Source organism: Megalops cyprinoides, chromosome 10 (assembly GCF_013368585.1).
Source record: "Megalops cyprinoides isolate fMegCyp1 chromosome 10, fMegCyp1.pri, whole genome shotgun sequence".
Classification (NCBI taxonomy): Eukaryota; Metazoa; Chordata; class Actinopteri; order Elopiformes; family Megalopidae; genus Megalops; species Megalops cyprinoides.
Window position 1 is genome coordinate 11,956,009 of NC_050592.1, and position 144,179 is coordinate 12,100,187.

Genomic DNA, 144,179 nt, shown 5'->3' on the forward strand with positions numbered 1-144,179 from the left:
AACACAGCATGGTACTGTATGGTACTATAATAACTACACTTACTATTATTGCACCCCAGATTTCAATTCCAGATATAACGGTAATGCTTCCTTGCTCCTTATATCCAGAGGATTCCTTCACACTGCTGTCATTTACTGTTGCAATGATACCAATGGAAACCGTGGTCAAACTGACCACAATGTGAATCATCTGTGAAAAGAAAAGTGGTTACCTGTGGGATGACTGCTGGTTTACATGGTTATTCATTTTGTGTGTTTAACAGCAGAATGTTTGCAAACAGATAAAACATCTCCTGTAGCAGCCAGTGTACACAGATGTGTGAGCAAAAGTCCTGTGTGCGAGTAGATCTGTATTCAAAGATGTCAGTGTTCTTGAAATGATTTTGAAAATATTTTTCTTCTGGAGCTCTGGCTTTTGGCTTTCTTCACAGGGTTTCTTGAAAAAAAAAATGAAGGGAAATGTTGAAAGCTTTTTTACTGTACTGACTGGTGAAAGTTACATGCCATTTTAATATGGTACAAAGTGGAGCTGATGTAAAATAAAATGTTTTATAGTCATCACACGCTACACATTATTCTCTAAGTCCATCTCTGCCATTGCAGAAACAAAAGGTACCATTACTTCAACTTCTTGAAAGAGTAAAAAGCTGAAGGAGCCCCTGGAATTTGTCAGCCAAATCAAAGAAAATGCAGAGTGAATAGTTTTCCTTGAATATGAACAGTTTATGGCTAAAAAAAGAGATAAAAATATATAGATTACACACAAATCTACAATTAAACTTACTATTCAGCAAAGAAATATTTCTGGTATCTGAAACAGACATTTGGGCTGTGCCACCAGAAGTGTGAATGTATGCATTCAAAATAAATTTAAACTATCCTCTATCCAGAACTAGATTAAATTGCCTTATTCTGTAGTATTAGTTGCTCTTAGTTGTGAATATCCAGAGAGCACAATAGTATTGTCAGAAAGAATATAATTGGTGTTCAAAATTTTACATTTATGCTTAACATACCATCCACACACTTCTATTACTAGTTTCTTAATAACATTCCCTGTAGTAAATGTATTTATTTTTTTGCATTAGAGGCTTAGAACATTCTTCAAGTTAAGCAAGGACTCACAGCAGATCTTCAGTGAACCTCTTCAGTCAGTCTCTGGTAGTCTCATCAAGTTGTGTTACTCTTTCATTGCCAAATAACATTTTCCTCTATATTTTCCATTTTATTTTCATATAAAGCCAATACTGGTGTGGTATACAATAGTATTCAATCTCTTCTTTACTAGAAAGCTAATTGACTTGCACAAACTATTTTATTTACAGATTTAAAATTCACTTAAAATGAAATTGATATGCTGAAATGCTGTTTCCACATTAATCAGTGAAATATTTAAAGGACAAAATGTCATGCATTGCATGACAAGTCAACTTATTTAAAGTACTCACAGAGATTTTTATTTCAGGAATCACTATACAGTTTTCTATAAACAGGGAGATCTTATCATCTTTCATATCCACAAAAAAATGTGAATCTATAGATGCACTTCATATTTTTCATGTACAGGACAGATGAGACACAAAGATTTTACAAAAAGTTTTACCCCCAATACTTTCGGGTCCCCAAACAAGAAGTTGCACAGGAACTCCCTGACTGACATCTTTTCAGGAGTAGGCCGTTGGAAGAAGGGGCTTGTAGGGGGCCCGTTTGCCACGAAGGGGCCATTGTTAGGCATAGTGTAAGTCTCTATCCCTCTGGTCATGGCACCTTGCCTGAGAAACAGATATAGCTCAGGACTTAAATGTGGAAAATGAGCACAGTAATCAAAGCTTAACAGAAAAGAATAGTTGCTTCAAAACAAATGATTGCCATTATAAATAACAATTACTTCAAACTAATGTAGGCAGTTTTGGATAAATGTATCAAATTCTTAAACGCATCTTTAACCAAAACCCTCAAACCCAACGAACTCCTGGCATGAATGACATGAATGTTGGTTGGTCTTCAGTGCCAAATGTGAAGACCTGCAATTTGTTTTTAGACCTTCTATCCAAATGACCATAGCAGCTCAGTTTATTTAAGTCTACCCTACAGCATTTTGTACATCTTTTAAACTGTGTCTGAAACCAGGAAATATAGCTTTATCATCCCCAGAATATACTTTGTACAGCTGCGTAATCATTGAGTAATTATCAGACCAGTGTTAACAGAGACAGTTTGTGGCTACATTACCAAAGAAGTCATTTTTTAACCAGTACAACTTTTATCTGGGTTTAGCAGAACAGAATGGAGAGTGGACTAATAAGGACAAACATCTGGCCACATCATTTATTTTTTCTTGTTTGGAATACTTAATTCTCTTTCTTTTTTAGTACAGAATCATTATGTTTATACCAGGGGGGCATTTCAAATTGAAACCAGTGAGCTGACTAGCTTACTGTTGTAATTAATCTGCAAAAACTCTGGCTTTCATGAAGCAAGGTTCATTACCTTGGCAACACATCAGTGATCTTAAACCTACTCCATAGCTCAGAGTTAGCTTGGCTGTGTGTATAAATTGATGTGGCCCGCACATCAAATGATATGTTCTGCTAGATATTTTCTGTTCTGAAAATCTTACACCACATCACCACAGCAGACAGCCCATTGAGAAAAGGAATGGTACTTGGCTTCGGAGCTGGGTTCGACCCAGTAAATATCCAAAATTGCTTCAGTGGAATAGGAGACCTCAGGATGTTATTTGCATACGGTGCAAACCTCCCTTTCAGTCCTATTAGACAACTATTGGTTGCCCTTGTGCTCACAATTCCTGACATGGAGGACATCAGAAAAGCTCTCATCCGGAGCAGATGTTGTGCCGGCTCTGAGTCCACTCCCCTCTCATGGGTTCTCTGACAATTGCATTCAATCCAGTAAACCAAACCGGGGGTCACAACAATGTGGGGAATTAGCATTGTATATTAATTGGTAGAGAATAAAATGTAAAAACGTGTCTGAATTGTGTGTACTGAAAAAGAAACATTCAGGCTATTGTATTTTCCTTGGTAATACAGCTGCACATTCTACGATGTAGACTTACACAATAAACAATGTCAACATCCCAGTTTCCGAGTGCTGTATGTTATTGTTGCACTATAATAACACACTGTTCTGCAAGCCCTAGGAGCAACAAAATTTTATCTATGTAGATATCAGCCTAGCAAAAAGTTAGCTTTCAAGTCAGCTTGCAAGTTCGCGAATACTTTGACAAAATAGATCATTTTCCCACAAGGAAGGAAAAAGGGCGATGAGGAAAAGTTACTGTTAAGGCCATCTTTTCTAATAATTTCGCTCAGTTTTTTGGGTTTATCGGCTTTGTGAAATTCTTCAAGCCTCTGGTCAGAATGCATTCAAAAGTAATGAGCCAACGCCAATGCCATGTATTAACCTTCGCGCAGGCTTTGAGTAATTAGGCCTACGTTGATTCAAATGAAATGCAATACACACAAATAAATTGCAAAGGAGTTTTTTTTTAAAAAATCAAAGCTGTGACATTAATTCATGTTAAATGGAATAAATGAAAAAAAAAGTGTCATTCACAGTGTCCTTAGCAGTGATCCAAAAGGCAACGACTTACCACGTGAGGAGTGAGGAATGATCCGAGAGCGTATGGTCACACTAGAAGCCAGAATGAGGCTAAATATGGTAAACTCTGTGAGAGAGGTGATAATAGTGGTATTACCTGTTTACAGATCTCTGGCTGTGTGTCTGTGTCTGTTTTGCCTGTGGTCAGGTGCTTATGTGACTGTCATAAGGAAATAAAACAGAAGAATCCTCATGTGTCCTTCCACAACAGTTAATGATTAAATGGTACCTGGTGATAAACTCAGGTTACTCAGACAAATCTGCTCTACTAGCTTCCTCCTTGTTATTCTGGGCCTGACCTCGTAAACTGACCCAGCCCCTTTCACAGGGTTACAGAAAGTTGTAAATTTTAGTTTGGACCTGCCAAAAGGAACGCCGTGTGCAAGAGTCAGTTTTACACAACTATCAAGGTGTCCTCTCCATTTCTTTTACAGTAAATCTATATTTTACCATCAACATTACTGTGAATGTGTATGTGTTTATATGTTCTACTGTGCTGTAAGTCACTCTAAGTGTCTGGAAGTGTTTGCTAAATGCATGAACTGCAATGAATGTCTGAGAACACACGCCACATTCATTACATTTACTTCAGTTGTCCATCCATTTGTTGTTTTCTGTGTCTTGTGTGTCGTAGGCATCATGACGCAGTGTTGTATTAGCCGTCAGCCAGTCACAACAAACACGCACAATCTTAGTGATTCAAAAATAACATCAAGGGTTTTATATTATCGCTTATAGTTTATCTTACAGGTGAAAATTATTCTATGGTTCCAGACCTAATGAACAGAACAATTGGGCCTTACGTCCGGAATTTAACTGAATCCCTGCTTTACATACACAGTGAGATATTTTTATAATATTGACAAAGATCTGCAGAAAAGTTTGATATTTTGTAAAAACAGTTGTGGCATCTAAAAAGAGGTTACATGTACTATTAAAAGGTTCATTTTGTTAGTAAAATATATTAAGGTTCTCATTGATAGTGTTGACCATTTTTTTTCTTTCACATATGGATTGCATTGTATGCAGGAGGCCTGTCGATTTGGTTGTCGGTCTTGATGGGATCTGCAATGCTTTGAGGCACAGCAGTTGAAAATATTGCCTTGGAGAGAGGGAGGAAGAAGGAGGACACAGAGAGAGGTGTTTCAGTATGTGACCCAATTTAAGCATGAAAAAATCTGCTTTTTGCTTTTAAACTGCTTTTTAAAAAATCTGTTTGGCATTATTCCCTGCAATGTTAAAGTTTTAATGAGAGTACTTCACACCATCCCAATTTATTAAAAAGCAACCCCATTGGAGTGGGCTGGTAGAATCATATTTGTGCTCAGTCTGCCTGATGTCAAGGCTTTATTCAACCAATATGACAGGCAAAAGGAATTCACAACTGTGTGCTGATATAAATAACAATCCTTGATATTTGAAAATGTGTGTCTTATGTGCATTGTAGCAGTCATTAAAGTTATGTATGAAGCTCAGGGAAAAAACACTCAAATGAACAGAATGGCCTACAGTCAAGGCCAAAAACAACATAGAAAGCCCACAAACCCCAAACAAGATGACATCCGTCATCTAACGTAGAGTGTGAAATCACACTCTAAAATTCCTACCTCAGAGTTATTCAGTGCTGGGATGGGTAGATATCCTGATGAGGTAGGGACAACTTGTGCAGTTGGGCTCTGGACAAAGACCGTTTGCTAAAAGCAGGAAGTTAAAGGTGTAACATGAACATTATAAAGATTTTACAACTACACATAAGGAGTGACATATAAGCTATTTTTGATCCACGTATTTATCAGATACTTCAGTCGCCCTTGACCTCTGAATATTTCATTGACTGAAGACGACTTGTTTCAGGCACCTTACTGTCTATCTAAATAATACAAAATAAGATGGAAAAAATAACCAAAAATTCAAAAACTATTTCCTTTGCTTGGCTCTTCCTCATCATCACCACCAACTTGACTTCTCCTGTTGACTTTTCAATGCAATGCATAGGTCAGATATACAACATGCTCATCATTGAGTTAAGCTGATGCACGTTTTAAAACCTACATACAAAACTAGCACATCTCACCTCAGAAATGCGGTGGCAGACTGCCTTGCAGGCGAATCCGGAGACACAAATGGAGATGATGAACTCCAGGATGGAGAAAACCAGCAGCACTCCAGTGATCCCATACGACCTGGCCTATGCATAGGGAAACGAATACAATGTGTCACTTAACAATTTAACCCTCACTCATTGCACTTACTGTGCCAGTATGATCATCAAACAATTTAGCTGAAATAGTTCATTGTGACCTCTCTTTAAAATCAAGCACAGACTATGCTACAATAAAATCATTAGAAGGTCATAATATCCTGCCGCACGAAGATGATAACATGAAAAGTCTGATCATTGTACCCTGTACATATTCTTAAGCAGAATGCATTCATAGTGGTTGCTTGATCCGCAGTCAAAGTAATAGTGGCAGTTTCCTATATTAATGACAAAGTCAATAGAGTGCAAGATGATAGCAAAGCCTGCCGTGATGGTGCTGAAGATGTTCAAAACAAGTGCACCTTTCACCTGTAGGAAAGAGAAACTCAATTCAGTGACGTTAGTGATCTGAGATAGTGAGACCATGGAAAAAAATGTGATTTTACGTTCTTAGATTAACATTGGAAGTTCTTGAAAGATTCTTTTTTTTTTACCATGATTAAAAATGTCAACAAAGCCTGAACTTTATCACAGGTAAAATGTCTCTTCTCTTAAAAGGGGAGGTGTTTAAGCAAACTGAGTAGAGACTTTACCAAAGTCAAATACCCTTCCTGTAAACAAGTACTTCAAAATAAAGTCCTACTAATCTGAGAAATCTGAATGATTGCTTCTGACATAAATAAGGAAACACACAGCGTGTCCAGAGCCAATCAGTAATTAGAACTCACCAGGCATTTGTTGAGTTTGTTATCAGCTGCCACAGTGAGAGCTCCTGAGAAAATGTACTGAGAGACACAGATGAGAGGAATAAACAGCTCTGTTTTTGATTGACTCAAGGCAAAATTGTAACATTTCAAGTGAATCTGAGATTGACCTGAACCTGACCAATGACTGCTCTAGGACTGAAAGCGAATCACATAATTAAGGTTTAATCTCCTGTTAATTTCTCTTCCTGATAAAAAATGAATTAGTTATTCAAGTTGATTGGAAAAGATTTAACTTACAATAAGCGATCCCCAGTAAACGATCCCAGAGAAAACTGCGATGGTGTCAGCATATGTAGTCATCACAATGCCAAACAAAATTACAATGAATCCAATCATTATTTGCACTGTCTGTGAAAGACAAAAGAGAAATAAATCTGTGACCAGCTGTCAAGACATTATGTGTATATAATTTTGCATGAGATTATATTATCTTTTCTGTATGGCAATGTAAATGGTTCTCTCTGCTGTCAGATTTTGTCCAAAAATACTGAAGGTGTTTCTGTAGAAATAAGGTAGTACCATAGAAATAACACTTCTTGTAGGTTACTCTGCAGGTGGATGGAAGAGTACAATTCAAGAGTTGGAAAGCTTAGCTTACCCCCAGTGCTTTCGGCTGCACTTTCAGAAACTTTCCCAGAACAGAGGATGCTCTTGGGACAGTGCAGGGTGCAGGAACAGCAGGGACAATTTGCTGGGGGTACACCTGGGTGACAACCATCACCCCGTTGGTTGTTATGACCGAGTTAGACATCTTACAGGCAGAGGACTCTCTGTGTGGACAGTTGAATAAAGGAAGAGGTCCAGTTCCACATTTAATAGGTTATGTAGAATTCTGACTAATATTTAAAGTTGAGTTTGACAAACCAGTGTCATTTCCAAGTCTTTGATTTATTCAATATTATTGTCAGTTTATATCACAATGGTAACAGTACAATCAATGTCTGAGGCTGTGAAGCACACTCATCTTACAAGAGTATTATATTATATTATAATTGATTCTTGATTCTTTTAACAGGGGCCACATTATAAATGATTAAAGCAACGCTAACATTCTATTACATATTTTAATGTCCTTTTAACAATTTATCTGTACAACAACTGTAGTGTTATAGCAAACAGTACGAGATTACTATGGCTAAAGAATAAAAAGAAAAGGCAACGATGTCCAGAAAAGTACGATTGACGTTTCAATATAGTTTAATATAGTGAAACAACTACATTTTTAAAAATCTCTCAGTCCGAAACTCCACAACAAAGAAAAAATGTATATCGCAAAATAATTGCCACAAAAACACAAACATGTTTGCTAATTAAGCGACAAGTATTGGAAACAATTTACTAAGTGAATTAAATTTTAATCTAATATCAATCCTAGACGCGCTCAAAGTTCCGCACGCAACGCAACAAAAATAACTGATATATAACTCTCACGATATTCAAAAACAACACACACACACCCACACACACACTTCTGCCAAAAGGACGAAGGTTGATCTCACCGGTAATAAATAAAGCTTTCTGGGCAGTGATTCAAGTCTTCAGGCAAATGACGGAACTCCACCAGCTTGGAGTATCAAGTGGCAAGTACCACAAAATCCGTCTTGAGAGAAATATGTTTATCCGTGTCCTCCGGCACACCGCTGAGAAACATCATCACTACGGGCTCTCAGGTGAAGCATCCGAAGGGAAAGCTTCACCTAGCAACTTCAGGGAGCTCTTTTAAAGAAACAGTACCGTGTAGCAACAACTTATTAGAAGATATTAAACGTGATACAATGCCCGTCTATGCAGAGAGAGACACAGAGTCAGAAACAGTCTATTAATTATTACATTTAGAGATAAGAAAATAAGAAAGAAATATATTTCAAACATGCGTGGGTTTATTTAATGGTCTTTCTCCAACAAGTAAACTAGCCTTAAATAGGCCTAGCATATACGGTTACGTCACACCCTTAGCCTATAAATATTTCAGTGTAACTATTTCTTTCATTTAATTAGTTAGGAATGATGCTGTCCATTTAACAACCCCCTTGAGACAGGCATATGGGCATAGGACAATGTATTAAAAATAGATTTATTGAAATGTATATAATGATTAGAAGAAGAAGAAGAAGAATTAAACATTTCCTCATTCCTGGCATACTTGTAGCCTACTTAATGGAAGGATCTGTTCTGGGGGAAGGAAAAAGCACAGAAGGAAAGAAAGAAAAACAGGTGTACAATAAAACTCATCCAAAAACATCACACAAACTAATTAGAAACCACTGCATAACAAAGAAATGCACCCCCAGGGGAAGACACAAAAAGAATTGCATAGCATGGAAAGGAAAGAAATAAAAGATTATAAAAAGTCAGGGTTATAAAACAACAAATCACAACAACAAAGGAAGAAGCCCATTTTCTTATTTTTTTATTGTTGTCCATTGTTATAATTGTTTTATTTATTGCTTTAAATCAAGAATTTTGTTGTCAAGGTGGTCAGATCTCTTGCCTCGGCAGGCTGCCTTGACAAATCCAGTTTGCTGGTAACATGGCATGGTAGGTATATTTCTACAGAGCACAGGCATTCATTTATTACTAACTTTACCATTAGCATTTACAATTCACAACAATATGAGGTCACGTCTGAAATCAGCTGCTAGTATGATTACCACTTGTTATGTAATAACATGGTTTTAACTGAAGTATTTGAAACTTAGCATAGTGTGTCATTTACAGTAAATTTCTTTTCTCCACTGCTGAAGCCCTAATGTAATACCATTGTGCATGGACTGCTGAAAAGTGTGGTATGGAACTGCTATGAAAGATGCTGCATGTGACATTAATAGGTTCATTTTGTTTGTCAAAAATATCAAGATGAATCTAACATTCCCTTCTAAATAAAGTGCCAACAAAGAATGCAGTTAAATCAATGTGGTCATTAATAGTAGAGTTCATTTTTTCTTTCTTTCATGGGTGGGATATACTGTATGCAGGAGGCCTCTCTGTTTCATTGCTGGTCTTGATGGAATTCAGAACACTGTGAGGCGCAGTAGGTGAAAATATCAGCTTAGAGAGAAGGAGGGAGGGGATGGGAGAAAGAAAGAGGTGTTTCAGTATGTCAGCCAGGTAAAATATGAACTTTTTTTCTTATCTGTTTGGCATTAATACTTGCATTTAAATGTAAGTCATTTCCATCATTCTTATTTATTAAAAAGCAAGCCATTCCAATCTCCATTGGAGTTGATTGTCAGCATCAAACACAGGACAAGACATGAGACCCATTGTCTATTGTACACAGAGACTGAAATCTAGGTATTCTCACCTCAGAGGCATTCTGTGTTGGAGCGGGTAGATTTTCTGATGAGTTCGAGGTGACTTGGGCATTTGGGTTTTCAACATATAGTATTTGCTAAAAGCAGGATGTTGAAGGTGTAACATGAGCATTATGAAGCAATAACTACAAGGAAGGTGTGCCACATGTATTTTTGATAAGTTGAAAAGTTTGTATCAGATACTTCAGACACCCTCATCTTTTGATCATATTCATTGTCTGAAGAGGGCTTGTTTCAGGCACTTGAATGGCAATATGAATAAAACTAAATAAGAGAACAAAAACAAATATTCTAATGCTGTTTCTCTGATTTGCTTTTCCTCATCACCCACCAGCTTGGCTTCTCCTATTTAATTTTCAATGCAACACATAAATAGGCCAAATATACAACAAGCTGGTAATCAAGTAAAGCTGATGCGCTTTTTAAAGCCAGCATAGGAAGTATTATGTGTGTAGGTCTCACCACAGGATCGCTTTGGCAGACCGCTTTGCAGGCGAATGCGGAGGCACAGATTGAGACGATGAACTCCAGGACGGAGAACAGCAACAACACTCCAGTGATCCCATGTGACCTGGCCTATGCAGAGGGAAATGGATACAATGTGCCACTTCGCAATTTAACCTTAACTCCTTGCACTTAGTGTGCCCATACAACCACTAGAGGAATAGTTTATTGTTACTTCTCATAAAATTACCAGTCATAATCATACACTGTACCACAATAACTCATATCGAGCCACACCTAAGGTAATATAATGAAAAGTCTGATCATTGTACCATGAACATTTCTTCATACATCCTGCAAGTGTAGTTGTCCCATGATTCATTGTTTTCGCAAAACCAGTATCTCATATCAATGACAAAGTCGAAAGAGTGCAAAATGATAGCAATGCCTGCTGTGATGGTGCTGAAGATGTTCATCCCAAGTGCACCTTTCACCTGTGGGAAAGAGAGACTCAGCTCAGGTGAGATTAGTGAGAGAGATGGGCAAGGCCATGGTAAACATATGCTTTTAACTTAATTCCCCAGATTCCAACAGGAGGTCCAACAAAGCCTCAACTTTATCACAAGTAAAATGTCTCTTCTCTTAAAAGGGGAGATGTTTAAGCAAACTGAGAGCAGACATTACCAAAGTACCCTTCCTGTAAACATGAGTACTTCAGAATGAAGTCCTGCTAATTTGAGAAATCTGAAAGGTTGCACCCAACATCAATAAGGGAAAAAGGCAGAAAGTCCAGACCCAGTCAGTGACCAGAACTTACCAGGCATGCATTGAGTTTGTTATCAGCTGCCACAGTGAGAGCTCCTGAGGAAATGTACTGAGAGACACAGGTGAGAGGAATAAACAGCTCTGTTACAGGACAGAAATTCATGACGCAAGCCAACAGTTTCTTTCACAATAATCAGTGAATACTTTCCCCTTCTTGCTTTCAGTCCTCACCAACAACATTTCAACAGCTCAGGTGTAAAACAAGTTGATTAACAGTTGTTTTTAAGTGTGTGTTCACAACAAAACCTATGCTTCATTTGTTTTTTTCAAATACTGTAAATTTTGACCCAGGCACTATTTGTTGATTAAAACATGGAAAAAATGGGAAATAGCAAATGAATCTGAGTTTTGCCTGAAACTGACCAATGGCAGATCTAGATTTGAAAAATAATTGCATAAGGATTAATCTCCTCTTCATTTCTCTTGTTCCTGATATAAACATGAATATAGTTATTCAAGTCAATTGGAAAAGAGATAACTTATAAGTTATGCTGGGTGACTGGGAATTAGTTCACTTACCATAAGCGCTCCCCAGTAAATGATCCCAGAGTAAACTGCGATGGTGTTAGCATATACAGTCATTACTATGCCAAATAACATTACAATGAATCCAATCATTATTTGCACTGTCTGTGAAAGACAAGAGAAACACATTTGTTTGCAATTTCTTTCATTGTGCAAGATATTCCTCAAGTACACAGTTACATGACATTACCTTCACTGTATGGGAATCTAAATGGTTCTTGGGCACTAGATATCGTCCAAAATACTCTGTAGAAATTTCTAGGTGTTTCTGTAGAAATAAGGTATTACTGTAGCAATAACTCTCCTAGGTCACTCTACAGAAGGATGAAAGAGTAAAATTCAACATTTGGAAAAATGATCCTACCCCCAGTGCCTTTGGCTGCCCTTTCAGAAACTTTCCCAGCACAGAGGAAACTCTTGCCACAGTGCATGGTGCAGGCACAGCGGTGACACCTTGCTGGGGGTACACCTGGGTGACCACAACCACTCCGTTGGCTGTTGTGACTGAGCTGGACATCTTACAGGCAGAGGGCTCTCTGTGTAAACAATTGAATAAGGGAAGAGGTCCAGTTTCACATTTTAAAGGTTATCCCCATTTCTGAGTAATATTTCAAGATGAGTTTGTCAAATCTGTGTCATTTCCAAAGCTTTGATTTTTTTTTCAACATTAATATCAATCTCTATCACAATTATAACAATACAGTCGGTGTTTGAAGCTGCAAAGCACACTTATTATTACCTTAAATAGCCTATGAATTGCTAAAATTACTGCTAAGTTATTACCTTCCCACACAAGTTAGAATAGGGAATTTAAATGATCTAAAAACAATTGAAATTAATACAAAGGCAATCTTACCTCACGACAATCAGTTGGTGTCCTTCCCGCGTCTCCTGTATATAGTATTAGGTAAGTGTGAATTGTCTCTTTCTGCCGGATGTTTCTGCTAATGTTTTGGGTGTACATTTATAGCTAGATTGTGAGCAGGAAGTAAAACTATATTGCACTCTGTGGGTGAAACATATGCCCATATATAGATAAGCAAGGGTGAGAAATGGGTCAATTAGATAATGACATGGAGAATGTGCATGGTTCTGTGCCCATGTCAGTCAGACACTTAATTGAAGTTAACCTTTACAAAGCCTAAACAACTGAAAAAACCATGAGTAAAGAATGAAATATAAATACAAGCATATCAATAAAGAACTTCATTATTGAGTAATTAAGAGCTGTGCTTGTTCAGACCAAGTGGATAGAATCACTTAATTGTTTCATCACACCAAAAGCCAAAAAGGGTCTACATACAGTAACGTGTTGCCTGCTGCCCAGGGGATGTGTCATAGTTTGCATACTGAATTACTGTACCCAGCACGCAAATGAGCTAAGGAGAGAATTTACAAGCATGCAAATGAGCTAAGGAGAGAATTTACAAAAGATAATCCTCTTTTTCTTGATTTGCTTGGACAAAATTCCTGCAAACCTCACATTCCACAATGTGTCGTCTTGTCCCACTTCAGCATCCTTTAACCCTTACTGTCAAAATTTTCTCTTAAATTTAATTTGGTTAATAAAACTCACTTTCCATGCAAGCATTTCAATGTACCTTATATATGTACCTGTTTTAATAGCAACCAATGGCTTTTGCAATGACAAGAGTGTAACTGAAAATTGACTAAATCACGAATATGTAGTACTGCTAGATTTAGCAAATCTACCTCTCCAGGACAGGACTAACAGTTGAATAGCTCCAATTCACTCAGTTTTTACATTAGCCCCAGTATTTTTCTTCTGTGCACATATGAATGAGCAATTGATTTCAGTGTGTGCGTGTGTGTATGTGTGTGTGAAAAGGGATCCAAATCTGCTCTTTTCTCCCCTGAAATCATGTTATGTGACTAAAGATCAAAGAAACCTGAACAATTGCAAAATCTCCAGGTACATTTCCCCGCTGGTTTATGATTAAACCAGTGCTGGTGATAAATTCAGATAGGTTGCTGAATCCATTGCTAGCTTCCTCCTTTACTTTCGGGAACTGACAAACACAAGGCAGTAAATTGAGTTGCCAAACAGAATGACGTGTGCATAAAATTCAAGAGGCTGGAATTCAAGAGCGCTGGAAGTCGCTCTGGAGCATCTGCTAAATGCATGTAATGTAATGTAGTGTAATGTTATGTAATGGGGTGGCAGTGTAGCATAGTGGTAAGGATCAGGACTTGTAACCGAAAGGTTGCTGGTTTGATTCCTCACTGGGGCACTGCTGCTGTATGAATGGATAACATGTAAAAATTGTAAACTATATAAGCTGCTCTGGATAAGAGCGTCTACTAAATGCCTGTATTGTAATTCATTGTATATTTAAATGAGGAGGGACTCATGGGTGTGGTTGTAATCCCTTTAGTGAATGTTTCCCTTCACATAGGTGATTTGAATGGTACCATTCTTTGTTTTCCTGCATGACAATATCTTAATATAACACACTTGGGCTGCATGAAAGGTTTACTCATTATAGGTGTAAGTGTTGCCCATAGGCCAAATGTGATGGTGATTTCATTCCGTAGGGCCCACAAATAGGATGCCATCATTTTGGAATAAACATTGCACCACAACAAACACAGCTTGATTGAGTATCTTATATATTTCCAAAATATCACATCGATTTTTGGATCACTTTACCATTAACTTATCACAAGATGAAGTCATATCTGAGAATAAACATTAGTATGGTTACCACTTGTTATAAAATTACATGGTTTTAACTGAAGTATTTGAAAATTAAAAAGGTGTCACTTAGAAAAGTATGTCATTTACAATAAATATATTGTACACACTACTTCATAAAAGGTGATTTTTCTTCATTGTACAAAATCTAATGCAACACCATTAGGCATTCAGTAAGACATTTTGCAACATGTATGAACTATTGAAAACTTTGATAGTCTGTAGCATATAACAGTTTTGAGAGATGCTACATGTAATATTATCAATTCATTTTGTTTGTAAAACATATAAATATGAATCTATTGTATAGGAGACCCCTCTAAATAAAACGATAGCAAAAAAGCATCTAAATTAAGATACTCATTGATAGAAGGGATTTTTTTTCTCCTTTATTTTCTCTTTCATGCTGTGTATTCAAGAGGACTCTCTGTTTCATTGTTGGTGTTGATGGAATCCACAAAACTTTGAGCCACAGTAGGTGAAAGTATCGTCTTGGAGAGCGAGAGGGAGGAAGCAACAGAAAGAGAGAGGATTCAGTCTGTCAACCAATTATAGCATGAAGGTAACATTTGAAACAAGCTTGGCAATCTAGGGTAGGTACATGAAAAAATTCAGACAGTAAGAATCACAGAATTTCAGCCATTGTTGCTTGATGATGTGGCAAAAGGTATCAATTTATATTATAGTCCAGTTCATATGAAATTATAAAGTAACTGCCACGGCATTGTCCAAGTATTTAGCATGACAGCCAAAGAAGGTTCCAGGTAAATGGGTTTTTTCCGTGTTATCCTGTTAACCTGGATAGCAACCGGATAAAATGTATCACTTTTTTATGGTCCAATTCCCATTAAATAACAGCAATTGCCAAGGTAATTGCCACGTCATTAACATGTAAACCCCAATACAACTGCAACAGATTGATATAGAACGTTATTGGCTAGGTATTGGATAATACCCTGGCAAAATGTATCACTTTACTTTACAGTCCAGTTTCTATGACATTATATTGTGCACAAAGATTCTGGCTGTTTCCAACAACGTGAACAGTTAACTCACCAGTAATAGTGATCATCAATGATTATATATAGGCCCCCATAACAATATTACTCAGTAGTTTTGAATGAATTGAGATAAGTATCAATTGTTACCAAGTAGTTTCCTTGTAAATATATTGTAATTATATTGGTGTTATTAAGTAATTAACTTGTTAGTTTTATTAGAGTTTCCTTGGTAAATACCAGGTACAAAGTGTACAGTGAAATAAAGTGCTACCCACTCACTAACAGTACTATAGAAAGCCCACAAACCCAAAACAAGATATGAGACCCATCTCCCAAATCACAAAATCCTTACCTCATAGGCATGTGGAGTTGAGATGGGTAGATTTTTTCCAGGATTGAATTCAGTGATTGTGTTTTCGACAAATATTATTTGCTAAAAGAAGGATGTCGAAGGTGTAACATGAACATCACAAAGAAGAATTAATTAGCTACAACAGAGGTGTGACACGCCGCACACTTCCCACAACCTTAGGTAGATGCATGACATAGTTTTGATACAAGTTTTCCTCAGACATTTCAATCACACTCAACTTTTGACTGTATTCCTCAATTTAATATGACTTGTTTCAAGGACTTTGTCAGCTACGTAAATAAACCTAAACAGAGAACAATAACTTAGGATTCAAATCTCTTGTTTCTCTAATTAGCTTATCATCACCAGCCAACAACCTGGCATCTCCTGGTTAATTTTAAATGTAGCAAACAAAAAGGCTGGGTGTTTGACATGACAGTTATCAAGCGAAGCTGATGCTGATTGTGAAGCTTAAATAAAAATGAATCGTCTCTAAGACTCTCACCTCAGGTTCGGAGTGGCAGATTGCCTTGCAGGCGAATGCTGAGACGCAGATGGAAATGATGAACTCCAGGATGGAGAACACCAACAGCACTCCTATGATGCCATGTTTCCTGTCTTGTGTAGAGGGAAATGGATACAATGTGTCACGTAGCCATTTAACCAATACTCATTGCACTTACTGCGCCCACATGATCACCAGAGAATTCAGTTTATTGTGACTGCTTACAAGTCTTAATCATATGCTGCACTCCAGTAGAGCATGGATGTTGAGAATATTGACCCACAACCAAGATAATGTGATGAAAAATGAATAGATGTACCTTGTACATATTCAAAAGCAGCGTGCAGTCATGGTAGCTGCTTGACATATAGTCTCTACAGCCATACGAATAACCAAAATCAAAGGCAATGTCTACAGAGTGCAGGATGATAGCAAAGCCTGCAGTAATGGTGCTGGCAATGTTCATCCCAAGCGCAGATTTCACCTGTAGAAAAGAGACATCAAGTTCAGGTGAATTCAGTGATAAGAGATGGTAGGGCTATGATAGAAACTACATTTTATGTTCCCAGTTTAAGATTGGAAGTCCAGAAAAGTCTGCATTTCCACAGTGAGGAAAAATGTGTCATAAAAGGGGAGGTATTCAAGCAAATTGAGTGCAGACATTACCAAAGTCAAATACCCTTCCTGTAAACATGAGTACTTCAGAATAAAGTCCTGCTAATTTGAGAAATCTGAAAGGTTGCACCCAACATCAGTAAGGGAAAAAGGCAGAATGTCCAGACCCAGTCAGTGACCAGAACTTACCAGGCATGCATTGAGTTTGTTATCAGCTGCCACAGTGAGAGCTCCTGAGGAAATGTACTGAGAGACACAGGTGAGAGGAATAAACAGCTCTGTTCATGACGCAAGTCAACAAAACATGTGTGTTCAAAACATAACCTATGCTTCTTTTGCTTTTTCGGATACTGTACATTTGAATCCAGGCACTATTTGTTGATTGAGTCAAGGCAAAAAAAAAAAAAAATTGAAATCGCAAGAGAAACTGAGACATAGACAAGTGATTCACCTAGGATTGAAAGAGAATCACTTAATTGTGGATTAATCTACTGCTCACCTCTCTTGTTCCTGATACAAACATGAATCTGGTTATTCAAGATGATTTGAAAAGAGGTAACTTACGATAAGGGCTCCCCAGTAAACAATCACAGAGACAACTGAGATGGTGTCAATATATGTAGTCATTACTATGCCAAACAAAATTACAATTAATCCAATCATTATTTGCACTGTCTGTGAAAGACAAGAGAAACACATTTGTTAGCAATTTCTTTCATTGTGCAAGATGTTCCTCAAGTACACAGTTGCATGACATTACCTTCACTGTATGGGAATCTAAATGGTTCTTGTCTATAAGTCTACAATTTCTCAAGGGTTTTGAATCAATTGAGCACAGACATTAACTGCTATATAAGTAGAAGGGGTATCCACTGATGGATACAAACACTTAACAAAGACAGTTTGTTAACAAAGACTATTTGTTGAAGAAAAACTTCATCCAAAATGCTACCAACAATCAGACATTATGAAACAGAAAGGGATGTTAGCTGTAGATTTTAGCTGTATTGTATGGCCACATTGTATAATATGCCTTCCCTCTGTATATTCATTTTCTGGCACCAGGTCCCAGGATCAAAACATAAAAACAGCTTACATGATGTTCAAAAGTTCTAAGTTTGCAGAGGAAAAAAGAATGATCTGACAACTTTCTATGAATAATTCTGTTACATAGGACCTTGGTGTTAAAACCTCTGTGTTTAGACCTTATGCACTTTACTGAGATTTGCCTTGATGTTGAATGGGGCATGAGTGGTTATATTGGGGCTATCAAGTGGACACCCTTCCTCTTTAATGTTTCTTTGATGAACCCACTATTTCTCCAGAGGGCTCAACAGTGAGGTGAGGTCTGACATCCCAGATTCATTCCCTTCAATATCTACTTTTCCTCTTGATGTTTGAGCCGATCTTTTCTTTGCGCCAGGCCTCAGATCCCCATCTCTTTTAGCAGCCTGGCAGTTGACATGGCTACCGACCTTCTGCAGTTAACTTCCATAGGGTATACCTTTGTTTTCCAGCCAAGCTGCTCTGTATCAGCTTATAGGTCAGCATACCATAGACTTTTACACTCAAAAGCCTTATCCACAGGATCTTCCCAGGACACTGGTAGTTCAAGGGTATAAGCTGTGTGCAAGGAGTTGGACAAAAACATCAGGTCAGACCTTGCATTGGTTGTAGAAAAACGAATCTTTGGTTTCAGCCATTGCAGGATTCCAAGTGATTTCCTTACAAACAAGCTGATTGCCTTCTCCATCTTTTCAATATTTGTGAAGGGGATTTTGTAGATAGTTAGTGGCCACATCAGACGAGGTAGCAGATCGAATTGGAGACACCACAGCTTTAGCTGTACAGGCAGTAAGGTGTTGTTTTTGATGTTCTATAGGCCTCTGACGGTGCCCTGCCTAAGTTGTTGGACTTGCTTCTTGTCTTTGAGGCTTGTATCATACCCTTGTCCCAGGTTTTTAACTGGTTTCTCAGAAAATGTCTGCATGGGTTCTTTGTCAATATAGAACCATTGATCTGGTAGCTTCATTTGATGATGGAGATGCCTTAAGATATCTAGATTTGCTTGGCTTGATTTTCATCCATGCTCGCTTTATGTTTTGCTAAAGCTTTTCTAGCAAGCTCTTGGTTCATGACCTGCTGCGGTCAGAGTGGTCATGTCATTCAGGTACACTGTGATAGGAGGCAGGTGCAGCCTAGACTTCAGACACTCTCCTCCTACTACCTATCCTGATGCTCTGACTATTACTTCCATGGCCATGGTAAAGGACAATGGTGAGATGATGCATCCTGCCATTATGCTTATTTCCAGACATTGCCGAGTGGTGGTGTACTATGGAGTTGTAAGGCAAAGTTGCAAATCTTGGAAGTGAGTCCTGACAAGATTGGTGATGATCTCTGAGACTTGGTAGAAATCAAATACTTTCTAGAGGAGGCTATGAGGAATGGAGCCAAAATCATTGGCAAGATAAAGGAACATGATCTTCACAGGATATGACATGTAGATCTCTCTTTTTTCTAGTGGCTTGAATTTTATGCCAGACCATGTTTTTATGCTTTAAGCATACAGAGAAGCCTAGAATACCTGCCTTCTGTATTGATGTATTGACAACATTATTCCTTTCCAGATATACTGACAGCCTTTGATTTATGATGGTGAAGAAGATCTTGCCTTCAACATTCAGGAGGCTGATGGAATTTGGTAGAACTGGCTGATTTATGAAGATTCTTTTTCTCTTAGGATCAGGACTCTACGGCTTTTAGTAGAACTGTGTCTCCAATGTCACCTTCATTTGTTTTCACAAGAATATTATTCTGGGTGAATTTTCATAAAACTTGTATGTGATCCCTTTACAGCCCTGGCACTGAAAACACCAACCACCAATCAGTCTTGCTTTATCCCAGGGCTATTGAGGGCAACCACTTACACCTAGATTTATTAGCAATTAGCCTCAGGTGCCTGTCAGTGAAGCCACTGCTGTCCCAGGTCCTGAGGCCTCCCAGGCTGTGGGAGACTGACAGCAGCCTATAAAAATACAGGAGCAGTCATCTCTGTACTCATTTCTTACCCCTTCTTGTAACATGGGTAACAAGGGCAACATGCAATGAGTACTGTTATGTGTGATACAAAGGTAGCCAGCAGGCTGTATGAAAGTATTTCTTCAGAAGTATGACTCAGTTATAGGTATAGTTGTAAATATTTACCCCACACATGCACATGTACTTTACCCTCAGCTAAAAAAAAACTTTGCAGACTGGTCTATTCCCCAGAAATAACATATAAAGTGTCAACATTATTAAGTGAGTTTGCACTGCACACTCCATTATGGATCAGAAGTGTCCACATTCACTGTTCACTGTTGTTACTACTCACATTTGCTCTCCAGCACAGAGATGACAACAGATTGGATTATAGTTCAATATGTCATAGAAATAGCTTCATTACTCATCCAGTATCGCAGAAGACCTTCAGTGTGCCTCAATGCGGTATACTCTGTCTCCACCTGGTGCTTATATAGGGAAGTTCCCAGAGACCTTTGGTGCAATGTGAGCCAAAAACCACATCCTTTGCTGGAAAGCAACCAGCTGGTGCTCTCATGCTAGATTTCACATGGTAAAAGACAATGCAAGATCTGGTTTCTGGGGTTTCCCAGTCCCTCATACTCCGCTTCAGTATAACTTAAACATGGATTAATGAGAGACATGATAGGCAATTCTAAAAATTTACCCATAAACATCACGGCAAAACACAATAGTAAGAGCAAACACTAATAGGATGATGATTTGGCCACTGCTAACTAACTCTCTGACCTTAAGATATCCTGCTTTACTAAAGCAATTAATATGAATGCATATTTGTGTCCATTTTGAAAGTATGACTTTTCTCCACAACATTTTGACCTGTCTACTGGTATCATTTTAATTCAGTGTTAAGGTTTGCATTTGCTCCCATCAAGTACATCTATTGTTCAAGATCTTGTGTCCACAGGACCATTTGAGAATTAGTAGCTGTATCTTACGATCCTTAAACAAAAAAGAAAACTGTCCAATTTATTGTCGCATTTAAATGTTTTGAAAGCGGCTGTATTTAATATTAATATATTATTGTTGTTTGCAGAATGTATCAAGATGAATTGATAGCATAGGAGACCCCCCAAAAAACTGTTACCGAAAGATGCATCTCGATTAACATGCTCGTTGTATCCCATGTATTCTCTTTAGCTGTTAATCTTGAAGGACTCATGACTGCAGGTATTGTTTCATGAGTACTTGCATTGACAAGAATTTTATATAGATTTATATAGATTAAGGTCACCCATGAGCGATCAGTGTTGAGATTGACAGCCATGGTATACATTCTATGACTTCAGTTTGTTTGTGAGTTCATATCAACTAGGTTGCTTTGTATGTTCTGTTTTGTTTTCATTGGGATTTGTATTACTGCGTAAAGTTTTCTGGCCCCTCTTGGCCCCTCTTGGCCCCTCTTACGTCCTTGGTTGGGGTAGGATTTTGTGGTTCTACCTGTGTTCCTGTATTTCTGTTACAACCTTTTCCCTCATAATGCTTTCACAGACATGAGACAGGAAATTGTAATGTCACCATTATGCCATGCCATTAAAGAAACTAAACTAAACATTAATGAAACCACCAAAAAGGCTCTGGTGGCCTGTTTGAGGCTGAGGACAGTTATGGTCTGAGAGGATATCCCCAGAGTTTTGAGCTCACCTGCACTTCTTTGGGTCAGGAGTTGTTCTGCCAACATACTCACACAGACACACACACACTCACACACAAAGGCCGCCATAGACCTGGCTAGGCCTATGGTTGAGCGCTGAGGGTCAGACCCCCTGCAGACCAGCAGGAAGCAGGTAACAGAGGTGATTGTCAAATTTAAGAATGCCAGATGACAGGATATAGCTGGAATACACATTTCTGTTTCCCGCCTCTGAGGACAAAGAACTCAGAGAAGGTATATAAAGTGCCTCAATGTGTCAATCGGTGTTCAATTACTCCGCGAACCCAAAGAAACCCAAGAGAGTTTTTCGGTGACAATTTGCTGATCATCAACACCCCAGACCACAATGTCAAGCTCTCTCTCCTAAACTCACAAGTGGAGTACCCTATTGTGCCCATCATCCCATAAGAAAACACTGTTCCAGAATGCTGCTGTAGGTATATTAAGTCTTTGGGTCTCACCTCAAGAGTGGAGTGGCAGACTGCCTTGCAGGCGAATGCTGAGACGCAGATGGAAACGACGAACTCCAGGCTGGAGAGGACCAACAGCACTCCTATAATGCCTTTTTCCCTGTCCTATGCACAGGGAAATGGATGCAATGTGTCAATTAGCCATTAAGGATTAATGGGGTTAATGAGGGCAACAAGCCACACCTTGATTTATTAGCAATTAGCCTCAGGTGCCTGTCAGTGAACCACTGCTGTCCCAGGTCCTGAAGGCTCCCAGGCTGTGGGAGACTGACAGCAGTCTATAAAAATGTGGGATCAGTCCTCTGTACTCATTTCTTACCCCTTCCTGGTAACATGGGTAACAACTAGGGAAACATACTATTAGTACTGTTATGTGTGATACAAAGGTAGCCAACTAGCTATCTGAAAGTATTTATTCACAAGCATGACTTAGTTATAGGTATATTTATAAATATTTACCCCACACATGCATATGTACTTTACCTTCAGCTAAAAAAACAGCTTATTTTATTGTGCACGAATTCCTTTGAGTAGACACTAGTTGCATGACATTATCTTTACTATATGGATATCTTACAATAAGACTTGCGGATCACTCTGTAGAGGGATGGAAGAGTAAAATTCAAGACTTGAAAACATAATCTTACCCCCAGTGCTTGTTATTATGTTTTTATTTTATTTTTTATTTATTTTATGCATTATTTTTACAAAGTACATTTAAGTGTGTGAATTTCATGTACGATAACTGAGTAGAGAGACAGTAAAGTAATTGAAGGTGGAGACAAGCAGTAAAATACATGAGAGGGCGTAAAGGGAAATGTTTCCTGATGGATGATCTGTGTTTACATGATCGCGTTCACATTTTGTCCTCAAATTGTAGCCTATCACCTCGTAATGAGTTATTTATGCACAAAAAAAATGCATGGGAAATTTCTGAATTTGGAAAACTGCTGTTTGAGATATGTGACAAATAGTGCATATTGCACTACAGTGCCTAACAAATAAGCCTGCAGATAAGCCACCCAGTGCTGAGTGCTGTAATTCTTACAAGCACTGGGCTTATTGCAAGTGAATTGAATACTATCCTAATTCTAAGCACAAACAAATGAACATGTGGTATAGGCTTGGTGCCAGGAGAAAATACAGAGGGGTGCAATTGCAATCCATGGGTGGGAAAGGGGGGGGGGGGGCACAAAACCTCATATCTTAAAAAAAAAAAAAATGCAATGAATACTATGTAGACATCGGGATATAAGGAGACAACTGGGGGTGCACTGAGGTCCGTTTGGGGGTGCACCCCTAAGCACCCCCACAGCGCCGGCCCTGATGTGGTAGTTATGGATTTGTGTGAAAGAGCTCCTATGAAGTCAGGCTTTTTTAATTTAATAGTCAAACTTCAGTACAGATCTATTTTCCAGGGAAATTCCCATCAGTTGACCATGTGTGGGCAGGAAACTCAAAATACTGTAAAGCTTTGTTTTATTAGCATTCACTTTCGAATTCAGAGACCTACAACTTTTTGAGAAATTTGAACTTGCATCAGCATTGAACTTGAGTTCCTCTGTCTTCGTGTTAATGTCACCTGAGAGCTGTCAGAAAAACCATAGCATTTGACAAGGAAATGTTAGACTAAAAATAACTTTAGTTGGGGTCATAGTAACAGGTTTCCTTTTCTCACAACTCTCAGGCACTCTGATTCCTCACAGGCTTGTGAGTTGCTTGGAAGACATCAGTGGAATGGCATCTGTCCGCCAGTTCGAGGCCACTTCACTGTGGTACACTGTGTGACTTGTGGCACAAAAGCAGCCATTGGCTGTGCGCCAGCGTATAGGAGAATTAAATTGGACTTGCTTCAGTGCTTCTGCATGCTGGCAGAAGATGTTACTATGAGACAAGCCTAATGCACAACTGGTGATTTCATACCGAATTGCATAAAGAGGAAAAGGCATTTACAAGCTAAATAAATAAGAGTGAACTATCAGAAAAATAATGTAAAACTAGGAGGAATGCAGGAAAGGCATCTGCTGAAGGACACCACAATTTCATTAGCAATGAGAGCACTGGATGTTGCAAAGAAAATCTACACAAAATGCAATAATCAACCAGACATTATGAAACTGAAAAATGGAGAGATTAGCAGTTGTGTGTGGCTTGCCACTTTGAACAATTTATTCCAGCTTCTACATACTCATTTTCAGGTGTCAGAAATGGCTTCTTCAGTAGATATGAATTTCCATACAATCAAAGTAAAGGTTGCATCTAATATGGTTACAGTTGTACCTTTGGAGTCCGATGAAAGGATCACACCTGGCCGTGGGCCGAGGTTGTTGACCCCCTGTGTGGACATCATAAACAGGGAAAGGAAACGGGGAGATAGGGTGGAGCAGGCATGCCATGAACAGCTGATACAGAAAGGAAGCATTACGTGGGATCTTCATAGTTGTGAATGGGACCAGTTTGTCTGGAATTGGTTAATTGAATACGGATTGTCTCCTCTAGAATCTTTGTTTAAGTATGACAGTCCGTCCTAGGTCAGGCTTTGTAGAGCAACCACAAAGGGATCTTTGGGACCTTTAATGAACAACAAGCTTTAAGAAAGGCCTATTCAATCCTAGAGGACATTAGCCACATGTGCTCTACTTTTTTGAGAGTCCCAGACAAATCTCTCTGACCTTGTCACAAATTTGTCATAAGATTAGATTGGCACTACCTAAAGCAATATGTCATGAGTAAGGTTATGCATGAGACTATGTGTGATGCAAAGGTAGCCAGCTAGGCATATGAACACATTTAAGAAGTATATGTCACAATTTCATATGACCTAATTTCTGGTATATGAGAATTTTTTCTGAACATGCCATTGCATTTTGTGATATGTCAAATCAGTAAAATGAATTCATTAAAAAATAAAATGACATACTCACAGATGCCATCCTCAAAGGGTTTCTACACAATGTGAACTACCCAGGACATGTAGCATACAGAGACTAATCTGAATTTACCCACACCGCATCACACCCACTATTTTAGTGTTCATTCTTAGATTATACGCTTCAATTGGGGGCTAATGCTACACTACAAGCAACCAGTAATTTACCCTCATTTCTGCCCTAAAGTACAGCAATTTACATTTACACACACACAACTAGCACAGAGTCATTTGAAAAAGTCTACCAACTGGGCTATTAAATAGATCAAACATCTATGCTATGTAAATGCTATTACATAATATTTGTAATATATTTTTATATTATAAATAATATTCATTATTATATAAATAATATAATGTAATGGTAAGTAAATTCAGTGACAGTAAGCATGACACATTGCATTAGGTATCAGCACTACTCACATTTACCTTTCACTGTTTGTACTATTCCTATCTGCTCACATCCCTTCACAGAGATCATAATAGGTCTGGCTTCAGTCGCAAAAACCGCTCTTTATCTCGTTCAGTTGGCTGACCCTCTGTTGTGATTCAAGCCAGGACACTCTGTCTCCACCTGGTGCTTGTATGTGGAAGCTGCTGGAGTCCTACGGTTTTGTGCAAGACTAAAAAAGGTGGCACTTTGAACAGCAAGTGTCAATCTAAATTGCCTTCAAAGAGCCACTTTAACAGGCGCTAAACTTAAAAGAGCACCAGTTCAAGGAGCTGGCATTATGAGGAGTGGTAATCTGTCCCTAGCACTTTGCTTCAGTGGAGTGTACCTTTATACGAGTTAACAAGAAACATGACAGGCAATTCTAAAAAGTTATGCAAAAACATGATGCCCAACTGCAGAGCTGAAAGTGGAAATCAACATGGTGAAGATTGCACAACAGGTCAGAGCCAACTATCCCTACTCTTAAGATATCCTGCCGTACCAAGCCAAGGAGCATTTGTATATTGCTGCGCACACACACACACACGCTCTCACACACACACGCTCTCACACACACACGCTCTCACACACACGCTCTCACACACACACACGCTCACACACACATGCGTGCACGCACACACACACACACACACACACACACACACACACACACACACACACACACACACACACACACACACACACACACACACATACTCAAGATGTAAACCGTTCCATCCTTTATTAAACATAGCTTGCAAGAGATAAATATTACAAAGTTATTTCCTCCAAAATTAGCTTATTTTTTCTGTCAATGCATAATTGTTATTAACCAACTGGCAGTATTCAAACAGCATTTATGTTTTTAAGACAGTTAAATACCAAGGATGTGCAAAAGGTTTGGATTAAGTTCAAAATAAAACAAAAATCAAAGATGCAGTCGTATTTTTTTTGCTTCAAAATCTAATTCACTTTAATATCCGACCCATTCCCATTGTTCCCATTCAGTCAATACAGCTCAATAACAACTGGAAGGATCAATCTTGCACCTCAATAGATATTTAATACAGTATATTACCATAATGCATCTATTCAATGGAGTGCTTTACATATATTTTCACTGAAATGGTAGGACCTGATTCCACTCACCTCCACAAAACTCAGAGTAATAATAATAATATCATACATTTTTTAAAAAATAAAAATTACTTCAAGGGAAAAAAAAATCTCCCAGACAGGTGGGTGACAAATCAAAGAAAGAAAGAAAAAAATACTTTCCACACAAGGACCTTATTTGTTGAAGAAGGCCACTCCCATTTTTCAGAAGACTCACTGAAAAATGACAATGTAAAAAGTCTATTAAATAGATGCTCAACTGTGACACCAAGTCCATGACAATCAACCCCATTTGTCTTGCATGTGGGTGCTCAAATAGGCTAAAAGAAGCCTGCAACTTCACAAAGCTTCATCACAAAAAACACTTGCTTTGCAATTGTTACTTTCCAATTAATATGAATGGTAATTTGCATCCACTTTGAATGTGTGAAGTCACTTTATGCAGCATTTCTTCAGGCAGAAGTGCTTTATACCACACTACTGGTACTGTTTAAATTTAGCTTGAAGGTCCACGCATTTGCTCACATAAAATAAAACTATCTATTATTCAAGGTCTAAGAGAACACTTGTTTCCATAAGACCATTTGAAAATACGACATTTCTCTTGATCCTTATGCAAAAGAAAATAAACAATTACCTGTTTGAACTCACAAGTTATGTATTTGGCAGAGGCCAGATCATCTTGTGAAAAATTCAGTTAGTTTACATAAGCATACACAAGCAAAGTGTTACAGTACATTTACCTGTAAAGTATAAATGCGTTTAGATTTTGTTTGTTGCTGAGCAAAGGAGTACAGACAGTCCCTGCTTTACAACTATTCTCATCTATGACATTCAAAATACTGCCGTTAACTGTTTTTCTGCACAAAACCCGAATTTACCTGAAGAAAAACAGGAGTGAACAACGTTAAAAAAGCAAACTTAAAAAAAGATTGGGCGAAAAGGATTTTTTTTCCCTATTTTGGGTATTTGTTTTAATTTGTATCATCTTCTTTATGGTTGCTTGACCATATATTTTATCATTTGGAGTGTCCACCATATGCCAGTCTTAAGACCCTGATCTGATGTTGTAGTTCTTCCATCATTCCTGACCAATCATGCAGTCTGTGTCTCAATGCTGAATATTTTTATTGTAATGTATAGTAAGTACATTTTATTATACAAATATTTATACAGTATTAATCTACTGAATGCTCGATTAAATCCCATATGTAGTCTTTTTCATGAAAAAAACTGTCTTGGTTTAGTTATGTAACCCTTGCTTCTAATATTGCATTTAGGGGAATACAGAATTCAGTTCACAATGGTTTAGGACGGGGTTTCCAGGAATGCTTTGTATCATAAGAGTGGGGACTACCTGTATAGCCCCATTCCAGTCATCTGACCCACAAATCCTACACTGAGCAGTCTGCGATGGATTACGCAGACAGCAACCCAAAATATAAAACTGTTGTTTTAAAGTCACTACTGACACATCAAAACAAGGGAACATCCAACAACTTTTGCGCATTAAAAACTTAAATTGGATAAAACATCTCTTTGTCAAGAGAGTCATCCAACTGCCATTAAATACCAGAAAAACAAAAATATACAGTAAGGGTGAAAATGCATTTTTATAGCTAATTGAAAACAGGAGAAATATAACCCCATACTTTTTGCACATTTGTTGCACAATAATACACAGTGATCACAAAACGAAATGACAAGCTTCACAATATTCATGGCTTTTGTTTGCTTTTCTACACAATATACAACCATTTGAATTTCATTTATTTCATCCTTTTAATCCAACGAGAAAAAAGCATATGTACAATAAGTCATTATTATTATTACTTCTGGCCTAGCAAATATTGTCAATTTATTTCATAGTTCAAACAAATTTTGTTTACATTTTCTTTATTACAAAACAACCAAAACGAAACTAAAATCAAGAAGCCAGTGAGCAAAATAATAAAAAAAACTGACATTTAATTTTTTTCTTTTGATTTTTTTTTTCCAGGCTGATATTAAAACGTAAATATATGGATGCATTTAGAATAGCAAGAGATTTATTTTAATATACAAGGTCAGTCTTTGCAATGACGCACATGGAAGAAACCAAGACAATCCAATACCAACGTAGCAACAGAAAAGAAAAAAATCTGAGGACATAAACTGAAGACCTAAAGAAATGCCACTGTGTCCTGTCCTAACTAACTTGGGGATGCATTAACTTATAGTCAAATAAATAAAAACAAAAGGAATCTCTTCTCTGTATAATCGTCCCTGCTTCTCCAAATATTGCACCTGTGGTTCAAGTTTGCCTACAAGAATACTTTCATTGGGAGCATTACATCAAATATTGGGATACTGCACACTTGAGACTGTTAAACTCCAATGTCTGGTTTAAGGTTAGGCCTAACTGATATGCCAACAACAAGCAGAACTTCCTGTGCTCTTAATTTGATCATCCTGCCCAACTTTGTAAGCCTTTGTCACTTCAACCAGCCATGGGAATCAATTCCTCTGAGTGCCACAAAAAACACTACAGACTACAGTACAAAAAACAGAGGCGGCAGGAGAAGACCATGAGAGGAAACCGATTGCTGTATGACCCTTCCCATCATCCTTTGGTTTAAATTCGGGGTCCATGTATAGACCCAGAAACCATGCCATCCTCTGAGTTTAAGAAGGTAGGCTAGAAATGAGAACAAGATCATCCTATCCTCTCACCTTCATCAAATCCCTAATTCAGGTTCCTGTCTGACCGCTTGGCCCCAGCTCTATCCATGCCAAACTGAGCCCTACATGATGATAACAGAGCATGAAACGGACATTTCCGACAGAGAGAACAATCGCCACTCCCCACTATTATGCAGGACGCTGATAAAACACACCGTCTCTGTCCTGTCAGAAGATCTTGGAAACCACTTCTCTTGATTCTTACCTAAAGACATGGAGAGGTATTTTGCCATCCCAAGGGTCAACTATCTGGTATGGGGGTCACTGTCAAGGAGTGCTTCTAAGCAGCGTTCCTGAAGACAAGTTGCACCAGCATTTTTTATCTGCATGGTCCAGCTATCAAAGATGAAGAACTAGAAACTAAAAAAAAAAAAAACACACAAACTGGCAGCTCTGATACAACATGAGGAAAAATAAGAAACTGGAAAGCACAATGCTGTTAAGACATCCTTACACCAGTATCACCCAAACACCATCTTTGTCTAAATGGGTTAACTGGTGTTATCCAGAGCATAAAGGGCTCTCAATGTCTTATAGACAGGCAGATAGCCTCTCCTTTGGGACTGAGAACTGTAGATTTTTGGATTCACATCTCCCTTTCTGTCTTCCAAGTCTTTGCAAAAAAAGTGCTCCTGGAGAAAGGCTACTCCTGTGCATTGCCTTAACACACCAACTGACCCATGTCATGCTACAATGGACATATCCATCTCATTCTACAGCTCCATCTAACCATCTACTTAAAGATCCATACGGTTCATTTAACATTGCATTCTTTTATACTTCTCTTATCGTCTCCCAGGAAAGTATCTCTCAGATACGCAACCAACTCTACAGGAGACGCCGCCAATCTAAATGTCAGAGCACAGCCTGAGCTCGCAGCAGAAAGCTCTTCCCATATTTGAGATGTCTCAGTTCTGCCGAATACATAGCACAGTTGAATAAAAGCAGGAAGTAGTCAAAAAAAAAAAAAACTAATCCTAACAGACTCCAGAGTAGCATCAGGGGAAAGACACATCTGAGTTGCCTTGTGCACAAAGCCAAGCACTGCAGCTACTTCACCAAAGTTGTAACAGTGGAAACAAAGCACAGAGATGTACCCCTGGCACATTCTTTGGTCTGTCAGTGTAGACATTGGGCATTACCTCCTCAGGCAACGTTTAACATAAGCGCTTATTATCAACCCTTCATGCAATCTCTCCACTTTCATCAAAACCACTGGGCAGTTAGTTTGATCTTGTTTCAGTGATTAAGGCTGTTACTGGGTATTGGTGGAATGTCAAGCAAAGATCCATCAGTTATCTACCACGTCTCACAAGGGAAAAGGAAAAAGAGTGCATAGGAAGTTAGCATTCAGACTGATGGATTTCAGCATCTTGGTTCACATCTTCTGCATCTTACTTCAATAATGAGTGTACAGTTGATGTGTTCAGCCCCTGCTTTGACATCTGTCAGCTTTGCTTTGACTTACAAAGTACTACAGGATGTGAAGGATTAGTCTGCCTTCTCCCATCTGCTCAAAAGGTGGTGGAAAAAAAAAATCAGCCCTTTGGCAAGAGTCCTTGTATGATTGCCAGCTCTGTGAGTCTGTAAGGGGAGTATTTCCCAAATGGAAAATATCCTTGTTTAATCATTTCCACCTCTGACTATTGATACGATTCTGACAGGTCATGCTTTTAGTTTCCCTTGACACTTTTTTATGATCTAGTTGAGATGAATTTAACTGATCTCAACAACTCAGTTATTGCCAAAACCTTTTTAAAACAAAGGCCTTCGTGTCCTATTCCAATTAACTGCCCAGTCCATCCATTTTCTCATAGATTTTTTCTGTTCCTCTGCCTCATGATCATCTCCCAGGAAACAGTGCCAGTCCACAAACTCACAGAGGATCTGAAAGCCAGTGCTACCAAACAGACATTCTCCTTAATGTAAGTATGTGGCTTTATAATCCAAGACACTGCCACTGATGTCTCATTTTAAGAAGAAAGCAAAGTAAAAACAATGTATAGGCCTATTTAAAAAAAAAAAAAAAAAAAAAAAACACTTGGGCCACTGTGCTACCAGCCCCTTGCCTCAGGAAGTAAGGAAGCGATTCAAATGAAAGCCAAGGGACTTGACAACAATAACAATAATAATGGTAACAACAGTAGCAGTAATATAGTAACAATAATAATAATAATTTTGAAGATCTGCAATACATGTAATAAGAAAGTAAGCTCAGATGCACTGAAAGTTTGGTGGCTTTTTTTCTCTTGTTGATTGTGTCGTTCTTACAGGTTAGTTGGTAGGCACACTGACAGGCACTGCATGCGACAGGGGGGGTGGGTTGGGGCGGGGGGTGGGGGTGCGTTGCAGTGTGTGTGTGGGGAGAAGGGGGGGGCCTATTTTTGTCCAGTAATGGACTGCGATATGGATCGAGGGGGGATCATGTCCAGCAGGTACTCCCTCTGTCGGTCGGCCAGGCTGGATGCTTTGTGCCCCCCAACACTTCCTGGGTTCAGGTAAGCAATGTTCACCCCTGAGGGAAAAGGGGGAGAGGGGGAGGTTAACAGTGATGTCCGCATTGATCTGGCTGTCACAGAGTCACTATTTGCATCTACAGTGGAAACTATGCCTTTTCAGTCACAGGGCGCTCAGAATGTACAGAATACCACTGCGTAAAAAAATGTATTTTTGCTTATATGCTTATATATACACAAGTGATTTTTACTAATATGTGACTAAAAATGGAAGCGAAGATAAGCATGCTTGGTAGCCACAGTTAAACGACCGCAGCTCTGAAAGTTTGAGACTGACAGGTCCCCGCTGTCCACCCATGTCCAACCCCGTCGGTGATTCTCACCAGGGATGTTGTAGAGCTGGCGTCTGCTCTCGTGCTGCGCCCGGCTGCCGCCGCCTCCACAGCGCTGCTTGCCCGCCATGCCCAGGAGGCCGCTGGCCACCGACAGCTGGGAGGCCTGGGCAAAGTTGGACAGCACCCCCCGGGCAGAGCTGGTGAGGCCCCGCTGGAGAGAGGCCTGTGATTGGGAGGCCTGTGGCTGGGAGGTCTGGAACACAGGCAGAGAGAGACCGTTTTACCGGTCTCACCCACACCGCACATCACAAGCCACTGTGCTCACTGATGCAATGCACCATGGTGCTGTTATTTTGGGCTGAGCCTGAGTCGACACATTAAAGCAGAGGTCTTCACAGCACACAATATACAGTACCAGTCAAAAGTATGGACACACCTACTCACAGAAGGGTTTTTCTTTGTTTTTACTACTTTGCACATTTTAGAATAATAGTAGAGACGTCAAAACTATAAAATAGCACAAATGGAATTATGCAGTGAATAGAGAATACATGAATAGAGCTCTAAGAAAGCTCATTCAAGACCACTCTGACCACTGAAGGACTGAAATAAAAGTCTGCATGGAGTAAGCCTGCCATACCTGTCTGAGCGCGTGGTGCCGGATCATGGTCTCAGCCTTGCTGACGCTGGGGACAGTCTGGGCAGAGCTAGGGGACAGGGCAGCCTGCTGCTGGAGCCTCTGTTCAATCTCCTGTGACACAAACACACACACACACACGCAAACAAGTTGGTTAGACAGGCAGCAAGGTGGTCAGGACACAAAAACAGCAAGGTAACTAGCTTAGAGTGAGACGCTGATGCTCCACCCATGATCCCGGTTTATTCAAACCTCAGTTTCCTCAGCTCAATCACTGATGGCCTTCCTGTATACCTCCAAACCTTTTGCTGAGGACTTGAGACAAGTACTGCGAGTATGACTACCATCCACACCTTGCTTTCACTGCTTTTTTTCCCCCCCAAAGTGACCTCCTCTTTTGACCCTATTATTGCTTTGGGAGCTTTGGAACGACAAACCTGGATATAGACAATTCTTTCTGTTTTAAATTGGGTGTTTTTTTCTGGAACTGCTCCATCTGGAGCACTTTCAAAAGAAAAGTAAGTCATTTCCTCTTGCAATAGTTAATACGGCGGAGCCAATGAAAGACGCCAGGGGAGCTCAGCTGACCTGTTCCTGCTGTAGGGCCTTAACAAAGGCGTTCTTCAGCCGGTTGGTGTGCTCCGCTTTTAAGGCCTTCTTCTGATTGGACGTCATGCACAGCTCGCAAAGGATGCGCCCGCCCTTCTCCTGCTTCCAATGCGGGGTGAAGTCCGTCCTGCACTGGGCACATATGAAGGGCTCCATGCGCGACAGTGGCGGACGTAGTTTACCTGTGGGGACAGAGAGGGGGGCACTCAGGTACAACAGGTACCAACAGGTACAGTGGGACGCATCTGCGAGTATGAGAATTACAGGTTGTTAAGTGTCTGCTGTTCAGTCTCAAAAATGTCATCATGACTCAACAATGGTGACTACATAGAACACATTCACATCACTCTGGGACAGCCATGATACCTACCCTAATTAACCAAGATAGCTAAACACCATTTATAGCTCTGCTGGAAGAAGAAATCTTACTCGGCATAATGGTTACAAGAAATAGCATAGTGGACTGAATATTCTCACATTCAGTCTTGAATTGTCTGAAAGGTCGCCATTTTACTTACTGACCAAGGTCATGTTAACGTACCTCTGCTATTCTAGTTTTTTTCCTTGCAATGTGTGCTCACCCAATTTCCACCATCCTAGTTTAATGATTCCATTAATTATTGCAATGATCTCTTTCCGGTTTCCTCTACAGCTCATCTGCCTCCATCTTCTCATTTCCTTGTGCTGTATTTTGGCATTCATCAACCGAACAGTCTCCTCTCTATAAATCGCACAAATCCAAGACAATGATCTTTTTGCACCTTTAACAACCAGCCCACCTTCCATGCCCCGCCCACTCACCCTGGCTGTCGATGACGCTCTGCACCACCTCCTCCAGCCCCACCATGTAGATGAACTCGCTGTTGGCTGCTGAGGGCAGGAAGTGCAGCAAAGGTGCAGGCGGTTTCGGCGGTGGGATCTCTAGGAGGGTCTTCTCCAGCTGTTTGCGCAGGGCCAGCTTGGCAGCCGCCTGGCTGCTGACCGAGTCTGACAAGGACCCCGCCCCTGGGCTGGGCAGGGGTGAGGGACTCACGGCACCCACGCCTACCACCCCTCCAACTCCGCTGGCCCCGGCTGCCTGCATGTGGGCTAGGTTCATGTAGATGGCAGAGGATCCAGATCGCTGGGGGGCTGACACCTGCTGGTTGGAGGCCTGTATTGCGCATGGACAGAACAAAATGCATGTTGGTGCCCCTGACTGATCTCAACTGAGATGGTCTAGAGCAGAGGTTCTCAAATATTATATTTCCACGGTTAACTATTGGACCATACAACCTGTGGAAGTCACCAGAAAAAGTCTGATAACCATAGGTCTAGAGGGCAAAATATGGTGTCAAAAACCCACACACAGGTTCCCCATCTCCTGGATACAGGCAGCTGGCCTATTACCGTCTGGTAGCTGACAGCATTGTTGATGTTTCCAGTGGTGGATCGCATCATGCCAGGCTTGGAGGGTACCCTCTGGCCCTGCAGTTGGGCGGGATTGGGGGCGATGACCCGCTGAGACATCATCATTGGAGGGAGGGAGGCATTGGCGGCTGATCTGATCACCGTATGACCCTGTAGTGGAGGGTTTGGGGGTGAATCGTAGGAAGAGACATTTACATGCAAGAAAACATTGTCCCCAAGACCCATATCCTCTATAGCCACTAGATGGCAGCCTTTACAAAGGTAATAGAGCAAAACCAAGGTACAGGATCATACCCAGTGGAGGACGATATTTCACATGAAGCCTGGCCAAGAACAAGCAAGCCATTGTGAGTCATTTTTTACATGTGGAACTCATATTGCCAGCCTAACTTTCGGCTACATCAGTGAATTACATAAAAAGGTCTGCCACTTACTAATAGCATGTATTACACCATGTTCCCACCCGTCACACACATAAAAGGGCACTTTTGGCTGACTGAAAAAATTATCTGTAGTTTGCCTCATCATTGAATAAATATCTTCACCTGGACCCAATTTTAAGGCCTAAGTACAAGGTCATTGAAAATGAACCCAGGAAAAGTATTCAGTCAGCTGCTCAGTATCTGTAACTACGGAGCCTGTAACTAAGAGCATGTGGTCAAAAAATTGTTAGTAGCCACTAATTACTACTTTGAACCTTCAATTTACCAATCAGAACCCTCAATTTAACAATGTACATCCTCAGATTATCAATTCAAATGAGGGTTCCAGTTAGTAATTCTAGAGTACAAATTAAGAAATTGAGGACTCCAATTAGTAAATTGAGGGTTCAAAATACAAATTTTATAGTATAGATTATTCATCTGAGGTCTTTGTATTATTACTCAGGGATACCAATAAGTGAACTGAGGGTCCAAAAATGAAATTAGTGTGTATGAGTTAAAAGGGGAATTTTTATTTGACTGTCCTCTTTGCGACTCAGTAACTAGTCACACTTCCCTGGGATTTTATTTTCTCACAGAACCACTCTCTTTTGAGACAAACAAATACCCATAGCCACACACATAGATCATCAAGCACATACACACACAATAAAGCAAAACAACCAAACAGTTACGGACATCAACAGTAGCACAGATGAAAGTGAGAGAAAAAAAAAACACAATTGTCTAAAAGAAAGACGGAAATGTCCGAGGTTGAAGAATGCAGGTACAGAGAGGAGCAAACACACGGCCCTGTCCCACCTGTACAGTGCGGAGGTTCTGTGGCTCCGGGGTGTGGAGGCCGGGCCGCATGGGCAGCTTGCTCATCCCCTGGGAGCTGTGAATGGGGGGCGGCTGCACAGAGGAGGCGGCGTTCTGCACCACCGGCACCTGGGGCAAAGACGCGTGGTCAAAACACGGGACGTGTCACAGCGGTCCCGACAGGGCATGCAATCCACTGCAAAGCGGAGGAAGCTCGTTTTTGAACGGAAACAAGTTTACTCGCTGCCAGCGTGCTATTTCCATCCGACTGTCAAGCCACCGGACTTTGGGGGGAGACCGCAACGGGAGAGAAAATGATTAGGCTGTACTTGGGAGGGTCATTTTTTTTTTTCTTTTGCAAAGGCACGGCGCAACCCGTTTTCCACCGCACACGCAGACGACATGCTAGGACGGGTCTGGCGGAAGGCCAGGCCGGCAGCAGCGTGCTCCCGCTGCCCGGGCTGCTGAGAGTGTACAGAGAGTGTGGGGAGAGTGCCGCTGTGAGACGCTGACCTTCTGCACCAGGTTCTCCTTCTGCATCTGGCTCTGCCGCAGCTTCTTCAGCAGCACCAGCCGGGCCTCCTCCAGGCGCAGCTCCTCTCTCAGGGCCTTGATCATCTGCTGCCGCTCCTCGCCGCTCTTACCCTAATGGACAGACGCAGCGGCACGCACGCACACACGCAAACCACACACACACACAGACACAACACACACACAGACATACACACACACACAGACACACACACACACAGACACACACACACACACAGACACACACACACAACACACACACACAGACACACAGACACACACACACACAGACACACACAGACACACACAGACACACACAGACACACACACAGACACACACACAACACACACAGACGCAGGCACAGGCATACAAGCACATGCACACACCCACCAGATACACACACATACAAGCACACAGACACACACACACACACAGAGAAACGCCCACAGGAACGCACATACCCAAACAATTCACACATGCAGGGAAAACACAAAGGCACGCACACATAAAAACAATACACACATCCAGGCGAACAGACACATATACAAACAGGAGCCTCAGTGTTGGATGACGTCAGAAAAGCACAACATACACAGAGCATATGAATGTGTGGCAGATACGACTGGGCTAGTTTTTGTCCTCACTGATGCAGCATCCTATGCAAGGAATGAGCATTTTGTGGCCCTAAAAAATTCCCCCTCATACCTTGAACATCTCCACACTGGCAGCTCTAAGCCTCTCCTCGGCACGTGAGGACCCTCTGGGGCTGGAGGCCTCGTTGTCTGACAGGACTATCACATCTGGAGAGGGGGTGTTGCGCTCTCTGTCCACATCACTGAGGGAAGGAACAAGGGTGAATTGGCACTAAAAACAAATACATATGCAGGATTCTTACCTCGCTCTCTCCCGAACACACACACACACACAGACACAGACACAAATACCCACACACACACACACACACACACACACACACACACACACACACACACACACACACATATACACACATATACACACACACATACACACACACACACACACACATACACACACACATACACACACACATACACACACACATACACACATACACACACACACACACACACACACACACACACACACACAATGCAGAAGAATGCAGTCTAGGCCTTTGGAGCCTGAAGTAGTTCTGTACCTCCATTAAAAATATATATTTGGTCCTACAAGGATGAATGGGCTTCCAATCTAAATACAAGACTTCAATCAAGAAATTAAATATCTTAGAATGTAAACCAAAACTGTTCCAAGGCCAGCAGAATGGCATTTCCCTTGCCTGCCACCCGCACCCCACCCATGCTGTGCTGCCTCCTGCACTCACCCCCGCCTGGCGCTCATGTCCACGGGCTCGTCCCCCATGTTCTCCTTCCCGCTCTTCCCCACGCCCCCGTGGGCGGCCGACCCGCCGCGCAGGCTCCCGTTCATCTTCTCCTCGTAGCACACAGGCCCCGTCAGGCCCTGGCCCCCTCCCGGGGAGCCCTTGGCCTCCCCCGGGACCCCGGTGGCGCCCGCCTCCAAACCAGCCAGGTCCTTGCGCTTGAGCAGGGCCAGCATCTTGAGGCGCTCCATGGCCTCGTGGCCCTCCATCTTGAGCCGCTTGGGCAGAGCCTCGTCCCGCTCCTCGGGGGCGTCCAGGCCGCGCTTCAGCAGGTTCATCCGCAGGGTCTCCTCGCTCATCCGCTCCATCCTGTGCCAGGAGGGGGGGGGGTTAGTGGAACGGCTTGGGGAGCACTCGGCTACGCGCAAGGAGCGTGACAGGGATATGATGCACAGCTTGGGAGCGGCAGTCACCACAGCTGAAAGTGACCCGAGTGTGCTGTGCACCCGAGGAGGCCCCGACGCTGCAAATTCAGATTCCCCTACACCGGCGCTGCCATTTAGATTACACAAAACTCTCAAGCTGTCTGTGACATAAAGGAAGCGTGACCAGCTTCCTGCGTTAAATCTCAACCTAGACAAAGTCTCGAAAACAAGAAGCAGAGAGTACTCAGAAGGAGTAACACGAGGAAGAGGGTGATGCATTAGAATGACGTGTTAGGTCCAAAGCTGTCTGTGCTGGACCGGAACCAGGGATCTACCTGCGTGCCAAATTGTTCTCCATCCAAAACGACGTCTCGCTTACATGAGAGGTAGAAAGCAATAAAGAAATTGTTTCAGGAACTGAGGTAAGGAGAGACGGCGAGAAGGCAAGGAACAAGAGTACTAGTGGAAATAAACTGAGGCTGATACTGCACCACTGTAAGGGAAAACAAAGCGTCTGCAGACTAAGCAGGGGGCTGTGATTTAGGGACATGAAAACAGACAAGGAACAGTGAATCAAAGCCACAACACTAAAGAGTTACAGGAGGGTGTGGTGGTGGGGGAGGGGAGCGCTAAAAGCCAACGTACAAAGCACTGGATGCTCCACTGACAGAAAATGAGATTTAAGTGGATGGGTTTTCACTCGCTATCCATGAGTCTGCTGCCACACCTAAGGATTTCCCTGTATGCCTTTGGCTAAGAAGGCAAAGAAAAATGCTCTGTAAGCCCAATAAATCAAGCATACTGTCTCCTCAGAGATCCACATGCAGAAATGAATATGTACATCCTCACAAACAAATCCATTCACTGTCTCTGTGTGTCAGAGCATGTCTGTCTGCCGATGACAAACTATCATTTTCTTCAAAGATTAATGAAGTATTTCATTTTCCATACAACCCCGACAGAGTAGTTTGTTTTCAAGATTCACACAGTGTTGTTTCATATCAAATTTGTCACGCAAACAGATATGAATTGTAAGAAGGTTGCTTGTCACAAATGTACAAACACAATATTTCTGTGAATGCCACACAGACACTGAAGTGGTGTTTGAAGTGCTCTGGTATGAAGTTAATATGCACAGAGCTGTACAAATTTAACATCCCAAACCCAAACATTTTCAGTGACTACCCCTCCCTGCCGCCACTCCTTACCCCATAAATCTTTTCTAAAGCCAAGAGAAAAAAATGGTTGTTATCTGAAGAATTAATACATTTATATTCTTAAGTCAGCTGCATCACACAAAAATGATGCATTTTGTACCTGCTAAGGAGAGGTTTGCACAGCCATCTGCAAAGGCAGCTCTAGTACAGTTTCCACCCCACAACATAAGCATTCCACATCAGCACCCCACACTGCACTCTTTCATTTTATGTGGATTACTAATCAAATTCAATGCTAGATGGGCTAAATTAAATCCACTCACCTGACAACACAAGGCAGGGGGGTGTTGAAATTTGCCTGTACATTTTTTGTTGTTACCATTACTTTGCAGATAGGAACATAAAAAAGTCTTTAAATGTCCACGGGGGAGACGACAGCCTAAATATGTATGAATTTAAAAACAGTTCAATTTCGTGCACAGCCGAATGCAACCTCCTTGATTTTTGTACTCGAAACAAATGTTAAAGCGCAATCAAATGCTCTGCGGCTAATGCCACTTCAGAAATTCAAGAAATACATTTCAGGATAATTTTGCATGCTGACCATGTTAAAGACGTGGCTCTAGCTATTCACTACAGCATTGCATTTCTTACTAAAAATCACAGGTCATTGGGAAGATCAAAACTTTTTTCACTGGATTTGCAAATGTAAAACTAAAAAAACTGAATGCAGACTTAACAGACATTTAACTAAACCCAGACATATATCAAAATGGAGGCAACCTGCAGTTTCCTCAAGCAATGCAGCACAGGGGAATTGTACACAACCAATTTGTGTGCATTTCAGACAGTCAATTCCACTTCCAAAAGTGGTACTTCCCCCATCCAGCACTTAACTGGAGCTGACCACAGCTCTGCTGCTTTGAGACATATTGTTTGTTTTGCAAACTACAGTCTGCTATGTTATCACTTCTATCCAACACCCATGACGCCCATCAACCAATCGAACAAACGCGCTCATCAGCTGCAGAGACAGCAATGACATCATTAGAAATTCATGAAAAAAATGAAAACTTATGGAAAGTGTTTGGCTGGATGTAGCCAAAAGGATGAGGCAAGCTACATGCTCAGCTAGCTCCACAAGAAAGCTAAAGCACCAAAAGCATCAGCTCTGTGTGCCTTCCTCATCCTATACCAAGCATTTCTGATTCAATATTGAAAAATCTGTTGGATGCATGAGTTTTACGTCCAAACAATCACTTCAGTTTTCTAATGCTTATTAAATTCCTCCAGGGAACTAGAAAAATACTTTCATGCTCCAAATAATACAAAAGATTTAGAATCACAGTAAATGGACTCCTGGAGAAAAAAAAAATCAGAGAAATGCTCATAGTGGCAGCATAAATGGAAACATGTAGCCCCGCTTTTCATTCTGAAAATGATTTTTTAAATCTCATTATAATTGTTACGAAATCACAGTGTAAATCTGTGGTCTGAAAGAGCTTTCCTTCATGTCAATGTGGTGGTATTATTTCCGTATCAAAGAGGGCTCCAGTCACTTTAGAACCATCGCCAGCAAGCAAGATGTCAGGTGGAGAATTGATCAAAATGATCAAATTCTGACGCAGACACAGGAGAACAGAGTCCCCAGAGCAGCAGAGCACAAGTGCACGAGCTCAGTCAATGTTTGTTAGCATGACTACATGCTGATATGAGCTCAATTAGGACAATGACACACAGGCCTAGCATGACCTCAATTCTCATCCAGGCAGAATGGCAGTAATGCGATATGTACATGGGAGAGAACATGCTCCAGGGTGGGTCTCACAACAGATCATGTTTGGGTCTCGCTGTACTGGCGTTTGCGGCACATGTGAACATGTCATCTTGCATGTTAAAGTGCCTCCGAGTTAATCATGTGCACACATGTGATTTTCAGGGTGGGTTAGGCCATGTGTCATGTGCTAGGGCCTTGAACAATCAAGGGTATGCACACACCGGCCTGGGTTAGGCAAGCTGGACTACATTTTCAGAATGCAAGGGGACAAAAAGAACGTAAATGGGGCAATGCTGTGAACACCACCCTGCCTTTTGTGTTAAAACTATCAAAAATATGTCCAATATTATACAACAGCAGGACTTCCCCTCCTCACCAAAAGGCCTTAAAATGGACAAGCCTTGAAGAACACTCTGAAGGCTGTAATATCAAACACTAAGATGCTGATGTGGGCCGCTGTTCCACACCTAAAAAAATCACCTCTCAGCTTTACAGACACCAACACAGCAAAAGTATGAAAGTTTCACATGCAACATGCTCGACGGTGCTGGCTGAATAACCTAGTCCTTTTAATTGCATGGATTTATTTATTCTAAGGGGGAATGCGTCTGAAAATGAAAGCATTCAGATCACAACTTGTACTTTGGTTGGCACTAAAGAATGCCTTAGCTAAAACAGGCCGAGATGCAGAGAGGGTCTGCAGCGGTACAGCGGGTTGTGCGCTGGGAGTCAGCGGGTAAAGTCTCAACGCCTTCGCTACATCACTGCCATCCAGTCGCTCAGTAAAAACGCCTGGTTAGGATTTGATGACAGGCTGGGGGGGAGGGGTGCCGGGATGGTTATAATTAGAGCAAAATGCCTCATCGGGCCAAATTAACAACCCCCACCCCACCCATCCTGCAGCCTAAAAAAATGTTTTTTTTCATATCCCCTTATTTATAATATATACAGCTCAGTGAATCATGCACATTTCCTTTATTGAAAAGAAAGTGAGAGAGAAAGAAAAAACGCCTACATATCCAAACCCTAGCAACCTCCTGGCCGAGCCACCCACCTCGAATAAGATGGAGAACGAGTGCACACAAGCACAAGCCAAACCGACCATGGTACCAACAAGCCAATCGAAATTGCCCTGTGGTGTGTGTGCCTGTCTTTGCGCGCCCCCCCTCCCCGTCGCCCCCCGTCCCCCTTTACATAATATAATGACTGTTTCCCTCAGCTGCTACACAAACCAGACTCTTTCTCCTCAACCAACCCCCGCCCCCCATCAAAATCCGCACACGCGCACTTCACAACAGACACACAGTTCTGGGCACTGTGCCAGGCAACACAACAGCCAGACGCCTCCGTACAGCTCTGGGACGAGAGGAAGAAAAAGAGGAGCTCAGACGAAGAGATGGTGGAAAGGGAGACCAGCATTAGAGCTCGGGGAGCATTCTCCATCTCACTACCTTCATCTGAGAGCAAAAAAAAAAAACAATCTCAGGTTAATCTGATATTGGTGCTGAGATTAAGACATTTTACACATATATGCACAAATGTACCAGCAGAGCAAAGCATTGTGCTGCGCTGGTAGAGTAAAACATTAAAAAGGATCTAGGCCTTTAGGGCCAGAGAGAGAAAGAGAAGGAGAGAGTGTGTGAGTGAGGGAGAGATAGAGAGAGAGAAGCAGAGAGAGAGAGCTTTGTACTGTGGCCTCAAGCTGTCTCCAGCCCCACACAAAGGCAGACACGCTGGGATTTCACAGGCCGTGCCAACATAAGGCACTCTTTGTTCCCCTCCTCACCCCCTTCCATTTTACTACAGTTGTGCCACGCCAACAAAGCAACCATATAAACATAACCCTCTTCCCCCCCACCCCCGTCCCTACCCTTTTGCAACGCTCACCCCCTGAAAAAAGTACCAGTATGCTCTTTTTTTCTGGTAGTAAAAATAAACACTGTACTTACTTTCAGGGGGCCCCTTGGAGGTAGTGACAGCTAAGATTTTTTTTTCATTAATGTATTTTTAATATCCAAGCCCCCAGGCCCCTTTTTTGGTGGAGATAAAAGGGAGGGAGAGGAGACTGTGTAGGGGCAAGCAAGAAGGGCCAGTCAAAGACAGGGAGAGGGAGAGAGGGGGAGAGAGAGAGAGAGAAAGTAGGCGGTACCCTCCTGACATGTCATTCTCATACACCGACAACTCATAATTCCCACCACCCCTCCCCCCACCATCACCCAGTTCTTTATGTGTGCACCATAACTGCCTGTCAATCAGCTAGCTTATGCAGTTTGTTTTAAGGGCTACCACACTGCACCCCTCCTTCTCCCCCCCCTCCATGGCCCATCCCCACCATCCCCACATCTGTTCCCCTGACCCCCCACCCACACATACACAGACTTGCTTTGCTCAGTCCTTCTAGTCATAACAGGCTTGAGATGTTTTCTAAACAAGCCAACACCAGGCGATGGATGCAAGTCTGTTTTCCGCACACACCGAACACATGACCTGCATGAGAAAAATTAATCAAGTTGCCCAAAACTCATGATGCATGTCTGGTGGTTCAAAGCAGACTTCTGATTAGAGTACCTCTTTAACAGTATCAAGCCGTGGTGCACATCAGCCCTGGTGCGCCATCACCAGGCACATCGCTGCTGGCGGATATTTTCAGTTTGATGTGTATTGAGCCAAGCTTTCGTTTACGGGCTACGGCGGAGTTTGGATTCATAAAGGCACTGCTGGATCTAGGGTCAGGCAGGGTCATGTGCACAAATGGGGTGATGAGACAGCTGGCTGCATCTACACCTGGAACACCTACTTCAGCTGTGCTCTGACACCCAGTGTTCCGGCGCATGGGACCATGACAAGCTGTGAGGAGCAGCAGCATGGGCAGATGACTTTGTGGAACCCATGAGTTCACATTCTTCTACGCTTTCATGACAACAGCGTACAGTATGGTATTTAATCCCTTCGGCACATTTTTTCGGCGTAATGGAAAAACACGGAATGAGATTGTTTTGTGCGTTATTTGACATTTACAGATGAGGTCCAGCAAGGATTCTTCTCCAGAATGTTTTTCATTCAATGGTTGCAAAGCATAACGCGAGAATCAAATTCTCAAAATCTTGTGATCTTATGAATTTGAGACATCAGAACTAAATTCCAATGAGCGGTCTGTTCCTGTGTTCTTGTCACAGCACAATATCATCACTTATCCCAAATTTACAAATGGCATGGTAACTGGAATGCACCAGAACTGATGTAACAAAGGAATTGGATAAATAAATTACATTCATGCTATAATGTAATGGAGATAACTTTTGAAACAAGGACTGCAAGGAGTTGCACAGTCATAGTGCAATCTATGTCTTCACAGTGCAGGATTTCATCTTGTGCCATTGGGCTGTCAAAGGTGGGCATGTGGAAAAAATCCTGAGGATCGCGTTTCTTGCAAAGCTTAAATGGACAAGGTTCAATCAATAGGATAGACTCCTGCTTGGGGTCATTTTAATAATCACTCAGCTGTGCCAGTTCATGATCTGATCCAATGTGGAAGAAACCTGGATATAATTCTGTATTATTATTACTAGTGCTTAATGATTTTGTTCCATATATTTGACATTTACCGCTGATGAACTTGGATTTTGCTACATTGCAAGTTTGTTTGATTGTTTAAAATCTGCAAATTTCATCATAAGACACATCACACAATATAATATTTTACTTAGCCTACTTACTTTTTTCCAGATAGATTGCTTCCCTCAAAATAGTAATGGGCAAAGGGATGTAGTCAACTCATCTGCATGACTGTTACCTTTTGAAAAACCTGGAATGCTTAAATGACGATTTATATGTAGATGCCCACTCATTTAATTAGTCACTTTTCACATACCTGTGATGCGATGTAGTACATATAGTACACAATCACATCATTTGAATGCAGTTTTAGGCTGTATTGTATTAAGATAGGGGTGATGATCAGATCACTGGAAAGCAGCGACTTGTTCTCCTATGGGGCTGTGATTGGCACCTGAGTACTTTCCAAATTAGGTAAAAATGTATCTGTTTGTGTAAGAGATTTGCATTTTTCCAAAAGGTGTTTGTTTTTACAAGTATCCCCTCTGTAGAACACATATTTAATTGACTCAAAACAGTGCTGTGATAAACTGTATGAATGGTCCTACATAAAATGCCTATAATTTGAATTGTAGTCTACATTAAGGCTATTATGACAAAGATTCCAATGAGTAGATACATTACATGTCTCGCATTACCCCCCTCAGGGGCAGGGCAAAATTCATACTCCACTTTGTTCACTATACAATATGGCATCCAACACGCATCATTTCTTAATATGCAAAACAACATGACATGTGCCATCATTTAGGCCTAGCACGATGTGATGCAATGCCGGTTCTGGCCTTAATTTTGGAGTCAAGCTTGGTGGATTGTATCACAAAACCTTTTGCATCAGGCACTGCACCAAATGAAACAAAAGAAATTTAGAGACTGCTGTTCTACTGGGTCAAAGATCACCAAAATAAACAATTCATGAGGGGAACAATCAACGTGACAAATAAGAGTGGGAAGCGGAAGGAGAGAAGGAAAGACTGAATAATGCTAACAGACCAGGAGTGCTAACACAGCCTCAGGCAATGAAATCTGAGACATTCATCATCATATTTGCTTATATGGACTTCCCATTGCCACTATTTATTTTTGGTGGCGACTGGAGAAGCCCTTGCAAGAATGCAAGCTTGCTCACTATCTGACCGAGACACTACTACACTAGAGATGCTAGAGAAAAAGAACTGCGGGGCTGCCACAGATTGGCTTTAATAGGAAAGGTTTTTTTCAGCTTCAGCTCTCTTTTTTAAGAGCTGAAGATCAGCACCGAATTCAAAGGAATGCTGCTATTTGAAATCAACCCTTTTCTCAGAATCACAACCTACAGCTTTTCTAAATCCTTATCAGCTGCTTAAAACCATCAGGCCTTGGCCATTTTAACTCTTTCATTTATATATACATTTGATTTATTTATGCACATTCAAGAACACAGCAGCGATGCTTTTTGGTTTTCAAAGAAAAGCTCTCAGGCAAGATAAAAACTTAGGGGGGTGGGGGTCCTGTACTTTTTCCATCACTCTGCAAATATGATCAGGGAGCTGTATTCCAATTACCACAATGAACACTGGTAATCTGGGTCCACGGGACCTTAAGAGTATGGACCAGGAATGACAGCCAGGAACTTAAACACAAACTCCAATGCTTTGCCATTGTTTTTCCAGAATGCTGACCCCACACTTGATCCCACCCACGTAGGACAATATAAAAGCTGGCCGCAATTACAATATGACCATGCTGGCTAGATTTACTATTCATATAAACAAAACAAAGGCATCAGCCATGATTGGTACATGCAATAAAGTGCATGTTAAAGTATATCAACTCCACAGATGTTCAACTCCTTCAGGTGTTCAACTTGTCTTGCATTCAGCCAATCAATAATTTCTAAAGTGGCAGACAACTAGTCATTTGTAGTAACGAATTCCCTTAAACTGAAAAGTGATGTTAGCCCTCTAGTTAACTGACTATGCCCATTAGCGTCATTGGTTATGAAGACTTGAGATTTGAAACATTAAAGGAAAAAAGAAATACAGCAATCCTCTGAAAACTGCAGGGTTTGGATTCCTGAAAAATTTGTGGCTGGCAAAATTTAATGGGAAATCCAGAGTTTGCAGAAGTGCATAATCAAAGCCTAGCTACATTTCCCGTTCATTCACCAAACATATAATAATAACAATTACATGGTAAATACAAGGTAATTATAAATTATCATGACATCTTACCTTGATATTATTTACCCTGTAACCGTTGTCTTTACTGTGACCTCGCTTTCCTTTATGGTTCTAAAAGCAAAGAGGATTGTGGACTTACCAACAGTGGATTGATCTAACCCTGATGCTGTTTTACACTGACGCTGTGCTCACTGTTGATAGTAATACATATACAAACAACTCCTCTTAGAGCAGGAACTTGATTCTCAGTTTTGGACTGCTGTCTGCATGTTGCAGACATGCTAAACTCTGGACACATAAAGCTACATCAAACGGTATGCAAATGGAAAAAAAAAAACAGACATATGTAATATGCAGATGGAAGGGACTGCTGGGAGGGGATTGCTATACTATAGATGTAAAAAGCCACAACAAAACTGAAACAGTGCCATTGAAATAACAACAGTACAATCAATATACTGTTAGGAGCAAGTGCCACAGTTAAGGGGAAAACATAAAACTAACCAAATGTAAGTGCTATAAAATCAATCACAGAGAGCACCACTAATCAAGAGCCTGTGGAGTTAAGTATATTACTGAAAGGAGAGACTCTGAGGTCAGGGGGCCAAGATGAAGTCTAAGAGATGGCTTTTCAATCTGTGCCAGAAGATGCCAGGGCCTGTTTGACTGATATAGGTAACTTACACTAGGTAACTCCACTAAGGGCCAAGGATTTTGAATACTTAAATCTTAATGGCTAGCTCAACTGACATATTTGACGGAGTGACAAACCTGGCACACAGAACAGCACAAGCAGAAACCTGGCCAAGGAAGAGCATTTAACAAGTTTTAGGTGTGAGAAAGGTGGAACTGCATGCTGGCCAATGAGGATGTAGCTACATCACCTCTGAAAGTGCATTTGCCCTAGCAAAGGCAACAAAGAATAAGCCAAATGTTTTGTGCTGTGTATTAACAAAAGGGATGAAATGATGATAGTATTGCAGTTTTGTAATTTCCCAACAACCAACAGGCCTATAGATCTGAAGTATATATATGCTAATGTTCTTTGAAGCATTGTTGGTGTGCACAAATGTAGTCAGTATACTGTGTGTTTAAAATAATGGAAAATTCCCAGAGAAAATGCTCCACATAGAGTAATGGAGTTTCTTTTAAATGACACTCAGAACTTGCTTAATTATTACAGGTATACTGTCCATTGCATTAATTTATTTGTAATGCTTAGACAAAATCCAAAACCCAGTTACATCCAACCCATTTGTGCTGTGCTCTGTCTGCACACCATGTATTCTCAGTCAGACACCTGTCGCATTAAACACCGGCACTTTGATCGCTAAGTGTGATTTAGAGAAGAAAAGACGGAGATTATCCAATTATCAGTTGTGTTCGTCATGCATAATAATAATGCTAATGTCATTAGCTTGTCCTAGTTAAAATAAAAATTACATTAATTGATGAACTTCTGCCTTGTCTTAATGACATCTGTGTTACATAGACTATTTTATGTTTATGTGGTACTAGGAGTATACTGTTAATAATTTTTTTTCACTTTTTAACTGTTGTAAGGCTAAATCTATTAAGTTGATGGCACAAAACAGTTGCAGGTTTCCTGAAATTAGAAGGCGTACAACATACAGTGAGGATGATGGTATGGATGGCATTTCAAACTACCTGGATGCTTCAATTTATCCCCTGAAGGTGGTATAAATGACACTGCTGACAAGCGGCGCTTACAGCTGTACCCGTGCGCAGTTGACACGCACCAACAGAGAGCTAAACCAACACTCAAAGTGGGAAATAATGCGCAGTGTGCTCAAATGACCTGGATGGTATAGAATCACAAGGAAATTGTCACTTTTAAAGCACAAAGCAACAGGGAAGCAACATGGACAAGGGGAATGGGTTAAACATCGGGCATGCAGCAGGTGCACAGCCACCGGAGCTGCTCCTAATACGTCTCCTCTGAAACCGAGAGGAAGTCATTCCAAGGTTTTCCACCGCCGTACCCTTCCCGACTGTCCCCAACAAAGAGCAAATGCATATTCCATCCATTCAAAAGTAATAAATCATTGTTTAAGGGAAATTACATCTGATAAATTGCACGCCCTTTAGCCATGGCATAAGTCACACTTGTTTTTACTTGACTGTCTATCACTGTTTTTTCTCTCTTGCTTTCTCTCTCATTGTGGTTTCAAGGCAGGATTGCCTGAACCATATTTGTGATGCATGAAGTATGAAGCACCTATATAGAAACAGAAAAGAGGATTTATCAGTAAATATAAATGCATACCTGGGTTTATCCAAACACATCCAAAAATGACCCATCTGAGACTGAAAGCATTTTTCTCCTTTTCCAAATTGTCCTGTCATTTGGATTGAACACCACTTCTTATTTGTAACTTGGCATAATTTCATGCTGTTTAAACTGTAAATCTGAGACAAAATGGCATGCCTTTGATAGTGGAACCTTGTCTTAATCTAATCTAATTGTGAACTGTGAGCAACACATCATATCTTTTGAGACTGAGAAGAATATTCAGCAGACGTTACCAAAAGGAATTATTGCTATTGCCAAATCATGTAAAGCACAAACGTATGATGGGAGATCAAATGTGTTGATTACATCTGAATCTGGTTGCAGGGTTGGGCCAAAACATATTTAGCATACTTTTAATATTACACTTATGGCCCTATAACTACAGAAAAATATTTCAAAACTCCAGATTTTAGCATGTTTAATCTTTAATTTTCATTCACAGTTGAAGTTTGCATATATTACTAGTAAAAGTATAATTAATAAATATAACTAATAAAATGTCTATATGTGCCAGGAGGAAAAAAAACACTTTTTAATTGATCTGCATCAACATATTCATATTCATATCTGTTCACAAGAATGTTTTGTTGAAGTATACAGGTGATAGTCTGTAGCACACTATTTATTAACTTGGCAATTACAGCCTTTGTTGTAAGGAGAGAACCCATTCAAATTGTTAAAGTAAAGAAATTGAATGATTGCTTAATAATCATTCATTATGCTCCTCACAGAGAGGGCAAGTCAATGTCTAGGGGGCAGGAGAACTAAATTACAACTCGAAAAAAGTCACGAGGCTGTATCTCCCATTAATGCTGGCCTAGAGCAGATCATAATATTGTCAGGGAACATGGAAAACCAATAAGAGGAAATGGGAGGTCTAGGCATAAGGGCAGCAGCGAAGAAGCCAATTTGCCAGTTGGTAGAGTTACATCACGATCAATCCACACTCTAGCACCCCAGCCATATATTACAGGGGGCAAATGGGATCATAACTTGCATACAGCTAGTTCCTGACACTAAATGAGACTAATTACTAGGGAACAGAATCCACACCAACAGAGCTGTAATTGGTTGTCTTTGACCACATGTGAGCTGAGGGTAACAAGGTGTACACACAATGCTAATGGAGGCTTTCTTTGCCAGGAGGAATTAACAGAATTAGCCATTTCATTTGAAATGCCACAGAGGTAAGTCTGCCTACAGTTACACTGATGCGCTTGCCACAGACTCAATCAGTCTCACACCACCAGGAACCGACAGCCCAAACACATGCATTAATGACCCCCCGCCCCACCCCCCAACACACATTCCCAGTACTGTGTCAACACTCTACAAGTCACACATGCACATAAAAAAGCCCACGCCCAATTACATTCCCTCCTGCTCACTCTCAGCTACAACACTTACGCCCAGGTCTTCGTTAAACGAGGCAACAACTCGTTGTGGGGGTTTCCATGGAAACCAGCCCCTCTATTTTTAAACTGTGCTACTAATCAATTTCATTTCTGCCATTGCCTGAGGGGAGGTGGCATGGTGTCAGAGAGGGAGGGGGGGGGGGGGGGCATGGGACAAGGAGGGGGTCAAGTTGTTGAACAACAGCAAGAGGTACAAGACAACAAAGGATTTCACAGACTTCTGCATCAAGTCCCTTTTTTTGCAGACAGCTATGGTTGGGTCTGTTTATGCTCAGCACTCTACTCAAACTCTCCTTTACAGCATTAGCCTGTTACAAGGAAGCCTTTAACTTCATAAACATGAATGTAACAAAATTTTATATTGACCCATCATTGCATTATCCATCATTCTGAAAGGGAAAATACAGGCCATAAGCAATCTTCAGGACTTGATTTTATTTAATTTTCTCACAAAGTAATCACCACTGCCATTGGAACATTTGCATGGACTGTTTAAAAATAAGGACATTCTCAGAGGCTGGAACAGACCAACCAGCAGTAAATGTGATGTCCTTGTATCAAAATTATGAGATATCCTTATTATTACTCAAAGTATTTCCCAGTAATACAGTGAGCTGTGCAAGGGAGAAGAATCCCACCCATAACTCCCATAAACTGGGCTGACTGGGTCCATATCTGTATACAGGAATAATCAAACGCTACAGTTGAGTCAGGGGCTGTTAAGTTTGTCTGCTTTCTCTCTGACACACAAGCCATAGAAAGAGTCTTTGTTGATAGTGACATGAACTGAAAATTTTTACACCTGGAGAAGTCTCTGAGGTTTCCAAGGCCCACCAAGAATGATAATTAGGACAGGTCAAGTTTGAGACTGAATACTGTAGTCAAAAGCTGGGCACTCCTCAAGTCTGAGGCAGCTGAGAAAGAATGTCATCAGACGCAAATGCAAGTTGGTGTTGGTGGATCTGCAACCCTTTGGTCACAGAAAACAAGCATTTAAAATGCTGTCATACCTACTTTACCAGATCTGCCTTTTCCACAGCACACTAAAGGAAAGTACAAAAATGAAGACCAAGAGTGGGCAGAAGCACAAGCCCAGTGAATAGTTTTCTCAGTTCTGGTCATGTACTGTTATGGCGAGAGAGTGAGTCAATCAAAATGATGTCATGAATGCTTAATGTGTCATTACTGATCACAGATGACCATATGTTGAGGGGGGGGGGGGGGGCGATAAAAACATTACAATGTTTTTAGCAATAGTAGATAGTAAATTTAACAAGGCCTTTGAAGTCTTTTCATCCGTCTATAATATCTGCCTCTGATTACAAATTTCATACTCCGAGCAACCAATCACATAAATGCGGTGGGCGTGACACTGGCATTAGAATTTGGGGGGCAGGGGTGTAGAGGCAATACTTGTTCATGGATTAGCGGCTGAAGGCCTGCGTTTGTTAATCAAATATGCTGCATTCCTACGTTGGACTCTGTTGATACAAAATCCCTCATGCACAGCGCTCTTTCAGGCCTTCAGTCACAGACGATACACTTGCTATCACCCTTCACATGATTAAGCCCCTGTTCCTTTAAGAGTAGAGGAGTCATGATTCTTTTTTCTTACCCAGGGTGCCCAGCGAAGTCAAAATGAGCGAGCCAGTCTGAGCCGGTTTGTAACCTCAGGATATGGAATTATCTCTTAATATGTAACCGTTAGTGGTCAGGACGTCACACAGGGAAAAAAAGGCAGCCAATAGAGAGAGAGGAGGGAGGAGGGGGGACACAAGAAACCCCTGTACTCACGAGGGAAGAAAAGGGGAAAAAAATCTACTCAGAAGAATTGAGCTAAATCTGAACCTGGCACCTTTACAAAAAGGCTTGCTGTGGAACTTCAGACCACAGGGTGGGGCATACGTTGTTTAGAGAAGGGGGGGGGGGGGGGGGGGGGGGGTGCGGAGCTGAAACTTGAACCATCTGTTGAAGCTGAGGTAGCTGAGATTTTGCAGTTTGGGGGTGTGGGTGGTGGGTGGAATCAGCATCTTAACTATAATCTTTAGAAAATGGAACACAGCGGAGTATGATGTAGAATGTGATAGCATGTATGATCTGATAAAAAAAAAAAAAAAAACTATGACTGTGTATAACAATACCCACATACAAGCACAGTTATCTTTTTGCCATACAACCTCAGAATTTATACAACAACCAACAACCAATTTACAGGGCGTGCAGAATATGAAAACATAAAGATGCCTCTTTCTGCAGGCTCTGTCTGATTCAGTGAGGTAGCAGATAAACTTAACAATCCCTGACTCAACTGCACTGCTCAAATTGTCCTGTTATATAGAGATATAGGCCTGGTCAGCCCAGTTCAAGGCACTGTGGGTGGGATGCTGACTCTGCTCCCTTGCACATGCCACACTGTTACTGGGATATAACACGCTGTGCTCCACGGCACCAAGGACCGGCAGTGATACTGACCTGTGACGGGAGGGCAGAACGGAGAATATGAACTCCTCCTGAGGACATGGAACTTAAAAGAGCACAGTCCAAAGAAATGAGTAAGGTTCTATTGCTAAGAGAAAATGAGGAACTTGAGGCATATGTGTGAGACAGACAGAGAAACTTCTCTCATATGGCCTTCTCTCTGAGCCGCCGAGCAATTTTTATTTCGGCAAACAATCATTTGCGCGAGGCCCCTGGGCCCATTACTAGGGCACTGCCTTTGTCCGGTGAAGGTAGAAAACAGCCCCCATACAGCCTCACTAAATCCACCTCTTGTGGCAAAATATTTTTGGCTACTTTTATATCAAAGCACTGTCCAGGCCTGGACTCACTTGCTCATATGTAGCAGCAGACTAGAATGAGGCGCTATCACCACTCACTGAAGCTATGATATCTCAAGCCTCCACAGTCCTGTGGAACACGATGTGGTGTGGTCAAGTGCCTACACCTGGTCTATTCTGTAATGAGTCAAAGTTGCATCTTCATTGACCAAATGTGAAGCATGTGAGCCTCATGAAGCTAATACAATATTCAAAGCAATAGTGACAACTGAATGAATGATCTGACAGTCAGTTCCTCGGGTAACGTTTGTCACTGAAATAGCAGTATCCCAAACTAATTTACCGACACAGGCTGTGCAAAAGTAACAACATTACTTACGTTCTACCACTAGATGGCAGAAAATCACTAACAAGGGAATCCACCATAGCAGTCGTAGCCAAAGAACAGTGCTTTCGTTTCTCAACTAGATCCAAATACACAACAGCATATCAGTAACACACAGACTCTTGTGTCATACCTACAGTAGGAGGACCTTATGCAGGATTGTGAAAACCTAGAAAAAACACCATTGAGAGAATCATATTTAGAATTGCCTCTGCATATTTAGCTGGTTTACTAAGCACCTCACCGTATCACATTTTCTCAATCCATGAAATTGCAAAACCGTGTTGAACCATTATAAAATAAGGGATTCATCCGCTTCCTTGCTTGAAAGATCAACTCTAAGCCAGGTCATTATGATGTAATCCATCCAAGACAAACCAATGTTGAATACTGAGCCCAACCAGAGCTGTCTTTAATTGACCATATGCATAGAGTAAGCTTTAAAAGAAGTCAAATAATAAAAAAAAAAGTATCAGGAAAGCAAAACCATTTGTAAAATTCCATATTGTGTGCCAGAAACTTTAAACATGAATCATAATGCACTAATCAAAACTATATGGCATTGTTGAAACATTCATCTGAATTTTTCAAAACTGCGCAAGAGATGACTAAGACAGTTACCAAGCCCTGACAGAGACACTCCAGGAGCTCTAACCGATGCCTTTGAAAGCTGCAACTTCATAACCTTCAAACAATCTGTAGAGGAAACTGAACGACATTCAGAAACACTGTAATGTGCAAACATGTAAAAATCCAAAACACATATGCATAGTTACAAGACTGCACTGTAGACACAGACCCGCATGACGTGACCCAAAGTTTACACTATAAAGCAGCACGTCACTACAAACATGGCAACATAAGAGTTGTGTGAGAGATGTAAAAAATATCATATTAATAATTCAAAATCAAATCTTTGTACATACAGTATTCCTTTTTCAGAGAAAATTCAACACATGATGCCATCTCCATCACTTCATTAGCGATGGCCTAAGAGGTGTGACTACATTTCTGAAGGATGCTAAAGTGATAATTACTTGCTTTCACCTTGTAATTCTGGAATATAATAATTTCACTTTTATTTTTGGAGTTTTGCATGGGTTTTGGGTGCCTGCCTGTTGTCTCATGCATGGATTTAATCCCACTGCCCAAGAGGACTGGGTGATATTCATTTTTCATATCGTCATAATGTCCTGGGAAAACATAATTGGGAATGAATGTCAAACGTGTATTTAAAGTTTTTATTTTAAAATAACATCAATAACTGTAAGGCGCCAATTCTGCCCACTGATGTGAAATGTTGAGGAAGCCATTGTCTCTGCCATACCTGACCCCATTCGTGCAAGATGAAAAGGACAGTAAACTTGCAAGGGAAGGTTTTCTTATTCCCATCATTTGATGAAACTTGCTCCCTGTAAAGTTACCAGATAACACTGTTTACGCCAGTCTGGTGCGCTCTATCATTGGGTTTGAACTGGCAAAAGGCTGCATGTGTATGTGTTACTGTACAGGATTGGATTGAGAGTGAAGGACAGAACAACATATACATAATTGTGTAATCGGGGTCACACACAACACCGCAACTATCACACATTCCACACTCCCTCCCTCTGTTATGACAGAACAGCAAGCAATTACAGTGTAATCTGACCCCCTCCCCCCTCCCCCCTCCCCCAATGGTCATATGTAGCCATAAACAGTGGCAATTCTATGTACAGTGCTCCACTCACTCACTGAGCTGTTGAATACAGAATGTAATGTCAGAAAACATGTACTGCTTTCAGCTTACTTTGCACAGGCAACTACACCAGAAAAAAAGGTTATCTTTAACCACTATCTTAGGTTCGTCATTTGTAGTGTAACGGGCAACAATATGTAGTAAGACATGTAGAATTATGGCCAATTATTAAATGGGCTATAACGTAACATTACTTGAAGAGCCTTAACTTCCCTCTCAACTGTATTCATATTCCCATGCTCATATCACGTTCAGGTTAAGATTATTAATATTATTATAACATGCAAGCAGCAGTTTACACAGGGTGGTTTACTTTATTCATAATGTGTAATATCGAATTCATGTTTCATATATATTGAATTCTATGTATAGTCATCTTATGTCTTTTTCTTAACTTCATATAGCCCTGCTCAACACAAAATAATGACATTGCTTATTGAAAACTTGTAGAAGCAAGCTCCTTACACTCACTATACCTGTGATGACATTGTTAGAATTTGGTTCTTGTTATTTCCCCACATACAAGCTGTTACACTAATTATAGTATAAAGTAAAAGGACAGGCCTTAGGTCCAGAATGTTGCATGTTCCTATTCCATGTAGGGAATCTTTGGTACCATGAAGAAAGGTACTCAACATGCGTTGCTAAAATGAGTAGCTATATATGTGGCTTGAGACTTGATTAACCTTTATCGCGTAGCAGGACAAGCATGGAAATTGTCAAGAACAGCAAAGAACATGGACACTACACATGACCCTCAATGGCTCAGATAGCTATGGGGACTCACCTTGGGCATCTGCTGTCTTTAGGAGCAATGTCACTGCTACCCTTCTATTTAACCAAAATCTGACCACATATCTTCATATGTGTTTTCATTCTGTCCACACACATCTTTGGCAAAACTGGGAAAAGTTGACAACTCTGCAGATGTTCCCAGGTAATCCTGAACCCTTATATGGTATTGGAGGGGTTGATGCCCTGCCTGCATTTCAGTAGGTTACTGCATCCTGTCCTGTGCTGATCTGGCTGATGTGTCTCAAACTAACAACCGAGCAGCTCCCATAATTAAACTTCACAGAGCTGCTGCAGAGAACACTGCAGTCTATTGTTTTATCATGGGGTTTTAACAAGCTTTTCATAATGCCTTGAAACACAGTCACCAAATTCATGTGCTAAAATTTTGAGCAAAATACCAAAATACATTTCCTCTGAAGTGCACTTTGCCCATTTATAATATGAATACTGCTAAATCAGTTTTAAACACAGGGATTAACACACAGTAAAGAAACTTAAGGCCATCTCATCAGGGTCAAAAGAGCCTCTAATGTCGTAAATATATTTAATATATATATTTAAAAAATCAGCCATTTGTCTTTAAACACAGACATGCTCTTGTTAAACCTAGTCTCTAGTCAAACCTAGTCAAAACTAGTCAAACCTTGGACAAGTGGTCCATCTTCTTCTTCAAACTTCATTTCAATTAATTCTGTTTTTTCAGGTATGTCTCGGAAATGTTACTTCTGCTGGTGCAATCACAGTCTCAGAAAACTACATGTCCCTGATTCAGACTGCTAAAATTGCAGGGTGAGGCATTTATCTTGCACATTCTTCCAAGTCTGGGAACAATGACTTTTGCCATCTGTTAAAGATACAGTAATACAACAATGTACAATGTAACTGTGGTGCTACAAACAACCTATTGTTTCAATTGTAAATGGCAACACTGAAATGTGTTGGCTAGCTCTAATCAGGCTAAACCAGATCAAATGATAACGGTCACTTTTTATGCATATGAAAGGGGTTTCACCCTAGCCATAATATACATGGCCAAATTCAATGTACAAAACTAATGTACTCACTGTGGATCTCAAACCTATACTGAAGACATAGTAACATTTATGCAACACTATATTGTACAACAATTACATCTGAATTTCTAGTACACATAATAGTTGTGCATTAGATGTATTATCAAATTGTTTCTTTTTGTTTGTTTCCATTACAAGAAGTAAATCCACTGCTTCTATTGTTTGCCATTTTAAAGTTCTAATTATTCATCTCATTTATTTCAGTTTCAATTTAAAATAAGTCTACAGTATGAAATCAAGCCAAGAAGAAATGCAGCAGGAGGTACCCTTTGTAAGGTTGCCCTATTATCAATAACCCCTGGAAAGTCACATATAGTCATGTTGCACAGAATCATGAACATCTCAGTTTCAATTTAAGAACCATACAACAGTTGCTATGTCAGCCAGAGTTACTTTGCTTGTGTATCCACAGAATCAACCCAAATTCAATAAATGTAGCATTCTGGTGATCCGTAAAAATTCACTGGTTCAACCTTAAAGTTAGCAGGGCATTTCTGTATGGGATGTTTGAAATCATTTTGATATTAAAGAAAATTACTTAACCACTGATGTTCAGGTACAGCCATTTGATTTCATCTAAAGATACCAAGCCATTGCTAGTTAAAAGAATGCATCAAGAGTTTGCTGTGTTGAGGAAAAGTACATGGGTGACACTGCCAAAACTACCTGCGGGGGAAAAAAAACAGAAAAAACTAATAGCACTTATGTTTTGTTCATCTGAAGCAAATCTATAGAAGGAATTTACTTTTACCATATTTAATTTGAATTGAAATTTATCAGACACTTTCCATCACAATCAATACATACCCCTAATTATCAGAAAATCCATGCTAAAACACTCACAACACAAGACCCCCTAGAAACAGTCTTGTCTCCTGAAATGGTAAAATGACAGTGTACACTGCATTTAGTTCTGTCAGGTTTTACTAAATGTACTGTCATTACTGTGCATTTTACATGATTGTAGCCTACTGATAAGAGCGCAAATAACACACATGCTACATAGTGTCAGTAAAATTGCATGTCTGCAAATACGTCCGTGAAAGGTGTCTGAATATGACACACCCATTTCTTGTTTTAACAGCTTGCTAGACCAGGACTTGCTTTTTCAGTGTTAACCAACTATAAAGGGAAAAAATGCCCCTAGACGGTCAAATTAATTTCTCTTAATTGCTAAAACACACAAAATTTGATATGTGGTCCATCATTTCAAATGACAAGCATACTATAGATTTAAACTCCAAAATGCACAGAAATATTCACACTGAAAGTTTCTGGTTTCATGTTTGTGTGTATGCACAAATACGAGTGGGGCACTCACATGGATTTTACAGGGAATAGTCCAGCTGCAATGAGGAAGCTGTGAAAACGATCCCCACTTATGTCAAATGACTTATGACATGGTGTTCCAGCTCACTGTGGACAATGCATTCCAAACCACAAGTATAATATTATTATTAATCATCTCATAATTACTTGTAATAACAATCAAGAGTGTTGTGTTCTAAACCCAAAAATGGATTCACTGGAATCATTTGTTTACAGGAATAATAACATATTTAAACAATCACTAAAAAGTGTGAAAATATACACAAAATATACACAAATAAGAATAAAAAAATAACAATCCCCAATGTAAAACATGATTATTTTTATGTATCAAGTAGTGTTACATGCACTACAGAACTTACAACTCCTCCTCACTCAAAATCAGCTTTTAAAACTTCCCAAGCCCCATATGTAATACAAGGCATTATAATTCTAAAAAATACATAATATACCCTATGATTCTAGTGGCATTATTTATATGTCACACTGAAATGTGTCTACAGCAAAGAAGACTGGACATCACAGTGGTTCTTCATTCACAGCCAAGTACAAGAGCAATACTTCAAGAAGATTGATGCAGGGTGTATGGGAAGAGAATAAATCAGAATAAAATAATAAACACATGCTGCCAAGCTTTTATCAGATGTTAGAGACTACTGTGGACTGTTCTTATAGATAATGGTACAGCTGATAAGTGCTGTGAGAGCTGCAATCATCATTCATAACTCTTTCTCAAAAATACCAGACCTATTCACCAGAAGACATAAAAGTGATGCAAGAAAAAGCAAAGAGAAAAAAAAGGCTTTGTAGACACATTTGCTGACGAACAGCAGAAGGTCCAGCTTTGATGCACCTTGCTGTGGACATTGGGTACTTGCTGGTGTCATTCAGAGCAAATACGATACACGATGTTCTATGCACCAAGTTTAGTCTCTTATTCTGAATGTTGATAAAGTATCTACCAGACCTACATTTCTCCTTGTAGTACACGTTTTAGCTAGTTTTTAAAATTTTGAATTGAATTCAAGAGTAACATTGTTAATTTCTCTTTGATTCAATTTTTCTCATGCTAAATCTCTTCAAATGCATCCCTGTTATGTTGTAACAGAGCAACTGTGATAAACATCTGCAGACACCAGTTTAAAGATGCAGATATTTATTAAGGATATTTTGCCCATCCAGCTTTGTTTGATAACTTGTTTGCCACTTTCATGTGACAATGTGCTTAGACCAGGCCTGACTGGAGGGGGGTGGGGGTGGGGGTTCTAAAATGGTATATTGTTTTTTTTTTTTAAATAGTATACTTCCACAACTTCACAAACAAATCAATTTTAAAAGAAAACTTAAAAATCTGAGAGTTACTATAAACAATGCCTTAATCAATGAACGAAATCAGCAAAAAAAAAAAAAAAAACAATAGAAAGAACAGACACAGACTGAACCAATAGTCTTCCCCATGTACGTATCAACAAGTACTGAGTTGGGAAGTCCAGGGACAAAAGATTATGACAGAAGAAATGTTATGACGTGACTGGGAAATAAGAAATTGCATTGAAAGTTTCCTGATGTCAAATATTTTAATCTCAGTGGAAACCTGCACCTCCTTGTGACATGCAGTATTACAGACAAGTAAAGCAGTTTACACATGATTCAGTCTTCCAAATCCTCATCCTGAAGTATGTTATTCAGTTAATGCCTGGTGATTCTACCTAAATCCATATACACATAGCTAGCTACAACCTTTCAGCCTCCAAAGTAAGCTCAGTTAAGAGTTATGTCCTGTTTGATGCCGTACTATATTTCTTCAATATAACACATCCCTAATACAAATGACTTGATAGTTACAGATTCCTCACCGTTACGCTTTTGTCCAGCTGCAGTGTCACAAGCATTCTCTTACTTTTAAATCCGAGCACAGCACAACATATGTAACAAATATTCCCTTATCCAGACAGCTTGCCCTTGTCCCTTGACGTGTACAACTGTGCCCTGTCTTAACATCTGCCATCTATTGTCTACCACACCAAGATAAGACTACATATTATTGATCTACTGTACTGTTCTCTCTGTCGTCATCAACATTAAAAGCTGCCTGCTGGCTCCACTATACTCGTGTTACATTGAATTGCCGTCGTAGGTATACCGAGAGTTTTACAGCTAAAAATGACGTTAAGTAGGCTACACCGAGACCGACGTAGCCATTTGAGTGCATATGAAAGAACTTGAGAGCGAGCGAGGAGAACACGTTTTCACTTACGTAAATGGCTGATGCACTTCTTTAATCGTACAACCATCATCTCCACGGCACACGACACTTGGCGCCCTGTGTACTGCCTAACACGTCTCCGTTTCAAAGCCCTCCAGGCGCACTGTCACGTCACCTCATCCCAGTTTTGTTATCGATAAAAGGTTTACAGTAATGTGCAGACTGCCACAATACGTGTGCGCGTTTGGGATTGGCATTGTGCTCACTACACCGTTACAGTGCTCACGCAGCCGGGAAGACGCAGGGCTTTCTCAACCAATCTGGGTTAACCCCCAGAGACGCGAGATGAAACAATGAAATGGATTTCAGCCCTTTTCACGAAACATTTCCCCCAAACTGGTAGAAAAAAATTCTCCCGCAGCGAACGCGGCATCCAAGATTCGGACATGCTAGAGCATCTCGGTGTTCACTGGACACAGAATCAGATACATTTTTCATTTGCTCACTTTTAACCGGGGATATTGATTCAGCGGTGGCTAGCCAGCTAACAATTGTATGCATGTGTGCACCCTCTCTCTTGCCGCATCTAGTCGCTCCATAGTTTCCCACACAAACTGGCAAATGGAAGCGACACATCATATCCGATATGAATCCGCAGCTCCGTAACGTGATTTTGATCTCATTACCCCCCGACTAGGCCACAGCTAAATCCGCGGACTCACCTGACTCGCCTTTACCCCGCAGGTTCCACTGGCTCCGGGTTCGCTTTCCGATCCTGAAGCGCTGCAGCAGCTCCTCGCGACCAGTCCCCGGCACCGGTAGGCAACACAAAAGCGCTGATTGGGCCCCGACAAGCGCTCATCCCCCTTGGTCTCTGCCCAGACAGACGGGTTATTGGTCGGCGGCTGTGTCGGAGACGCGCCCCTATTAAGGTGTGTGTTGTTGTCTGTGTCTGGAGGGGAGGGGACAAGAAGCGGCGAAATGATGGGAACTAAATGGGTTGTTATGCCCGTTGTGTCGGTAGCGCAAGCTACCAGATAAATTGTGGCCAGCCATATTATCTCTCCGCCACTTTCGACACAGGCCATTGATGGGATTCCATCGGAGCAATACCTTTGACTGCAGCTACAGTCTCACCTTTTCCTCATTGTATTTATACCCACAAACTAACTGTTATGGATTCTTTAAATTGTTACCCCTACGCATCCCGAGATGGTTCTTACACTTTCTTAAGATGTTCCGAATCCAAACCTACCTCGAAATAACATCTGAGGACAGTCATGGCAAACAGCCAGATTAGCAAGATAATGGTGACAATACTAACCTGCGCTTTTAAAATGTTAAAGCAGGCTATACAACTACGATCATATCAATATTTGTTGTGCTATGACTTAAGACAACACTTAAGACATGAATATCGATTTTTAACTAATTCTTGCATGATTGTGCACCCACATGGAATTAGGCTTACATGTCATTTATTACAGATATTTTGCAGTAGCTTTTACACGTTAACCCTGCATTAATTGGGTTTATATTTTTAAAATATACCATCTCTATGCCCATAATATTATCATCGAGAAAGTTATTTTACAAATACGCTGTGCATTGTATTGCTTGTATTGTTATTGCTTGTAACCTAATGCATTAATATATTAGCCTATACTGATAGCCTATCAATGAATATGAATGTATTAACATATTAATGGTTGAAGACTCTCACCGATCTAGTGTAATATTGTCTAAAGGTGTCCAATTGAAGTTTGAAATGAGTAAGTTACATATTCCTGGCAAACGTTGTGTGTCGAATAGCATATGATCAGCCAATAATAGGCCTACTGGGTATCTCAGCTGCACCCTGTCGCATTTGATGAACTATCATTTGGAGCACCAGTATTTAGATCTTTTGTTACTCTCATGCATTTACCAACCAACATTTGATAACTAAATTGCTGAACACACCCACTCTAGAATTTACTATGACAGCCAGTGATGCAGAACATTTATTTTAGAAACTCTCGGCGTGTTTGTTGCACGTCTGGCAATGACAAATGACTCACAAACCTTTGATAGAAAACGCGCACATTGCAACTTCCACGTAGTTTACAAGTATTTTCATTTCACTCTGAAAGTGTTCCAGGCTTCTGTAATTGAATCCCATATCAGTATCAAGACACAGAATTGAAATGTGTGCTTTAATTCAGTGTGAAAACGCTAGACCAATTTAGGTTATACAAAGACCTTCAGACATGTACATGTTACTTAATGCCATTCAATATTGGTCACGAGTGAACCATGCCATCTAGTGGTTATTTTACACTCTTGCGCCAGGCAAGCGGCCAGTTTGGGATACATTGTGCTCTTTACGGAATTACACAGGGGTAGTCCAGATGAAATACTTTGAATCGAATTCCATTGCGGGATTTCCAACCAACCAGTTTTTGGAAAATGACTGCGCTAAAACTCAGTGGCGACTTGCATCTAAAATGTCCGATAGCTAGTGTCAAGGTAAGCTGGAACGGGTGACAGAAATCGGAGTAATTTTCGCGGGTTGCAAGCGTTAAATTTCTCTAATGACTACACAGTGTCGTGCTCTAAGTTAGTCCTTTCTATCACCACACAAAACGTCTAAAATTGTTTTTATATGGCTATTTGCAGTTGTTTGATCGTCTGACTGAACGCGTTTCTTCAAAAGGTCAATACTGTATAGTTTGTTACAGAAATGAATTGTACTATTAGCCAATGCAGAGGGCACAGTATTGTGCAAAATCAGATTTTATTTAAACAAGGAGTACATTAAAACATGAAAACAGAGTTTCTCCTCAACAGGGTTCTGCAAAATTATTTGAGAACAAGAGTGTCATTTTTCCATAGTGACTTAAAACAATCACATCCCTGATCTACTAACTAAATGCCACAATGGTAACTTTCCATAAACGGGTTACCAACAAACTGAAAATAATTGTTCTTTTCTCAGGGAGTTCAGAAACCCTTGATTTAGGTCTTAAAGCCATTTACTTTAACAGCAGAATGATAGTGTATTTATAGATAGTGAAACTATTAAAAGTTAAAAGTAAAGACAGTAAAAGAATCAGTCAAAAGGCTTCTGATATCAAAGAGGTGAAATGAAGGAAACAGGACAGTAATTAAAGGCAGGTAAAAGAACAGTACAGCAGAAAATATTTACATTAGATAATACCATCCTGGAGGCTGGCTTGGCCCAAACTGACAGCAGCTTATGTTAGGTCTCGGACCACAGGTCTCCCCCAACCCATCACTGAACACACATCACTCACCTTTAAGTTATGCTTATCCTGTGAGTGATCAACAAACTCAGGAGCCAGAATAAACCACAATCACAGGAAGCTGCCTGTTGCAACTACCATTTCCTCTGACACAAAGTGAAAAAGAAAAGGGTTTTGCTCCAACAAGAGATCAAACCGTTTAGAATGTCACAGATATACATACGGAGTGTAACCTTTAGGAGCTAAACAGCAGGCCTCTGCCAATTAGAAGCAGTGGACTAATACTGCAGAACTGTATGAATAATACGTATTAGCTGGAGTGTTCTGTGTAAGCGCATTCCATAAATATTGCATGCCCAGCTGGCAAAGGGTTTAAAAGGGGAATGGAGTGACACTGCCTTTGCCCTGACAATATGATTACAACCTTCAATATTGTATGAGTATACCAGAAACAAAAGGAGTGCAGAAATACAGATTAATCAATGCTAATGCAAAATACAAATACAAACGTTAGGAGACAATGATGTAAAATTCCCTTTTGACAAACTAAAAACATTCAAGGTTACTTATTCATGTCAAACAAAATAAATATTGGCCAGAGGTATGATGTTCCATAATAAGAACTGAGCGTTTAGAATAAAATTGGATATAAAATCAAACTGCTTTGGCAAAAAAACATCCCTGTCTTCATAATGCAAGTAGAAATCAGATCATCATCTTACTCCACAAGTATAAAGAGATTCCTCAAGCAGTGGGCATGGCTCTGAATCCTCTTAAATTACACTACCGACATCCAAAAGGTACAAACAAATGTCACAATGACTAAAGCTAACTTGTCCAAACACACACAAACAAAAAGAAGTGCTGACCCTGAGCATCTCACCTGATTGCTCCTGCTTACTATTTTCCTTGAGTCATTGTACAGTTGAATAATTTTGTTTGTTCTCACATACATTAAGCCCATAAAACCGTCCTTACTGGACCTGTGCCACAGTGGATTTCTGTATTCGCTGCTCTTTCCAGTTGTTTTCATACCTCTGATTTTAATGTATTGATGGACAGTTTTACATATATAATGATACTGTAGTGTTCTTGTTTTAACTATGGGCAACATTTGGCATTTTTTTCATGAAGTCGTTAAAACAGAATTCTTTAGTTAGTAATTCTTTGTTAGTAGGACTTCATACACAATTGAGGCTACTCAAAGTAAATATAATGTAAATAAGAGATTCTACAAAAGAAAATTAAGTTTCCCCAAGTCACCAGTTTCCCCAATTTCAGACAGAATTTCATTTCAGATCTTGTATGCAGTAGCTTACTGTATTAAATTTAGTAGTGATCATATTGCAAAGCTGTGCATTTTATATATTGACATACCCCTGTGGCTATAGTAAAAGGAATATGTAGTTTTAAAAAGTGATTCTAGGAAGATCAAAGCATTAGGCCATGAGAGCGAACTTTGTTCCTATGGAACTGTTACTCTTAGTGCTGTTCTACTGTTGCACCGTTTCACTTTTTGAAGAACTTTTTGTTGAGGAGGAAGATGAGCAAGTTGACGTTGACTTTGGCCTTGTCAAACATCTTCATCACAGCAACTCCCTCATACTGGAGCTGTAGCAGGTCCTACAGACACACACATAAATATTTACACATTACATTACATTATTACATTAATGGCATTTAGCAGACGCTCTTATCCAGAGCGACTTATACATCAATTACTGGTTCTTACAATGTTATCCATTTATACAGCTGCATATTTACTGAGGCAACTGTGGGTTAAGTACCTTGCCCAAGGTACAGCAGTGGTGCCCTCGTGGGGTCGAACCAGCAACCTTTTGGTTACAAGTCCTGCTCCTTAACCACTATGCTACAATGCCGCCCCACACTATACAAACTGTACACATTCCATAACCAATCATTTCTGTACTACACACCATGAGCATCTGAAAATGATTAAATGTGCTTTAAGATATTTACCATATACTCTTTGCACTTGAAATTATGGAAATGATATTTTCAGGTGAATAACAAGGCTATACTATGTATAACAGTAGAAAACCTAACCACATACACATGAGCAATAACTAAATAATGCAGAAGATGTTCATCTGGTTAGAGAAACAGGAGTCCTGGGTCTGTCACAGTGCCAGACCCTGATGGTGAGCACTGTATCGCAACTTGGCACTGACAAAAGTGAAGATGTCCAAAGTGTCTTGATTGTAAGCAGCATTTGAAATGCTAATTTAAAATTTCGTTAACCTGAATACATCCCACACTCAAAATCTACAAAAGACTAATTCTTTTTCTTTGTCTACATTCTGGGTGTCATTCTTGCTCTTGAATAACTACCTCCACAACTTACAGCCCCTCCCCAAGACGCACCTGGTATTTGAGGGGGAACTTCTCCATGTCCACTCCCATGAATCGAGCCTTCACCTGGAAAGTGCCCCCTTCTTCACTGGGCACTATGTCAAAGATCACGTTCTTGAACCTGAATGGAAACAGCACAAAGAATGTGTCCAGTGAGAGGAGATGACCACTAATGCTGAGATGTGAAGATAACCCCCAACTTTCTGGACTGAAAGAAATCAGCATTATTTCTGCATGTTGGTGTAAATTCCAACAGGCAAGAGGAGACAAACCAGCTGGTTTGTGCTCATGGAGGCAGCGTAATTGTTATTTGTCTGAGGTTAACTGCAGGGATTGAGTTTGTATGTGTACGTGTGCACTGACTGTGTGATGGGAAGGTCCTCTATCTCCAGGAGGACACCCTTCTCGTGTAGCCGGGCGGCGGTATAGGTCAGGGTTGGTTGCTTGCTCTTCTTCCCCTTGCTCTCCGGTGCCTTTTTCCCATTCACCTTACTGAAAAATAGAGGCAGCCACAGAGACTGCTGTTAGCTCCTGTTCTCAGATTGACCACTGTGCTTACAGGCCTTAGTGTCTGGTGACCTCTTGAGGCCATGATCACAGTTTAGGGATTACTCTGGAGTTACACTGCCCTTTCAGAAGCACACCCTAAAAGCCCTCCCAACGCGTTGCAGTCGGTCAGGATGCGCTTCCTGCAGCTTTCAGAGAAGCACAAAGCGGGCGAGCAGCCGCTGGCATGCGGGCCGAGCCGTACCTGTTTTTGGTAGTGAGGTTGTCCAGGCAGGTGGTGATATACTGGCTGTAGTAGTCCACCTGCTCGCTGTAGAAAGAGCTCTTACAGTGCAGGCTGTGCAGCGTCTGCCTCAGCTTCACCAGCTCCGCCTGCCGGCGCTGCCGGTACAGACGCTGGTGGCGAATGTCCTGGAGGTGGTGGAGGGATGGGAGGAGGTCACTCACCGCGCACAGTCTGCAGCCTACACAGTGGGCGCATGTGCGCGTTTTACCTTGGCGATGAGCTGCAGGATCTGGGTCTCTGTGTCCGGGGGGGTCAGCACTCCCAGGGCCTCCAGCCTCCTCAGGCTGCGCTGGATCTTCCTCTTCTTCTCCTCCAGGGACAGGTTGCCGTCGGCGATGAGGGACTGGTTCCTCTTCATCTTCTCCGGGGTGCGGGCGTCACGCTCAGCGCGCCGCTGCATCATCCAGCAGTGCTGGACCTCCTGAAAGGTAGAGGGGAAGGAAAAGGGGTAAGAGTTTGGAGGACTGCTGGAGTCAGACGTGCACGGTGTGAGTGCTGTGTGAACTAAGCCGTTCTGTAGTGGTAGGAGGGGACCGTCACCTGGTCCTGAGAGATGGAGGCTTTCAGCACTTCAGTCAGTGTTTCCCCAGGTTGCGTCCGTATCACGTCGATGATAAGTTGCTTGGTGCTGAAACGGAGCACAGATTCAAAACTCAAGCAGTGCTGTACCTCACACAGGGGTTCCCAAATTCAGCGCTGAGATCTTCCTGTGTATGCTTGCTTTGGTCACCAAATTTACAAGACATGGATGCCAACAAGCCATTCACACGCATTTATCTCTATAGCCGGAAGTGTGTGTGTGTGTGTGGTGTAATATAGCATATCCTTTCCTGTTCACACACACTTGTGATTGTGGCTATAGAAGCAATGATTGTGAATAAAAAAAAAAGTATAAAAATGCATCAATCAATATAGAGCAATAGATTTCCCTTGGTAAAAGATACCATGTTGGCAAAAGAAATCACATGGCTGGAGTAACTGTTAAGTGTAGAGAACAAGTTACAGATGTTAAACACCTGCTCGTGGAGTTCAGAAACGAAGCAAGTAGTAGTAAGCGATAGAAAGTATTTGAAATCTGTTTCATAATAAAATGAAATGAAAACAACTTAAACATAATCACAATTACCATAAATGTTTCCACAGTTATGAAGGACTACAGTAACCAGCATACATCAGACCATCTCGTTGAATGGTTTTCAGTTGAGCCATTCAGAAGTAGTGCAATAACCATTGGCCTCACCTGAGCAGGATTCCCCTGGCGTCTGGCCGGTCGTCAGAGTTCCGAAAGATGTCGAACTTGCTTGTGAGTGTCAGGGACACCTCCATTTTGCTGTACTGTGCCAGGATCTGTTCTGCATTGGGGTCCCCAGGGCTTACCACTCCCTCCCCTATTCCAACATACAAGAGGCAAAATGTTTAATGTACAGTTGAGATTTTCCCAGACACTTAGAGCAACAGTGGCTTGGAGTAGCTGTCAGTATGTTCACACTACAAATCAAACTAAACTGAGACCTCCAGAGGAGGTGGTTTTGGCTCATTTAACAAAATAGCACAGTACAATTCATTTAAAAATGTTCAGTGTGAACTGAAGGTCCAACCAGGAAACAAATCCCTCTGTGTACTGGTATATAGCTTTATTATAAAGTATACACAAAGTGGAAAGTTAGCTTTCGCTTTTTCAAAATTTCAGACATAAATTCCCCTGTTATTTGACAGTGCTGGGCATCCTGTCAACAAATTTGTCTCTTTACGCCAGAACCGTTGTCACTTCCAAAGCCTCACTGAATGTCTGTGATATTGTCTACAGAACTGCTGAGGCGACGAGAACATTCTTCTTCTATTTTTCTGACTTTTATGTCATGTTCCACATCAGTTGTTCTGTTTTTCATAAACAAGTAGTACAGCATGGCTGAACGCAATGCCAGTTCACTGGTGAATGCTGACATCTTGATGAGCTGGCTTTTACTGTTATATCAAGCTGTGCAGATAGAGACAATTTTAACTGTGAATCCTTTTGTGTACCAGATAGATTTCCGAAACTGAAGTTTACTATCAAAAGCTGTAACTCTGCGTATATGAGCACGAGTGGACCGGGTGCTGTTAAAACAACTCAGCCATGGGACTTTTCCAAAAACATTCAGCATGGTTATGTGTTTGCACGTGTGTGCACCCAACAAACTGATATTCTTTGAACAAAGTGAACCAAGCCATTTAAAAATGTGTGAAAAGGTCCTGAGTCAATACTGTTTTAAGTAATAGAATTATTCACCTTATTCCTACAATCTTAAGCAAATGAAAAGTAAAGAAAGTTCCATTATTGAAAGGTGGTGAGGATTAGGGTGGTGAGATTACAGACATTATGTTGCTGCAAAAGACAGGAATTAGGAATTTACCAATGATAGCCTGGATGGAGGGCACCTTCCCAAGGTCCCTCAGCAACTCCAACAAAGGGTCAGAGGGGTCTGGACACAGGGAGTCCTGGTGCTCCAGCAGCAGCTAAAATGAGCACACGCACACACACAAGCTTTTTAGTGTATTGGGCTGTGGAAAACACAACAATGAAGACTATTAGAGACCAGACGTACACTGGGGAAAACATATATTTGTAAATAAATTTGTAAATATTTGTAATTCACACATGGTATCACATGTGCTTATGTGTGATAATGTGTGACAGAAACATGGCAGGAAAATACAGACCTTGTGGGTGTTGATGAGCTCACTGATAGAGATGTAGATAACAGGCTTGTTGAGGATGACCATTTCGGAGTACTCATCGATGTTGAAACGTTCTTCTGGCTCTGGGACATCACAAGCAGCACGCAGGAACTTGCTGTGTGGAACAGCAGTTTAAGCCATTCATATTTCCCTTTCTCATCAATTACTGCTATTCCAACAACAGATAGCAATGCCACTTCTATGCCTATGCAATCACAGCTGGCAGGGTACTCAAAACCAGCAAAACAAGGTTAGAATCTGACTCCACTCAGTCAGAAAAAGTAAAAGAACAGACAGCCTGAGAGCAAGGGTATTTTAAAGATACCTGGGCACATAACCAGTTTTTAGTGAGAGAACAAGTTTAACCTATTGGGTTAGAAACAAGACTTCTTGCTTCCTATTCCAAAATGCAGTGGGGGATTAGAAAAAAATCACTTTCACTTGAACTTAGAGTATATTTTGACTCTAACATGGTTTCTCTAACATGAAACAGACATCTTAACTTGTCATGCAATTGCCCTGTTTTTCTTGACAAGCTCTCGGCTGCACCTGAACTTGGCGTGAGTGAGGGTGATGTAGTCGTTGAGGGCGCGCAGGTGGGCGCTGTCGCCCTGGAAGTGCTTGTGGGCAGCGCTGTGCTGCAGGATGCGGGCGATGGAGCCCAGGGTGCGGCGCTGGTCCGGTAGCAGGGCCGACCCCGCAGAGAACTCCACCACGTCGAAGCCATCCGGAGCCACGATCGCCGGGTTCATATAGCGGTAGTACAGCAGGTTCCCTACGATCTGCAGAGGAACATCAGCTTCCAGAGTCATTCCATGGGTGTCATTTAAACTGCCAGTGATGTGTGGGATGAGACTTCCAGGCTAGGCAGGTGTTTTTTTGTTTGTCTGAAAATCAATGGCCCAGTGAAATGCACTACATTTTTTTTCTGTGTGCTACTGTAAGGACTGAGGTGTGGAGCAGCAGGGTGCAAATCCCTAGGGGGGCATTACAGAATTATACTTATTCTAGTAGACCTAATTGCATTAGAGTCTATTAATTATGGAATTTAATATGTGAACCATTTGGGTTATGATGCCACTGGGAACAGGTATAGTACCTTGTACAGCTCATTCTCGCTGGCCTGGGGGAACTTCTCCTGCAGCGCCTCCCTCAGGACCTTGGCTGTGTAGCGCATCCCGTACCTGATCACCATAGCAGAGACAAAAGAAACCGTTGGCTCACTGCACTGCTACTGCGTATTCTAGATATATGCACACCTAATGAAATGTACTTCACAACACATCTAACGAAATTCATGGGGGAACTGATCAGCATGACCAGTGCAGATTGTAATATTAAACTATCCACAGCACTACTCACATTTCCCTTTAAAAATGACCAGACATAACATTTTAAAGCATTTTAGAGCAATCTCTTTATGAACTAAAGGAGTTGATTGAATGGGTAAATGGGCAACGAGAGTGTGAAAACGTCTCTGAACACAGACCCAGACAGACAGGATACATACGGGAACACCCAGACAAAGTTTGAGAAACAAACTCGAAGGATTAGAGGTCAGACCCCGACAGCGAGAGGCCGGACTCACGGCAGTTTGTGGAGATTTGTGGTGATGGCGTTGAGCACACGATCAGTCAGGGTTTTCAGGTTGGTGATGGCAATGTCCAGACGGCGCTGCACCTCGGGGTGGCTGAGAGCTTGCTCAGCACTCACCTCATAGGGCAGGGAGCTGCACACAGGACACCCACCAGTCAACAGGGTACAGAGCAGGGTACAACCCACGATCCTTTACCACTTTGCAGTGAATCACACCAGCACACAGTGCACCATACACAGCACCTACATATCCACAGAGCTTTCACTTCTGCCTTTTCCATTCAGTTATTTCTTGAAAAAACTTGTAAGTTTGGGCATGGTTTGAGTGACATTATAGCAAAAGTAAACCTACTCTGTTTTAAGACAGCAGCTGGGCCTGAACTGTAACTACCTAATTGACAATTATGTGTTGATGTGTTTGTGCACTTTACTGACCTCTTGTGACCAGTTTGGGACTCTGTTTGGTTGATCCAGCTCTTGTAGATCTCCACTGGGTCGGTGCGGATACTCAAGGCCCGGTCCTGCAGCACCTCTCGGATGGCAGGTCCCAGGATTTCCTTGAGAGCATTCTGACCACGAGCGTGGCGGTAGAAGCTGATAAGCATCTTAATAACGGTGGGATTCCCCATGACCACCTCCTGGGGCTGGTCCACCTTCAGCCTGGGAGAAAAGCAGGGAAATTAGCTGGACTGTGCGCAGTCAGCAACAGACTGAACAGACAGTGATCTTGGTGAAGTGGAGGTGCAAGGCCTGACTATTCCACTGACTCCTGAATTTGTTCTGGTTTTAACATGAAAGAGTTTGCTATACCAGAGAGAGTTTTTGCTTTGCTCCAATTACTTCTGCTTATATCACTGACTGTTGAATGACTGGTGATGCCGCCAATACAGTATCCATATATGGGGGCATGTGTACGAGAGCAGGGTGTGTACACTGACTTGATCTCATGTCGCAGGGCTGCAGTGAAGAGCTGGAGCAGGAGGTAGGCTTCCCTGCAGTCTGAGCCGTAGTTGAAGAGGGTGAAGATCACAGTCTCCATGAAGCGCGTGCTCTTGTTCTGGGGCATCAGGAAGATGAGCTGGGCCAGGTACAGGGGCTTCGTCTGCGTAGGGAGGGGCAGAAAAACATTAACCGTACACAGAGGACAAAACCGTGTCAGCGTGGCACAAAAACGGCACAGACACAAACCGTTCAAGCCAGCAGTATCTCTGCATAAGCCCAAAGGCATGCCATGTATCACCCATCAGGAAGAGCGCTCTAATAGCTCTCCACAGTAGGCAATACATTAGTAGAGTACAAGGTACTTTTTTTGTATAAGTTTCACTAAACTGAATGTGCTAAACAAGTGCTCAGGCTATTACTCATTCCAACGTGCTCAAGAGCCTAATGTAGAGGCTAAAATGTAGCTGTTACCTGTAGCAGGTAGAACAGGTGTTGATAGGCCTCCAGCTTCTCCCTCTTGTCTTTACTGAGAGACTTCAGGCCCTTGTGTTTGTCCAGAGCCATCATGTCGGAGAGCTGCTCTTTGTTCTTCTTGGTCAATTTCTTGTAGTGGGACACAACCTCCTATACTCAAAGGGCAAACTAATTTCAGTCTTCTCTCTGGAGCACAGGGCAAGTCTGGAGCAAAATGGTAAGTCTACATGCTAACCAACAGGATGACCTGAAATTTCATCCAGCAGTGCAGAATTTTGGACAAAATGGATAGTTGCACATGTTGCATAAACAGACTATTCGTTGGATTCTCATATCCACATTTGGGAAATTTCTTTTTCCCCTGTGGAAAATTATTGTAGTGGACAAAGTGCTAATTTCTACAGAAAAGGCATATCCACCATCTGAGTTACTTGCGCAGGACAGTAGCCTTGCCATGTGGCGAGAGCCACTGCATATATGAGCAGTAGCTCAGCGTTTCGAGTTCAGCGTCTACCAGATGACATGCGTTGCGGTTCTGACCTGCAGGGTGACCCGGTTACGGACCAGCAGGCCAATCTTGAGATCCATCAGGTCCAGATCGGCCTCCAGCTGGCGGTTGGAGCGGATGGTCCGCACCACCTCCTCCCGCAGGCGCAGCAGCTCCCCCTCCTGGCGGATGTCGCAGTCACCCTGCTCCAGCAAGTGAGCGAACTTCCGCACCACCGAGAGGGAGGGGGCATGGGAGTGTACTGCACAGGGAGAGAGAGCAGGGGGGAGGGGGAGGGGCAGAAGAAAGGAAGAGAAAGGAGAGAGAGAGAGAGGAGGGAGATCAGCAAGACATCGGGGAGGAGATAATGATGGTGAGAGTGAGTCACTGCGTTAAAAACAATGATATATACCAAGTGTGACCAGGACCTTATATTAAAATGAGGAGAAATTCAATATTGTGTATTGAATGCAATATTGTATTTCACTGACTGCAACTGAACAGAATGAATGATGAATGAAGTTCCTGACTGCTGCAGAATGTCTGCCACCACTTTTGCTTGTCATTGTGGCTGGCAGTACTATCTGTGCAACAGACCAGCTCACATTAACTTGAACAGTGCGTGTGCAGGAATACTAATTCAGTGTGTAAGCACATACCTAGCATTCTGTAGTCCTCGCGGGCCTTATTCGCTCGGAAGAAGGCTTGAATTTTAACAATAGCACCCACCTGTGGACAAAAACTGTTATAATTCCTCTGAGGTGGAAGACCCATAATTTCATACTCAAAGCCAAAATAGTTTAAAGCACTGCCAAAAATGCATGCTGAGGTCAAATAAAAAAATGCATATTGTATTTACGTGCATATATTTTATACAATATTAGCTGGTGCACTAAAAAGCCACTGCCCACACTCACATTCCTCCTGAAGTGTCTGAGCCGGGCCAGGTGCCTCCGCCGGGCCAGCCACATCCTCACATAGGCCTGGATCTGCAGGGAAGAGAGCAGGACACAGGCGCTGAGCCACGCTGCCGTTTCACCCACATCCACACTATCTGTAGAGGGTGCAAGCCTGGACAAACTGAGCAGCATTTCAGAATACAGGCACACCACATTCTCTCCTGTATGAGTGGCTGAGGCTGTACCTTGACTGCTGCTCTCCAGTTCTGGTAGAGGTACTGCAGCCTCTGTCTGTACGCCTGCTGCTGTCTGTACCTCCTCCAGTGGGACTGAAACACAGCCAACAGATGTCCTGTAAGTGCAGCTCTGCTAAAGTCACACGTTCGTCACACCGATGAAAAAGTTGAGCTTAATTAGTGGGGACACGGTCATTAGCACATATAAAGGGAGTTAGATTCATATTGGAATGGATTTTATATATATGTAGGCTATAAAACTCATGGTTTTAATGATTAGTATTTATATATATATATATATATATGTAATTATATAGCTTGCCAGAGTTTAGGAACATAGTGCTGATATATTTAACCATGCCTTCCTCAGTCAGCAGACAATATATATTAGAGAAAGCTTGGGTTTCCTCACTGTATATATGTGTAATACATTGGCCTTATAGGATAGCGGATGAGGCCAGGTGAACCCTGGTGCGCTAACCTGAATGGTTACGATGGCTGGAAGCTGAGTGTGCAGGAAGTGCAGGCGGGCGCCCAGTTTCTGTCTCACAAGGTAGCCCCGCATCCTGGCCTGCAGCTGCAGGAGCATGGGCTCGCTGGCCTTCCACTGCACCTCGCGACTGTGTGCCGCCGTCACGCTGGACAGCACTGCCTGCAGGGGGGGGGGGGGGTATGGGACAGCGAGGCGGTCACTCAGTGTCGGAAACGGGGAAGACGATCAGGAGTTAGATGTTCGGGAAAGGAACATCAGACAGCGAATATTTAGTGGAAACACAGTTTGTGAAAAACGAGATACTGGTACATGAATATTACATTCTGATGGGGAGGATTCCTTGACTAGGAGGGAGGATTCCTTGACTGGAGGTTTTATTTCATATCAGGATAAGCTGTTGAACTCAAACGGCTTCCCGCACTTCACCTGGATACATAGGCGTACTGTTTTTTTTTGCATTCTGGTCATAAAAGTTAGAGACTTGCAGATAATATCCCAGTCAGGAGTGAAAAAACACAACCAAAATTATGAAACATAGTCCTCTCTATGTTGCATTCCTTTGGGAAAACAGCCGTAGATCACAAAGGGTCTCAGTTCTGACAAAGCTGTTTTCTTCAATAAAATTTGTTCCTTTAGTGCCAAAAAAAATCAAAGATGTCAATTCAGCAAACCAGATTCTAAATTTTTCTGTGGCATTACAACCAAAAGAAGTGCTCTAGCAGCTGTTTATGGCTTTTTCCTTGGTCTCTGCGGCAGCATTTTAAGCCTATTTTTGTACACTGCAATGACAGTAAACCAGCATGTTAATAGCAGTGTTGTGCTGGTGGCAAGAAAGTATTTCCACTCCTCTAAAAATGACAAAATATACAGAGTAAAAGCAGGGCTGTTTCTTTCCATTACCAGCTTATGAATCATCCATAAAGTAAATGCTGTACCAGCAGGGGGCAGCAGTAAGAATAAACCTTGTGAACTGCAGAACTCCATGCTGCAGTGTAAAAGTCAGAGGGTTACCTGTATCTCATCGTGTATCAGGAACAGGCTGTTCTGAACAAAGCCCTGGGGTCTCTCCCAGGTGCCCTCCAGCTTCTGCAGGTGGAAATAATAGGAACTCCCATCCTGCATCTTATGTCTGAGCCAGGGGCTTCTGTTGTCACCTGGGCACAGATGTAATTGAATAGAATATTTATATACTATATGTAAACATGGCCTTTCAGCAATTGGCCATTCATTCATGTCAAGTGACTTCTACATGGATCATGTATTAACATACAAGGCAACACAGCAGAAACCCAAGAGCAAAAAAAGGTTTTACATGAATACTGAGTAAGAAGTATGCAGCTTATTTAGGCTGTTTTCATTTTAACCAAGGGAAGATTGCCAAGATTAGCAAACACTGTATTGGAAACATTTCAAGAGGCACACTTAAATTACTTAGCCAGTCTTATAACAACTGGAATGAATATCCATTGACAAAACATTAAAATATAAATAAACATCTACAAAAGGTATGAGGAGAAGTCTCACCCCCCATGGCTCTGGCCCTCATCAGGGCAGTTAGCTCAGCCTGGTATCCCCCAGCACACTCTGCTACCACACTGCGCAGTGCCACCTCTGGCAGACGCAGAACTCGCAGCGTCTGCGACGCTTTGCCCTCCTTCACTGCCTGGTTCACTGCCGCCAGGCCCAGGGACACTGTCACAAAGCACACAGCGAACAAGCCTGGTCAGGAGGAGGTGCTTGCTGTACAGTCATTTGATTTTACTGCTGTAACAGTAAAGGCAGTAAATTGCAAGGCAATCAAACAAATATGACTTCCACAGAAATGATGTGGGATATTGTGTAGTGTCAAACCTACTCTTCAGAGCTCTCTGAGTGTCCTGGTTAGCTCTCCTCACTCCTTCCTGGATGTCAGCCAGCCACAGCTCGGCTGAGGGATCACAGCTCTCCTGTAACCACCACAGGTCATCAGAAAATTAAGGTTGCAACATCTTTCCCCTCTTTATACAATGCAGTTTCCTTGATATAAACAAGGTTGAAAAGACCTCTTGAATCGATTCCTGTTGTCTCATGTCACAATGTTGCCATACCTCTGCTTTGCGCCTCTTGGCTCGGGTCAACACATCATGGTAGCGCCTGGCATTCAGTGGATTTACCTCCTCCAGGCCACTGGAGGGCAGCAGCAAGGCGGCCAGGGTCTGCTGCGGGTCGCTGCAGCACAGGGCCTGGTTGATCAACCCAATACTGAGGATCTCTACAGTGAGACAGGGAGAAGTTTTGAGAAGAATCATATTGCAATTACAAAAATATAATTCTATATTTATAAGATTAGAGAACTATATTTCATCCTGTCACATGCTACTCAACATGCATCTTTGGATACAGCAGACTGCAATACACACGGTCATGTTCTTCCTGCGCTGTTGTGTTAACAGCATTGAGTCCCCCCTGGAGCTCATTCCATGTCAGCAAGGCTCTTCCTGCCTGCCTTTTCAGCATGCATAGCTCCTCAAAGTACCTGCGTGGAAAGGTATTACTCAGTTTCCAACATGAAGGAAGCCAGCATCACGTCACAGGTATAAATAAGTTTGCAAAATTGCACTGAGTTTGTAAATATGCAAACATCTTGCCATTTCACAAAAAATATGTAACCTAATATTTAACTTTTTCATTGCACCTCTTGAATTATACCTTAGAACAGGCAAAAAAACCCCTATAGTTACATTTTTAGGATGATGAAAGAAAAGTTTAGGAGACTGTGAAACTGTACAAATAAGGTTTACAAGGCTGTGGATGAGGTTCTGAAGCCAATTGTCTTTTCTCACTGTGATACCTCCTTACCTCTGAACCAAGCTGTCATCAATGTCAGCCAGCCCTGCTGCTGGGCTGACCAGCGTTGCACAGAAGGCACCAGCATCCTTTGCCTCCAGTGCCTGATTGATCAAAGCCACTGCAGACAGCATCTCCACTGCCACAAACAGCTCCTCCTGTTGCAGCTCCCCCTATAGGCATGGAGGACAAATATCAAGCACAATAAGAATTACAAATAACCATGCCTTGCATATCCTGCCAGATAATACTAGTAAATACATGGATGTTTTAGCACTATCCATTTTGCCTCAAACTAGATGGACACAGAAGGAAGAAAGAGAAAAAAATGTAAATGTTAGGCTTAGATTTACATTTAAATTTAGTCATTTAGCAGGTGCTCTTGTCCACAACAACTTACAAATGCGCACAAAGGTTAGGATAACCGCAGAGAATATTAAATCATAAGTGTCACAATCTGTTAATGGGAGTCATTAGTTAACATGTCATATTCTGTTAAGTGCCATAGGAGGTGCAAGAGGAAATCTGAGAATATAGCAAATGTGTTTAAGGATATAGCATGAATTTTTAGACTTCCATGTTAGTTGAACCAAGATGCAGTTTTCAATCTGGTCAATGTTTTGGAAGTTCTGACTGTTGTGAGGAGCTTGTTGCCCCATTCTGGGGTCCAGAGTGGCGAAAAGACTGAGAAAATGGACTTGTTTGGGGAGGGAGAAGATGGACCCTGACATCGCATTTATATTTAAATTTCTTAATTTGCCAGAATAATATGTAACAGCAAAGTCACATAAAACGTACCCTCAAGGATAACATCAGTGACACTCGCATTCTGTCCTCGTTTTCTGTGCAAGTATTAATGTGTGGTTTGGTGTACCTGAGGGCTCTGTTCCTGCAGGGGGGCCAGCTCCCGCTGGTACAACTCAGAGGCAAAGGGATAGACGTCTGGGAGCTGGGCATCAGGGTTCATCATGGCACGCACGGTCTGCCTGGCATCGCCTCGACGCAGGGCCTCGTTAATGCTGTGCACAGCTTTCTCCACTGCATACAGCACATACAGTACCGACCAAAAGTTGACACACCCACTCATAAAAGGCCCTTTCTTTATTATCACTGTTTTCCACATTTTAGAATAATAGTAAAGACATCAGGACCATGCATCAACACAAATGGAATTATGCAATGACCAGAAAAATCTAATCAAAATAAAACAAATCATCTTATATTTTAGATTCTTCAAAGAAGCCAAAAATATTTTTTAAAATTAAAAATTTTGTTTTGGAAATAAATTCATACATTGGCATCAACTTCACTATTTATATTTATCTGAGAAACAAATTTCAAGCATCTCTTTAAGATAATGTGTTAAGATAATGAGAAACATTCAATATGGTGTGGCCAAACTTGTAACTGGTACTGTACATTTTGTGCCAAATGGTAAATACACTGCTAATGTCCTAAGATAGACATCACTTAGTGTACTTTATAGACAAATTTTAAAATCACTCTGGATGTCGAGGAGAAAAAAGAACAAGCAACTTCATATGTATATATCCTTATGTATCCTTAAATGTGTAAGCTCATACTTCTACATTACCATATGGTTAATCACATTCTAACAAAGGTAAACCGATTCAATAAGTTCTTTCTGTCTTGTAAAAAAACAAACAAGAACATTTTGACAGGTCTTTTCAGTCATTCTGTGATCAGCAACATTAATACTCTCCACGTGAGAGACCTGTCAGATGTTTTGCTTGTGTGTACTGACTTGTGTGGGAACGTTGTGCTTCTTCGTTTGCCACATAGACCCCCTCCTGCAACTCATCACGGTCCAGAGCATCGACACAGCCCAGGTCCTAGAGCACAATCAAACAGTGAGGGACAAGAGGAAGGAACGGTTCATTATGTCACAGCCATATTTATCGAGCTTGGGTGTGGCATTGAGGACAATGTCACAGTATGTTTTGGGATTCAAATTTAGAGTTAAACCGACTTTTGTTCTAACCACCCTGACTTAATGAATAAGTGCAGTCAAAATTATGGCCAAAGACTGAAGTAGTACAATCCTTGAGGTTAAACTGGCCCTAGTCTTGCCAAAGCATAATATATGATTACTTGCCCTAATTCGTCCCATAATCCTGCCCTTTGAGCCTGGGTGTGTCAACAGGGTGCATACATAAAATAGTAAATCACAGCAGATTAAGAGGTTTCAGTTAAATTCAATGCAATTCCAACTGGGAAATAAGTACCAAATGTCATTCAGTAACGCTGTCTGCAGGACAGATGTTTGAAAGGGAATGACCAGCCCAAGCAGTTTGAAACAATCAATTCTCTCCTTGGATTCAGACCTGCTGTCTTTACTGAAACTGTGTGATGCAGCTCATTTTATGCCCCCTTTATTCTTTAAGTGCAGGTAAAATATATAACTCTTATATGATTCAAAAATTACATTAAGTGTTTGCAGCCGTTTCTATGGACTACACTACATATGTGTTGACGGTGTCAGGTCTGCAGACAGTCAGGGTGGCGTTTATGGGACAGCATGCCTCTCTCACCAGGGCCTTCTGTTCTCGGTCAGCAGCCAGCTGCTCCAGGTACCAGGGGGCGTGGTCTCTGTGCAGGCCTCGCAGGGCTAGACAGGGGGTCTGCAGGGCGGACAGCAGAGCCAGGGAGTCCCCGCACTCCAGAGCCTCGTCCACACGCTCCGCTGCTGCACGCACTGTGGAACAACAGAACACTGCGCTGAAGTACACCGAAACCCAGAAACGGGGACAACAGTGTCGTGGTCCAAAATTAAGGAAAGCAGCGTGGAGCTGGACAAAATCTAGGCTGATTACCATTTGGGCGGTTGAATCTATGACATGTGATCAACTTCAGACAAATTCGGTATGACCCTAGCTTCATTGTAGCCGTATTTCACCAAAGTGAAAAAACTGAGCTTGGCACTCCATCTAGTGGACACTTTCCTGTACTGCAGTCCTTCGTAAAATAAACTAGACTTTGCTCACAACCTTAAACTTAACTTTGTTTAATAAATGTGTGTCCTGAGCTATATTTAATGAATCCTACCCATTTTCAGATACTGTTTAGAGTAATGCATCAGATAATTGCTTCTCAGGGCAAAAGTAAAAAAAAAAAAAGTTTCATCTGTACATACCATTCACCTTGTTGATATTGTCTTGGATCTCACTCTGGGTGAGGTACTCCTCATAGATGTCCTTCTCTTGTGAACCATTTACCTGAAATGCACACATTCTTCACTTATGTTCTATTCTCTCCTGCGGTTTCCTACATCAGCACTTTTACCTCATTATGCTGCTGTTTAATATAAGCTGACCAAATAAAAAGGGGGAAACAGACACTGTTGCTATTCATTTAGCAAAACCATAAGTTTTGCAGATGAGAAACACAGAAGAGCACATAATCTCAGCATATACACAGAAAATTTCTTCAGAGCAAGACATTAAAAATAAATCCTTAAAAATAATTATGAAAGAGGCCTTATGAGCAGCTTGGGTATCACCATTTATTATCTATCAGCCAATGTAATATGACCCGTGCTGTTTCAGTCATACCCACCTTGGTGTAAGCACGGGCAGCCTTTTGTGTGCGGGCCTGGTGCAGCATCTCCTGGTAGACAGGCATGAGGTCGTCCCACAGGTCAGCCAGCATGGCGTTGGGGTTCCGCAGGGCCTGAGCAGTGTCCTCTACACAGCCCCGCTCCACCGCCTCATTGATGGCTATCACTGCTGCATGCACTGGTGGGATAGAGAGAGCAGTGACGTGAAAAGAAACATCCAACAAGAGGCAGTTATAGGCTAATGACCCAAGGATATGAAGTGAGGTGTATGAATGGGTAATAGTATGTAATTGCAAGCTGTAAAAGTCATACATGCATACTAATTGATTGCACACTGATACCTCCAATTAAATAACTGCATGAAGATCGTATTTTGGGTCTACAGCTTTTCACAGCACTGAACTATTTTTTTTGCAGGTCTGCTCAGTCTTACCAACACACACACACACACACACACACACACACACAGACACAGCTTTACTGCATTGCTGTTATTTGTTGTCTTCCTTGAGCCTCCCTACTTGTCGTTACTTTTGTTCCTCTATGTGTAATAACATGCATGTCCCCCATACCAGTTTTTTCCTCAAACATCGCAGGGAATTTTTACCAAACCCCCAACCTACCTGCAGCCTCATCCACAGACAGCTCATTAGCCAAGATGCCCCCGATCTTGCTGAAGGCTGGCATCTGAATGCCGTACTTATCCAGCTCTCTCTTCATGTTGTTGATCTCCTCCTCTGAGAGGTAGACAGGGAGAGATCCTTATCACAACCATACTCACACATTCAATGCCACAGGTCCCCTTAGTTCTATAAGTGTAGCCTGGCTGTGTGACAAAGAGCTTTACCTGTGAACTTGACCTTGCCACACAGGTCATGAATCTGAGGAGCCAGCCCCAATCTGAACAGGTAAAGGCTGTGAGGCAGAGAGAGAGCATACAAATTACATGGGCATGGCTTTCACATTTACACCTGTTTTACCATCTTACATGTAGCATCAGAATGGTTTTCACTAGAAAACACTCAGCAAAGCGTTTGCCCTTATAAGAGCTGGATAGCTATTCGTTTTCCCAATTAAAATTGTAATAGTGCTTGAATGATACATTTGCAAAGTCCAAGTACTTTGATCTCTTTAAACTATTTCTCATATCTAGATGAACCTGTTAAGAAGTTTCAGTTCATTTGGCAGCATCGTAAACCTGCAATAACTTAGTATGCTTTTCAGTGCAAGCGTTTCCCAATACACAAGATTAAATGTTGCAGACTAACCTGAGAGCATGGATGCAGTACACCGCACGTGGCATGTTCTTCTTATCATAGATGTCTGTGGTCTCTGGATGGAAAATCTAACAGGAAGGGGAAGCTATTTAATTTCATCAGTGTAACTATTCAGTGAAATTATGAAAATTAACGGATCATTATGTTGGTTTTATTCATTTATATTAAATGTGAGTTTTGAAAACATGTCCACATCATATTGTGCTACTTGTATTAGCAACAAGGAAGATATCAAATTACCGTTGGCAACCCGACCTCCACCATTGCATTACGCCAGTGATTTATGTTATCAGTATGGCGAAACTGCAATCCAGTTGCCTGGGGGGAAAAAAAAGAGGACACAGATGAAGAGAGAAATAAAATGGAAAAATATGTTCTGCTGCCATTAGCAGTGCTCTCACTTCTGATGAATCAGTTAATCTCATGTTCTTATAAGTGAACTTATTTTAGGCTCACAAAATGATACCGCACCAGCAGCACATATCCATACGAGTTCAATAATGAAGCCCTGAAGAAACAGGACAGACAAACTGCCAAGCTGTAAAGTTCCTGTCCAATGTTTTAAGCCTTTCTACTGTAGGCTGTCTTAGGGTTGAGCTGACCTTGTATCTCTCCTGGTCCAAGTCATAGATCTTCTTGAGGGGGACGACTTTTGGTGCAAAGCAGTGGCCCAGCTTTGCCAGCAGCACCCCATTCCTCAGGGCCTCCTCCAGCTCCGTTGGGGCAGGAAGGTCCTCCTTGAGACATGCCTCCATCCATCTGTCAGGCGGTGAACAGAGGAAGACACCATTACAATCAGGAACCACCTCGGTTATACATATGAATGGGCTAAATTGGGATAGTATGAATTGCAAGCCCATTGTCAAGCTGGTTTTCCCAGTCTTCTCAGAAACTTAAATCAAGGTGTCATGTTCTGGGGGGCGGTTTTTGCCAAAATTTTTTTTCCAAATTAGCCTTAAAAAGACAAGGAGCTGAGTGTGACAGGTTTTCACCCTCACAGACCTTTTAGCCTCCTCCAGGCGGCACAGGTACTGGTAAGCCACGTTTTGGATGCGTTGTTCGTCCATCTCTTCTGCAGTCAGACGCTCGTCTGTGGAAGTTTCACAGGGGTATGGATTTCAATATGTACAGGAAAAGGCAAGGACAAGGATTTGGACGTTGTTAAGCCAACATGCTATCTTTAACATTGTTTGCTGTTGACCTGAATAAGACTAACTAGCTAGTTAGTTGTTGTTTGCATATAATGCAAACAAACGTACAACAAATGTTATAATTCCATATAAATTACTGTAGCTAGAAATCGATTTACACCACGTTAGCTACATTAGTTATTATAGGTAGCTAACATTAAGTAAACCTAATACACATTGGAAGTCTGCTAAATGACGAGATGTAACGTAAATGTAAATTAGATACACAAACTATGCCGTCACTCAAGATTTTATTCAACTGCTAGACCAGCGAACCAGCTAGGTCGGTAGTTAGCTATCTAAATAACGCCAGCTGACATTCAGCTTTAAAAGATTTAGAGACCAGCCCAATTTCAATAGCGAACCTAACGATATAAACAGAATCATATTTGCATTACATGTTAGTTGTCTTAACTGACGTAGATTAGCTGATTATATTTGACCCACCCATGTCAAATGCCTGAAAACAAACTGCCTAACGTTATATATTACTCAAAACAACGTCTAAGATAGTTAGTTAGCCAGCTAGTTAGTTAATAAATATGAAACAACAGGCAGTGAGCAAATTATGGCATGTACCTTAACGTTATCTAGTCAGACTAGCTAAAGCTACTTACAGCCCGAACGCGTTTGTCCTCCGGAGTCTCCCATTTTCTTGAAACGTTAGCTTCAAACTAGTCAGCTTAAGTTATGACACGTATTAGTTAGCTTTATCAAAAAACTGCGACGGGTTCTTTTCTTTTTTCTCAATAATACCGCTGGCTGCAATTTGTTTTCTATGAGGAAAACAACAGAATGTCCATGGCGTTTATTTATATAGATTCCATAACCCGATGACACCCAGCCGATTTCTGATCTGCTTCACGCGTTCAATAGACAGGTTTGTCTGTGTACTTCCCATCGGGTTTGAATATCCCGCCGACTTGTAGTTGGTTAACTGACGGCCGCTCCCATTGGTCCCTAGGCAAAAATAATTCCAATTGCATTGTGGGACGTGTAGTTCAGTTTCTAGCTGAGCAGTCAATCGGGAACCAGAAGTTCAATTGTTGTTCAGCGTTTTAGCTAGTTATAATCAATAGATGATTTGTTAATTTTTAACAGGGTGGGGGATGGCAGATGCACACGCAGCATTCTCTCTGCTACTAACTAGGGGATGGAGAGGGGGGATGGCAGGTTAACAAGGGGGATGCATTTTGGTCATTTTGCTAACAAATGGGATAGCATTCCCCTTCATATCGCCTACTGGTTATAATTAAATTAAATGCCGGTCTTAAGTGGTTCAGTATATTTGGATATGTGTGGCTGGATAACAATTGTCTGTTATCCGCGCTTTTAGGCTGGCAGGTATGCAATCCGCCAGGTTACGGCCCATGCAGAGAAAAGAGGGCGTCGTTGAGCCCCAAAGCAACCGTTATTGGATAGGCTACCTGTTCTCTGACATTTCTTTGCGACCTGTGGCTTTGTCTATTGCTATAGCAACGGAGTACAACTAAACAGCGCAGCCAAGATGAAAGACCGTCTAGGAAGTAACGTAAACTAGACTAACTTTGGCTGGCTAGCTAGCTGAAGTAGACTTTGGACTTCTAAATTACCGCAGGCTGCCAGGTAACTGGCGAACTAGTTTGGATTACTAGACAACGTTTACACTAAAGCTGGGGTGGAATGAATGGCGGCTCTTCCTTTTGTAAGTAGCACTGTTCAGCTAATTAATTCAGCTAGATCTAACTATTTACTTCGCTAACAACTGTCCAAGTATATATTTCGTTATTTTATACAAAAGAGCCAGCTGTATAGTTAGTCTAGTTAAAGCTAAGTTAAAGCTGTCATGTGGAACTACCGTCGTTGGCGAATGTGATATTGCATCAAAGAGGCTGATACAACTTTTGAGTGTATAACGATGGCTACCGTTATATATGTTGGTTAGCTATCTAGCTAACGTATTGTGTGTCACCTTAGTTATAAGCTTAGGCATATGTTACCTCTTGAGTGTATTCATTGGACAAAAGTGTTTTACAAATAGAAAATACGGCTAATTGTGGCAATCGAATACTGCGGCGCAGATCTTTTTTTTCTTTGTACTAGCAATTTAATGGCAAAATACGGTCATTTTAGCACTGTAGCTATAACGCACTGGGTTTACTGAAGGAATTGTCGTGGTAATGGTAATATTTGGTTTGACAAATTCCTGTCTAGCAATACTAAGTCACCGGACTAGTGGTTCAGAAGACTCTTGATAAAATCTTGATCAAAGGCTGAAAACAATACTAGATACTAACACTGAAGAAAGGCTCTTGGATTTTTACCCTGAAAAAAAAAATCTCCTTTAACTCATAAAGATTGTGCTCTTTCTGCCTTATGCCCTAAGCGGTAATTTTATTCCATCACGTCTCATAAGGCAGTGACTTTCACTTAGCCCTGTCTTTCAGAGCTCATTCACTACGTCCAATAAGTATTCTGTTAACTGTATGTATTTTAGTACTGCCCTATAGTATTGTGCAAGCTATGACCATTTAACCATTTTTTTTTCTTAGTGTTTGGGTGGTTGACATTATGCTTTCATCAGGATCTTCACCCTTGCTATAATAATGCGTATTCTGTCCCTCCTTCACCCTCTATGTAGTCCACCCTTGTAGCTGCTCTCTGTCATGGCCTCTGATGGGTCCCCGCCCAGGCAGCGTCCCAAGAAGAAGAAGGACAGCCGTCCAAAGAAGGGGGCTGAAGCTCCAGAGGTCTTGGAGGTGCAAGCAGACATTGAGGGTCTCACTGCCTCTGGACACAGTGCTCTGCTCAAGGGAGACTGCACAGAAGCCCTGGGCTTCTTCAAGAAGGCCTTCAAAGCGTCGTTGGAGGTGAGGGTCACATAAACCTGGAGAGTATATTACGAGGGTTATAAAATCAAACGCTAAGATGGAATATTTAAAATATTAATTTCTCATATGCCATAATATCAGGTTCCCACTTTTGATAATAGTAATAAGAGCAATATGATCTGATCTGATACAAGACCCCCTTCATCACTGAAACTCAGGAGGACCATGTTTGTAAAAATAAGTCTCACTTTGCATTTCACCATCAAACAAGGGCTGCTTCTGGAAATTGTAACAATTCTATTGTCATCTTGTTTGCAGCATATCAGAGCTGTACATATTAGAGTCTTGATGCTGATGATAAGTGTTATTTGAATGAAAAATGAATGACTCGTAACCTGGCAGCTCCGTGCTGATTGCATTTCACAATCAACATATGAAAGAATATATAAAACACTTGGCAGATCTGAGATGAAGCACACCAGAAATCCTGTGACACTTGAGACTTAATGACCTGTGCTGAATGGCAAAACATTCATCATGTGGTATTCTGCCACTCAGTCTTTGTAATCATTCTGATCTCATTCTCACATGCAAGACCCATCATCATCACACATAAGACACACGTTTCAAGGGCTATAAGCTTATAGGACTGAAATAACACCAAGCCAGAATGGGTGTAAATTAATGTGTGCAGGTGCAACCACATTCTGATGTTTGTTTTTTCTTCCATTGCTGCGATTTCATTTGAATATGTGTACAATAAGCTATATCTAATATTTGCTTTGTTTGGCTTGATCAGCAAAAAACAGGTGTGACTTCATGCATGATCAAGTGATATTTACCGTATTTACCTAAACTCCACTGTGTTTGCCTTTTGCTGGTTTGTTTTTTTAACTTAGTCAGAGATCACATGAAAAAAGAATAGAGAGCTGAGGTTGAAAGCTAAGGTTACCCTGTTTCATGGTCCTCAGCTGAAGGAGACCCGAGCCCAGCGGGCCTGTGCCTTTAATCTTGGTGCAGCCTACGTGGAAGCGGGCAAACCTCAGAAGGGTTTGGATTTTCTGAAGCGAGCCCAGCCTGGTGAGAAGAAGGAGCGAGTAGCAGACCTCCAGTTTAATCTTGGTGCAGCCCATGAGGCTATGAAAGAGCCGGCGCAGGCAGCAGTGCACTACCTGCAGGCCGCCCAGCTGTACCGCTCCCAAGGCGACGGGGGTAGTGAAGGCGATGCCTGCATGAAGCTGGCCCACTGCCACCTCCTTGTTCAGGTCAGTCTCTCAGGATAGCATGTATGCCCTTCATTAATCAGATATTTAAATTATTGCATTTTAATGAGCTGTAGAACAAAAGCAGAGACAGTATGGGTTTTGTAAATCAATTAGTCAATTGATTTGTTGAGTTGTAGTCACATAAGTTTTCTTAACCTTTGTGAAGTCGCTGGTAAAAATAAGTCATTATTTGGTTTCATACCCTGAAGTCCAAGTCGTTCTTTTCTAGCCTGAAGATTTTTAATGAGGGAGCAACAGGGTCTGAAACTCAAAGGCATTTTAATGCTATGCTCAGAGAGCATTTTTAATCTTTATGGATTTAATTGCACATTACTTCAAAAGCAAAAATATGCTAACACATTCACATGTCTGACACAAGTTATGTAAAAAAGAGGATATGCTTAAATTTCTGCTTTGCAGTTTGTCAGATCATTGAATTGCTAGACCTATATGAATGAGGCTGTTAAAAGACCCTTAAATGCATACTTTGCTGTGGTATCTCATGCAACACAGTGTGCAAAGGCCCCTAAATTAAACTGAAAAATGTAAAATTGTGTCATTGTTTGAAAGTGTTTCAAGCCAGTCTAATTCTTGACATTTGAAATGGCTCTCACCTTAAAGAATAAAACACCATGAATTATTCCCAGTAAAATAGATCACCAAATAACACCTCTTTGTTTCTCACAAGTGTGTTTCTTGGAAGTGATTAGGCATCAATATGTACACTTGGTTAAAGCTGACCCAAATGGAAACCCCCATCTAGCGTAATGATGATGTTATGTTAACTGAAATTAAACCGAAATCAAACTCAGCCACATTTTTAAATTTAATACTGACTGACCCCGTGTCAGCTGGATGACATTTTATAATTTTTGCTGCATAATTTATTAGATTCAATTATTTATTTTTCCAATAGATTCCTGTATCTATGGCTTCATTTGAGATACAAATTATTTACAAGTGAAGTATTTTTTTGAGGTTATGTAGTCAGGTTTCTGTATAACCTGCCCATATTGTCAGAAAGAGACAAGTTAGTAGATAAGAGAGAATATAAAAAGACTTTCCTTTGTTATAGGACTGGGCACAGGCAGCTCAGAATTTCCAGAGGGCTGGGGAGAGCTACAGGTTGGCAGGCAAGCTGGATTCTGCTGCCATGGCCCTGAAAGAAGCTGGCAATCACATGCTTCAGAGTGATGACTTCACAGAGGATGACATCATTACAGTGCTCACAGAATGTCTGGAGTTGACTGTAACTGTCAAGGATGAAGAGATTCTGGGTAAAGACCTTTGAACCCTATCCTATAAATAATATCCCACATATTACCTCCCCTACAGGTACAGATACCCAATGGAAAACCTGGAATAAGAGACCAAGATTTCTTTATAAAGCTAATATGGTGTGATACAGCTGTCTCCCTTGAATTTTCCATCCTCAGATTCCCGTAACTGTACCAGGAATATCCAGCTGGTGTTTGGACACTGGCCCCACCTCAAAACCCACTTATCTGACAACATAGACATTGATGTGGGGGTCAAACATAACATGAGATATGCATGTTGTACATTTTGAGACTGCTCTGGCCTGTCTTTGCCAACAGAACCTCTACTGTAGGTGCTATCTTTCTATACAGCTGTCCTCCCTTGCAAACTGAGCTCACTCAAGATCAGAAACATTTGATTCTACTGTACCCCACAGTTTAGCAGTCCTTGTTTACAGTGAAGCCCTGTCACAGATTCCAGGAGGATTTGCATAGTAGACTCACCTGCTCAGAATCCAGAAACACAATATTGAAGATGAATTCATGTGTTCTGTTAAAACTATTAGATCAGTGTAATTGCCATGACTTGGTGAATACTGGTGATTTGTATTGGCTCAGAGTAAATGAATGTTCCCTTTACATCTGGAAATGTTTATCCAATTCAAGACACCAGAATTAATATGTGTGTTTGTGCATGTTGCATGCATATGTTTTGACGTGTATCGTTTTGACAGACTAAATCAGTCATTGTCAGTGTCTGTGCTTCAGAGGTATTCTACCCCCATCGATGTTTTGTATTGTAGGTAAACTGTATAATGACCTAGGCCTGAGCTTCTCCCAGCTGAAGCTGTTCCAGGAAGCAGCAGAGTGTTTCGAGCGAGCCCTGCCCCTATCCCAGACCAAGCCTCAACGGCTGGCAGTGGTTCTGCAGAACCTGGGTGCAGTCCACAACACACTGGGCCAGTACCAGCAGGCTCTGGATTACCACCGAGAAGCTGCCGCCCTGCATGGTGAGGCTGCTCAGATGGCAGGGCCATGTGACCTGTAACAGAGGGAGGTTTTATGTTGCAGCGGTTTTAATGAGTGTGCATCATATTGTCAGTAACAAACAACTAACTGAAAGAGCTACACAAAACTTTATCAGTTATTTAATAATGTAGTAATCAGATTTTGGATGTCATGGGTAGAACAGTTTTTTCCTCAGTGTCTGAAGATAGTGAATGATATTGTGTCAGCTGTAGGTAGTTGAATCCATCAGTGGGGAATATTTATTAGGTCCATAAATAGTTATGTAGTTAGGGAGCTAAGGCATATGCAACATATAATCTAGCCAGGTGTATTGATAGATGAATTATCCTGACAGCTAGGCAGTAATGTCAACATAACTTTCTACCTGACACTTGTTAGCTAAATAAATATGTACAAATACCCAGCCTACCTTTAAATCGTAATTGTTGCGAAGCCATGTGGTTTAAAGTGAATTTTCTGGGGATCCTACAGTATACCACTTACTGTTTATTGCACTAGTAGTTACTCAGCCTGCATTCTGCTTTTTACTGCATTGTAAGAATAATAATCTTTGAAAGCAGCATTCAATTAGCAGCCACTGAGAGGTATGTTTTTTCTCACTTATATTTCATGCACATTTTGTGTACTCATTCTAATAGAAGCATTACCCATTGGCTAAATACCTAATATGCATTGCAGCTGTCAAAAGAAAGCGACATGTCTGGGAGGTCTATGTTGAATACAATGTAAAGCAGTGTAAATGTGCATAGGCTCTTTTGGGTTAGTTACTCCACTTGGCCTGCCTGACTGATGTTCCTTGTGCTACTTTCCGCTCAAAATACATGGGATATATGTACCATTTAAAAATGTTGTGTCTAACCTATGGTTATCAACAAGGATGATAAATACCCAAATGTTAGTTTTAAGGTCAACCTTTTGTCTTGTTTTTTGCATTTATTCTATCATTCTAGACATTAAAAAATAGGTGAATTTTGGGAGATTGCTGTTTCCACCCCTTTGCAGGCTTTAGAACTGGCCCACTGTACATTCACTACAAGACTCACATCCTCCTTCCACTTCATCATATATGTAGCTGGATGCTTGAAAGACAGCTATACTGTGAACCAGCATGCATAAGTTTATGTGTGCACATCTTGCATGTCTTTATGGGAAGTGGCATTAGTCCGTTACTGGACCACTACCCTAATTCATTCCAGTACCAAGGGGCAGCTACATACTTTTATCAAGGTGCATCACTTCAGAGAAATTGGGATCAGCTCTGGGCTAGTGAGCTCAAGACTCAGATATTGCTTCCAATATGTGGATCCTCAGGTCAATATTTTTCTCTCCATTTCTGTAAGGGTCTCTCGGCAGCCGCAGTGCTCAAGGTCAGTGCTTCAGTAACCTGGCGTTTGCCCTCAGTCAGCTGGGGGAACACGAGGAGGCAGGGGAGAATTACCTTCATGCCCTGCAGGCCTTCAAAGACACAGGTACTACTGGCTGGTCTCTAAGCCTTGCTGCAGAGAAAGAACCTTTTACACTGTTGGCTGGTGGCTGGATTATCCTTACTCTACAGGGAAAGGCCTTTCCCACAACTTCTCTTCACACAGAACTCACTGATTACATTGTGCAATTTTTGGTCATGTTCAAATACCTGTATTATAATGAATAATAACCAATGTAAATGTGGTACAGTGTTAGAGGAACAGATCAATGCCCAGTTTAATGCCTTCTTTCCAGGGCTACTCTCTAGCACCTTGTCTTCTTGCCTCTTCTTTCATTTTCACCTGTCTATCCAACTCCCTCACTCTCTTCCTGCAGATGACCACAAAGGGCAGTGGCAGGCCTGTGAGGGGCTTGGGGCAACCAGGATTCGACTGGGAGACCCAGAGAGAGCCACTATCTACTACAAACAGGCCCTGGGGCTGCTGTCCAAGTGCGAAGTGAGACTCCTGTACATTTTACACTGTCAGTCACATAAAGGACCTTTTCTACACAATGTACTTGTATTAAGAAGTGAGCCACATGTCATGACAAAGGGCGATTCAAAACAGAATCAGTTTATTCCCTGGTAGTATAGCACCCTACTACATTGTCCCCCATCAACTACCACCCCCAGGACATTCCCAGCTCAGCCCAAGAAAGGCTGGTAAACAAGCTGACTGATGCCCTCCAGTATAAGCTGTCCTTGCAGAGCCGGCTGTCCCATGGAAGGGGGTTGGCCCCTGCTCCGCCTCAGGTGAACATATTCCCATACATAATATTTTACCTGATATTTGATAAATGAATGAGTTGTAATTTACCTTTATTATATTTTTTATCATTTTTTTATCAAGCAAAAGATGCAAGTTATTAGCATAGCAATTATTTGATGGTTTCATGATCAGCTCTGTTGTAAGCAAAGTGTCATACAAATTCAATAATGCATTTTGCATTTAAGTAGTGAGAAGAGGTACAACCTACTTCATTGTGCCTGGATACAGAGAATACAGAGACCAGCAATGCTGAAAGGATCACTATCTTTTTCAGCTGAAAGCTTAATGGCTGAAAAAGCAATATCCCTGTGAAAGCATTAATTGATTAATTGGTCCAAGACCACCAGTGTCACCTAAACATCTGACAGTGACACCTAAAGTTTTTACTTTCGAGATTGAGGAAGTTTACAATGCTGGCTGATCATAGTCAGAAATTGAGAAACCAGTGGCAATCTCTGCTCTGGAGACAATCCTGTGCACTTCATTTGAATGCCAAATAAAATGTAAAGTAAGGAATTACATGAAAGTAATTGTTTTAAGGTTAATTACCCTTTAAGAACTTTGACGTTTCAGTGTTGATTTTTTAAATATAATTAATCTATCTTCATTGTGATACTTACAGAAAGCCCTATTTGTGGAAGCAGGTATGCCTATGCTCAAACAGACGCTAACCCTGAGAAGTGAATCCCTGAGAGTCCCTTCTCTTAGTTTGCTGGGGTTGTTAATTTGGGATAGTAATTTGCTTTCACTTTGGTTTTCACTGGATTGATTCCAATGCTGTCCCCCACAGAAGGGTTCCTTGGAGAGAAAAGCCATTTCCAGGGGAACCCGCCAAGACGGTCAGGCACCACGCAGGTGAGATAAAATTGTTTCGAATGCAATGTGTCCTCCCTTGCATGTGTCAGCATTTGTAACTGCATTTCTATAAGCTTCTCTCAGAAGAGCTTAAGTGCTGCCTTGTTACCGTTTTGTAAAAGTCCTTACTATTAAAACAGCTAGGGAATGTCTCAGTCCACAGCTTGGAGTATTTTAAAAGAAGAAAACTAAATTGTGAATGCAGCAGATCCAAACAGTTCAGCCTCTAACTGTGTATACTTTCTCTCTCGTGTACGTGCTCACAGGATGGCTGGCATTAAGGGTTCAAAGCAAGGTGAACTCCAGTCCACGTCAGGCCCTCCAGTCCAGCAGTTTGAGTTCAGCCACCAACCCAAGGAAGAGTCCTTAAGCAGGCTCAGAGAGGAAGATGGGTCTCAGGGTAAGCGTAGGACTTCTGAAATTCCACATTAGAAAAAGGGCAGTTCTATGAACGTATGGATGTTAATTATTGAGGAGTGACATTGACTACATTGACTGTGGTTCTGTGTCTCAGCTGGAACGGCTGAAGCTTCAGAGCAGAGGAGGGAGCAGGGGGCTCCGGTGCTGCAAAGAGAGGAGGGTGACAGCGACACATTCACTGCAGTGACTCAGTCAGATTCGCAGTTCAGCAATCCCCACATGGAGCTGCCCAACTATCAGACTGCACTGCCAGGGGCCAACAGGTAAGAACAGCTGATGCAGTGCATGCCACTATAAGGGGACAAGACACACACACACACACACACACGTTCACACATGTGCACACACACCACACATGTTTGGCTTTGTGCATTCATGTACATGTACATATACACTGACATGCATTCATTCAGAGCAATACCTATACATTAATCAAAAGGTTGATCACAGGAGTGGTGAACTGGCACACAGAATATATGAATAATCCAGATGACATTGCTATTAATAACAGTTTTTCATATAATCCAGAGATATCAAGTAACCTTCTGCTCTCCTCTGAGTAACACCTTACCCTCCTAGGCTCCGTCTCCATTGTGTTTTCCTTCATTAATGTTTGTCCTTGGTGACAGGTGACTCAGTGTCATTCACACAGTGACACAACAGCAGTTTTTTTGAGCTGTTCATGTAAGATTATTATTTTAAAGAGACCAAAACTTGTACATCCCAGCCTTAATGTGGCATTGTATTTTGTGTATTCCAAATACCTCATTCTTCAATAGCTTAGTCTGAACTTAAGATGGTGTATACACGCGACACAACACACTGCCACATTGCCAATGTTCAGATCCGTTTGGAGGGAGTTTGACTAGCATGAAGCAAAGAGCATTATTGTCTCACAAAATAAAACACAGATATATCATCAGAGTACAAATGCAGAAACAAAAACATTTAATTGGCAGGGAAACAGCATTGAAGCAACCTGATTATTCTTCAGCATGTCTGCTGAGATGCGTTTTCTGCAGTATTCCTCTCCTATAGTACCCGTTCCATATCTCAGGAATCTGGTGCCCTGCCACAGCGGCTTGGAGGATGCAGTGTTAATCACAGGGGGCGTATCTGATATCCCGATTATCCTTGTGCTGCTTGACTTTGTCTGCATCCTTTGCCTTATAAGGCAATGGTGTGAACATGTGTGAGCATTTTGTATTTGTAAAATTATCTCCAAATTGGCAGATTTTTAGCAAGATTTTTAGCAAATTTTTTTAGAATTTTAGATTCTTAGCAAGACCTCTGTTTGCGTGATGTCTGTGAGCATAAAGGGTGCTCTGTTGAGATGGTGTTGGCCTTGTACTGTAGGCAGTACATGACAGAAATGAACATAAGCTTTGACTGTGTGAGCGTGTTACATAAAACCACCAGCTCTGTCATCATTCCATCATCAATGACATGTGAGCGTGCTCCATGCCTCCCTGCTCTCGTTCCAGGAATCTGAACAACACCTGCAATGAACCACTGGCACTCACCCAGCACAGTAAGTACAGCCTCTTCTGAACACACAGGTGCTTTGGTAAATCTAAAATGTTTTTCCACCAATTAAAATGCTACAACACATAATGAATTGCATTAGAATTTGGTTACAACATATTAACATATAAAACAGAAATTTGATCAGTTTTGTGCAGTCAGGGATTTATATGAAATTAAATGAAAATTGATTGTGAAACAGGTTGTTTACAGATAAAAGCTCCCATAATGGAGCTCATCTATAACCTTTTCTCTGCTGCAGTAAGCCTCTGGGAGCAATGTAGACTAAACCTAGGGTGACATTCATTGTCATAATGCGGACCTGGCACTTTCTTTGTCTGCGCATGCACATTCACAGGACACAGAATATATTATTAATGTAAATAGTATCTTCCCTGTTATTGAGGAAAATTTTGACTAGACTTTCCTCTGGGTATAGACAGACAAAAGCTTCAGTTTAATTCTGTGACCACCAGTGTGACAGTAGCAATAGCAATAGGTGAAGTCAAATGTCTAATAACCTTAACTGTTCTCAGTAGAACACTCCAGGGGCTTCTGGGCTGGAAAGATTTCAAGAGGAGGCACACTGGAGGATTTTGAGTAACTCATCGTCAGATTTTTATAGAAGGAAATGAAAACAGGAACTTATTTAGCATAGTGTTGAATATTGCATGAATATTGCTGTGGAAGATTTAAATATACAAGAAGGAACAGACCTAACACTTCTCAAGCCACAATGAACGCTAACAAGATTGGTATGATAATGTTTAGAAGCAGTGATAAAATCTGGGTTAAAATTACATTTTACTCTGCAGCTGAGCACTTGTATGAAACCATCAATCAGAGAACAACAGATTTGAACAGGTAAGGACACTGATCCATTGTCGTATTGATTTTATTGATTTTTGAGCGCAATCGTATATGATTAACGGCTTTTGATATTAATTTACTAGAGTGTATGTTTCAGTGACCCTCCACTGGCTCAGAGCTCAGAGCTATCGCTCACTGAAGGGACTGACACTGAAGAGACCATACCCCTGTACAGGAAATGGAAGTCCCGGGTGTGCACAGTCATGTGATCACCAAAATGCTGAATCTCTGACTCTGCTGAATTTCTCTGTGGCTTAAACAGTTGGAACGTTCAGCATTCAACAGTTCTACGTTGACTGAACACATGCAAAAAATACATAAATGTGCACAATTTTGGTCACACTCACAGATTTACATGTATACAGCCACTCAGTCTGCCTCTGTTCTTGTATAGATGAACAAACCTCATCGGGCAGCTGACAGTATTGCTTGCTGTACTGTACAGCTAACTTTGCATGTATGATAAAATGGATTTTGTTTTCTGGACCGATGAAACTGAATTTAACAGTACACCATGAGTGTTAACAAGTTACTCAATCATCAGCCCATATTTAGTATATGTGTGCAGATTTGGGTTTATTTATTTATTTATTTATTTATTCATTTATTTGATTATTCAACATTGTGTGTGTACATATTTTGAGATACCTTAGCTCATGGATAGATCCCTTTATTTCTAAATGATCTTATCTGCTGATTTAGACCTTTGCTGCTACAACTTCACTGCTACAACTTTGTCAGTAACTATATTTTAGAAAGATAGGATCTTGAATTAAGTAATAAAATCCTGACATTTCATTGTGTAATTGTAATTCACTGTGTGAGGAACTCAGGGTAATCTCCCTGTGGTTATTTGATTAGACTGACATTTTTCTATGTGGTTGGAGCACAGGGTTGCTGAAATGACCAGCATACAATATGAAGCAAAAATGGGTTCATGAAAGGGCAAACCATGTAAAACTTTCAGATGTATTACATAGGGACACGCTTTGAATGTGTCAGCCAAAACAATACTATTTTCTCATTCTATCATGTAAATTTAGTTTGGAAAATAAGTTTTTAATTTGTGGTTGTTAATAAAACATTTTTTACTCCAATATCACATTGTTCTTGGTATAATACTGTAGTAAATATCCCCGAAAAAATGTGGGTGGTAACCATTTCATTTACTTTACTTTTCTATAGTACATTTTAATGGGAGTACATGATCATCCAACAATTATTTGAATTTATTTGGAGTTTTAATTCTACATACAGCTTTTATTTGGGTAGCGTTGTAGCTGTGTGGGCTTTCTGAAACTAGCTGGTAGCAGAAAGCCCGCTCCTTTATGGATACATAATGGTACCATCATAGAACCCACACTGAAATACAGTGGGGAATCTTGCATCATTTTGTTCCTTTTTCAGTGAAAATACATTTTCCCAAAGTGATGCCTACGGCTGGGTAACAGCTGGACCAACAATAAATCAGTGTTTGAAATCTACCTTACATTAGCCATGCTGAAAAATGACCTCGTGCAAAGCTAACCTTTTAACCAGGGACTTACTCGTATTACCTCCACAGCACAGTAATTAAAAATCAGTACGCTATGGCCATGGAAGGCTTGCTATCAAAGCAACTCAGTGGTGTGGCGAAGGAATGCGGTGAAAAATGTAAATGTGAGATTAGATTTTCCCCTGCAGCGTGGAATGAGGAAACGTTATTGGTCCGAGACAGTGCCAACGGCAAGGGGAGGGGGAGAAGGGGACTAAGGCAGGTTAGTCTGCTACCCAGGATTCAGTAGTAATAACCTCGTCCTTGTACCGTCACATACGTTACGTCTTATTACCGTGTATTCAAAAAAGAGATTCAATATGTTTTTTTTTTTCTTTCATTAATGCAATTTCGCCGCTGTTAAGTTCTTGGTGGTTCACTTCAACTCCAGTCACATATAATATTGTCTTCTCTTCATGCCAGCGTTATTAGTGAATTTAATATTGCTCCCCTTTGACGGATAATGCAACGTGTGTGGTGTTAAGGAAAAGTTGTGCAGCTGCAACAAGTTCAAGGAATGGACTTCGGTTCAGATCAATGGTTCAGTACTCGTATGAATGGACAGCTCCATTCTAACCAGGAGCGACATCTCTGTATAGTTGGACAGGACTACGGAAAAATACTGAGCTGCGGCTAAAAAAAAAAAAAATCACGCTGTTCTTGGGAATATCGCCACCCGCCAAGTCGGCTGCTGATTGTAGAAGACTGCAGCATAACAGCGTGCTATCGATGAATGGTGGAGTCACCTTCCGAGCGATAATGGGAAAATAAAACTGGAAAGTGTGGACACTTTAGGGCTGTAGCCATATGTATGAAAGGTTGTGTCAAGAGTTACTTTTACAGAAGATTAATCATATGCTGCGTTCATAAGCTTAACGATTCTCCTGAGGATATTCTGAACAAAAACAGAAGTGAATGTTGGCCAAATCTGATTCAAGAAGGAAAATTACTACAACTGGACAATATCATTGTGCGGGAAAGAAAAGCTTTATGTGTTTGCGGAATATATTAATTTTGCCGAAGTGAGCAGACCAGCACTTGAGGTAAGATATCACTTTGTACGTTTTGTTGTTCTTCGCTTCGTTTCAGTTTAGTTTTAAGAAAGTCAGTGAACCCATTTCGAGCTAAAACATTCTGATACATCTGTAGATCGAAGCGGCATCTAATTTATCCTCACTTATTTTGCACAGGGGACTCAAATTGGAGGTCGCCACTAACTGATAAAACATTAAGCTTGCTCTTGAAGAGCATCAGAAAACCAAGGATTGGCCGGAGAAGTGGAGTTCTGGATTTTCATATGCTTGTTTTCCCTGTGTATGTTATAATGACGAACATTGGAAACTTAAACCGCTTAAAGAACGCCCATTGATAGGATTGAATTTAGCCTTTGCCACAGGAGTCCAGCTTTGCGACTCTGACTATTATTGACATAGCAGTAACACCCGCTCTTATTTGGCAGTTTTAGGATGTACGACACACTAAACACAATAACAAATTCAATCAACAAATGCAAAATGAAACATTACATCTAAATCAAATTACAAACCATAAATTAGGCTGCATTCACTACAGCGGCACTTCAATATGACAGTGCATAAGAATAACATTTGTAGAGGGGAAATAAATGAAATTGATTGTAAGAAGAAAAATTATAGAGTTTATTAAAAAGGACATAAGCACCTTTATAAATTGAACACGTGCTTTCACGGAACAAAAGGCAAAGAGCTGGTAAATGTACTGATGTTTTTTGAAAGGATTTGTGTTTTCCGCTATAGAGGTCAGAGATCAAGGTTTAGCTACGGTGGAACAAAGATATGGCAGAAATCTTGATGATTTCATCTGAGGACAGTGTAGAAATAGGAGATAAAGAGTAACAGTGGGGTTAGGACATGGGTAAGCAAGAACAAACAAATTCAAGCAGTGAACAGTGGCCAGTTGGACTTCTCACCAACAAAGCAGGGGTATGAAGGAAGCAAAGAAAAGAGGAGTATGAGAATCTTGTGTGAAGTGATGAATTTTGTTCATATTACATGTGATCTAGTTAAATGGGAAATGGTAAAAGAACATTAGTGATGATTCTGGAGTATCACCAGAACTTAAGCACAAGGAAAAGGTGAGAAAATTGAAAGCTCAACAGAGGAGAGTGAAGGGACGCTGCTGTATTGCGTTGTTTATTTCCTGAGCAGATACCGTTACCCAGGTACATGAACATCAATTTATACAATTTGGCTCTACCCTACTTAAGCGTACATCATCAGTGCCCCACCTGAGATTCAAAACTCCAGCTACCTTACCACAATGTCATGCTACCACATTTAAGAGTAAAAATAAGTAAAGAGGTCAGATTTGTGAAGTACATGCACTAAATAAGAGATGTCATTCTGAAATCCAAGTGTAAACCTGATCACAAGAAGGACTGAGAAATAACTGCTTCATCTTCTCATAATAAATAATAAATAATAAATGTCAGAAAGCAGTGGACCCAGAGAAGGTGTACAAGAGAAGAAAGAGAAAATCCAATGGAGAAAAGCTAGATGGGCTCTTGGAGTAATGAAGAGAGAAAATATGTTCCCATAAGACATAATTGCCATCAGCAAGGTTAGTACAGAACTATCATGAGCAATCCAGAAATGCCCATATCAGTGAGAACAGCGAGAGTAACTAGGTAATCTGCAGTACCTTATACAGCAAAGACTAAAACAAACTACACCAAATAAAAGTGAAATAAAAGCAGGAGCAGAAAAGTGAGACTCATTAACACAACAACCTTTTTTGTCAGCAGAGGAACAGAATGTATTTTGGAGATGATCAGGTACAGAGTGTTTGGAAAGAGGTATTGGTGAATAGCTTGCTCAAGGGTTTTAGATGTAAACTGAAATAAAGATATCAGGTGGTAACTGAGGGTTTGAGAGATCAAGATTTTTTGAGGGCTTATTGGAAGTGCAGAGCTATAAGGTTTTATTAAAGGAAGGGAAAAGCCTTGCATAAAGGGTGTGTTAATTGAAGAGGAAATAAAATGCATGAAATCTGGGGAAATGGCTTGGAAACAATGAGGGCCTGATGGCAGAGACCAGGTTTATGGCCCTGACATAGACAGCAGAGATGAATATCAGGAAGGGAAGGCAGTAAATGCAGGAATGGAGAGAACCTGTCAGACAAAGAGAATGGATCAAGAATCATTCAAACAAACAATTTATTCATAATCTTTAATTTTGTGTAAAAAAATAGTCCGGTTGTATTATATTCAACTCAATCAATAAAGCAGATCATCTAAATCAAACGTGAATCAATGCAAATCAAATATACCATTGCTCATACCTATCAGCTATGTTCATCTACAGTGTGATGGACCCAGTAAACATGGGTGCATCTATATAGAAGTTGTTTCTAGTACATTATCTTGAGATGCAGTTTGTTTTGGAAATTGGTTCTCTTCCCAGTTCTATTGAATATTAACTACTATATACTGTATCTGCTATATGATACCCATGCCCTGGCCACACTGAATACTGGTTAGTCAACTGTACCTGGAGTAACCATTTTTAACCCCAACGTCACCTACTACTGGCTAGTTAAACTGAGTTAGTGTGGCCATGTTAAAGTCCATCTAGGCACAGGTTTGTGAAAATTTCAGTCCTTGTCATAGAGTCACCAAGTTTTCTCCATATTGGTGCAGGTGTTACAGACTTCAAATCTTCACATGTGAGATTTTTTAGTCTAAGTGGTCACATGTTAGTGGCGAAATGTTGCATTTTGAATGTACAAAGCCAAATGTTATCATGTCTACAATATCTTTCATATAGTTACTAGTGGCATTTGAATTATTGTCATATCTGGCTTTCATATGGAAACCATTGTCTTTCAGTGCTGGAAATTGGTCTGTTCTTTTGTGTCATCAGCAATTAAATGTAGTTTGGTAACACAATCAAGCATGATCAGTTCAATAATACAAAAATACAAAAAATAATACAAAAAGTTTTATTTTCAGCTTGGATCATTTCCCAGATTTTCACTTGCATGTTTTGAAGCACCAGTGTGTGAAACTCAGTGGTGCTTGTGTAGTATTTGGCTAGTTTCCAGACTAACAGCCCTCCTGGATTATGAAATGAATGTGCTGCGCTTTAAATCTTACAGCACAATGGCAATAACTATTATTTTTTAGTTCAAATGGCTTAAGTATCCAGTGGAAAACATAATACTTCACACATTTTCATAAAGTTCATTCATATTTGAATATGTAAATTGATTCTATGTACTACATGCATTGGAAACAGTTCAGGTTAAATACTTTGCTCTAATGACCATGTACAGCAGCAGTGATTTTACATGTGATTCAAACCTTACATGAGATTACAGTCTTCTGGTGACAGCAAGAGATCACTAACCACAGTCAACTAACCACTAGGGTGCAAATACAGCCCACAAATTGTTTGATGGAGGTACATCATTAAACAATTAATGAAGTGATTAATTTGTAAAATTACTACTCAATAACTATATTATCCCATTCAGTTAATGAATTGATAATTCATTATGCAAATTATTACAAAATCATTGTTCATATCTGAGTAACAGGGAAGGTTGATGATTTATTTTTTGATTTTTGACTGTCAGGGATTCATCTATGGAGGTATACAGACCAAGGAAAACTAACAGAAATTCTGTAGGTTAATGTTGAAATGGGGGATTAAGCGATTGCAGGAGGGTTTGTGTGCCTTAGAATCTAGCGTTATGGGATGAGGAGCAGAAGGAACAGCAGGATAATATTTTGTATATTGTTAATCACTAGGGAGACTAAGCACTCTGTGTTCCTTCCTTGATTGATTTGGGAGTTTTTAGTTGCAATTAAAATCTTCTATCTGAGGAAAATAACTAGTGTCCAGTGGAGATAGTCTGCCAAGGTTCTTTTGTTATTACTGATTGAGTGTATTCACATTTATATATGTCCATTTGGCAGACATTTTTTAGCTGCACAGATACTGAATTATTATGGCCATCCTTGCAGTGTAGTGCCATTGTGGGAAATTATTGCCAAAATGGAAGTAAGTGCTGTCATAGGGCACATAACCTCAAACTGTTACCACCAAATTACATTACATTATTATCATTTAGCAGAAGCTATTATCCAGAGCAACTTACACTGCTTACAGTTATTACATGTTATCCATTTATATAGCTGGATATTTACTGAGGCAATTCTGGGTTAAGTACCTTGCCCATGGATACAGCAGCAGTGCCCAAGTGGGTAATCGAACCGGCAACCTTTTGGTTACAAGCCTTGCTCCTTAACCACTGTGCTAAACAGCTGCCCCAATTTCCAGCCACAAGGTTCATACTGCCACAACACATTTACCTCTGCCGCTGCAAAAACTCGAAGTACCACCAAGCTTTTATTTTCTAGGATTGATTTGCAATCAGAGTATTATTGGTAGTTCATGTAAATAGCACCCCAGAGGCCGTCATTCTAAAACAGGAGTAGGATTTGACAAAACTAGTCATCATCAAGCAAATTCATTAACACCAAGATCTTTGTTTGAATCCTCTATTTTAATATTAAGGTGACATATTTAGATGACATATCAATTACATATTAAGAAATCATGTTAGTGTCATACTCACTGCATTGACAGGCTGTGGTTATACTGTAGGTCACATTTATGATAGCTATACAGTGGCAATGCAGTATGTACTGTTCTTTGTGTAGTGCCAAGTATGAATGCCATTATTCCAGGGTTCATTCTCACACATGACAGTGACCCTTCTGAAAAATGTATAAGTGCAGGGTCTCATTAATACTCAGAGGCAGAAAGAAAAAGGATGAGCCTTGCTCTTTAACTGTGCTGGCCTAACAGCATATTGACTCAGCATCTGACATTTCCCTTGGCTGGGACATTTTTTTTTCATTTTCATGTGGTGTGCTCTTGTAAGGGCAGTCATAGATTCTAAGCAGAGTATGGCTGAGATTGGCAATCCGCTTCCACTTCGCAGAATCAGGTAGGGATGAGGTTATGATGATCACAAAATTAACAGTATTATCTCAACTACCTCCATTTAACTTTTCAGCTTTTTGACCATGGTAAAAAAATGAATCTCAAAGCCATTTTTGGGGTAAATATTCATTTCCAAATCTTGGACAGACAGCAGACATATGGCTTAAAATAGAAAAAAGAAATCTTCCTCATGTTGGATTGTCTTAAGAACAAGTCTTTTATGCAAGAACCCCTGACAGTGCTTTGGTGAGAATCCTCTCTTTGAAGGTGTAGTCTGTATTGTCTCTTTTTTCACCGACAGCTCCAAGTCCCTGTGACATGTCACTGCAACTGTGCTAAACTCAGTACACAAACAGCCCACACCATGGTATATTGTGTTAGTTATTGCTGTACCCCAGGGCTAAAAAGGCTGAATATTTGTGCTTTGTATGAAGGCTATCCATACACCTAAAATAAATTACGTTGAACTGTTATGTTGAAATTATGTTGAACCGTCAACTGTTACAAAACTCAAATTTTCCTTTCTAGCAATAAAATGAAATTATCACTGAAATCACTGAAATGAATGGCAGTTCATGTTGATTACACACGAGTAGTTTATCCAGTGGGATTATGCAAATTATTTTTTGGAAGAAATCAGAGCACCTCCCTCAGTTGTGCTGTAAAAATATACTTTCAAGGGTCTAAGCCCGTCACTACCCGAACACTATTTCAGTGTTGCAGCTAGCACTTCAGGTGACCATGTTATTAAATGCAGTTTGCTAACTTTTTATTAATTATCAGTTAATTAATAGTCCCATGTTTAAGAGACATTATATGACAGAGAGAGCAATATGCACCTCTAAGTATTATAAAAGCTCCTGAATCATGCAGGCTGAAAGTTGCCATTTATAAATTGATATTGAGGGATGTGCAATGTGAAAGTTAAAAAGTTTTTTAACTATTTGGAAATATTAACTTTTAGGCATCTTAGTTTGGGATTAAATACTTTAATCATCCATACAAACATAACGAATCTGACTCCATCCAATTTACCAACAGGATGTCAGGGAATTTGTCCCTCCTGATATCAGCATCACAGGACGCATCGATGAACTCCTCCTCCAACTCTTCTCACCCTCCTGCGCTGGTGGACTGGGAGGCGCCCACCTTCACCCGGGCCGCCCAGTTCCGCGTGGTGGCCACCTTGGTCCTCTTCCTTTTCGCCGCGTTCAGCAACCTGGCCGTGCTGATCAGCGTGGTACGAGGTCGGGGCCGGCGGCTCGCCGCCCATCTGCGGCCGCTCATCATGAGCCTGGCGGTGGCGGACCTGATGATGACCTTCATCGTGATGCCGCTGGACATGGTGTGGAACGTGACGGTGCAGTGGTACGCCGGCGACGCCATGTGCAAGCTGCTCTGCTTCCTCAAGCTCTTCGCCATGCACTCCTCCGCCTTCATCCTGGTGGTCATCAGCCTGGACCGCCACCACGCCATCCTGCACCCGCTGGACTCTTTCGATGCCAACCGCAGGAATAAGAGGATGCTGTTGCTGGCCTGGTCCCTCAGCCTGCTCCTTGCCTCCCCACAGGTGGGTGGGGTTTCCAGCCCTGGCTATTGCTACATCGCTACATTTCTTACATCTATAGAAGTATTAGTGCTTATACAGGATATGCAGAAGTAGGCATGGAAGTTCTACCTATGGTCTATCGCTGCTAGTAGTTTCAGGTATAGTATGGTTATAGTTGTAAGAAGCGTATCAACAGTAGTATTGTTTAAGAAATAAAAGATGTCCTGTCCTGTAATTCATCTTACAAGGTTTTCTAGTCTAAGTATAAAAACCATGCATATGACTAATAATTGAATCTCTTTCTGAACCAAGCTTGTCATTTTAGCATGTAAAAATAAATCCCGCGACAGTATAGACCTCAAAACCTACCAACCACAAGCAGGTCCAATGTCATCCCATGATCCCACATTCAAGCTGACTGGAGTAGGTAGCATGGAGTGCAATGTACAGGACAGGCAGTCTAGCCCACTGCATATCACTCTCTGGAGGGGAGACTGACAAAGAGGCCAGAGCTGAGCTAAGGTCAAGAATCTCAGCAGAGCTGCAAACAGTTGCTGAGTCTACTGAATCTTGTGAAGGTCACTGCCCTTCCTCCCCACACACAATCCAAAAATACACTCCATTTCTCACATTCCCTCCATTTACTGGCCTTGTGTCTCCTAACAATGGCTGCCTCTAAGGTCTCCTGTTTCTGTATGGTTATGGCAGTCTAGAAGCTGGGCAGTTCTCCATATAGGCACCCATAATGTCACTAATGGGGGCCATTCATTTTTGACTGTCAGTGGAAGTGGCCTGTGACCCTTGTGTAATGTGTAATTTAAGAACAATCTGAGTGTGGTGCTGTATGTCGGTAAGATAAAGGGTTAAAGGGTTAAAAGGGTTGAAGTTCCCAAAAATGGCAAGGCATGGAAGGGTGAAGCTACCAACTCTGAAAGTGGAATGGATATGAATATTACCATTAGGAAGAGGGGCAGGAATTATATATTAATTATGTTCTAATTATAATAACTATATTCTACCACATTTGTTTTTGTAGAGTATTAACTGCTGGTGTTTCTTCTAACACACATTATGGAAATAGGTTTTGGTGCTTTTATAGGATGGTAGCTTTTATATGCAAAATGCAGTACTCTGTAGCTCAATGAGAGTCCCATGTTTAGTGAAGTGTTTAAAACGCACATGCAATGGAGACATATGCTTATGGACAAAAGAGCTGGAGTCAATTCCATTTCAATTCAGTCAAGTTAGAAGTGAATTCATTAATTGAAAACCATCAGTTTAAAATATTCATAGAAAATGATGGCCACATTTCAATATATTAATTGAATTGCAGTTCCCCGAAATGACCGAACTGAAATTAAATTGACCCTTGACACTGATGCATCTTTCCTGGAGATGTCTGTAAAGACACAAATGCGAATTCATAAAAGTGAAATGCAGCCTTCAAAGTTTTGACAGTATAGTTTATTTTCTGACAGAATTGTTAAGGGGTGGGGGTGGGGGGGGGGGGGTGGCAGGGGTGGACATCGTGACAAAGGCAATATTGCAGGGTACCCGAATTGATGGATTTATGGTTCAGAGGAGACAATTATGTTTCATTTGCTGTCACAGTGGCGCCGATGCTGCTGGACATTTTATGAACGCACCTGGGCGGTGAGCGAACGTTCAGGGCGTGTTGCCTGCAGCGACTGCACTATGATTAAATGCTCTGTGCTGCAGTGAGTATAAAACGATTTACTGAGTGATCCCTCATTACTGATCCCACATGATCACCAGTGTAAGAGAAAGGCTTTTTAAAGCAAGATGTAAGAACAGTGACATCATTTACACTCTTCGTCATTTACAGTGTGGTCCAGTCCAAACACAACTGTAACAGCTTCATAACCTGAACAGGCGTAAGCCTCTAAAGGTTTGTACAACACTTGGATTGCTGAAAATCAGTGCAGCCCAAGGACAGTAGACTCAGTATACTTGTTGCCGACCTCTAGCCTTTGCCTCTTTGATCCTCTTGTTCTTTGAGAGCCTGCATATTTGTATCAAGGAAGCTGACTTTAATTGAAAATTGATTCCAGGGTCAAGTCAAAGTTGTCTGAAAAACAAAGGTTGTCTTGAAAAAAATTATCCCACAAGTTGAATTTCATTTCAAACAACTGAAGTTCAGTATATGCTCAGAAAGGCCTGGAAGATCGTTTTGTGATCAGGACCTTCAATAAAAAAGCCACATATCTAATGAAACAGCTTTGATTGTTGACTGGGGCCCCATGCATTTAACATAACCGCACCAAAACATGACATCACCCAATGTTTTAAACTTGGCGCTCATCCTCTTATTCCTCCTTGGCACCAGCTGTTCATCTTTCGGGCGATCAAGGCGGAGGGTGTGGACTTCACTCAGTGTGTGACCCACGGCAGCTTCCAGCAGCGCTGGCAGGAGACTGTGTACAACATGTTCCACTTTGTCACCCTCTATGTTGTCCCCTTGCTGGTCATGAGCTTCTGCTACACCCGAATCCTCATTGAGATCAACCAGCAGCTTCACAAGAGCAAAGGTACCTGCAATCCCACACCCCCACACATATACCCTATGTATCCAGATTGTGTAATCAAGGTACCAAGCAATCAAAGGGTACCAAGCAGGTATCAAGCAATCAAATTCCATACCTGACTAATACATATCTTGTCCTATTCTGATGTTTAATCCCTATAAATACAATAATCCCCATTTTTTGCATGACTCCTTAATTTGTTAAATGATCATAGATACACAGTTCAGTATTTAAAGTATTGTAAACTAATGTACTCTTCATGAACCATGCTCATCCATCTCATTCCAGGTGGAGAGTCGTGCTTGAGGCGTAGTGGAACTGACATGATCCCCAAGGCACGGATGAAGACCTTGAAGATGACCATCATCATAGTGGTGTCCTTCATTGTCTGCTGGACTCCCTACTACCTGCTGGGCATCTGGTACTGGTTCCACCCCCAGATGCTCCAAGTGACGCCGGAGTACGTCCACCACATCCTCTTTGTCTTTGGCAACCTCAACACCTGCTGCGACCCCGTCATCTACGGCCTCTACACCCCTTCCTTCCGCGCTGACCTGGCCGTGTGCTGGTGCTGTCGGCCCCAGGATTCCTCCCCCAAGTCCCTGGACCGCCTGTCTGCTCAGCAGGGGAACCCCAGTGCTGAGCCGGAGTCTGACGCACCTAGTGTGGACCAGCTGAGAGACAACGAGGGGTAGAGATTCAACTCAGAGTTCTGCTGTACCCCACTTTACCTCTCCCATGCTGCGGCCCAGTGCTCTAGATGATCAGTCAGACATAATGTCATACCCTGGAGTCCATAAATGGACTGGCTGAATAATTACCAGTTGGTTTTTTCTGGGTGCATTAATTGGGCACGATCTTTAAACTACCCCCAGTGAGACACACTGCTGCGTATTCAATCCATATAATCTTGTTTACATGAAATGTTAGGCGACTGCACAAAGGAACATTTTATCACACTGAAAGTAAACTTTCCTGCAGATAGGCACATTGATTGTGCATTGGTAATACAAGCATGAAAATCGGCTTACATCAGCCTTCTGTGTGGACCTGTTTAAAAATATGTAGTATGTTGTAATTAGAGTGATAGAGAGTCTAGTGACACCTCATAGCAGGATCAAAAAACACTATTTGTTGTCAACAACACCTAAGGGTTGCCTTGTTTATACCATGTCACACTAAAAAGCCTGGTAAACTACTGCCATTCCTTTATAATAATCGCATTTATACAAACACTCTTGTTGGGGGCTTTAAATAAATCCCATATGAAACTGCAGTTGAAACCCATAATACAGGTAAGTTCAGACTGGCATTGCAATGCTGCACCCTCCCTCTAACTGCGCTACTATCAGCTACTTCTAGTTTCTCTCAGTGAGAAATGTCTACCATGAAGTTACTGCTAGTTCTATTTTTAATTCTTTGTAATAACTCCTGTCTATTCCTTTTGTTCCTGCCAGGTATTATAAAGAGGACTGACTATATATTTCATTTACTACAAACAGTTCAGCTATCAAGTACACTAAATTTTGTGTTTTCTTACCAAAGATTTCAGTTTGTGCTTACAATATCTGCTGGACTGGGTTAGCTGTTTATTTATATTAAGTTATTGTCTTGCTTAAAGAATGTGCTCTCAGAAAAAGTTATTTTTCTTAAGGAAGATGTGGGGACCTACACTACCAAACAGAATGTCATCTCTGGACCAAGCACCAAGCCTGTTAACTTAAGTAGAATGGACAGATGCCATGACGTGACTGAAACCTGACTTATGTTGGTGAGTTTGATGAGGGTTCTGAAAATATAATTTGCAGCAGGTTTCTTGGAAAAAAAGACCACATTACCAAGCTGAAAGATATCTGACTGCTTGTGATCTGAGTTTTTTGAGCTGGCTACATTGATATGAACTTTCCACCTTAACAGGTGCTAAGTGTAACCGGAATTGAGTTTAGCTGATTGTTTTTTATTAAATGTGTTGAGTGTCCTAAGGGCCTCTGTTGAGCTCAGTGGTAATATTTTTTTAAAATTTCACACTTTTTTCTAAAAAATATTGCAGGTACTGCTGAAAGTGACAGCCGTTGTAATTAACATGTGATAATCAGTATGCTTGTATGTCAGGGAAATGTTTTTTTTTTCTGGATTTTTTTTTTCTTTGGAAAATATAAAAGTTTGTCAGTGTTAGTTAAATTAAAAATTAAGTGATGGTAATGTTAAGTACATATTAGTCCTTTCATTGTAGCCCTGAATTGCAAGGAAACCAAATAAAGATTCAAATCAAGTTCTTCAATCACATACTGTATTTTCCATCCTTCTTTGTCTCAGCTGTGGTGCTTGTTCCATATCTGGCATTAATGAGCTGCCTCTCTGAGACTCGGGAATCCTTCCACACTGTTGTGTCTAAGATGTGGTGCAGGTTCTGTAAAGGGAATTGCTCCACACTGTTGTGCCTGGCTCTACCGCAGTGGGGGATAAATCATCATATAAATATGTTATCCAAAAATAGAAGGAGGAGAGAGAGGGGGAGACAACAGAAACAATGAATCGGCTGCAGCTGGCGCTCAGGAAGCTGTAAGTGTCAGGTGGGTGAAATACGTTTCCTCAGCTGACGACACAGACCAGCTTTTCCCAGAATGACACAGGTCTTTCACCACATTGGACAACAATAGGGCCTATAAAAGGTGTCTTATCTCCAGCGAGTCTCCATAATGGTTTCTTATCACAGCTGAAGGGGATGCTTTAACAGTTTTATCTCTGTCCTCTTCCTCCGTCCTCAACACAATGAAAAGCAACACTAATTAAAGTTTCAGGTTGTTTGTCTCTATTTTTCAAATGCCATTGAAAAAGTAACGCATGCTGCTAACTCTCCCTGATGCATGGGACATGAAAGAGGCAGTAATATTCACAGGGCAAACAGAGAAAATGACTCCCAAGTTGAAAGTCATATTTTCACCCTTTAAATATTAGAGTACATTTCCAAATTTTACACAGCAGTCATTATACAGTGTAGATTAATAGATTAGACACAGAAGCTGGAATGTCCCTTTCACCCCTTATGGAGAAAAGCTGTACAGAATGTATCTTCACTGTTTTTAATTATATACCTTCATTTTATCTTATTTTAAACCAAAAGGAAACTGACATTGACTCTGATAGATACAAACCAATATGAATGTGAACTTTTCTCTATATCAGTATGACAGTGATCTAATTTGGTCTCTTTCTCTCCCTTCTGAGAGGAATCTAGCTAAATGTCACCATCACAAATCAGAATAGTTTTTCCCTGAATATCAAAGGACATGACACATGTCACTGGCGAAGATTCCTAGTTAAACGTCACTGTTTCAGTTGGAGGAACTACAGAATGAGTTGGGGATGTTGAGGGAGTGTAATCTCTGAAAAACAGTCAGGTTTAGTCAGGTCCATAAACTGTCAGGATGCAAATGGAGAAAATAACATACCAAACAGAAACAAATCTTTAACATAATGTTGATCTTATTATAAATTAAGGGTACACATTATTAAACACTGGATAAATACAGGAAATTCTCATAAATAAGTGAAGTTGCATTTACTATACTGCATGCATTAAAACTTAGGATGTTCTTTATTGAAAGAATTGTATAATTTCATCAAGGCAAAATTAATTTACTTGTGAAAAACTTAGGTCTTACATATACACATGTTATTAATGAAACTATTATCCTTCCTTAGGATAGAGACCTCCAGGGTTAAGGGGAAGGGATCATCATGAAACTGTTCTTCCAGATGCTCCACATTACAGTAAATTCTAATCATAGACACATCTATATATATCTACTATTTCAGTTTCCCATGATTCTTCATGGCAAGGCTCCATTGTTGGTGTGCCTATACACACTGGCAGCATGTCCTTTTCCTCAATCCAATCATCCTCATTCAGTTTATGATTTATATCGGAGTACCTGGTAATAGAGGCCTGGATGAAATAGGTCAGGTTGAGTCAATTACCAGTGCATAAGAACTGAAAACAAATAGTAAGATTTCTATGAATTATTGCTGGCTGTGACAGGAACATACATGTTACATTGGAAAAATTATATTGCTGAGAGAAAAATTTTAATCTAATTTGTGTTAATGCAGAAGTGTGAATGCAATCAAGATGTAGCCAGGACACAAAGTGCATTTTGGAAATCCTTCAGCTGCAATGAGCACCTTGACAATTCTCTTTGCAAGAGCTGTCATATCTGCCAATAAGCATCTCTGAGCTGAGCGCTGTGCTAGTTCTGTGCTAATTAAGATTATTCATTGTATTCCTTTATTGCTAACCTTGATTGTGGACCTTCATCCGTGCCGGGAAAAGCCTCCTGACACATACTGTGCGACAGTTTTACATTATTACACAGAGTCTTTCATTGTAACATTAATTCCACAGACTGTGGATGTTTTGGAGCAGTGAAGGTCACACAACTTTTTCGTCCTTATCAGATTTTGAACAAAGTGTCAGAGCCAGCCCAGTGCCCAAGACCAATCTGTTCATCCTCAGGGGATTAACTGTGAAAACTGAAAACTGGACCTGAAAATTGTTTTTACAGGTTAACAAAATTTTACCCAAAGTTTTGGTACTGCAATACTAAAGGTCCTTTTAGATAAGCTTTTTAGTTATGCTTCTCAGAACATTAAATTTGTTTCCAGTTTTCCTCTCCATTCTCCAAATTTGTTCTGTTCCCTGTGTCGGACTCCCTGAGGGGACATCAGATAAAGCTTTTTTGTGTTTTCTTGAAAGCAAAACCCACCACTTCAAATCCAATAAGAATCTGACAGCTTCCTCAGTTTCATGCTCAGTTTCATGATTACAGTGAATGTTATTGCTTAGAGATTTCTTTGCAGGTGAATTTAGCTGGATTATAGTAATATGACAATAAATGTGTCTGAGTTGGCCCCTTAGATATACCCTTCTAATGTGATGCACTGAGTTATTGAAAATAAATCTCATTTTTTTAAAGCTTGCATTTCAAATGTAAGTATTGATGATTATTCACTACAAGTACAGCATCTCCAAACATTCAGATATTGTTCTTGTGAGGTGGAAAAATAATTGAAAAAGAAAGTGAAAAGCTGCTTAGCCTTGTGTGAGGTCATGAAGAGCCCCTTCTAAAGTTTTGCAGGTGCTTCTCTCCAGTGTAGATGCACTTTAGACAGAAAGCTCCTTAGTGCCATGCAAGCAAATGTACTTAAATATCACAGAGAACCTCTTGAGAGTGAATCAGGCTTTATCTTCTGAAACTTCTTCAAGTGTTGCTAGCTTGATAAGTGTTTCTACTTACTACTGTAAGTTATGAACAGAAGCCTTACCTGATGAATCACTGCGGGTATCTGCCCATTGTTGTAACAGAGGACATTAATCAAAGTGCTCACCGTACAATGCTCATCCAATAGGTTGGGTACAATTGGGCACTGAATCTCAGTCTGTGACTGAAATCAATTATCCTGTCCTGACACAGCCTCACGTCTGTCGGGACGTTTATTCAGTGAGATTTACACGTCAGCTGCTCACCGCTCTGGACCTCAGTCAAAGGCTGCTCGATTGCTCAGCCTGAACTTTGCTTTCACGTCTCCAATGTGGCAGATCATATAGGGATCAATTCTCATTCCTGGCTGCTGGAGAGTGGCTGAAAGGGTGTCAGGACTGCGGCTCCTTAGCCGGGTTTGTTTTTGTTTTCGTTTTTGTTTTCCCTGTCCATGTGCTTTTGTGTTCCCTGTGTTCCAGCCCTGCCCTGCTCTCCGCCCCGTCTCCACCCACCCGGTCACCTGACTGGCTCCACCCGCCTACCTGCACACCTGAACCCCATCTTGTCATCAGCCTTGCCCTATATATTCCTTGTTTGTTTCTTGTCTCATTGTGAGTTCGTCTCAGTTTGTCTGTGTTGCTACAAGCTGTTTTTCCTGTTCTGCCTGCCTGCTGTTTTACTGTTCTCTTGCCCGTTTTCTTGACCACGTTTTTGGATCCGGTTTTTGGTATTGTTAGATGTGCTTTTCCGGTTTTCTGACTTCGCCTGTTTTGACTACGTTTTCTGGATTCCCTGTGTCGGCTTATTAAACTTCCCTTTGAGCACCCTCTTCCGCTGTCTGCGCCTGAGTCCCCGCCTGAGCCCTGACAAAGGGACACAGAGGTGTCTTGAGTGCAGGGGCCTTCTCCCCACTGGATTCAGGGTGAGGATGAGAGCAGGACAGGAGGCCCTGTTTGCAGTGGACTGCTGCAGGACACAGATGCTGTGTGCCATCTGTGCAGCTTTCTTTTGAGCTCTTTTCCATATTGTAGAATGTAACTGGTTATAGTAAAATGCTGTGCCATTATGCGCAAAATCATGAACTGGAAATCCACGCAGAGGCTCAATGTTAACATAGTGCTGGCCAGTGTAGAAGTACAAATGCAACTGGGTTATAATTGAAACAAGATTCACTTTTTTTTTCAATTTTTCCTGTGATTTTGTCTGTATTTTGTTTTCTTTTGAAAACTGACACAAATGATGCATTTTACAAGAGATTACTCTGATCTAAATTTCATTTTCAATTCCTGTGTAGGTTATAATAATAAAAATAGATATATGGATACCAAATAATGCAATGCACCACACAGGTTAAACATACAAAACTATAAGCTGTGACAGACACACCTATGTTTTATTATGACCTGTGATTTTTTTAAGTAATAAAAGCTGTGAATAACACCTTTGAGGGAACAGCAAGTTTAAATATAAGGGTGAAAGAGAAGTGTATTTTTTCTCCAGTTACCATGTTAATTCAGCCCAACTAATGAACTGAAGCCCCACCAAATGAGAGTGAAAGAAAGTCAGAAACACAGAGAAGGGAGTTACTCTTGAACATCTCCCCATGTTGTAAATGTTAATGATTTTCAAGAACCCTTGGCTGTTGGACACCTTGCAGACTGCAATTTCTAACCCAACATGCATCTATATGATATTACAGAGGAAAGGGTGGATATTCAGCAGGAAATACATATGCATGTGTGTATTTACAGAAAATATTTTTGGTCCCTCCACTTTTACCTGTGAAACAGTGTTATGCACACCTTTAGGGTATCATTAGTTGCAATTTGATAGTTAGACTCAAAATTGCTTTAAGAAAACATATTAGTAAAACAAATGACTGTCATTTACTTGAAGAGAAATTGGAGGGAGATAAGTCTTTTAAAAGATTCTATAAATTTATTAGAAAAGTATTGGTGGATATGTAATATCACTGGGGCACACATTACAGATGGTTCTAAGCGTAGATGAATATTCTCAAACCATTAAACATTAATAGGCTGGAACATATTCCTCATAATGAATAAATCAGTGAACTGACCACATTTCATAGAATCATGGAATTTTTTGTGAAAAGTTACTGTCTTTTGGCTGACAGGACAAACACCAAGGATCAGCATCTCTCTGCTATGATCTATTATAAAGCCTGAATATTGACACCTGACAGAAAAGTTATTTCGACTACCCCAGAGTTAGTTATTGATTTGCAAATGCAAGACCTTAAAGTTTTACATTTTAGCAAGGTGTAAAAACCTTGCAAAAAGGTGCAAAAACTTTAATGCACAGATTAAAACTAAAATGATTGACTCAAGCCTTAATTGACACATATATATTCTCCCATGGTTCTTCCTTTTCCTACATTGAATATTGCTGTGCCCCACTGCAGTCTGTGGTAAATGGAACAGACAGACAGGTTGAGCTGTGTTTTATATATGGTACCAGTTTTAAACGTTATCAATAGTTCAAGAGTTTATCAATGGCAACTGTGTGCTTTCTTAATAGATTTAAAGACAGAACAAGACAGCACATAATCTTAGCTAAATATGAAAATATTTAGAAATTTGATCTATCCGTTAATTTGGTTGGATACAGTATAAGTTGGAATGGAAACACTTGGGTGGTTTTGTCAATTACAGGGGTTTTGAAGTAACGTACTCTATATCCAATTGGTGAAGAATCTTTCTGCTCCTTGTTAAATATAACTTCATTCATTTTCCAACAATTACCAACAGTTCAGTTTTACAGCCTTCAGCCTCGTACTTTGACAAAGGCTGTGAGGCGTAGACACTGATTTTTTCTTCTTATCCTTCTTTTCTTTCTGGAAATAAGAAAAAAAAGAAAAACACAGAAATCTTTGTTTTCTGTTTTCTGTTTTGAATGCCAAATAGATATAAAGCAATAAGTTCCTCATGAATGTTTTCAAGAAAGAACAGTTCAGGTGATGTTTGGCTTGTGTTTTAACTAGGATTATGCAGGAAGATGGAAGATGCATTTGCAATATGACAGATTCTTCTCGGGACGTTATCTGGTTGCCAGTCTACTTAATGAAAGTCTCGTTTCCATGGAAATCAGGAGATAATCAACACTGCAGTCAAGTGTCAAGATGTTTAAGCAAGATTGGGCGAGGGGTGTGAGATTTCCAGACTGCAGTGTACTTCTACCCTTCATCACCAGAACATGATAATCAAGGAGCAAAAAGGTAAGGTGCAATTCTAATATTTCACTCGTACATAGTATGTGTCCAAATACTTGCAACTTAATATGTCAAAAAAAGACACCCTCACAAACCTTTCGAAGGGGTGCAAAGTGAAAGTAGAGGTAGAAGTAGAGTGATATTCAGCAAAATGCAACAGTGCACTTCTGGCTGGGGCACTGCTGTTGTTCTGAGGAACTAAATTTGAATCACTTTGGTAAATATTGAGCTATGTAGCCTGGTCAGTAATCCGTAATCTGCTCTGTAATAATTTAAATTAGAGGGTTGTACAGCCTGAGTACTGAATGAATTTCCATACAAATTTGTTACATTATGAGTGATCTCTGAGATAGAGATGGATATATACACATATATGGAGGTGGGTAGCGATTCCCTTAAAGATACTATTTAAACAGATCTATGAGCACAAAAATATGCACACATGTCAAATTCCCCCACCCCACCCCATTCCCAAATAAATAAATAAATATATAAACCAAAAAACAAAACAATGTTAATAAGCACTAAACTCTGCATTTTATTGGATAGAACACTAACATGGCACTCTTGTCTGAGGGGCTGAGGCATTACCGGTCTCAACCAATCATACAACAATGCTTCATCTGAGCTCCAAGGCAACAAATGCCTGCTTCAGGTTGCACAAAACACCTATCGATGGATACTCCATGGAAAAAAAGCATCTCTCTGGCAGGCCCCTGACTAGCAGATATTGATCAAGATTAAGTGCACTATTTTAGGGTGCAGTGGGAGACAAACACATGGAGCTGTCCTTGAGCTAGCATTTTGCTCTGAAAAGCCCGCAGCAGCTGATAAGGGAGGGTCAGTGCCCCCATAATTCACCCTGGCAACAACTCCTCACTCACCCTCTGTGAAATGCTGTGCCTAACATGCACAACATTATATGGGTAACATCATAGGGTGCATTTCATGTATATAAAATACCAATACCAAAATATCGCAACCAAGTGTGTTAACTGTGATCAAAAACATGAAGACAGCATCATTTCTACCCTAACAGTGTTTAAAAACTGTTTGTATGAATTAAGCATCCAGATATAAGATTTAAAAACTGCCATTGTTCATAGGAATTGGCATATTCTTATCTGATGTATAAAATTGGAGGGGGGCTTAATTGTTCAGTGTCTTGAAAGGGTTGAAACCCTTTGGAAGACAGTGGAATGCTATGGTTAACACAGGATGATAAACTATCTGTGGATGTAGAGTGCATTTGAAACATGATGCAAGAACAAAGCAGGAAGGGGAAGCCTGCCCTTCCGGGCAGGTCCTGTAATCTGAAATCTCAGACTAACGGTCTGTACAGCTTACTTGGACTTCACCTCTCTGGTCCACAGTTTACCACATCCGATCAGAAATCGATCTCTGTGCCACTGAGGCTACTGCGAAGTACTGTCACTGTTCTTATCACATCACATGCCAATATCTTCAACTACATTTTTAATTCGGTAGCGGTTTCTGCTCTTGTTAAAAGTGTTTGACTTTTAAATAAACATGATTTGTTGAAAAGTAAATCTGAGGCGATTTGGATTTGGAATCATTTTGTCTAAGTTACAGATATGGTATGCTTTATTACATCTGCTGCATTAAGGGCATTGAACTGATTTAGTTATAAGCAGCCAGCCATGTTTTATTTCGTTTGTGATTCTCAGTGCATGACTAGATTAGATGGCCCTTAAATGAAAATGTCTGGATTAATATTACACCTGAGGTCTCTAACTCTGTTGCATATATAGTGACTCAACTAGTTAGAGACCTCAGGTTAGTGTAGTTCTATGCCTTCTTATTCAGAAGGCATTCAGCTGCTAATCTCTGCTGCTGATATCCAGCCATGCAGTCCACTCAAAGTAAACAGTGGCTGCAAGCACTGCCAATGAACTTGCTGAGTGCTGAGCTCTCCCCAGGGACCCCACAGGCCTTAAGGTTTGTGTGCATCCTGTTGAGTGTAATCACGTTCCCCAAGCCCTGAGATTTCAAAGGAATGCCAAGGTGATGTGTTAGCTGCTGCAGCGTCCTGCCAGGGGAATTGGAGTCAAGACAAATAGTTCCACGCAGCCATTTCTGCAGTGCCTGCAAAGAACGTGACATTTGATGGAATCGCCTTCTGGGACACTCAGTTCCATTGGCAGAAAGAGGCACAGTGTTGACCTTAATAAATCGTTTTTACCATTTGTGCTGTACAAGGAAGGATAAAATGAGGGGGCCTCTGTCACACCTATGGGCTACAGCATTTGGACACATGGTACATGAGGTAACATTAGGAAACCACAGAATTAAAAGTCTAAAAACGATATTGCATTTTTGTAGCTTCATAAATTTCTGTGTGTATCATGGCCAGGGGAACCTAACTGTTCCAGTTCAGTTCTACATTAAATGCAGTTTGACACAGTGATAGTAAAATAAATAAAACGTAAGTAATAAAGAAATAGCAGAAAAATCAGTCAAGATTAAAATGATGTGTTTAACAAAAGTCAGGATTTTCTGTGTAATATTATTTCAGATGACTCCACCACATATGTCAAACCAAAGAAAAATAACCCATGCCTATGAAATTTCAATTACATTTCTATAGGAATGTACTTGAATTTATTATGTTGTAGGAAGGATATGAATATTTCCATCATGCTCATAGTGTAGAGGTAACCAAATTCCAATTGCATCTAGTGATCTAGCCAGAAAGACTGAATGAAAAAGCTTATTTCACAGGGCTGATTGCACAAATTCAAGGACATCAATGACAATACTATTAGAGAGTTTAGGGCTTTAGGGTAGGACAATGAAGAAAGAAAATTGCATGGCAATACTATAATTTACACCACCTCAAAATGTTTTTTCTGTGGTTATTTACCATTATCATGACTCTCTCAAAGGTTCTTGAAAATCATAAGAGATACACTGAAGGAGATGTTACTTTTCATGTACCCTTCATAATTTTAGGGTTTTGAAATCCATGAATGTGTTGATTTACAATGCAAGGCATCTAGTGAGTTCAAATGGAAGACTTTATCACAGCTGCCACGTCACAAAGCAACAACTACATAAAGGTTTTTTTAAATTATCGACCAACTAATGAAATACTGTTACAACACCTGAATAATGGCCATGCTCGATCTGTGCTTAGCGTGTTAAAAAACAGCAATGTTATTTCAGTGAGAAGATGAGTGCCTCTGTCCTTTTTCCCCAGTCTTCCTAACAGCAGAGGGAGGCAGGGCTGTGAATCATGTCATTGACTGCAGCATCTCAGGAGATTGTTTACTCATAAACATGCCACAGTGCATGACCATAGACTTTAAATCAAGACAAACAGAAAGTGATTTTTTATGATTTTATAAATTTTCAGAATACAACAAACTCACCAGTGTCCTGATCCGTACGTTATTGACAAGGTAAACCAGGAGTGGCACGCAGGAAACCCAGTCATAGCAATGTGGAGAGTGGTATGAACCATGCTTCATTTATTCCATCATGTTTTCTTATTCTTTACTTGCATGATTAAACTACTGCTAACTCCGCATTGTTAATTCTCCCCTGTCTCCCTCTAGTTCCCTCTCTCGCTTTCCTGGATATATGGAATACTTCTCGTGTTGCTACATGCTAAGTAAATCAATGGCCATTGTTCTTTACCTGTGAGTCCATTATGTTCCTGATCCACATTCAGACACCCCATCACCCCCCCCCCCCAAACACACACACACACACACACACACAAAACAAGGGTGTAAATAAGGTGTGACAAGTGGCAGATATTCAATACCAGTTAATTAGATTTGACCTGCTTTCATTGCCCTCTCCTTGAAATTTTGATTAATTCCTCCGACTCATTGCCTGTACACTTGTGATGAGTTAGTGTGTGATCCATAACTCATTTTGAAAGGGGTCAACTGGCAGCCCTGTAGCATATGATGCATCTACCACCCCATCTTCATCAGGGTTTTTGTCCTCCTCTGACGTTGTCTTTGGTTAAATATTGTGAGATGCTCTTCCCTGAGAGTGCATTTTCTGTGTGAGCCAATAGAAACCCAGCCCAGTGTGGCATATTGCCATTATTGCTGGAAGGTTTGTGTTGAGATGAGGCACTGTCTTCTTCTGCCTGGAACTTACACTTTATGTTCGAAAGAAAGGAAAATACTTGGCCCTATACATACCTGCTGCACTTAATCCAACTGAAATGCATCAACAGCATTTCAGTTCCCAAACAACATGTACTGATGGGGGAATGACATCACAAAGAAGGATCTCCAGTCATTATGACCCCTCCTCCTCCCTTTCTTCCTCCAACAGTCACAACAGTGCAATAATGTGCAGCCACATCCTGTGGACTAGTCTAAAAGATGTTCATCAGTGATGCCAGCCTTGACATTCTAACAGTATTTGTCTTTTAACCATTTCAAAAACCTTACTTCATTGTGGATAGATTTTTAGCCCTCACAGTAAATGAGATGAATAAAATGAAACCCCATATAAAATGTAAAACATGTCTGAGCCATCAGATGTTGTGCCTATCTGCCCAATTGTTGCTAATTTGAGCTCCTTTTGAGTATCACTCTGCTAGGAGTCATTAGCATTACTTTACTCATTGTCTGGAGAGTTTGCATCCAGATCCAACATCTGTCTTGCTCAATGACTCAAGCCTGTTTTGTTGCGCAGTAGACTGAAAGGTCATCCACAAAGAGCAAACACCTGACGCTGCTTGAACTTTTCTGAGTAACTTCTTGATGCTGTCAGAGGCCTGCATGCTATTATAATATCTAATGCCATGCAATATCAGCTCACCCCCACCGGCAACATCAATATTAAAATTCTTCTGGAACAGTAAAGGCCAGTCAGCTCATCTGACATTAATTAGAGTCACAAATAGCTTCTGATCTTGGAAGTATTACGTATATTGTATTTCATACAACCTCAATATCAAGCATAACAAAAATAGCATTAGCAGGACCAATATAAATTATTGTGCTGACTTTTAAAAAAGCTTAATTTTAACTTTATTCTCTTTGATTAATTACAGATTCATAATTAACTGTCATCATCTAAATATGTAGGTTTGTTTGTATGAGAGTAATATTCATCATGTTTGAGAGGTAGCATTTGTTTACCTTTACCTGGTCATTGAATTCTTCACAGCGGTTACAATTTGCAGATTACTTTGTAAAGAGTGTGGCTGAAGCATTTAATTAGCTTTGTCCTTATCTGAACCCTTTAATCAAGAAGAATATACATCCAGAATTCAGCAATTACTGTCATGCTTGACTACCTAAGCATTAGAGACAAACAACGTCTTTAATATGGAGAGTCTTCATTTTGGAACCAGTGTGCACCAGGATAGATAGGATGTGGTGTGTGTGTGTGTGTGTGTGTGTGTGCGCATGTATACACTTCGTATTATTTCTTTCCCACCAGTTACAGGCTTCCGGGTTCTCAGGCTATTGATTATTGTGAATAGTGGTGGAAACACCAATCCTGGAGGGCAACATCATGCATCTCATCATTTTGGTTATCAGACATGACAGTCTATTAATCTACTCTTTCAGGGCACAGCAGAGAGGCAGAAATTATTATTATTTTTTAAATTTGTGCTGTAGTTCTCTAGGTAAGGATTTGCTCCTCCTGGAAACACATTTCCCTTTCTCTGCTGATCAAAAATCTAAATCTCTGTTTTCCAGGAGGTTAACTTTTACAGCTCAAATGAACAACTTCTGATCTAAAAAATACCAGCAAACTGTTTCAAGAGTGAATCAGCTTGACTGCACCGCCTCCATAATTATTTTCAGAGCGGACTGCCAATTAATATCAACCCAGTGCAATTATGTTCATATTTATGCCGTGCAGCGGACAGCCGGAACATAAGTCCTCATTTGTTACAAGTGATGTTTGAATGGAAGCCCTGTTGAAATTATTATATGTATAACTCAGCTCCAATCTTAATATTGTCATTTTCTAAACATAGCAAGGCCAATTTCATATTTAATTACAGGAGCTCATATTTTCATTTTCATTTGGTTTTCATTTGGATGGGCCAGCGTTCATTAAATTTTCTCTAAATATAAGGAGGTGGGGGAGATGGACCCATTAAGATGTTCTGCCACATTTTGTCATTCCCCAGCAATTTATTTCTCCTCTGCAATGTGGAGAAAGGTGCCAACTGAGGTTATTGCTGTATCAGATCAATGTAATTTTTATTGTAGCAGAATTCAATGGCAGTTTGGTACATCGATTGCCTGCTTACAGCCATCACTCCTCCGCAGTTTCTCTTTACCTTTCTCAGCCTGTTCTCTGACTGAGAAAGCCTCAGCCAGCACTTAAACACGGAGCCGCTGAGCTTGTTGCGGACTTGCACTCAAGCATTTTGTTCACGTTCCTACATTCTAGTTCAGGCCATTGCTAAAGCAGTAGAATTTCACCTTAACACTACAGCACCACAGATAAAATAATTGAGTAATTGTGCAATACCTGTGTGTCTCTTTATTATAGACAGACAGTTCCTCCCCCAGTATTATCAGCACCACCTCTAGAATGCAAGGAAGACTCCATCCAGCTGCAGCTGTTGCCGCTTTGCATATTTTTTTCCTTCTCTTGAGTTTGAGTGCATGTTCATGCAAATTCTTACTGTTTCTACTTCATTTACTTTGGTCGTGCCGCAGCTTTCCCAGGGTACCCGCTCAACACAGTTTGGCCTTCGGTCTCTCAGGAGAGCCCAGCCTTGTCCAGATTGGCAGGATTCTATGTCAAGGAAAATGGAGAGGTCCTAAAGGCATCCATAAGAATTTGTGGTTCCTTGATCAGATCACTTTATTGTGAATTCAGGTTCCTTACTTAAAGTATTTACGACTGATGCTTGCATGAGCTTGGATATTTGAAAAATACTGGTGTTGAATAGCTGAGAACAGATCTTTCACATGAGTACCAGAATTCACGTGAGTACCAGAATTCCTGTGAACATTTGGCATTTGAAAATTGTAGCATCTTGATTAAGTGTATAAATCTACATATTGCAGTTATTTTACATCACAACTTGATGTGTCCTCTCTAGCATAATAAAATGACAAAGTTTGCATCCTGCAGCCTTGTCTGTTCTGTGATTCAGTTTTAATGGCATGTAGACAGCTGCTTCAGCATACTGCCTGCAACAACGTCGTTTATCACCTAGGACCCCTGCTGGCAGCTCCTTAAAAATAAACCTGTTTCCTTGGATAATGTCATTTTAAATAGCCTAGCTGTATCCTAGAGCAATCTGAAAGCTGGCAAATTCCTTCAAAGAAAATAAGACACGCACGCACACACACACACACACACACACACACACACACAAGCATGCACATGCTCGCAAACATGCACATATTCACACACATTATAACAACATAATGATTTCTGTATCTGGAAATAAGGACACCAACTGCTTTCTGTAGATAAGGATTTGAATGCTTGTTCATTAACAAAATGGAAAAAAATAGAGTTGTATACTATCTAATCAATAACCATGTTGGAGAAAAATCATGTATAACTGCCACTTAATCAATACTATTAATTTAATAATCCAGAGTGAAGGAGTATCTCTCTGTTGGGAGTCATTATTTTCACAGAAACAATTGGAGTTTAAAGCTCTTGGAGAAAAGAACGGGGTATCATTTGAATATTTGACTTTAGCAAATCTAGAATATAGTTTTCAGATGTCTAATTATCCAAAACAGAGAGGGAGAGAGAGAGAGACAGAGAGAGAGACAGAGAGAGAGAGAGAGAGAGAGAGCGAGACAGAGAGAGAGAGACAGAGAGAGGGTGAGAGGGAAAAAGAGAGCAGAAGTGAGATACATGATGACAGGATCTTGCTCAGCCGAGCACTATTATTTATTCATTGAATGCTCATTAAACTGACTATTCATCATCTTGTGCCCAAATGTGTGCCACTATTCACTGTTTAGGGAGAGAGTTGGGGCATCAAGAGGAGGGGTTTGCCCTGTGGCAGGGCTGATGTGACAACAGGTTTAAATTCACATTTCATCAGATCTGCTCCACTAGCAGTGCTTTTGAAAGGCCTATGCTAATTCTTCAACACAGCAGGTATGACCTTGTGATCATTATGACTGTAACATATCATGGGAAGGAATATTCTGTGGATGGATTGGTTTGCAACATGACTGGATATTTGTTTGGGTTGACATCATGTAATTTGTAATTTGTAATCTAATGTAATGTAATTTGACCTGCTAGACATGTTAAATTGCTATGGTAATCAACATTGGGGATATCTGTGCTCTAAGCCAACAGATACTCCTCTCTGTGTCACCACATGATCAATTCTTCTCCTTTGTTACAAGTCATAACATGGGCACCCTCACATATGTTTCCATCCAGTATATCTGGCATGTTTTGTTTCGCTACTATATATAGCAGTAGTAGCCTGTAGGTACAGTATGAATTTTTTTCTTCATACCAACAGACTAATACATTACAGTGACTCTGTCGGCTGGTCCATGCAGGGCCAAAGAAATTAATGAGGGATGGTAAGCAGACGGGTGTTGAGAGCCCCTTAGCCTCAGAACAGCTATGGTGGAGACTTAATTAATATTACTCAATCACAGCTCTGTGAGGCTCCATTGGCTGAATCTTTGCAATGTGTTACGGCCACAAGCTTCCACCTCAGTGAAGCCTGTTATGTGACAGTGACTCATACTGTAGCTATCAGCTCCATCAAAATCTTTCTCTGATTTGAGTGATTAAAATGCTTTGAATTGCACGACTGAATGCAATGACAAAGAAGGAAGTTAGGTGAGATGCTTTGTTGGTGCTGGGCGCTTGCACCAGCTGTGAGACACAATGACTGATGCTTTGTCAGTATGAGCCCCACGCTTACTTCACTGACTTCTTTTCAGCAAAGAAAACAGATGTGGAAGATGATAAGCTGATCCCCTGTTCCCAGTAGCTGACCCACAGGTTTATTTAAAGCGGTTATGAATAAAAGATTTCAGCGCTGGGCGTGGGGAGGGTGAAAGGGATGGGGCAGCGGGGGAGAGAAGGTGGGAACACCACATCACGAATATGCTATGAAGCTGAGCTGGAACAAAATATCAATCTTACATACCTTATCTGATCCTGTAACGCCTACCTCATCTTCAATCACTCAGCTACATCTGTCCAGATGTTTGGACCCAGAATCTTTTGCATGTTTAATCTGGATGCCAGTCGTAATATCATATTAAAAAAATATATGATGATGCATTGCAGTAAGAAGCGATTGATACTGGCGCGTAAATAACAGCAAAGTACATTGCCTCCACACTTCACGACTAAATAAAATTCAACGCTCCATAAATGTTCATGTTTTATCATCAAAGCTGACAGTAAAGCTTTCATCACAGCCCCACTATGTCCAACCCTTAAAAGCAGCCCCAGAGGGATGACTGGCCAGTTAGAAATCACTGCCATGAAAAGCCTAAGCCTGAGAGGTCTGTTGCAGTGACAGAGACCCGCTGCTCTGCAAAAGATATAAACCACGTCATACCATTCACAGGCAGAGGATTAGAGGAGGATGGCGGGGTTGACTTGCAATATGTCACTATGATGGCTCTATCTAATTTGACAGCCTGTTACCATTAATGCTGTCATTAGACCTCTGAAAAGAGTTCCTTTTGGGGGCAAGTTAAAGTACAGTGCTTCAATCAGCCCCTACAATTGTGCCCATTAGCTATCTAGTTGCCACCATTTTACATAGGTTCCCTGAGAAATGATCGATGCTCTGCTAAGGGATGCATTAGACAAAATGGGCTTTGGAAAATCCTATCTAGGGAAAAAACAGGATGAGATGATTTTTGACATGTTTCAATTTTAGAAACATTGTCTTGACCAATCCCCAATTACTTAAGCACTATCTCCCCAGATTATTAAGGAGATTCAATCAAACAGATTTGGGCATTGATTAGATGGAGGTGAGAAAAATTAGGAATCTTTCTCCTCCACAGATGTTCTGTGGAAATAATGCTTATCAGCACACAACAGAAATGGGCTCAGTGGACATTAAAATCTGGTGCCCCTGCTCATCTGAAGCAGCCTGATTGATATGCCACAGATATATTTCAGCATCCCTAAGGCTGATCTTTAATAGGCATGGCAATATATGCAGAAACATGAGTGAGTTGACTCCATGGGGTCTAATATTCAATTTCTCCTCATTCAGATTGTCCATAAATTAATTGACTCTAGGATACTTTCTTAACATTGATGGGACAAATGCAGCATTGGTAAAAAAAATGAAAGAACAGCATATATATACTTCCCTACCCCCTTGATCTGACAGAAAATTAATTAAGTGAACCATTTGTGATTCCAGATCTTAATCCAGTTTGATCCCCTCCCTGATCAATAGCAGATGACAGAACCATTGACTGCACCAGTGTCTGTACTCTGTGCAATGTCCTAGTTTCCCAGTAAACTCAATCATCTTCTTCAGTTTTCCCATGAAATCACTCAAAGTGATTGATTGGGCAATGCTACACATGTGGAGACCAAATCTGTCTTTAGGGGGGTAACTGTACATTTCTCATCAAGGGAAAAAGACGCAAAACGTGATCCTTTAAACTGGAATAGATTCAATCTTTGACATGTCACCTCCTCCCAATGCTAACAAGAATGAACTGAAAATCAACAGCATCTGGTAGTGCTATACACTTTGGTCGTGTGCTCTACACTGTAAAGAGAAATAATAATCATGGCACTCTGTTCAATCCTGTATTGTGAACACTTACAGGAAGATGAATGAACATTTGAGTTTAGTGGAATACAAGTCTAATTTGTAAGACTGGCAGTTTTTGGCAGTAATTAGTGTACCACTCATTTTGCCACTAATCTGCTCAAACCTAAAGGTATGAAAGACTAATGATTTTATGTATATGTGCACGTACACACATATAAGGTTTACAGCTCTGAACACAAAATATTTCTCTTCTTTCTCCTAAGAATACATGCATGTGGACATACATTAATGGCTTGTTCTTTACGTAAAAAAAAAACTCTCAATCCACCAAAAATAAGTAATGTGGCGTTTAATATTTAGTGTAACACGGATGTTTCAGTGATATGAACTTCAGTGAGAAATAGATGGCCTGAGACGTGGGTGCCATGAGGGTGTGGTGGTTGCAATGACTGATGTTTGTCGGTGTTCGGAGCTCTAGATCAATAATGCTTGTTATGGTCATCAGCTTCCAGGCGGAAATAACTGCTGTCCACATAACCAGACTGAGATTAAAGAGGATCAGGGAATACAGTGAGTCATGCATCATTGCGGCTCCTCACAGTGGTCAATGGCCAGTTTAGCATCCACAATGACCGGTTCACTGTCCTTCAGCTGCCCTTTCTTTCAGGTCAAACAAGGGTTTAAATCGATTCAGACTCTATTATCAAACCGATCATTTTACTTCAGGAAAGGGGATAATAACGTGATACATAGTTGCAAGGCTTTAAATCATATGTGAATCATGTTTATTAAATCAGGCCCTAAAGGCAGGTAGTCAGAATTAGGAATATGTCTTTGGAAGTTTCACACAGACCAAGATGAGCACCACAAAATCTCAAACAGCTGTTGTTAATTACCCAAAGGAACCACCCTAATGACTAAACAATCAATCTAATATAGACACTTAAACTTTGTGTGACCTATTTGAGACTCATTCTGACAGAGCACATGATCATTATTGACATGAAATAATGGGAAAGCTATCTTTTCCTATAATGAAGTTCAGAGCTGCAGGCTGGGAACCATTCGTGAGGGTAATGGGTTTGACACAAACACTAAACTTGGGAGGAAGGACACAGAAAGGGGATTTGAGAAAAGGAGCACTGGTAGAGAGGTGACACAAATGTAGGACCACTCTGAGCTGTCACACTGTAGAGCTGTCTGGACCACAGAGGACATCAGGCCTGTATACACTCCACCCCACCTTGGATTGCTGAGCTGAAATCTCTTATGGTTTAACCAATGAGGTGACTGTATGAGGTCCTATTAATCAAACTGCTCTTTTTATGTTTTGTGCCAGTGTTTTCCAGTTCTTTTGTCAAGAGTGCAGAAAATGTGTTCCACAGTAATCAATATACAAGACCTTGTATCCACACCTCCTGTCCCCTAACCATTGCTCTGCTCTGATGTCTGATCTCACAACAGAGTCTTCTTTCATACTGTAATGCCCCTATGCTAATAATACAAATATGTGTTATTTTGTTTTGTATGCCTCATGGCCACAGTATTTGTGCAATTTATTATTTATTTTTATATTATGAATACTTCTCAAAATTAAGTATAAATTCATACATGAACCTCCAAGAGATGCAAATGTGCTGTATGTGATGTGACTTGATGTTAACTTGACTTGTTATCGCAATACTGTGAATCAAAGTCTCTGCCGCAGTCAAGTATCACGTTCTTAAAGGGACTTAGACATCACTGTTTCTGTTATTATTAATCAGGTTATTGACTATTACCAATCAAGGTCTATTCATCATCATATTCTAATTTATCATCAGTATGCTTGATTGATGTTTTGATAAAAAATTATGCTATTTTTTAAAAATATAGTTACAGTATATGTATATAAATATATACATTATGTAAGTAATTGTTTTTAGTTGTGGCCAAAATCAGATGACAACTGACATCCTTTGTAAACACGTAATCCACATAATGAAAGCAAGCGCGGATAAAGAAAAAATAAAGAGTTTAAACCTGTATTTGTTCTGAATCTGTAAAAGGCACAAACAACATGGACTCAATTAGCTGGCTTGACCTACCCTTTAAAATAATTCCAAAACAAGATTAAATTAACTACACTGCAGTACTCAGAAGCACTTCGTGGGCTAGCAGTTACAAATAATTACTTTCTAGCGAAACACTTTCAATCATGAAGTGGACAGACACAAACACCAATCTACCCAGAAACTTGATTGCTTCAAGAACCCAATAATACCCATAAATTTCTGAAACATTTTGAAACCTCACTTTGTAAATTAGCCCCAAATTTGTTGAAGTTTGGGTCAACTGTGTCATTTATTTAAACAATGTTCTATTAGTGGTTCATTTCCAACACTTACTAAGTAAACTCATCCTATTGAATTCAATAACTGCAAGGTAGAGAGTAAATGTAAAATGAAATAAATCTAAACAGAAAAATCAAAGGCCTTCTGTGAACAAATGGGCTTGTCGTCTGGATCTTATATAAAAATGCTTTTCAGTGTCCTACAAGTCAGTTATTCACGGAGGCCATGTGCAAATAAGAAACTATTTGAAATTGATGTTTCAGGTACAGACATATCTTCAAAAACTCCTCTGCTACCAACTTCAGTGGTCATTTCTTAAACTTCGGCAGTACTGATGTCACTGTTTCATAGTCGTTTTTTGTTCTACTGTGCTTGTACAATAAAAAAAAAGTGTGCACTAAGGCTGCTGTGGATTTCCCTGGCAGACTAGATTATTTTGTATAGAATCAGTTGTATAGTATATCCTCTCTTCAGTGCTGGGTCCTTGCTGATTTAGCACTCCCCATGACTCCCTTTTACAATTGTTCTACAACAGTGCGCCTAATCCCTCTGTGATTGGTGTGTTCCACCGAGTCCAGTGTTGCCAACTTGGCAGAAAAAGATTTCTCTCCCAAAGCTGCTTTTTGTTGACACAAGTTGTAAGAAATAGAGCTGGGGGACTCATTTTCTGCACGCTTGGCTGAGAAAAATTAAATTCATATCTAGCAACTTGTGAGCATTAATGTTGCTCTAAATTTTGTATGGTGACAAAATCACCAAAAAGCTTGCGAGTGCTGAGGAAACATGCAGGACAATGAGCCCATGTTTCTGTCAGGGGCCCATTGGCACCTCCATGTTGCCAATGCTGCATTACCATGCACCACCTGGTTTATTTTCCATATTTGAAATCCAAATTTTTGCATATTGTTCATGAACATACAATGTACATTAACATTAAGCGTTTCATTTTATGTCTGCAAAGATGAATAAACTAAAGAACCAATATAGTTATCACTAACGGGTTTTAAAGCCAAAATACCTATTAATTTAAAGAGAAAATATTATGCCTAACCACAACAATCATTTGGTGTTGATATAGTAGCTAAAGTGTGAAAAATCTGGTTCCACTATTTAGGCTTAGTTTGAATATGTGGAGGTTTACGTTGCAAGAAGCATGGTTTAATTGCATTTATTAACAGCAAATGAATGCACAAGAGAAGCCATTTTCTAATTAATGCTCTTTATTTTATTTGGTTTTCAGGTGGTATGGAGTCTGAATGAGGATGAAATAGACAAACAAAAACAGACAAGCTGTTTTTCGCCTAAATGTATTCACAGGCATAACCAGAGACCGTCTAACAAGAGCTCACAGCTCCAGAATGGGCTGAACAATTCGAATTTCAACAAACATACACACATTGAAGAGTATTTCTGACGGTCTAATAAAATGACAAGACGTCTTGGAAGAATTTTTTTTCAATCTTTTTGTATTATGTGCCTGGTCACTTTTAGAATGGCTATAAACCAGTACAACTCAAAAACTAAGAAATCTGGAGGGAACGATATTATCATTTCATTCTTACATGACGCATTCTTTTGCCATGGGTTAGACATACTGCCGCTTTCTTATTTAACCGCATTGGATAAGAGAGGATGCATGAATAAGTAATGAGAATAGGGGGAAAGTGGGGAAGGCTGTGGTTTTATTGATTGGCCCTGTGGCAGTGGAACCAAGAGAGCTGAGTTTTCAGTTTTTCCGAAAAAAAAAAAAACTAAGAAGCTTCGCCTGAAGCCTTGACCTGATCTTGGAATTTTTATCGGTCAAGTCACATGGGTTTCTGTAAGCAATGAGATGGTTTGGTATGGGATAAACAGCTCTTGACCTAAACGTTAAAGCACAGATCTGCTCTTAGTCATCCATTGCGGCTGAACTACAGAGCATGTGAGTTCCTCTGAGGAATGTGCAAGTTTAGGTTTTCATCCATTGAAGTTTGGGAAAGTGGGATTAGCTTCACTTGATGTCTGTATGTGTATCATCTTTACATTAAAGTACTCCCCCCCGGACAGGAAACTAGTCCATTGCCGTAACCCATAACGCAATTCTTTAACTCTGAATACCAATCAAGAGGTTGGTGTTTTCTCAGCCAATTTTCATTTTTAAGATAATGTAAAAGAATGTGCCAATCACTCGAATCAGTCAGCTATAGAATTTATGCATGTATCTGGATGTTAAAAAATGTTTTTTTTGTCTCAAAGGTTTTGGTCTGAACTCACTCAACAGCATGCCATTTCTAAAAACACAGTCTGGTCTCTGGTTATTGCTGCTTTTTTATATAAAAGAAAATCACCACTCCTTATGTTCTTGGAGAGAGTGATATCGGTCTCAGAACAGTTTAAAGCTTAAGGAGTTTCAGTTTTGTATGACACACTAAAAGGAACGGTCTCAGAAAGGGGAAGAAAACAAACATTAAAGCATTGTTTTTCTCATTGGTTCTAGCATTCAACCTCTACGTGTCTACATTTTTATATTTTTTTCTAACCAGTGGGTATTATGGGCAATTGGTAGAGCACTAGGAAATGTTGCAAAATTTCAATCCCATTAAATATTCTGTCTGCAGGAAGGTCCTCCAAAATTTCACCCAGCTACTTAATACATTCAGTGGACAACACAGCATTGCCTCTGAAACCTTACTTTATCTCAATACAAAGGGAACTTAAATGTTGTTATCCTCTTTGTCAATGCATGCACTGCATTAAACAGCAATAAATTAAAAGTATGGCTTAGGTTTATTCCTTGTATGGCTTATAAATCTGCAGCAGGTGTCTTTCTTTGAGTACTGAGTAGTACAGATCACTTGATCTGTCAATGGAATACTGTGAAAGGTCAACTTCAAGAAAATGATGCTGGGGGAGGAGGGATGGCCGCTAAATTCATGGACCTTTACAGGTGTAGTTCACCAATCAAAATATAGTATCATTTTTACATCACTACACTAACTTGACCTGCCAGTTATATCAATACCCTACCTTTTGCCCAAAACCCACTGTCCATTTTTATCTCTCAAATTCCTAACCAACATTTACACATCATCCTTACAAAGAAACAAAAAAAGTCTACAAAGAAAAAAAAAAAATTAGGAAACAAATGGGGAGGGGGAAATCAAAAAGCAATAATTATAATATTAATAACAATAATAATAACAACATTTTTTAAATGAACATATTAAACTGTCTCACTTTTGGCAACAATTTTCTGTATTCCTAAACAGGAAGAACAATTGTTTGGAGGAAAAAAGAGAACAAAAATGTAAGTTCAACAGAAAGAACAGCTGAATGAAATGTTGGTTTACTACTACACCACTTATCTACACAGGTTAAAATATTTTCCATATCATAACGACATGTTTTTTTTTCTTTTGGTATCATGTCTGTTTACATCTTCAAATAATAACAGTATAAAACCATGGGAGCACAGGCCTTCTGTAGACTATTAAATTTACATGTCTTGGAAAAGCTTTAACATGAGTTTATCTCAACCTTGAGCACAATAGGACATGGTGGATAGAACGCTTCTGTTGGCTGAGGTTGTTCTTCTGTGTTCAGATGGGGCACTGTTGGCCTAGCTATTTGCCGTCATTATGTACAAGCAAATGGTTCTGACAAAGCCCTAAATTTCATTTGTTAACAAGCAGCAGGTGCAGGTTATTAGCAAGGCCACGAAAGTCCTAAATTTTGGTCACTTCACAACCTGCAGGCATATACTAGTATGGAAGCACTATAAAATGCAAAACCTCAGCTACGTCATGCACCATCTATCCTGTGAATTTGAACATGGACTCCACAATGAAACCATCACCTTCAACAGGATGCAGACCTTCCAAAGCGCCCACAATCGAGTAAACTGTAGTTTGTCTGAGTGAAACGAGAAGCCATATTTCACAAATTTCAAGATCTGGTCTGTTTTGGAAAGTACTAATTGGACCCCTACTGTGCTCAAGGTTTAACAGCTGTCAGCAATTCATAGAACACACACTTATACATATACAGTCATACACACACATGCCCTGTGCTTTGGTCATGAGGAAGTGTCACACAAGGTACAGACTATGAATGTTAAAATATGTAAGACGTATTTGGTCATATAACTATTATTTTTCATGACACAGTTAGTTATTTGGCAATTTCATTTCTACCGTTGTAAAGAGAAAGCAATTATACTTTTTATATCAACATATGAAAATATATCCCATTTTCATTTGTCATGTTTTAAAAGTTAAATGTTATTTTTAAAGGAATAAAACACAGTTCCATGTCCTAAGAGGTTAACTAAAAAGAAGAGCATGAAATCAATGTGCCTTCAGTAGGAGAGCCTAGCCTAACAGCTCATTTTTATTGGTGTGAAATCTAAGCATGTGCTTTTTGGCTTTGGTTCATGGTTCAAGCACTTTTCCTCCAGTGGTGCTTCTTGGGTCAACTGTGTCATGACAATGGCTATCCCTTAGAACAGGAACTGTATAAAATCAAAAAACAATACTGACTTTTTTTTAAGAATGTTATTAAGGAAAAGAATGAAAACCATCAAAAGTTTACATCTTTGGATATTATTCAGCTTGGTTTTCATGTAGCCTATTTGGAAAAGTCAAGGAGAAAAAGGTCTACAGTAGAAGCTAGTGTTGTGCCTGGTGCGTTCAGGGAAAAAATACAAATATAAGAAATACAAAAATCATTCAGACAAGAAAACCTGGTACATGGTCTGTTATCTCCACACAGTGACCATTGGCTCTTCACAATGAATGAGGTCTCTGGGAAGCAGGCCAATCAAATGGCCTAGCAGGATCACCTGTTTGGCTTTAGTCTAGTCCTAAATAAAAAGGTGGTCTGTTTTTTTGGTGAGGAGGAGCTTCCAAATCTAACATTCCCAAGGACAATCTAAAAACTTATTTATACAATATTTTTGGAGGTCAGCAGGAAAGGGCCAGAACTTCTTTCATTTCATCTGGAAGAGGCCAGAAAAATGCAGCCAGTTCTTTCAGGTCCATACTTTCCATCATGTACCTATCAATGCCAAATAAATTTCAAGATCACGGAGATCAGCATTCATTAATGGTTATCTTTTTCGGTCTGGCAGAGTTTTTCCCAGCACTGTAACCACATCTTCATCAGAAACTTAACTGCATGGAATTTCACTCTTCTGATGAGACAAGGTAACGTGCATCGTCTTCAGTTGCCTAGATGTCCATCACCCACCTGTAAAGCCACTGAATACAGGGTGCATGATGGAATCAAGGCGTGTGCTTTTCTCTTGCAGGGTTACGTGCTCCACCTCATTTGTAATGATCGGCTCCTAATGGGTTCAGAGGCGATGAATTAAAGCAGTCATTGAGGTACAGACATCACTTCTTGAAGCCCGATCATGGCATTGAAACAATTGAGCAACAAATTAAAGAGAATTAATAACAAGGGCAATAAATCATAATTTGTGGGGCAATTCCAGGGGTCAAGCCAGATCGTTTGAGGGACCTGATCAGCACAGGACTTGTGCTCAGGGAAGCAGGTCTGGCCAAGGCAAACAGAGATAGGGGAGTGGGAAGTTGCACTCTGGCATTCAGTAACCAGGGCTAGGCAGTAACCCCAGGGATCCTCTGGACGCAGGCAGTGGTGGCTGGCACGGGACACTGGCATTGGCACATAGAGAGGAGGGGGAGAAGGACAGGGGGTTTTGGTTGAGGTAGGACTGCTGCAGCAGCAGCATCGCAGGCAAACGGTACTGTAACGGCTCGGACATTCTTCTCAGGCTTGAGGTAGCTATCTTTGGAGGTATATAGTTTTGGGAGCGGACGGGGGGAGACAACGGCTGAACCTATGGCCCCTCCGGGTCGGCCTGCCTCGAGGCCAGTGCGGTGAAGAAACAATCAAATCAAGCTGGATCAAATTCCAAAAGGCTAAAGCAGAACACAATGTGACCGTGTGGTACTGTGCATTGTACTACAGCAATAAGGCTACTTTCAGAAAACATATCAACTACCCCAGTGAAGAATCAGGGTTCAGAAATCTGAAGCTGTATAGAACATAAGGCTCTGATATGTTTGGTTCAGCTAGTTGCAGTAGTGTAGCACTGCACTCTTTCAAACTTGACCACAGTTAGACTTGATACATGAAGTAGGACATTGCCCAATAATGTACAGGATCTGTCTAAAAATAAAAATTGCTTAAACGTCTCAGTACATCTGTATACAGTATTTGGCACAAGGAAAAATGAAACAGAATAGTACTAGTGGATATAACATTACCAAATGGAGTAACTGTAAGAAAATATTTTGGTTTAACAAACACATCCATGGTAATATTACATTTATAATCCAATGCTTGGTACCACACAGACCACTGGGAATCACCAATGTTCGTTTTAGCCATACTGAGGTAAAACTGACAGCATTTTACCATTCAAACAAATCAAGCATGTGAAATGACAATCTGGTGTAGGGCAATCACTCTATCAGTCTTTCAGTACTCAAATACATGCATTGGCATATAGGTGAGGAGATCATAAAGGCATTCAGCTTTGGTTTAAAGGAAGAGGTGAATGAAACATCTTTTTCACATGCTGGTAAAATGCTGGGCACTTCTGTGGTGGCGCACAATCAAGGCGTCAAAGGGACAAACAGCATGACTGGCACTCTTCATATCGAGGGCTTGACTGTGTGGAACAATGCACTCAGTTCAAAGATGCACCATTCAAAGTCAGCAGCCTCTTTGTTAGCAGCTTCTGAGGCAGGTAAGACTATGGCTACCCCCTGGCACCAAAAGGAAACCAGGGAGAATTATGGTGGGCAGGCCGAGAGGGGGGGAACAGGTGAACAGCCGTTCGTTTGGGAGGGTGGGGGTGTGGTTTGTGTTAGCCAGTGCCCGTGCCAGGCTGTTGAGACGGGTGCTGCTCGATGAGGACCTGGCACTGAGCGGGACGAGACTGGCCCTGCCTGGCCGCTCCCTGAGCGTCATGACTCTGTGTATGAAAAGACAGAAGAGACCATTTAATCTCAGGTCAGTCACACAGACCCAACAGCACTGCAGTGACAGCGTAGCACGGGTGGAAGTCACTCAGTCTTCTTCTTCCACTTATTTTGATTACCTTCAGGGTTTCGATTATTTAGTCACCATTTCAGACAGCTGGATTGATGCAATACGTCATGCTGGCAATGATTGAAAATGCTGACATGAAAAGGAAAAACAACTAGAATGTGTTGGATCCCTCTTAGCTATAAGTACTACTCACACTGATGGATAAAGGTAGAGAATTAGAAATAGAGAATTTACAGCTCTATCACATTCAATATGATGCTTGTTTGAACTTAGGAGTTAGGATACAAGTAATACAATGACTAAATAATAATAGGTAGTCCTATCTGCCTAAAAGATCACTGGCTCACAAAATGTCTGTGCAAAAGTAGTCAAATTGCAATAAATTGTATTGGAAAACAAATTGTTTAGAATTTTAAAAACATCATGTAAATAACAATGGGTGTGATGCTGTAGGACCCATATTGGAGATGAAAAAGTCTATAACCTCTCTTCTGTTGGTATTGGTGTGCATTCATGCAATGGTCCTACCTGAGGCACTAGTTCTATGGCTTCCGGGGGACGGGTGGCCCCTTCTTTTGGAGCCCCGCTCCTCTGTCCCAGATGCCCCACAGCGTCGCCCTGAGGCACAGACCAGCTGTCCTGGGTCCCCTTCCTGCAGAACAGACTGGAGAGAGACAAAAAAAAACAGAGTCAGCCTCACAGCCACAGCCAGAAGCCTCTCCACGGCTCCTCCACTGCACTTGAAAGAGCCACATGCTCGGTCTGTCCTGGCGCTCCACAACAGTACGGATAATGCGCTCTGACACCTTTACAGAGGATCAAAAGTTGAAGCTGTGTGAAGAGGTGTGGTCAGATTGTGCATCGTTGGCCTTCACTGGGACACACTTCCACATCCCTTCCTCCTCACAGCTGACAACACACGTGAGATATAGCTGCATGTGCAGAATGCGAATCACACACTCTTTTGAGGAGCGTACACATAAGTGCCGCCTCACAGCGAAGCGAGGTCCCGCTGGCACTGAAAGCAAAAGGCATTATGCTGATCGATGGATCCTGCAGACTGAAGTGGAGAATTGCTTACACGATTCCTATGGGTTGGATTAAGTGCATCTAGGCCATTACTGCCTGTATGAATTACAATACTGTAAATGAAATGTACAAATCACTCAAATTAACACTTAATTTATGTGCTTTCTACACAGGGTACAGATTTACAGGGCAAGACACAAATTCTGTATTTGCATTCAGGCGGTATTGTAGAGTGCAGTAAGATCAAAATATAACCTATGATTATGTACAGCAATATACAGCTTTACAGAACATTACAAATTGAGATTCAGTACATTATTGATTCTTATATATGACGAAAACTTCTTTTAAAATGGTTATCTTCTAGAACGAAGGGCTACAACTTTTGTAAGTCGCTTTGGATAAAAGCGTCTGCTAAATAAATAAATGTAAATGTAAATGTACAACATGATAAAACGTTAAGCTAAAAATATGCATTGCAGGGTGCAGTTGTATATGGTGGTGGATTTGCAGCAATGGCACCATACCTAAAGGTACTGAGATCACATGCATTAAAGATGTGGTGCCGGGCCCCTGCCCCACTTTTCTCCTCACGTCTCCCTTACCTGCGGCGGTATCCGAACATGAGGAAGAGCACGCAGAAGATGATGCAGGCCATGCCAATGTGGATGCCCACCACGATGCCCGTCATGGAGCTCTCACCCCCCTGCCTGCAGTTGCACACAGTCTCGCCACCTGCACAGGGAAACGTGCACAGTCAAACACACATCAAAGCACACACATGCACACTTGCACACACACACAAGCGCACACGCACATACACACACACACACACACACATGCACACACACACTCGTGCACGTGCCGACTGACACATACTGATGCACAGAGTCTGCTGACCATGATGCCTTTAACAGACAGGCGGATCATGCATTACTATAGTGCAGCACTTTTAAACGAGACCATAATTAACGTACACACAGTGAATACAAACATGAAGCACTCAGGTGCATTCCCTCCTATTCCTGCTTGGCCTAACATTTAGGAGCATAATGAATCTTCATGCTTTGACACAGTGCTCAGACTCTGGCAGACCTCCATCCTAACCCCTGATGCATTGGAATGAGTAATCAAGTAGCACTGTGTGGCTGAATCCAAATAACCCTGCTGTTTTCATTCCTGTATAAATGAATGCTTGTAGCTGAACGGCCAATAGACTAGAAAAATAATGAGATCGCACTTCAAATGCAGCATGCACTGATCGACATCTAAAAGAGCTATTTGAGCTGTAATGAAACAGCATCATTTTGCATTAGTGAGAGAGGTGAATGTCATGAATGTTATACCTATTCCATAAAAACATGTCTGGTTTCAGTCTTCAGCAGCACAGTGTGAAACTGGGTGTGGTATAATCTGTCAAGTTTCATGTAGAACCCAAGGTGTGTTTAATTTAGTGCAGTCAGGATGCTGGCTGTGTCTCTTACCGGTGCTGGTCTTAGCACTGGTTCCCTCCTCAGCCAGAGACACCAGGCGCATGTTACCGTCACTGTCCCCATTGCCATTGTAGGCCACCAGTTTGATCTCGTACACGGCTGCAGGCTCTGAAAAGGGTTTCCAGCATGTTATTGCAAAAGCAGCATCTTCTGCAGACCATTAGATAAGATCTGTTAATCTCAGGGGGAAATGGGGATCGTCAGGATTTAGATCTACTCTCTTTGATCTGCACTTATTTCTTAGTGTACTTTCTCACCTACAGCTATGACTCACTACTCATGCATTACATTATTGTCATGTACTTATTCATTCATGGGTGAAAACTGTGATGTACATTACTGGCACCTCTCCTACATTATCTGAACCTCTCCATTGCTCTCTGTGTGAATTCTGCAGACTTTCGCGTTTTAAACTACAAGCTTGTCTTTGTGACCTGACCTACAGCGTATGTGTTTTGCATTCAGGCAAAAAAAAAAAGTTAGAAAACAACCTTTGCATCGCATGATTACACTGTTTAATTCTGGTAATGATTATGGCTAAAATCATACCGTACCTACACCAAAAACACTTACCAATTTTAGACAGCTCTGGGGTCACATTAATTTCAGATACTAATTTTAATTGAATTCAATTTTTAGACACTAATGAATTGCAAAGCAGAAACACCAGAGAAAACGTCTGTCGTATTCAAACTCCTTGCTCACTATTTTACCTGGCATTGACACATTAGAGTTGCTTGTGAAGAACTGTGCAGCACATTTTATCAAAAAATTTGATCAGACAACTCAAATACCACATGGGTGACTCTCTGGCTTATGTTCCCAGTACCAAAAAGATAAGTGGAATAATGGGTAAAAAAAAACAGACTTTGTGGTGGACTCACTGACCAAGGTGGGAGATGGTGTGGGTGTTGATTTGGCTGGGTAGCAGATAGGGCCCCTGGAAGTCAGGGTCAGGGACCCTGCGGTAGGATAACTTGAAGCCAATCAGTTTGCCCGGTTTGTTGGGGAGCTCCCAGAACACCTGCAGTGCTGTGCTGTTCAGCACTTTTGTGAAGAAACTGGGGACTGTAGGCACTGTAGGAGAGAGGTAGGAAAAATGGGGGGGATGGATAGAGCAGTAAAGAGAGGTAAAATAATAAGAGGGAATGAGCAACAGAAAGGGAGAAGAGGATGGTGTGAGGGGGAGAGAGAGCCATGTGGACAGTGAGGAAAACATACAGTGGTAGAGACAGGGAGGATGAGAGGAAGGGTAGGAAAGAAAGACAGGAGGAGAATGATAGGGAGCAGGTGTAAGAAAGAAAAGAAACGAGAGAGCAAAGAAAAAGAAATGGAGTAGGAGAGTGGGATGGAGAGAAATCGTAAGTCAGATACAAAGTATCAGTAATGTGACAGTGTCAAGAAATAGAGCCATAAAAACAGATTCCCTGAAATACATGTGTATTCATCTTGATTTGTTTTCCTAGTGCCTTCACATTTAGGGCATACGCAGTGACTTACCGCCCCCTAGTGTTGTAGCGAAGACAGTGTTGGACTGCTGGCTGGCTCCTAACGGGGAATAGGCCTTGAGGTAGATGGAGTAGGTTGTGGCTGGCTCCAGGTTGTTGAACTCATGCTGGAACGTGGTCTTACTGACCGCTTCCTGCAGCTCCCGACTGTCCGGCTCTGGGAAAGAAACATCCGGCGTGTGAGTGGAAAGAGAATTCCGGAGCTCGGCGCTTTAAGGCTTAACTCTGCTGGCCCTTACCCCCAATCATGCGAATGTGCAGCACGTATCCGATAATGCCGTCGGTGACCTCCGGAGGTGGCTGTGCCCAGGACACCTGCAGCGTGGAGGTGGAGAGCGCGGTGGCAGCCAGGTCCTGGGGAGCCTCGGGCAGCTCTTTGGCCAAGGACACCGCCAGGCGGGCACTGGCCTGGTTGGTGCCGGCGCTGTTCTCTGCGATGCACTGGTAGATTGCCTCGTCCTCTGAGGTGATCCGCGTTACGGCAAGCGTGCTGAGGGAGAGAGAGTGAATTAAAAAATAATTTAAATTACACAATGATGGATGTTTTCATAATGCTACTAGATGTTATATGTAGCAAAATATTATGGTAATCATAAGTAAGAAATAAGCTAAACCTTTTCATGAGTTATAGCCTTTTGATATGCTGGAGTCATAAAGAAAGGCAATGGCACAAGACTGACATCATGTGGTAATAGGTTGGAAGTGCACTCAGCTACACTACACAATTTACTGCGTAAGAGCGCTTTAACTCATTTCACTAACTGAACATTTGTTCGAGGTTCTCGTGCATTTTGTAAAAAAAAAGTCAACATCAGATTAAACACAAATGAAACCTTTCACTTTCAATGAAAAGTTAAATCATTTAAACTGCTATGATCTAAGTGTTTTCTTGTTAGCAAATAGATGAATAGTTACCTTGCCCTAAGCAAAGGTAAACATTTCTCTTGATTTGGTGTTTTTAATGAAAAAAGCATCTATGTGAATTTCATAACATTAAAAGGCAAGACCCTTTTCTGTCTATCTTCCTTCCTTTACCTTTTCTACTGTCATCATTATGCATGTTCTTTCAGTATTGCCTGATTAGTTCATAGAATTACATGGAGTTGCAATGAGCAATGAATGTAATTAAAATTTAAACATTTAAACATTTTTTACCGTCCTGTAATAAGCATAAAGGGTTCTTCTGTGGTGAATACTGCAACTACTGGGCATGCTACATTATTCATTTATTAAGGAACAACAGAAAAAACTTACAAAATCTGAAAAACTATATTTCAGTACACATTCAGTAGCATTATTATGAGTTAATCAGTAAAACATGAGTGCACCTGTTATTGTTGGTAAGTTTGACATTATCTCCTGGAGTCAGGATTTTGCCATTTTTCAGCCAGATAAGGTGAGGCTCTGGGACACCTTGAGCCAAACAGGTGAACACAGCACTGCCCCCTGCTGGCTTGGAGACAGACTGTGGCCACTGTAGGAACTCAGGAGGAGCTAAAGGGGGAGAGAGAACAGAGAGAGCAAGTTCATTTTAATGCTGCAATCCTTGAACTACACAGTAGGGGGTAGCACAGACCTTTCAGTGTGGTTGTTGGACATGCAATGACTGTAGAGTGAGTAATGCATTGACGATGAAAAAGCTGCTTGTGAGTAAGCAGTGAGTTGGCAATCCTGGTGACTATAGTGTCCACTCAGCAGTCAACATTTATTCTGCAACTGAATTGGTCAAACCAATTTGACCAATTCAGGGAGGGTTCATTAGAAATAAGCGTTACATAAACTCACTCTAGTTCTACATGCCCATCCAATTTGCAGGAAATATAATTCCTCACATATATGTATGACAAGCTGGTATGTTGTAGTAGACCTGTTCCTTTGTGTGTATGTGTGTTTGTGTGGGGGTGGGTGTGTGCACAGTGTTTTTAAAATCGAACCTCAAAGACTCATCAAATGAACTGATCCAGATATACTCCATATATACCTCACAAAGGTATATAAAGGTATATAAATCTCACAAAGCGTGGAAAACATATCCTTTAAGAATTCTGCCTCTCTGTGTCTGAAACACTCCCCTCTGCTGGAGAACAGATGTGAGCTGACCATTACGCCTGACACTCTCTACTGTGCAAACACAATGGACATGTATATATGCAGAACCTGGTGCCCCAGCCCCTTGCATCTCATTGATCTATTGCCATCCCTCCCCCTGGTGAGGAGGCTCCTCTCAGACCTATTATACGAACTCTGGGAAGAGGGTTGGGCGGGGGGTTGTGGGGGGGGGGGGGGGGGTGTAGTAAGGGGGCGAGGGGGAGGCCTGTTTCAATAGGGACCCATTAATCAATCACAGGATGGATTTTATCCCCCTATGCTTTCACCCTCAGGCCCCCATTGCTTTTATTGAGGGGAAAAAAGTAGATTATTCGCTTGATGGGTTTGTAAAATCATAAAAGGATCCTTTCTCTGAAAATGCAGGTTTTTTTTTGTTGTTATCATATAACTTTGAGACTTTCATAAAAACTTTGACTCATTTTTACCATCATTTTTGGTAGGCCAGACAGAAAGGGGAAGCAGGTGTTGTGTACAAAGGGCAGACAGAAAATGAGCCACATGTTTAAATATTACCATACATCTCCTGGGTAAGACTGCTGCTTGGTCATGATATTTGAACTTTACCATGAGCATCAGCTCATCTCTATTGTGCTATTATTACATATTATTACACAAATCTTTCAAGGCCTTCGGCTGGCGTGATTACCTTCGCCAGTCTACTATTTCTCTGAGCCAATATGTTTTGCATCAATGTATGTAAAAACTGCTGTTGATGACAAGATGCACTTTTTGCGCATACTATATTGCACAAAGTCACCCCACACACTTCTGTAATGTACTGCTACACCACAAGTTAGGCTCCTCTGTTAATACCTCCACCTAAGACATTTACAGGAACTAATAATGAACCACAAACTAAATATTAAGTCCATATTAGTCAGGTCAGTTACTTCAGATACAGATCTATATAAACAGTGAAACAGACTCCTCTGCATGCTGCTAGTCTTGCCCAATGTCACCACAGTTTATTGTCTGGTGCATTGTCCGTATATTTACAGAGCTGAACCTCTAGGCTCTGCCTCTCCAGTGAGTCGGTGGTTAGGGTTAGGGTGAGGGGTGAGGGGCTGCAGAAGATAGATGGCTAGATTGCGGAGTTGAATGGGGGCCACTCCAGGCGTCTATACAGGCCCTGAATTGGACTCAGTAGGACGGGGGAAAGGGCGGGGGGAGGGGTGTAATTAATCTGGCCGATCAGACACACTCTTCTCGCCTCGAGAGCACTTCACACTTGAACTTCACCGAAATCGTTTACTTGTGAAGAGAGAAGCATCCCGGCCCATGGGCGGCCAGTGATTTAAATAAGGAAACCCATCTCTGCCTACGTGTCCCTCCTTTTATATGGACACCAGAAAAGCTGGCTATGCCTGTCCTTTTATTG

At 40.9% G+C, this 144,179-nt stretch overlaps 5 protein-coding genes across 6 annotated transcripts in view; 2 read left to right on the forward strand and 3 right to left on the reverse strand.

Moving 5' to 3' along the window:
- Nucleotides 1–31,615: 31,615 nt before the first annotated feature.
- Nucleotides 31,616–61,859, reverse strand: LOC118784873 (transcriptional repressor p66-beta-like). 2 transcript variants are annotated; one of them, XM_036539327.1, is made up of 11 exons: nucleotides 61,769–61,859; nucleotides 37,882–38,247; nucleotides 37,224–37,353; nucleotides 36,500–36,631; nucleotides 35,987–36,115; nucleotides 34,722–34,892; nucleotides 34,134–34,485; nucleotides 33,312–33,514; nucleotides 32,727–32,837; nucleotides 32,135–32,339; nucleotides 31,616–31,810 (listed from the first exon to the last, which is right to left on the reverse strand). In XM_036539327.1, the coding sequence occupies exons 2-11, from the start codon at nucleotides 38,244–38,246 to the stop codon at nucleotides 31,674–31,676; spliced, it is 1,935 nt and encodes a 644-aa protein (XP_036395220.1). In that variant the 5' UTR covers nucleotide 38,247; nucleotides 61,769–61,859; the 3' UTR covers nucleotides 31,616–31,673. The 2 variants fall into 2 exon arrangements, with proteins under 2 accessions (XP_036395220.1, XP_036395221.1); XM_036539328.1 differs by lacking the exon at nucleotides 61,769–61,859 and adding an exon at nucleotides 61,098–61,155.
- A 3,933-nt stretch (nucleotides 61,860–65,792) lies between these two features.
- iqgap3 (IQ motif containing GTPase activating protein 3) lies at nucleotides 65,793–84,823 on the reverse strand. The gene is made up of 38 exons (XM_036538434.1): nucleotides 84,790–84,823; nucleotides 83,985–84,072; nucleotides 83,585–83,741; nucleotides 83,223–83,300; nucleotides 82,974–83,050; nucleotides 82,553–82,620; nucleotides 82,329–82,442; nucleotides 81,705–81,883; nucleotides 81,283–81,364; nucleotides 80,681–80,844; nucleotides 79,894–79,981; nucleotides 79,003–79,166; nucleotides 78,141–78,301; nucleotides 77,700–77,817; nucleotides 77,390–77,551; nucleotides 77,158–77,248; nucleotides 76,827–76,994; nucleotides 76,314–76,456; nucleotides 75,291–75,461; nucleotides 74,819–74,902; nucleotides 74,592–74,663; nucleotides 74,334–74,403; nucleotides 73,728–73,936; nucleotides 73,185–73,337; nucleotides 72,710–72,873; nucleotides 72,207–72,431; nucleotides 71,764–71,904; nucleotides 71,275–71,359; nucleotides 70,725–70,957; nucleotides 70,158–70,290; nucleotides 69,851–69,953; nucleotides 68,698–68,845; nucleotides 67,998–68,085; nucleotides 67,666–67,878; nucleotides 67,416–67,582; nucleotides 67,028–67,156; nucleotides 66,677–66,785; nucleotides 65,793–65,914 (listed from the first exon to the last, which is right to left on the reverse strand). Exons 1-38 carry the CDS (start codon nucleotides 84,821–84,823, stop codon nucleotides 65,801–65,803), a joined length of 4,947 nt encoding a protein of 1,648 aa, XP_036394327.1. The 3' UTR covers nucleotides 65,793–65,800.
- A 989-nt stretch (nucleotides 84,824–85,812) lies between these two features.
- Nucleotides 85,813–96,647, forward strand: LOC118784450 (tetratricopeptide repeat protein 24). The gene is made up of 12 exons (XM_036538685.1): nucleotides 85,813–85,856; nucleotides 86,793–87,021; nucleotides 87,954–88,247; nucleotides 89,323–89,524; nucleotides 90,310–90,516; nucleotides 91,876–92,004; nucleotides 92,336–92,457; nucleotides 92,634–92,753; nucleotides 93,560–93,624; nucleotides 93,891–94,024; nucleotides 94,139–94,307; nucleotides 96,536–96,647. The coding sequence occupies exons 2-12, from the start codon at nucleotides 86,818–86,820 to the stop codon at nucleotides 96,645–96,647; spliced, it is 1,758 nt and encodes a 585-aa protein (XP_036394578.1). The 5' UTR covers nucleotides 85,813–85,856; nucleotides 86,793–86,817.
- A 2,316-nt stretch (nucleotides 96,648–98,963) lies between these two features.
- On the forward strand, nucleotides 98,964–108,842 carry LOC118784526 (gonadotropin-releasing hormone II receptor-like). The gene is made up of 4 exons (XM_036538797.1): nucleotides 98,964–99,015; nucleotides 105,004–105,532; nucleotides 107,859–108,060; nucleotides 108,346–108,842. Exons 2-4 carry the CDS (start codon nucleotides 105,005–105,007, stop codon nucleotides 108,750–108,752), a joined length of 1,137 nt encoding a protein of 378 aa, XP_036394690.1. The 5' UTR covers nucleotides 98,964–99,015; nucleotide 105,004; the 3' UTR covers nucleotides 108,753–108,842.
- Nucleotides 108,843–136,477: 27,635 nt separating this feature from the next.
- LOC118785212 (immunoglobulin superfamily DCC subclass member 3-like) overlaps nucleotides 136,478–144,179 on the reverse strand; it is a gene marked incomplete at its 5' end in the record, with an annotated part of 14,942 nt that continues 7,240 nt past the window's right edge. The window contains 8 exons of the mRNA XM_036539792.1: nucleotides 136,478–136,585; nucleotides 137,191–137,326; nucleotides 138,297–138,426; nucleotides 139,176–139,292; nucleotides 140,073–140,261; nucleotides 140,685–140,849; nucleotides 140,932–141,182; nucleotides 142,021–142,186. Coding sequence (XP_036395685.1) covers nucleotides 136,478–136,585; nucleotides 137,191–137,326; nucleotides 138,297–138,426; nucleotides 139,176–139,292; nucleotides 140,073–140,261; nucleotides 140,685–140,849; nucleotides 140,932–141,182; nucleotides 142,021–142,186 — 1,262 coding nt within the window. The remainder of the gene's footprint in view (nucleotides 136,586–137,190; nucleotides 137,327–138,296; nucleotides 138,427–139,175; nucleotides 139,293–140,072; nucleotides 140,262–140,684; nucleotides 140,850–140,931; nucleotides 141,183–142,020; nucleotides 142,187–144,179) is intronic.

Coding starts and splice junctions, on each gene's coding strand:
- LOC118784873 (XM_036539327.1), bottom strand. CDS start 38,246: ATGGAGCGGATGAGCGAGGAGACCCTGCGGATGAACCTGCTGAAGCGC. Junction 32,340..32,726: donor GGCACCACGCGCTCAGACAG/GTATGGCAGGCT, acceptor CCTGTGTTCCAG/ACCTCCCAGCCACAGGCCTC. Junction 31,811..32,134: donor CCAGCTCTACAACATCCCTG/GTGAGAATCACC, acceptor CTTTTCCCTCAG/GGGTGAACATTGCTTACCTG.
- iqgap3 (XM_036538434.1), bottom strand. CDS start 84,823: ATGGGAGACTCCGGAGGACAAACGCGTTCGGGCT. Junction 75,462..76,313: donor TGATACACGATGAGATACAG/GTAACCCTCTGA, acceptor CCCCCCCTGCAG/GCAGTGCTGTCCAGCGTGAC. Junction 73,338..73,727: donor GTAACCGGGTCACCCTGCAG/GTCAGAACCGCA, acceptor CTTTGAGTATAG/GAGGTTGTGTCCCACTACAA.
- LOC118784450 (XM_036538685.1), top strand. CDS start 86,818: ATGGCCTCTGATGGGTCCCCGCCCAGGCAGCGTCCCAAGAAGAAGAAG. Junction 87,022..87,953: donor CCTTCAAAGCGTCGTTGGAG/GTGAGGGTCACA, acceptor CATGGTCCTCAG/CTGAAGGAGACCCGAGCCCA. Junction 89,525..90,309: donor CAAGGATGAAGAGATTCTGG/GTAAAGACCTTT, acceptor TTTGTATTGTAG/GTAAACTGTATAATGACCTA.
- LOC118784526 (XM_036538797.1), top strand. CDS start 105,005: ATGTCAGGGAATTTGTCCCTCCTGATATCAGCATCACAGGACGCATCG. Junction 105,533..107,858: donor TGCTCCTTGCCTCCCCACAG/GTGGGTGGGGTT, acceptor CCTTGGCACCAG/CTGTTCATCTTTCGGGCGAT. Junction 108,061..108,345: donor GCAGCTTCACAAGAGCAAAG/GTACCTGCAATC, acceptor ATCTCATTCCAG/GTGGAGAGTCGTGCTTGAGG.